This window comes from Labrus mixtus, chromosome 12 (genome assembly GCF_963584025.1).
Source record: "Labrus mixtus chromosome 12, fLabMix1.1, whole genome shotgun sequence".
NCBI classification, from domain to species: domain Eukaryota; kingdom Metazoa; phylum Chordata; class Actinopteri; order Labriformes; family Labridae; genus Labrus; species Labrus mixtus.
Window position 1 is genome coordinate 9249577 of NC_083623.1, and position 141961 is coordinate 9391537.

General features: G+C 40.1%; 10 protein-coding genes across 17 annotated transcripts; 5 read left to right on the top strand and 5 right to left on the bottom strand.

The window, feature by feature from the left end:
* Positions 1 to 1523: 1523 nt before the first annotated feature.
* On the top strand, positions 1524 to 7909 carry hsp90ab1 (heat shock protein 90, alpha (cytosolic), class B member 1). Its single transcript, XM_061051832.1, has 12 exons — positions 1524 to 1677; positions 2700 to 2843; positions 3008 to 3214; positions 3521 to 3680; positions 4072 to 4205; positions 4296 to 4601; positions 4693 to 4858; positions 4979 to 5169; positions 5806 to 5953; positions 6104 to 6372; positions 6937 to 7270; positions 7356 to 7909. Exons 2-12 carry the CDS (start codon positions 2700 to 2702, stop codon positions 7472 to 7474), a joined length of 2178 nt encoding a protein of 725 aa, XP_060907815.1. The 5' UTR covers positions 1524 to 1677; the 3' UTR covers positions 7475 to 7909.
* A 5570-nt stretch (positions 7910 to 13479) lies between these two features.
* On the bottom strand, positions 13480 to 19238 carry slc35b2 (solute carrier family 35 member B2). Its single transcript, XM_061051833.1, has 4 exons — positions 18984 to 19238; positions 16807 to 16994; positions 16528 to 16688; positions 13480 to 15588 (listed from the first exon to the last, which is right to left on the bottom strand). Exons 1-4 carry the CDS (start codon positions 19001 to 19003, stop codon positions 14656 to 14658), a joined length of 1302 nt encoding a protein of 433 aa, XP_060907816.1. The 5' UTR covers positions 19004 to 19238; the 3' UTR covers positions 13480 to 14655.
* A 1451-nt stretch (positions 19239 to 20689) lies between these two features.
* On the bottom strand, positions 20690 to 29547 carry nfkbie (nuclear factor of kappa light polypeptide gene enhancer in B-cells inhibitor, epsilon). The gene is made up of 6 exons (XM_061051834.1): positions 28997 to 29547; positions 25795 to 25897; positions 23974 to 24184; positions 23570 to 23658; positions 22509 to 22757; positions 20690 to 21598 (listed from the first exon to the last, which is right to left on the bottom strand). The coding sequence occupies exons 1-6, from the start codon at positions 29311 to 29313 to the stop codon at positions 21530 to 21532; spliced, it is 1038 nt and encodes a 345-aa protein (XP_060907817.1). The 5' UTR covers positions 29314 to 29547; the 3' UTR covers positions 20690 to 21529.
* Positions 29548 to 33608: 4061 nt separating this feature from the next.
* tmem151ba (transmembrane protein 151Ba) lies at positions 33609 to 39277 on the top strand. The gene is made up of 2 exons (XM_061051835.1): positions 33609 to 34370; positions 37466 to 39277. The coding sequence occupies exons 1-2, from the start codon at positions 34284 to 34286 to the stop codon at positions 38906 to 38908; spliced, it is 1530 nt and encodes a 509-aa protein (XP_060907818.1). The 5' UTR covers positions 33609 to 34283; the 3' UTR covers positions 38909 to 39277.
* A 3127-nt stretch (positions 39278 to 42404) lies between these two features.
* On the bottom strand, positions 42405 to 50367 carry tcte1 (t-complex-associated-testis-expressed 1). The gene is made up of 4 exons (XM_061051839.1): positions 46712 to 50367; positions 46057 to 46619; positions 44834 to 45286; positions 42405 to 43556 (listed from the first exon to the last, which is right to left on the bottom strand). Exons 1-4 carry the CDS (start codon positions 46866 to 46868, stop codon positions 43386 to 43388), a joined length of 1344 nt encoding a protein of 447 aa, XP_060907822.1. The 5' UTR covers positions 46869 to 50367; the 3' UTR covers positions 42405 to 43385.
* Positions 50368 to 52239: 1872 nt separating this feature from the next.
* rnf8 (ring finger protein 8, E3 ubiquitin protein ligase) lies at positions 52240 to 58703 on the bottom strand. Of its 4 annotated transcripts, none has more exons than XM_061051842.1 (9): positions 58465 to 58703; positions 58098 to 58226; positions 56420 to 56868; positions 55469 to 55676; positions 55247 to 55309; positions 55002 to 55091; positions 54810 to 54917; positions 54190 to 54394; positions 52240 to 52669 (listed from the first exon to the last, which is right to left on the bottom strand). In XM_061051842.1, exons 1-9 carry the CDS (start codon positions 58585 to 58587, stop codon positions 52470 to 52472), a joined length of 1575 nt encoding a protein of 524 aa, XP_060907825.1. In that variant the 5' UTR covers positions 58588 to 58703; the 3' UTR covers positions 52240 to 52469. The 4 variants fall into 4 exon arrangements, with proteins under 4 accessions (XP_060907825.1, XP_060907824.1, XP_060907828.1 ...); XM_061051841.1 differs by having other exon boundaries at positions 52240 to 52672; XM_061051845.1 differs by having other exon boundaries at positions 52532 to 52669; positions 54183 to 54394; positions 58465 to 58702.
* A 1540-nt stretch (positions 58704 to 60243) lies between these two features.
* Positions 60244 to 68638, top strand: aida (axin interactor, dorsalization associated). The gene is made up of 10 exons (XM_061051846.1): positions 60244 to 60555; positions 61322 to 61388; positions 61486 to 61539; positions 62753 to 62807; positions 62895 to 62958; positions 63847 to 63950; positions 64520 to 64642; positions 64890 to 65012; positions 65689 to 65806; positions 65907 to 68638. Exons 1-10 carry the CDS (start codon positions 60449 to 60451, stop codon positions 66004 to 66006), a joined length of 915 nt encoding a protein of 304 aa, XP_060907829.1. The 5' UTR covers positions 60244 to 60448; the 3' UTR covers positions 66007 to 68638.
* Positions 68639 to 69527: 889 nt separating this feature from the next.
* mia3 (MIA SH3 domain ER export factor 3) lies at positions 69528 to 86013 on the bottom strand. Of its 5 annotated transcripts, none has more exons than XM_061051848.1 (28): positions 85854 to 86013; positions 84466 to 84599; positions 84283 to 84369; positions 81301 to 84139; positions 80204 to 80536; positions 79840 to 79967; positions 77000 to 77131; positions 76724 to 76745; positions 76535 to 76623; positions 76375 to 76452; positions 76143 to 76253; positions 75989 to 76060; positions 75799 to 75903; positions 75567 to 75689; positions 75180 to 75228; positions 74877 to 74929; positions 74700 to 74790; positions 74424 to 74562; positions 74075 to 74237; positions 73950 to 73985; positions 73754 to 73821; positions 73267 to 73352; positions 72856 to 72969; positions 72141 to 72203; positions 72007 to 72053; positions 71809 to 71877; positions 70940 to 71357; positions 69528 to 70607 (listed from the first exon to the last, which is right to left on the bottom strand). In XM_061051848.1, exons 1-28 carry the CDS (start codon positions 85972 to 85974, stop codon positions 70357 to 70359), a joined length of 6021 nt encoding a protein of 2006 aa, XP_060907831.1. In that variant the 5' UTR covers positions 85975 to 86013; the 3' UTR covers positions 69528 to 70356. The 5 variants fall into 5 exon arrangements, with proteins under 5 accessions (XP_060907831.1, XP_060907830.1, XP_060907833.1 ...); XM_061051847.1 differs by having other exon boundaries at positions 75141 to 75228; XM_061051850.1 differs by lacking the exon at positions 72856 to 72969 and having other exon boundaries at positions 75141 to 75228.
* A 1944-nt stretch (positions 86014 to 87957) lies between these two features.
* On the top strand, positions 87958 to 94130 carry taf1a (TATA box binding protein (TBP)-associated factor, RNA polymerase I, A). The gene is made up of 11 exons (XM_061051852.1): positions 87958 to 88139; positions 88531 to 88754; positions 88915 to 89078; positions 89976 to 90089; positions 90183 to 90381; positions 90822 to 90928; positions 91320 to 91481; positions 91659 to 91725; positions 91916 to 92039; positions 92156 to 92310; positions 93215 to 94130. Exons 2-11 carry the CDS (start codon positions 88619 to 88621, stop codon positions 93247 to 93249), a joined length of 1263 nt encoding a protein of 420 aa, XP_060907835.1. The 5' UTR covers positions 87958 to 88139; positions 88531 to 88618; the 3' UTR covers positions 93250 to 94130.
* A 21487-nt stretch (positions 94131 to 115617) lies between these two features.
* Positions 115618 to 128986, top strand: dusp10 (dual specificity phosphatase 10). Its single transcript, XM_061051853.1, has 4 exons — positions 115618 to 115833; positions 117055 to 117875; positions 123184 to 123552; positions 124277 to 128986. Exons 2-4 carry the CDS (start codon positions 117101 to 117103, stop codon positions 124540 to 124542), a joined length of 1410 nt encoding a protein of 469 aa, XP_060907836.1. The 5' UTR covers positions 115618 to 115833; positions 117055 to 117100; the 3' UTR covers positions 124543 to 128986.
* Positions 128987 to 141961: the final 12975 nt, after the last annotated feature.

Below are 141961 nucleotides of genomic sequence, written 5' to 3' on the forward strand. Positions count from 1 at the left end.
ACAAAATACTAAAACTGCCAGTGCATAGTATGATAGATAAATAAAGAATTTTTATTTTTAAAAAAGCAGTCAAGTGTGCAAATATACAGGTGCAAAATACAGTTTGATATATGCAGCTCAGGCTAAAGTTTAAAAGTTTAAATGTCTTCTGTCCTCACCTAAAGGGGAGTCGTTATAAAGTGCAATTGCAGTAGGTAAAAAATATATTTTAAATCTTATTTAGCATTATTATTACATCTAACAATAAGTTATACATTATCTAAGAGTCTTAAAAATGATGACAATAATTTCGCATGTTTAATCCTAATAATGATAATAATAAAGAACGTGTTACAAACCGTAATATGTACAGTCTATGTTTACAACTTTGTAATAAACAATTGGACAATGTTACACATTTTTACAAACAAACAGCATCGGGAGAATAAAGAGACGTCAGTTAAAATACCAAAAGTGCAAACTGTTTGTTTTCCTATAAATTGATTTTTGATTTGACTGTTCAAGCCCATTGTCTGTTCTCTTTACAGAAACCCCAATTATTTAGGTTTTTTTAAGAAGCGATCCCCTGTTCAATTAGTGCGCACATTTCCAAGTTTTAGGAATTTATAAAATTAAAATAGTGTGATGACTACTCTTTATATTGCGCGTTGTAGTTTTTATTACTCCTGCTGTGCACTATGTCAAGGCAAAAAACATCGCTGATCCACGTATCGGTAAAACGCACATCTGATATAAATATTATTATGCTCCAGAACGTTATGGTTACCATGGTGTTTTTGTTGTAGATACTGTGACAGCAGCTGTGCTGCGAGGGCTGCATCTGACAAGCCGTGACGTCACTTTAGGCGGGTTTTTCATGGAAAGTGCTAGAAGAAACGAAGCACACCCTACTTGTTTGAAGTATTCCTCCGTCAGTTTAAAAAGACCCTTACTCTTTTGCATAAAATAAGCAATATAACTTTAATTTTCTGTGAATATGATCCTTTTTTAGAGATGTATAATGCCGTCTCGATAATATCTGGCGTTATTTATTAAACATTGTCCGTTATGAAAAAATCAGTGTAAAAGTACTTTGTACAAAAAAAAAACAATGGAAAAATACTGCCACAAGGTGGCGGCAAAAGGCTCGCTGCTGGGCTCAATGATTGACTTTGTTATAGTGCAGTACTTCAGTACAAGGTTATATTTGAAAGCAGGTGTTTTGAGGTGCATTAAACTCTAAAGCCTCAACACAATGACACTTCTCTTGTAAAGGATACGAAGAACACAGTTAGACGCGATTTATTATTTCACCAAGGACTGCTATTCAGTCAGGGCTGAGGGATTTTATTATCTATAATATGACATTGCTATAAGTTAAGTCTTTCAAGAATACTATTGACAGGTGACATCAATGACAAGAACTATTTTACATTTTAAACAGTCGTTTCAACACTTATTTGTTTGTAAATCATCTTATTGAAACAGCATGTATTTTCCTGAAGAAGCTATCCTGTGTTTCACCCTCAGACTGGTCGATGGTGCACCGCGGATGGATACAGCCGCACACTGAAACGAGTGTGTATAAAGAATCCCGGCTATTAAAAGGAAGTCCCTTTCCATTTCCCTGCGTCAGAGAGCAGAAGGGATAATATATTGGTTGCATTTTATTCAAGAAAAGTCAACGGAATAAACAAGGTATGTACGCGAGTGTTTTGCTCACATGTGGGAGACATCACCCTCCTTTAATGTTTCGTTTTCAGCGACCCTTTCTGTGAGTTATGAATGGATGTATCCACGACGAGAGTCCCCGAGTCACGACAAACCGTAGCATGGTAACCGTCTCGTGGTAGCATGCAGATTTCGGTCACTTGTTGTTTTTGTGTTTTCATTTTAACATCATGATAACATTTTTAAATGGCGAGGTTTTTTTTTTCATGTAATGTTTGGTGTTCATGTTTGGTTGTTAAACTGCGGCAGTATGCGGCACTGCTAGGCCGGGCTTTTGGTTGCATGAAGGCAGGTGTGGTGAGGATGACTGGGGTGTATTTGTCGAAGCTAACCGTGTGCAGAATAAATACTGGATTGACTAGAATTAATCCAAGAATTAGACCTTTTTTGTTTAACAATTAACACCGAGGCATATTTTTAATTACGTAGCGGTAATTACGTTGTTGTTTTTTTTGGTGTCGTTCGTCGGTTTTATTTATGCATCTGAATTAAACAAATCCAAGTAGTTAACATAATCTAACGATGGTTTTTATTTCATGTGCTAAATTAAAAAGTCGATGACTGCTTCCACGGTTCATGCTTAAGTCTGTGTTGTATTTATATAATCGTGACTTTTTACGATTTTAACGTTACACAAAGTAACGTTTTAGCAACAATTAAACGTAAAGTGACGTATTCCTGTACGTAATCGGCGTGTTCGGCATTAGCCGTTCAGAAAGCACGTGTTTGCGGAGTCCATTGTCTGTCAGTCGACGCCATGTTGGTTCAACGCTACTTCCGCCGTAATGTGATGGAAGCTGTTGAATTTTGCGAAACCGACTTTTGGACAGGATCCAGCTATCGCAACCGTTTATCGTGTAACGAAACTGATATAACTCAATTAAAGTAGGCGTAATTCAATTTTTTGCTTTCATTTTAACTCTCCTGTGTGATGTGTTTGTTTATTATATCTTTAATAAAAAAGTAATGTTGTTTTTCTTTTGTGTTAGATGCCTGAAGAAATGCACCAAGAGGAGGAGGCTGAGACCTTTGCCTTCCAGGCAGAGATTGCTCAGCTGATGTCCCTAATTATTAACACCTTCTATTCCAACAAAGAGATCTTCCTCAGGGAGTTGATCTCCAATGCCTCTGATGTAAGTTGTATAATGTAGCTATTTAAAGTGATTCATTTTATTAAAAGGTAACTAATGATGCTAGCAGAAGTAATAAATACAATTATTCAAATGTGATAATTGCACTCACTCAAACACTGCCGTAGACATTATCATAAAGCTTTTATATTTTTCCCTTTTTACAGGCTTTGGATAAAATCCGCTATGAAAGCCTGACTGACCCCACCAAACTGGACGATGGCAAGGATCTGAAAATTGACATCATTCCCAACAAAGCTGACCGCACCTTGACCCTCATCGACACAGGAATCGGCATGACCAAAGCTGACCTGATTAACAATTTGGGTACCATCGCAAAGTCTGGCACGAAGGCATTCATGGAGGCCCTGCAGGTACAGCAGTGAGACACGGTCTCGATTGCAGCATTTTGAAAATGAAAGCACAATACACTTCACAGGATAGGAAGACTTCAATGTGATCATATTCTTTTGAAATTGATGGCCTATCTGCTAGAGTTGTTGAACCCACAAAAACACTTGTGATTGTACAACATCAGATTTTTTTTAAAAAGCACACAAGCCTGCAAAAAAAGACAAAGTTTAACATGAACAAGTGCTCATCAAAGGGAACATAACCTGTTACTGACAGTTTTCCATTTTAACTGCTAAAGGATTCATTATTAATTGTGTTCACTCTAGGCTGGAGCTGATATTTCCATGATTGGTCAGTTTGGTGTGGGTTTCTACTCTGCCTACCTTGTTGCCGAGAGGGTGGTTGTCATTACCAAGCACAATGATGATGAGCAGTACGCTTGGGAGTCTTCTGCTGGAGGTTCCTTCACAGTCAAGGTTGACACCGGTATGTGTCCAACATCTTTGTTTTTGAATCCAAGTATTTGACACATTAACATTATGTTGAATTTACCCTGTTTGGAAGTCAACTAACCAAGAAAGGATTATGACTTGTGTAATATAAAACCATGGCCATTGTCAGCATCATTAAACTAGTTTCTTGCGGTACTTTTGAGAGGCCTTAATGTCGTATAAAGAAAATTTATAATTTTTCTATCTCATGGGATGATGCAAATCCATATGCTGTTGTGTGATTAGTGAGATTAATTTAAAAAAGAGCAGAGAGTGGCTGTTTACAGCTTAAATAAACTTTCTGAAACCTCTGAATTCACACCTGTTGGAGATGATCAAATGTACCTTAACAGAGTGTGCTCATAGCAATATTATTTTGATCACAGGTGAGCCCATGGGCCGTGGAACAAAGATCATCCTGCACTTGAAAGAGGATCAGACGGAGTACATTGAGGAGAAGAGAGTGAAAGAAATTGTCAAGAAGCACTCTCAGTTCATTGGCTACCCCATCACCCTCTTTGTAAGTAATGAGCTTGACCTTTTTTGCTTAGTTCAAAGTGTTTTGCCTGCTGGCTGGTAAAGCTAAATTGCAGTTATTTTATTATTTAAGGTGGAGAAGGAGCGTGACAAGGAGATCAGTGACGACGAGGCAGAGGAGGAGAAGGCAGAAAAGGAAGAGAAAGAAGAGGGTGAGGACAAGCCAAAGATTGAGGATGTCGGCTCAGACGATGAGGAGGACTCCAAAGACAAGGACAAGAAGAAGACAAAGAAGATCAAGGAGAAGTACATCGACCAGGAGGAGCTGAACAAGACCAAGCCCATCTGGACCAGAAACCCTGATGATATCACAAACGAGGAGTACGGCGAGTTCTACAAGAGTCTGACCAATGACTGGGAGGATCACCTGGCTGTTAAGGTAACCTATGCTGTTCAAATAAATAATCTCCAGTTCATGTCAATCTTCCAGCATTGTGGCCATGAACCAATTGAATTGTTTCCCCATACAGCACTTCTCTGTGGAAGGCCAGCTTGAGTTCCGGGCCCTGCTCTTCATCCCCCGCCGTGCACCTTTTGACCTCTTTGAGAACAAGAAAAAGAAGAATAACATCAAGCTGTACGTCAGGAGAGTCTTTATCATGGATAATTGTGAAGAGCTCATCCCAGAGTACTTGAGTAAGTTGTATTTGGTTTTACAAAGACTAATGATCACTCGAATAGCTATTTATGCATGTGAAGAGTCAAAGACTGTAAATATTTTAAGGTTTCTAATCCTTTTTCCCTCCCTGACTCCAGACTTTGTCCGTGGTGTGGTGGACTCTGAAGATCTTCCCCTCAACATCTCCAGAGAAATGCTCCAGCAGAGCAAGATCCTTAAGGTCATCCGCAAGAACATCGTCAAGAAGTGTCTGGAACTGTTTGCTGAGCTGGCTGAGGACAAGGAGAACTACAAGAAGTTCTACGAAGGGTTCTCAAAGAACATCAAGGTATCTAAAAATAAATGCAGCCAGCCACATGGTTATTATCAAGACAACTTTTCTAATGTGTTAACTTAAGCTCCTCTTCATATTGCATTCCTTGTGTCTTCAGTTCATCTCTGTGGATCCATAAGGTTTACCTTTATTTGTAGATTTAGTTGTTGCAGTACCCTTTAGTTATCTAAGGCAGTGTAGTTGTAGCTTAGTTGCTGGTAGAATCTTATAAATGCACTTCATAGCTGAAGAATAAGTCAGTCATTGTCTCTTAGCCTTATCTCAGCAACGTTCATGATATCATGCAGTTTCGTTTTTTTATTACTTAATTAGGTTTACTTGCAGTCCTCATAAACTGTAGACTAGTCCTTTTGTAATCATGTATGAATCTTAAAGTCAGATCTACAGCACTAACTGGAGTTTTGTTGGACACAAAGGTTTACATATTTTGTGACAAGGCTCCACAGATTCACTTGATTATTTAAAAGAAATGCTGCTTGACTCCCGTAGTGTTGTATCCTCCAGGAACTGCATCACACAGCAGGCTAATCTAGGACAGGAACATAAAGATGGGAGTTAACACTAAGAGTATTTGAGTTGATAAGCTGCTGTTTTATAGGATGTAATTTAAAATCTTTCCTCTGTCTGTAGCTGGGCATCCACGAAGACTCTCAGAACCGCAAGAAGCTGTCTGAGCTCCTGCGTTACCACAGCTCCCAGTCAGGAGACGAGACCACATCCCTCACAGAGTACCTGACCCGCATGAAGGAGAACCAGAAGTCCATCTACTACATCACTGGTGAGTTTATCTCCTAGGAAATGTGTGTGTGTATATATTTTAGTGTCTTTTTCTCACATATTTCTGATTGAGGGATAACAATTGAACATATCTATTATTGGTTTTAACGTGTTTGGCTCCTAAAATGTCACACTAACTGTCCCACTAAAGGTGAGAGCAAGGACCAGGTGGCCAACTCTGCCTTCGTCGAGCGCGTCCGCAAGCGTGGCTTCGAGGTCCTGTACATGACAGAGCCCATTGACGAGTACTGTGTCCAGCAGCTGAAGGAGTTTGATGGCAAGAGCCTGGTCTCTGTCACCAAGGAGGGTCTGGAGCTTCCAGAGGATGAGGAGGAGAAGAAAAAGATGGAGGAGGATAAGGCCAAATTCGATAGTCTCTGCAAGCTCATGAAGGAGATCCTCGACAAGAAAGTGGAGAAGGTCGGTGTTTCTAATGAACAAGCATCTATGTTAACCCTAATTTCCCTTTATGCTGTTGGATATAAGGTTATTGCAGACTACAGTTGACAGTGTTTTATTTGGTAACAGGTGTCCTAACTGGTCCTAAGTTGTATTCTGGTGAGTTGTTTGCAGCAGAACGGAGGCCCAGAAAGTCTTGTGTGTGTCCTGAATGATTATTAAGTGTGTCCTGACTTGTATTGGTTTCCAAATGACTCGAGGGGATAAAATCCCAGAACTTGAATTGTTACTTCTGAGTGTGACCTAACAGATGCTTGATGTATTTTGTGCAACAGAATTTCAAACTAATATTTTAACCAAAAGGTACAAGTGTTTGAGGGTTTTTGGTTTTGGTCTACGGAGACAAGATTGACAGTGTTGATGTCAAATATTTCTTTGGACATGCTGTGTTGCGCATCCATTTCTAACATGACTGTTTTGCATGCTTTATTAACTTTGGTTTTAAAATGTTTCAATTTGCTGCTCAGAGGTGCATGTTGTGGTTGTCTTGAGTCTCAAAAAATTGTATTGGGCTGTGTCATCCAGGTGACAGTGTCCAACAGACTGGTGTCCTCGCCCTGCTGCATCGTTACCAGCACTTACGGCTGGACGGCCAATATGGAGAGGATCATGAAGGCCCAGGCACTCAGGGACAACTCCACCATGGGCTACATGATGGCTAAGAAGCACCTGGAGATCAACCCAGACCACCCCATCGTGGAGACTCTCAGGCAGAAGGCTGACGCAGACAAGAACGACAAGGCAGTGAAGGACTTAGTCATCCTGCTGTTTGAAACTGCCCTGCTGTCCTCAGGCTTCTCCCTGGACGACCCACAGACCCACTCCAACCGTATCTACAGAATGATTAAACTCGGCCTGGGTAAGTTCATGTTTCAGATCAATCCTAGTAGTTTTATCTGCCTGATACTTTAGTGGATTTCTAACAAACACCCTTGTATTTCTAGGTATCGACGATGACGATGTCCCCATAGAGGAGGCCACCTCTTCAGCCGTCCCAGATGAGATTCCTCCCCTAGAAGGCGAAGGTGATGACGATGCTTCACGCATGGAGGAAGTCGATTAAACCAATCCACCAGATTTCTAACACTTTAGCCTCACTTTTCAATTGTTCATCCTTTAAAACTGCAGTAACTGCAAAAACAAATAGTCATTCATGTTGTGTGGTGGACCAGTGTTGCTCTTGTGTCCAGAGCATTACTCTGCAAGACCCCTTTTTAAGAAAAGCAGTTTTGGTTTTTGCGTTCATGGTGACCACATATGTTTTAAAGAGTACCCTGTTGCACTGAGTTTTAAATGTTGGAGCGGTAAATGTGTGAACATGGGAATGGTACATTCCATTATCAGATCAGGTCTGGTGGAGGGTTTGTGGAAGGTTCTGCTCATGTGCAACACTGCACGCTGCATGGAGAGAGGACTGTAAGATTCCTTTGCCTGAGTCCAGGCTTGTCTGTATTCCAAGTCTTGTTTTGCAAAAAATTAAAGATGTAATACCTTACAATCTGTCTTTGGCTTTTAATATTATGAAGTACACTATTTAGATCAGATTCTCTACACATTTGTGCAATGTAAAAAAAAAAAGGGAAAGTAGATGCATCGCGTTACATTGACATGCTTTAACTTCATAGTTTTGGTTAATTCCTCTAGTTGATCACTAGGTGGGGGGCAAGCACCATAAATCAGAAGTAGCATCATTACGAAGTCTTTACATACTCCACATGAATGAAATGATCTTCATATCTTAAACCATTAGTTAGCCTTTAAAATGTTGGAAAATAGGGTTTTTTGTTTTTTTTTAATCAGTCCAAGAGAACTTCAGAGACCTGTTCACAATCCAAACAAATTAACAGTTCAGATTTAATATATGAAGCAATAAAACAGAACAAAATGTATATTGGGATTCTTTCCAATAAAGGCAACTTTTGACCGTATTTGAGAAATACATAACTCCACCATGAAGACTAAATTTCAACTGGCAGAGACCTTGAGCAGAACCAGACTCAATAGACTGCAATCTGCCTAGAAAGTGAGGAAAAAAGGAAGGAGTACAGGTTACCATATATAACATTTGCACAAGTGAGGGGGAACTTAACTGAACTCATGTTTCAAAAGGGGGTACCTTTGAAACACCTTTGCATGTCCTTTAAATTCTACTTACTCAATCAAAAAGCTGGCGCCTTGAATCAGAAATATCTGTCATGTTAGGAAACAGTCACTTCCTGTGTCTGGACATGTAGAAATGCTCTTTATGTCATCACTGGTTTTTAAGTTCCATTGAGTGAAAAGCAAACATGTTCATGTTACCAGAAACGTGAGCAATGCCACGTGTGGACAGAATTACAATCTTAAGTTCATATCTAATACATCCTAAAGTTTCTCGAAAGAGCATATGAGGCATCCTCAGCGTCACTCTTTGGAGGAAATGTCATGTACTGGTATGCTGTTTTCCTGAAAGTCATGTGCTTAGTAAATCTGTGAGGGGGTGGCAGCAGCAGCAGCCTTTGTCAGTAAAAAGTGTGTGAAGTGTGGGCGTCTGTCCTCCTCAACACACACTCACACATTCAGAGTGATAGTGGGGAACTTCAGCATTGTCATTCAGAAACATACAGAAGACGCTGAGACTCTCGCACATTGAGTGGACCATCTTTGTGTGTTTCTGCTACCCACCCATGCATGGGTACTCACTGTAGAATGGAAACTTTTCATCTCATATTTCTAACTCTTATTATTATTTCATAACTACGGCTTTTTTTTCTCATCATTCTGACTTTGTATAGAACATTTGACTTTTCTTCTCAAGAATATGACTTCTTATCTCAAAACGGCCTTACTTCTGAATCATCTCTCAATCTCTTACATACTCTGAGTTTACAATACCACCATTTATTTCATAACTATAACCATTTATGTAATAATTATAACATGTATTTTTATAAAAAATGCCTTTTATTTATAACTAGGTCCTTCTTTCTTCTGACAATCTGACCTCAGATCTCATTATTATGACTATAATCAGAGTTCCCATGATTGTCATGACATCTTATTAGGACTTTCTTACATTAAAATATGGACTTTTTATTTATAATAAATAGCTTTCATCTTGTGATTACATTGAATTAATGACTTGTATTCCTAACTCTAAATCTATAAATTGTAATCTAGTTTTTTTTCCTTTTCTTTCATAATTACGACTTTTTTATCTGATAATTAAAACTGATCATTGGGGTACTCAGTATTATGGGCTTCTATATGTCTGTCTGGTTCAGCTTGGGGAAATGTCCTGGTTCTGAGGCTCATCCAGACACAGTCAACAATCAACAAGAGAACCTCATGATGTTAGAAGTTGCTTCTGGTCTGACTCTAGCTGTGGTTCAACAAAAGACTTCCTGTGGAAACATTTGACTTCATTGTGTAAATTTGCTCTAAGCCCACACACACTGAGTGCATTAACTGGGGGCGGGGTCCCCTTGTGTTTCTGGGGGTGGGGGCGTAGCATTTTCTTTGCACTGTCAAGAGTTCTTGTGACCTTTAAGGCCTGTGGTCTCTCCTCTGCATGGCGTCAGCGCTGAAATCGTGTTAAAAATGTGATTACTGGAAGACTGCATGTCCTACTTACTGTAAAAAGAGTTCTTTGTTATGTCACTGAACGGTGGCTTTAGATTCAGATGAATGTGTACTAACTTAACAAATCTGTACATATGCTTGCCTATATACGTCTCTTCATATCTCATGGTGACATCAGTGAATAGATAACAAATGGCCACAGTGCTGATAACATTCCACCGCAGAAAAAAATCGTTTTTGCATCACAAAACTCTGCGCTACAGTACATGCTGCAAAGTCACCATTCTGCAGGACTTCTGCAAAGTGAAGTGACTATTCAATTTCCATGAAATTGACAATGCAAGATACTAGAAATAACACAACTCCTACTCATGATCTAAAACATCTATGTTGCGTAAAGCACAGACATACTGTTACTTCTCATATTCAAAGGCAGGAACAGGATAAAGACCCACAGAGTTGGCAGGAAGCTACATGTGCAGATTAAGAACCCAAACGTGAGAAATAAAACCTTATAACATGAAGTATAACATTCATCAACCCTCAAAAACCATAACCTGAATGACTGTAAGAGAGTTGAGAGTAACACATGGTTTGCCACATTGTGGCACTGTAAAGCAAAGTGTGACGGAAAACTAAAGTTATGAAGGCTAAATGGGGAACTTGTTCTGCTTCAGTCTCCAAGAAGTACTTTAAGAAAATGTCCCACATCAAATAACAATACGTTTCTTAAATATGATTACATCAGAGGATTTATAGCACAACACTGACTGTCCATTGTTGTGAAGATACCACCACCAGCAGGTTAGCTTAGCTTAGCACAAAGACTGGAAACAACTAGCCTGGTTCTGAACAAAGGTGATACCTTTTCTCTCCAGCATGAAGAAAGCTCATTAACCAACAATCTAACTGTGTAATAATCTTGTTCAAAAAGGAAAATGGCACACTGTGTTTTCACAGAGGGTAGTGTGTTGAACTGTTTTTTTTTGGTTTGGAGCTGTTACGTTGACAACCAGCAAACTCATCTAAGGACACAAATGGTCAGTATTTACATTTCTTGGATTCTGGTGATTTTTTTCATGTCAAAATAAAAGATCAAATCAAATTTTTTGTAAATTACAACAAAAAGTCCACCTCTATTTTCATGTTTTAACTCGACAGGGGGATGCAAATGCTTATTCTCTAAATATCGAAGGGGAATGCCGGGTCACTGGAGTTCTCTCTCAAGTCTACATTTTTGCATCAATCAACATATCAAGTTTGTCCTTTTAAAGGATTTGGTACTTTTTCTCTTCCCAGCAACTAAGCCATGGATGTTAAGATGCCTTGTAAGGTATGTAGGATACGGAATAAAACATTGTTACAGCCAGCTCCCATGTGTCGTCAGGCTCTGCTTAAAAACTCTGACGCTCACACGGGCTATTTTAAATGGCAAAAAAATGTCGGCCTGTGCAAGCAAGAGCCCAGACTACAGTGTTGGTTGGGGGACGAAACCAGAGGTCCTTCACCGCTCTCGTTTTATCATTTGCACTCCTTTAAACCAAATGGGGTGTAGGAGGTTGTCAAATGAGAGCTGGGGGGAAATTCCCCATCAACAGCTGTGAGATTGATCAATCATGGGGGGGATATTTCTTGGCAATTTACAGTCAAACCTGGACTTCGATGTGATGTTCACTGAATTATAGTAATGGTCTAGTTTATGATTCAGGGTAGATATGCAAAAACAGCAGATACTTTAATGTCAATTCATAACATGGCCAGTCTTTCTACAGAAGAGGAAATATTGTAGAGAAGAGATTTAAATTATTTAATTTGATTTGAACTGCAATCCAGCAGTTATAGTTTGGACCTGGTTCCCTGTCCTGGCTCTGGCTGCCCATCAGTCTACACTGTTGAATTGTGGGGGCCATGTGGTAGGGAAGGTGTGGAAGGTAGTATCTGCGTTGTAACTACCTGGCTTTCTCGCATAAACACCTGGGTCTGTTAAAGGTGGCAGCGCTGTTTTGGTTGCGGTGGCAACTAAGGGCCCTGTGGTAGGTTATGAAACTTATCAGTAGGGAATTGGGGAACACTTGGGATAAGAGGTTTCTTCACTGAGCAGTTATCCTTTAATTAGGGCAAAAGTATCTTGTGTCTATTCAAATTGCCCTGCTGTATGTAAGAGAAAGTCAAGAGGAACCCACGTTTGTTAGTTTCAGACAAGCATATAATTAGCACATATGCAGATGACACCCAATTCTACATAGTTGATCATCTTGTGGACCCGTGAGCTCTGTTAACATAGTTTTTGTATAAATGAAATGTCATATTTTTACATGTTAGCATGACAGGAATGACTTTGGAGTCCTTGGCCAGGACTTGAGTTGGGAAGCTGGTGTTTTAATGGTGTTTAATCATCTTAGCATTAAGAATCATTGGATTATGTAGCTTTGAGGAAGTCCTTTGTATCTACAGCATGAGCAGGTTTCTTTCAGAGGCCAAATCTTAATTTCCATGACTTTCATGTGACGTCCTGCAAATCTGAGGGCCAACTGATGTTCCACTGTCAAATAGTTTTGATTGTAAAAGCTCTGATGCAGACATTTCAGACATTTGTGCACTTTCCGTGAGTCTGCATTCCTGCAGATTTTCATGTGGGACTTTTGTAGTTTGTAGCCAAATATACGTGTAGAATGTGGTGACCCAGTTTCCCCATTAATTGTTAACAAGGTAAGCATAGGCTATGAAAGACAAAACCTTTAAGAAGTGAAGATTAAAGTTACAAAATGTTGTTAAATACTGCTGTTAATATACACTGAATGATTGTGGAGTAGTTGTGCATTTACATGGTTGGCTTTTCTGATTTTTAGTCATTTGCTTAAATGTATACTGTAACACTTTAATATAACTTCACAAATACATGAGAGGTGCTGCTTTCTTTCTTATTATATAACTGCAATTTGTTTTTTTCACTGCAACATATGATGTAATTATAGTGTGTCCCATTCCTTTTTTGTATACCAAGTAGTTGTCAGTTGACTGCAATATGCAACCAAACCATTGCGACTGATCCCTTGAATCAATTACAGCTAAAATGTCTTACTAATGATGCAACAATCCATCAAGTTTCTCAAACCTGCAAACACTGATGAAAATAATTGTGAAGGAAACAGAACTTTTAGTCAGAGTACCACTACAGAAATTCCATCAAGAAAGGAAGATGGGGAGGGGCGGTTGATTGACAAATTGATCATGCACAAATGTCAGGAGAAAACCAAAATCCTCAGGAATCGTCCCACGGGGACCATGAAATCATGAGGAAATGTACCAACTATTAGATGTTGTGATATGTTTTTTTTTTTTTTTTTAAATGGGTTGGAATGACTGACGGATAAATCGAATGTGTAAGGCTTATAACCGCAGAACAGTAGTAGCAAGGGAATAATCAATTTACTGGAGTTGCCTCACAGACCAAATGGCATGACACCTTTTTTTTCCAAGTAAAATAAACATCTTCACTTCGTAGCGTTAAGTTAATTTCATGTTTTATTATTAATCCAGGTACCAGAGGAAATAGTAGAATGATAAAAACAAGATCTCAGTAACATTGTATTTCCCTTGTATGCATTCTGTTTTGCAAACCGTCCTCCACTTTTCACATCCCAGTGATGGCATTGAGCATCAACTTCATCATCAACTTCATCATCATCATCATCATCATCATCATCATCCATTCTGTCAAACATTCAAATGTAACAGTGAAACACATGAAGCAGTCCTCTTTATAAAAGTACACAACAGACAGGTTGGTTGAAAATAAACATGACTAAGAGAGATATATTTACAAGACTCTTCTGCCTGATTTGAATAAAATGAAGTAACAGATCTTTTGAGACCTAAAAATAATGAGGTGCAAGGAGTAACAACAGCAGCAGCATCTGCTTAAGTGTTGTTGAGCCAAAATGATATAATTTGTAAATAGTGTTCTTTTAATGTCACAAGCCTTTTACCATCCCTCCCATATTTTACATAGGTTAGCCTTGGGATCATGTTAGTATACCTTTAACTAAAAAATAAATGTATGCACCATGTGTTCAGGCTATTTTCTTTTTTACAGATATACAAGGTTAATTCCCACATTAAGACACATAAAGGCCCCTGCTCTCCAACATGGAGGACTGTGAGATAAGCTTTATGACTGAAATGTTCCACAGCCGGAGTAAAGTGTTGTCTATACAAGAGGTGGCGGTCAAATATTTGGGAATTACGGTAGGTAGGTGAGAGCAATGTAATTAACAGAAAATTGATTCGATACAGCTCACTAACATTTCTCCAAGGTAACAGTACCATTTAATTTGGCTGTACAAGCCACATATGGTGATTAAAGAAAGATAAGAACAGATTCTATGGTTAAACTACGAACGAGGTGATGAGGCGTTTTGCACAGTTTATGGTATGGGACTTGTGTAATAGACAATCTTACAGGCACTCAAAGCTTCTGTGACTGCTGACCTGACAAATCACATTGGACCCCTTAGGGGCATCTTTGTGTAAGAGTCAAAACCGCAGAATCCCTTTCTGTACCTTAGCCAACAAAATCAGAAACAATAGGAAAAGAACAGTTAATAAAAACAGACACAAATAGACATAAATGCGCCACAGAAAACGTGGCCTCAGTTCCCAGTTTGGAGTGATCCCACAGTGCTACACCTTCTGCCCGAGCAACTGTGCAGGCCGCCGGCCTGACTTCATGCGGCTACGAGCATACACCCGCAAGAAAAGTGCCAAGAAAACTACAGCGACACCAAATCCACCGACTATGGAGACGGCGTGCCCGTAGAGGAAGCATGAGAGGAGGATGGCGATGGCCTGCCGTAGGGTCATGATGATGGTGAAGACTGCAGCTCCAAACTGGTTGATTGTGTAGAAGATGAAGAGTTGGCCGCATGCAGAGCAGACGGACAACAACACGGCATGAAAGGCAAACTCGGAGTGGCGCGTCATGAAGGCCACCGAGTCAAAGAAGGCGCCCTGCTCCAGTAGCGAGCCGACTGTGAAGAGGCAGGAGAACAGGTTGACCCCGAACATCATCTGCACCGACGACATCTTGTACTTGAACAGGTTGTCCTGCCAGTTGGAGGTGAAGCTATCGAAGACAATGTAGCCGACTAGGATGATGATCCCGCTGAAGGTGGTGACAGTGGACGGGTGTTTGCTGGGCGTGCTCGACAGCAGGAACATGCTGACCCCCACAGAAATCAGCACGGCGGTTAAGTATTCCCAGTATTCGTAGCTCTTGTGGGAGACAATCTTTCCCATGAGCATGACAGGAATGACTTTGGAGGCCTTGGCCAGGACTTGAGTGGGGAAGCTGATGTACTTGAGCGCCTCGTACTGGCACCAGCTGCTCATGATGTTGGAGAGGGAGGCAAAAGAGTACTTGTACATGGGCGCTCCATGGCTAGGCTGCTTGAACATGAGGCACCACAGGCCCGACACAGTCAGAGCGAGGATACGATTCATAAAGACCAAGAACTGAGAGTCCTTGAATTTCTCACCCTGCTCCTCTGGAGTCTCGGCTCCATAGGAACGGGTCATTACACGCTCCTGCAGGACTCCCCATGTCAGGTAGGATACCTGGGAATGAGAGTAAAGACTTTAAACTCTCTTTTAGTCATCATTATGTCACTCTGTAGCCGGAGCATTAGGTAGGTTTGGCTTTGCTGCCCTGCTAATACATTACTAAACTGGCATTTGTATGATTATTTAAAAGTTGCTGTTATGATTCCTACTCTCTCTACTGGTAGAAATGACACCTGCAGAACATATCTCCAAAAAATTCCAACAGACAAAGTTGCAAATGGTCAGCCAAAACCTTAAACAGCCTTGGATGGACCCATAAAACTGTTCTTTGTTATGCTTTTATTTTTACTTTCTTAAACCTATTGTCACTTACAATAGTAAGTGACAATAGGTTTATTATGGTGCTATAATGCTGTACTATAATTTTGTACTAAAAATACCAAGACTGGACTTTGTCTACTGCTGAAGCCTCAGATGAACTTAAAAAAAATAAAAGTAATCTCAAAAAGTAATGCCATTACGATGAGTCATTTTTAAATCAGCAGAAAGCAGGTGAATGATCAAGAGTAAAAAACATTTTTGTTGATGCATGTCATGTGAGTATAGTATTGGTGAACATGATAAACAGTTCAAGAGACACAGAGCAACATTATCATTAATAAGGCGGTTGTGTTCCTGCCCCTCCTGACGCCCTGCTATGAGCTTCATCTCTTATCTGTCCCTTTAATGCAGCTGCTAAATGTTCCAAAAAGTGTGTTAGTTATGTAAAAGCATTGTGTGCGGTTTGTCGCGGGGTATGTATGCAGCACGTCTCTTTAAACAAACTTTCATTCAATTACTGAACAAATGAGCTAATGCCAGATCAAACTGAGAATAATGGAACTTCCACAAATTAAATACTGTCAGTAAAGCTGTACAAACATTATGGGCGTTGTTATAGGTAATTAGATCCCATATAGCTTTATGTACACTACGTAATGTCTGTGTCCCCACCTGAAGTCCGGCAGCACAGAAGATTAATTTGATGACCTGTCTGACTGACGAGCCTGAATGACCCTCGTTCCTGGATCCAACTGACACGTCATCCAACAGACCTGACTTGGCCTCACTGCCAAACACACAGGACTTTATGACAGGGAAGCAAATCCCACTGCCTGGAAAGAAAAAGAAAGATATTTAAAAAGTAATGAACTTGATCTGAACGTGGTCATGAAGGAACCACAGACTTTAACTGGGTATGTGTTCCAAATGATACGTCTCACACGCACAAACCTGTGTCTAGGTAATTGGTACGCTTGAAGTAGCTAATGAGGAAGTAGCCGGGGATGATGATGGTGGAGTATCCCAGGATGTTGACAAGGAAGCGAAAGACCCAGACATCGTGCCAGCCTTCCAGCAGTGACGACTCGTCGGCAGCCGCTGTCGAAGGAAAGAGAAGCAACACAAGTGCGAGCCAAACCCTGCAATGCAAACAAATGATTAAAAGATCATCCTCCACCCGGCAGCGATATAATTAGGGCAAACAAGGGCATAGTGAGTCTAGTGTTAAATACAATGCCAATATTCTAATGCAAACAGAAAAAAATAGAAAGGTCCGCAAACTGTTCTACCTTGAATTGGCAATTTTATTTTAAACATGGTTTCTATCTCCAAGATATTCCTTAGGTGACGATCGAAACATGGCCCTGTATAATAACATTGGGGAGCTGAACAGTACAGACCTTCCTCTGTTTTCTGCAGTTAATACCTTTTTTGTCCTGCACCTGTATACATTTTGTGCTCACACTAGTTATTTTGATATAATTTAATGCAAATCATACTCTGTGACTGTTGGAAATGACATGCAAATTTGAACACAGGCCCGCCCGTTCTCGAGGACTTAATCCTCAGTACCTGGGGCGCGCTCTAACCACTAGGCAAGCGGGAGTTCTTATTTAACCAGGAAGACCTCATGGAGATGTTCAAGCATACCTGGCCAAGTCAGACACATCACAGTTAACAAAGTTTCTGTCAAACAACGAGCGGCCACACAAATATAACACAAGACGCATTACTCTGCTTTCAGCCTGTTTTCTTCGGCTGGGTTTTCACAAACCGAGTCAAAGCTACCCAAACTTAAAAGACACGGTTTATGCAGGCTGCAGTAGAATTTAGGGAAGTATGAAGAACACATCACACACAAAAACACAACCCGGAAAGAAATGAGAGGAGCATCATTGCCCAACCCTGCCCCCTCCAAAAAAAAACAACACTGATGACAAAAGCACAATTGTGGTGAAACCCTAGCTTCCAATTAAAAAGGTGTGCGTCTTGCTGTCGTGGCACAGTGTGTATCCATTTCGAAAGTGAGTTTGGGCGTTCTCCCAGGGGGCCTGACTCACATAGAGCCCCTTTGTGTGGGACTCTGGCCGTGGCCTGGTCTGCCACTGTAGCCCACTGCAGAGAGACCCGGGCTTCTGAACGAGCAGTGTGTTAAACGCAGGAATGCACTGCACAGCGCAAAGCAGGCAGCAGCCCACACTGAGCTACACCCGGCACTGAGAGAAACAACCTTACCTGAGGGGAGAATGCGTGTATCTTGTCAAGAGTGTTTAACACGAATTAGAAGTGAAACTACACTAGCAATCTCCTGGTTTCTGAAGGGAAATTAGATGGCCAAGTCTCACATCAGAACTTGTTTACTGCTACTCTGTGGTGGAATATGTGATCGGTCCCTCACCCCCCCCTTAATAAAAAGCTGAAGACCCAGCTCTTTCACTAACACATAAGATGATAACACATGATATGATGATAACACAAAAAAGTATTCCATATACTTTGGTCATTGCCTCTGTGCACTGACGTGTTTCCTTCCTTTCTAGATCCCCGTGTGTGTGTCTGGTATTTACTCCCAGTTCAACTCAGTAAACACATTAGTGCCAAAGGAAAAACCCAGACTGGTGACAGATGTGAATTAATGTCAGCCAACACTCCCACAGCTGACGGTGTCCTTATTCCTTATCATAATTACTATTTTTGAAAAGTATTACCAAAATCACAGAAAAGCCCTATGATTATCCGTACTTATCTACAGTAATCTAAATATGTTACTCTTTAGTTATGAAACATTACAGGGTGACAAAAGATTGGTTTACAGCCATACGCCTTTTTTTGACCCTTCAGGGACACCGTGTCTGTTGTCAAGCCTATGAAAACAAGGAAATCGATGCTTAAAATATAAAACTTATTTAAGATAGCTCAATCTTAGTTGAAAGATTATCCCTAAACCGTAAACAACTGTTTCTCCCACTGAGTGTTAGCAGATTTAAAAACAGACTTGACAGTATCTGTGTACCTGTGTAGACCTGTCTCCAAGGTGACCAGCATCAGTCAGACTGTTTGAACACCTCTGTAACTTATCTTTAACATTCATAGATGTGGTTTTTTTTCCCTCTTGGTCTTAAACGTACCTCCATGAAAAAGATGGCATTTTCCCCCACACTCGGTATCCCGACACACCTGGCGCAGCACACACGCCGACACACTCAAACGTCGTCGCTGTCACAGAGCATAAGGACACGCAGACCGAGCAGGCGGCGATATTTTTTTTTTTTTATAAACAAAGGGAGTGTCTCCTTTTTGTACGAGCCGCCTTTAGCTTTGATATCTCCAACTTATCCTCAATGGCCGATGTGTTCACTTGAGCAGGAAAGGGCCCCCCCCCCTTCCTCTCTTTACTCAGCAAGCACCAAAAGGATGTCGGAGACACAACAGCGCACATCTGCCGCGCTCGCCCCCTGTCGGCGTGGAAGAGTAACAGCACCGCATACACACAGACGATTCAAAGAAGTGATCGCAGGACGTGTCGTAGTACTTGCACACTGTTAATTAGCCACAATTTGTTGCAATTTTTTGATTATTTTATCTGTTCAATTATAGTATTTCCACCTCTGCTAACCTTACCTTGCTGCTTCAGCTTTCTAAAATTACCAAAGCATGTAATGTATAGATACAATTTTGTATTTTGTCTTCAGTTGTTGGCCAGCTCTCTGATCTGCCTCCTCATTGAGTTGCATACCTGCAAAAGAAAATTCTGACACAGTCGTCTAATTATGTTATATTCAACAATATTAAATTAATGAAGCACAGAACAGCCATATTTTTTTATAGTGCCTTTTCTCAAGATCACGAGTGAGATATTTGATTATTCATTGAAAAAAAACAACCTTTGTTAACCAAGATTATTTTTTAAAACTGTTATTACTAGTAATAATAGTCATAATAATGTTGTTTTAACAAAATGGTTGCCAACCTGTGATCCAGGCCCCCCCTAGGAGAGTTGGCAAAGATCTCAGAGGGGGTGCAACGCTTTGTCTGTTCTGATGCTGGACTTAACCTACAATCATAATATACTTACTGTATAGTTGATTCTGTATGGATTTATCAGTGAGAACTATTCCAATTGATGTAAAATGTATAAATCAATTTGTGTGGGTCCTGGGTGGCTCAGTTTTTCTTTCAGATACAAGTAGGGTAGTACTTCTTGATAAGTAAAACTGGTTCCTCAACACATGTTGTTATCATAGCCTGTGGCAACACCAGAATGACCTGCACTTTGTATAACAAAAATAGCTTCATGCTATGGACTCGATGCGGAAGTAAGTCAAGTTTCACAACACCGTGTTCTGGTTTATGACCTTAAATGTCTTTTTTAAAAGATGTTTTCATCAGAAGTTCTGTCTGAACACATTACTAAGCCCAGAAGAAATATACACATTTGAGCGTCTTGCTAAAATACTGACGTGATCATATGATGTGAGGACTTTTTCTTCAAGTGCATTATTCAATCCGTCTTGCCGTTGTTGGGTTGTGCTTATAAAAGAGAAACAGCTGAGTGGAATTTCCAGCCGCTACACAGTTATTGTTTTATTGGAGCCACCAGGAAGACGCCTTACAGAAAAAACAAAACATGCACAAAAACAGCTGACAGGAAACATAGAGAAGAACTCGTGCTTTGATGAGAGTCCTGTTTTTGACAGTAATTTATGATCGGCTGTCTATCCAGTAACTCCTTGCCACTCTTGCATATCTTATTTTTATGCATAATTAAAATTACTTCAAATGTCCCTGATCACTGATTTCCTTTACCATGAAAAAGAGCACACAATGCAGCATAGTTATTTAATTCCTTTTTAATACAAAATAAACAACTTGCTTCTATTTACTAGAAAAGGCAGTGTAATGAAACACCAAAGAACAGTCAGATATGTCTGCAGATTAAGGAAAAGATTAGATAAATAGAGAATTCCTATTCATGACTTTAAGAAGCAAACAAACAGAAAAAGATCACAAAGATAAAGCTGCAATTATTGAATTATATATTACATTCTGTAAGGGAAATTAGTTTTATAAAACATATATTTGTCAAAGGTTGCAGGTCTCTTTGGGACACAGTAGGTTTGGCTTCAATTTCCTTTTGCTATTGAGTCACTCTTAAAGAGTTTGTCTGTGGCTTCTATAGAAGGCCACCTCTTCAGGAGACATGAACATGTTACAATACAGATGCAAACATTTGCTGATAAAGTTTGAGAAACTATGAAACAAAGCAATTTGAATGTTTAAAGGCCATTTGTAGCCATTAAAACAAGGTTAATGAAATGAAGAGGTAGAACTTTTCTTTATGGATCTTTAACATGTTGGTAGAAGATTTGGCACTCACATTGAGGTGGATTTTCTGCTACCCCTTCCTGAGGCAAGCAAAAACATCGACTATAAACTATTTTTAACAGTGTTCAGTTGAGCAAACATTCTCTCATTGTCAGAGGACAGTAAGAAATATATGGGGTGCATCTTTGACTAGATAAAATATAAAGACCATCAAATCAGAATGTACAACAAATAGAGGCACTATTCAAACTTCAGCCCTTTAAGCTTTTTTTGTTTTTTACGATCAAAAGTTCCATCTGTTGTGAGGCTCCAGACAATTTCGAGATTGTTTTTCAGCCTGTGAATCAGCTCAAAACTTCACACCGACCACTGACCTTCCAGAAATCTGGATGTCATCAAAAGGAAAGAGAGCCAGGATCTAAAAAGACAAGGACATAAAAGATCAAACTCCAAGTTTTAACACCAAGTTGTTGTCGTAAAAATCATGGAAAGAAAAGGGACGTGAAAAGCCAAAGATCAGAATAACAACTCAAATAGTGAAGCTCATATTGTTTTAAAAGCAATTTTTGACATTTTCTTTTGTCCATTAACATCCTCTGCACTGATGAGTTAGAATTACAGCTGTGAAAGGAGAGACTGCAAACTCGAGCTAATATAGTGTAGTTGTGAAGTTACAGGTAACACAATGCTGTGTTAAATGTGACAGTTAGTTAAAGAGGTTCATAATGAGATGTCAAAACATATTATTTACATTATTTAAACTAATAGGTGTGAAACATTGCTAATGTAAATGATTTCGACATGAAGTGCTTTTATTCTGAAGTCGAAGGAAATGCAAAATGCAATGTTGTTGTTGCTAGCTTGATGTTATGAAGTGGAGACGACACGCAGAAGTCCGTGCAGCGCGTTCATTTCTTTTGTAAACACTTATGGTTTTAAATACATCTGTATCTGCATCATTTGAAGCTTCCACTACACTACAGTAGTTGTCCAAGGCCACCAATTTGTTCAGCCTCGACAGGAAAAACAACAACTGCAGGAGTGCATTTTTTTTTTAACTAAAAAACCTACTTTGTAAAAATTGAGATAAGTTCTTAAATTAACAAACATTATTTTAATCTTCATATAAACAAAATGGATCAAAGTATTTGTAAAAGAGCTGTAATATAGGGCAGACAAAATAAGCGTGGCCGATGTTTATTGAGATAAAGGAACATGTGCTGAAACACAATGGACCTCTGCACTGCAGAATAATAATAATGTATGTTTGTCTTTGTCGGTAGTTTACATTGATTTGGCACCTTCATGTGTCATTTACAACAACTTACATCATCGTTGCCGTCGGCCAGATCTAGCGCCGTCTCATCCTCCATGTTCCGTAGCATTGTGTCAGCGCCAGACTGGCAGAGGAGGTCGGCGATGTCCGCGTCCTGTCTCCCGACGGCGAGATGTAGAGCCGTGCAGCCGTTAAACATTGCTACGTCCACATTGGCTCCCCTGCTGAGCAGAAGCTTCACTGATGTCATGTCGTGCAGTTCTACAGCGAGATGAAGAGCTGTTTTGCCGCTGGTTCCTTCCTGTGAAGGGTGTAGATTGAAAACAGTATTGAGGAATTTCAGAGCAACACAATGGCCATGCAAAAGTTGATTTAATGTGAATTGTAACATTTTTCTCATGTATGCACATTTCTTTGATGTATCATTTTGAATTATACAAGCCTATAATACTAAAACAATTCAAATGGATGTGAGGCTAAGCTGTATGTTTGGTCGGTGATTTAAACTAAGAGGAATGTCTGGGGTAGTTTCGGGACTCACTGCCATGATCTCTTCCATCATTAGAAAGTTAAGAGCGGCAGGCGAGGTCGGCCTAATCATATCTCATATCTAATTATGTCTCCCCGCAGAAAGCCCTGGGCTCGGCTCATATCACTATCAGTGTTGCACAGGTGCAGCAGATTTATAGTCAGGAACACAACATAAGGCCAGGCGCCATGAACAAAGTTTAAAAAGGAACAAGTGTGATAATAAATACGTTAACGTCACTGGATTCAATGAAGGATACTGAAGAGCAACCGGACTCAGAGAGAAACACATCTTGCTTACATCTAGAAAAGAACTGTGATGTTTTCCCATCCTTTAATCATTAGTTTGAAAAACACATTGAAAAAGATGATGTTTGACGTGTAGCTCAAATCTTTTGATTGGCAGCTGGGAGTCAGGGTGATATGGCTGCAGGTAGAAATCTGGGAGATTTAAGAATTACATAAGGCTAAAAATCTTCTCCTTTTATCCCCTGAGATGACAGATCCAGTATACATTTTCTTTTTAAGTAGAATCTAAAAACTCACACTGAAGTGGAAAACTAAGGTTTCATTTCAGAGACTGACCTGTATGTTTAAATCTGCTCCCTTTTTCATCAGGAGCGTCATTATGTGATGTTGTCTGTTCAGTGCAGCCAGGTGGAGACAGGCAAGACCTGCAAGGACACATCTTGTTTGTTTGTTTCATCAAAAACTGCATTGACTAAAAGTGTTTTTTTTCCCAAATGACAAAATCAAACTGAGACCACAAGGAAACAGATCAACAACAGATTGGTTTTGTGAACCCACCACATCTGTGCTACCTTTGTAAATGTAGAAATTTGTAAACAAAGCTGTGGAACCAGAAAACAAAAACTTGATTCAACTGCTGAAACATGACACACAGATGATGTAGACATCCAGTTATGCTTCTAATCAACAAAGCATTGTTAGCTGGTGAGGCCGTACAGAAGTTAGTCTTTTGTCCTCACCTCTCCAGTTCTGGACTTCAAGGACCGGTGCCAATTTGCTCGAGGAAACTTCTCGGGTCATTTCAGTGGCACACTCTGTCTGCCCGTGCTGGCAGGCCACATGGAGCGCCGTGTTCCCATCCTGGTCCTGTAGCTCCAGACTGGCCCCTTTCTCCAGCAGGCCCTTCACCACCTTGGTAAGGTTCAGGTATGTGGCCAGGTGCAGAGGGCTCTGAGGAACACCAAAGACAAAGATTTGTGATGCAATTAAATCATTATTTCCCTGGTTTAATCAAGCATCAATCCTTTAATGTATTAGTTAACTGGAACATTTTTAAATATATAATCGAAAACTCATCTATGATGCAAAACAAACACATTTAAAAGCGCCTCTTAAAGCTCATCTAACTTTGCATCAACTTGGCGTCCCTTGTGGCCAAGCATGATGATATCTTTGTGGATCTGGTCGTCGACATGCATAAGTAGCGTTGTTTATTGTAGAAAACTCTCCTCCTGTTGTGAACTGTATCATAAACTGTGAATCTTTACTGTGGTAAATGTCAACTAATACTGTTTCTGCAGCGTGCTGTCAATCGCCTCGTCTGACACCTGTGGCAGAGGTTTTAGGTTATTTAAATAAAATGTAGAATTAATCAATTTCACTGTTGATGATCTTGCATACTTTTGAGGATCATATAGAGGCACAATTGTTCATTTCAGTCTGTTTCATAGCCAGCTAAAAGCTCCTCACTGGAGCATTAAATGTGAATATGCAGTTATCGTTTGATGTATTATATTTTAAACTGAATACTCCACATCTGACTTTTCGAGTCTCTGGTTGTGTCAGAAATTACACACTCAATAAATATTCCTTACTCCCCCTAGGAAATTCACTGTAGTGCGGACTTTATAGTGCACTCATTCAGCACAAAAAACAAACAAACATGATGCATTCCCTATATAGTGAGTACTGTGTGATTTTGGACACAGCCTCTGTATTTCTACATTTCCCAGAATGCCTGATGTCACCCCTATGACAGTGTACCTGTGGCACTCAGCTGTCGGTTACTTGCATGAATAAAGACACTTACAGAGAACCAGTTGATAAAGTGAAAGTTTCCCTTTTTATCCAAAACAAGTCTTGTGGTTTCACAGCATTCTGATCTAATGAGGTCGATGTGGGTGCAGACTTTGAAACCTCTCCTTCTTTCTATGAAGGCATTCATTTTAGGATTTTATTCATCATAAGTCAGACTGCACTGACTCTCTGTGACACCATAACCCTGCAACATTGTCTACTTTTTGTACAAGTGTGCAAATCTCCAAGGGTGGAAACATCATTTTTCTTTGTAATTTATCCAAATGCGAGGTCTCAGAATGACTACTAAATGGAAATTAGGCAAACAAAGTGGTAGTAGGGCTAGCTGAGCTGAAGTGCTGAATCTTAACTTCAATGTTGCATTTTGACAGATCTGACAGTTTTGTCCGTCTTTGCTCTAGTTTCTTGCACTAACAAGACTCTGGTCTGAAATTCTTGGAGCTCTGGATTGCTGCCTCCACCCACATCCACACAAGGATATACACACAGCTCCCTGTGGTTCTATTTCTACAGGAGGTAGAGGAGGGGAGTTTCCATTCAAAGTCCCTTATGAGCTAACACTAGAACCACCCACAGTGACGTCCCTGAGATAGGACGGACTGCAAATAAAGAGGAACAACAGTTCTCTGGAAGAACAGAAATAAAATTAAAGCAGCAGGTTCCACAATAGAGATACAGATCAGGAGGAAGTCACTTAGGATAGAAAATTTCCCATACAAGCTGAAATGTGTTTGTGTACTCACCTGGTATAAGTTGTTTTGGATGTCGAGCACGTCTCTTGGGAATATCTCTATCAACTTTTGAGCAATGAACTCCTCTTCATGGATGATTGCTAAGTGCAGGATTCTACAGGAGTGGCAAAGAGAAATCAAAATGTGTATCCATTATTTCTTGCAAAAACTTGCAGGCTTACTTTATCTGCCATTGAGCAATCAACACCCAAAGAAAAAAACGGCAGCATTTCAACAAAGAAGGAAAAAGTTGCATCACATTTTTTCTGGGTAGTCATCTCAAGAGACGACCTAGTAATATAACACTCAGTGGGCTGAAATGGCCAGATTTTGTGGTATTGTTATTGACCTTTTTAACATTTCTTGAGCAGATAGCTTTCTGAGATTTCTAAGTCAAATTAAAGCGGCCTTTTAAAAAAGCACGCCCCCTCAGGCTTTAGTTTAAACCCATTGACAACACAAACAAAAACACACAAACCTCAAAACCTTAGTAGAACAGCGTTGTAGCAAAGAAATGTGTGCAAAAAGCAGGAAATGGAAGTGAGTATTTGTGCTTTATTTAGAGTAACCTGGAGCAACACAGACAGGGCCTTATCTGAAGCCGATTTAAAATAGCTTAGCGTCACATTTTCAAGATGTCATAGTTTATATTGAAAGCTGTAACGGATTTCTGGTTACAAAACAGCAGCATAGGGGTGTTTCATAAAATGTTTGTCGCTGTGGTTAGTTTGCTCTCTTAAAGACCAATGAGTGATTCGTCTTTCAGAATAAAGGTCAGTGAACTATTCAGAGACAGACAGAGTGGGATCAAAAGTTCCCACAAAATCTCCCTGCAAAGACATTTGATTCAGCTTTGTGCTGTGAACGAGTGAACTCCAAGTGTCAGCCTAACGATTAAACACTTTGATTAGGTCTGAAGATAATAAACACTTATTGTGTTATCTATTCAATGTGGTTGTCACTTGTGTTGGTATTCAAGTCTGCAGAAATTAACAGGGAAGTCATCATTCACGTAATCATTTATAATGAACTGTGTGATTGATTTTACGGAGGCCTGTCTACAGATAGAGATGTTACTGCCTTTTCAGTAACTGAATAGATTCAATATTTCATAAAGGTTACTCTTTAGAAAACACTGCAAATGTTAAACTTTTAAAGATGAACTTCTTGGGATTCAAATAGACTTTTTTTTATTAACAGTTTTTAGTCTCATCGTGACTGCGGTTTTGTTTGGAACATCTTATTCAGAGCAAAAGTTAACACAAACCAAAGGCTGAATATGAATATGAATCAAATGGCACTCTGCTAGCCGTTTCTTGGGAGCCTTAAGATTGTAGTTTCATTTTCTGGTGACACTTCTGGCAAAAAGCTGTAACTGCAGGATTGTAATAAGGATTCTGTGGGTTTTTCAAAGAAAATATGGCTCTATTGCCAGTTATTAATACCATTTGTCATAACATTTTAATAAACTGGATTTATGTTTGGGTTTTGTACAACTTTGACTACTACTTTGACCTTATTTTTTACTGATATAATCAAACAATTGAGATGAAACAAGAAATGTATTCATCTAAAGTTGCAGCACTAAAAATAACTGAATAAGTGTGTGACCAAATAGAGGCGTCACTTTTTAAATGAAAACATGTTTAATGAGATTTATCCATCAATCAACCCTTTGAGGAAACGCTTTGGTGTGAAAGGGACTTCCTGGTTTGAGTAAGACTTGAATGAACAAGAATTTAAAAATCCCACAGGGGGGGAGAATTATGTTTGAATGACTCCTCTCTCTTGTGTTTCAGGTGTCTTTTCCTCCTCCCTGGGACCTTTTAGTTAAGGTGTGAGAATGAAACCATGTGGCCCCGACAACCAGCAAGCGGAAGTGAAAAGAGGTCATAGAAGCAGCAACACCTCTACAATGGAGTCTACAGAAATTGTTGGATCACTGTAGTAGTCATTAGCATGCCTGTTATTCACGTCAAAACAGTTTTGATGACAGAGCAAGACCAGATGAGTGGGTCACAAGAAGGTCTGCATGGGTTGCTCATGCTGTGTGTGTGTGTGTGTGTGGAGGTTGAGGTGTTTGTATTGTGCGCTAAAAGCAGCAGTTTCATTTAGTCAAACTGAGAACTGAACTGCAGAAAAACAGCCACTGTGGTAGAAAAAGAAGAAACTGACATTTTCAGAGTTAATGTCTTGTGTAAAAGAAAAGAAAAGCAGCTCATGCATACTGGGATCCAACAACATAAATATGCACACACACACAAACTGACTGTCCCATCCTGATCAACAAGTTTCTTGGATCAAAAGGCGTCCACACAGCATGTGCTTTGTCTATGCAGCATGGGGAAGTCCAACCCTATCTGTTTCACTTCTGTTTTCTGACTGAGAGACGACTCACAGGAGTCAGTGCGCATTAATGACAAGGACAAAGTTCATTTTTAAAAAAAGGAGCTGTAGTATCACAACCCAATGAAATCCCCTTCAAAACCCAGCACCATGGGAAAAAAACTGGGCCTCACGTTGAGCTCATTTACAGACTCTATATGCTGCCATTTATGGATGTTTTTGCAACACAAACCAACCGAGTGCAGCAACTCGGGAGGAAATAAAGTTAAGCTTGTGTTGCTTGCAAGGGTGTGAGTACTTGAACAGTGGATTAATCAATTATCAATGGGAGAGAAACAGCAACAGTGGTTTTCAATTACTCATTTTTTAAAGCAATAAAAGGCATATAAAGGTCGATTATTCTCTTATTCAAGCTTCTCATGTGAAGTTTTGCTGTGTTTCTCTTTTTTTTTTCCCTTTCATGTTATTTTAGTACCTTTGGGTTTTCGACTGCTGGTAGGACGAAAAAAGGGATTTACATAAACCAGGAATAAAATGAGCATTACTTTAAATAAGTATTGGTAGAAGCTGAAGTGAAATGGTGCTCGTTTTAATCAGCATAATTATCTATTTAAGAAAATAAGAGGATTTCAAGATAAATAGATTGTGAAAGATGATAAACAGATGCAAACTGCCTCTCTGTCTCACGTTGTTCTGTGTGGGAATATTTTGAAGCAAACCTTTTGAGTGGAAAAAGTTAAACTAAACTTTTTTTTTGACAAACCTGCAAGGCAACGAGCTTGAACTTCACCAAACCAGCATGCAAACAGATACGACAAATCAATAAAGCACACGTTTGTTTAAATCTGATAAATGAGCGACCACGTACGTGTCTCCATCTTCAGTGATAGTTGTGAGCAGGTTCTCCTCCTGTTCAGAGAGTTCAGAGATCTGTGCTTGATCCTTGGTGCTGGAAAGAGTGCAGTCCCCGACTATTTCCGTCAGACTCTCGACCGTGATGGACGAGGAGCCGTAGGCCGAATCCAGCCGCTCTTCTCCGGTGGAGAACTTGTCCCTCGGCCCGCTGAAGTCGCCGCTCGGCTCTCTCTGCTCCTCTGACTTCAGCATGGAGCGGTACGAGTCAATGCCCGAGTCCGTGCGGTTCTCTTCCAGCGAGTCTTCTTTCCTGCAGTCGCTGCTCGCCATGGTGGTGGACTCGCTGGATTTCCCCCTCCCCGCCTTCCCAGAGGAATTAACAGCTACTTACGGGTGTTGACGCCACCCGGTGCTCGGTGATGTGACCGGACTCCCGAGTCTAGCCAACAAGACACCTGAAGAAACCACCGCTCCTTTGTGAAACCGGAGGAGTGAGCCGCCGCGTTTCATGCCACAAACCCGACAAAAAAAAAAAAACGTGACCTCACAACGACAGTCCGGCGGCGCTTTGATCGACTGTGAAACTTTTTAAACTTTCATAAATATTCTTCGATACTTCAGGACTTTTTAAATGTAGTTACAAACGGGAGGGGAAACAGGCGGAGTGTCGTCGTCTACATATCCGGTAACAACATGAGCTCCAGGCGTAGAGCGTGTGAGCAGTGAAATGCGATAAGGCCGGAGGAGAGCTGACATATGAAAGGCGAAGCTGTTGTTGTCACGAGGGGAATCCCCAGTGCGCGTGCACAAACACACGCGCGCACGAACCAGACTACGGGAAGAACGTTGCCCCAGTAACAGAGCACTGGGTTGCCCCAGTAACAGAGCACAGAGACAGTTAAATGATATCCAAAATAAAACGGAATAAAATTACAATAACTGAAATGCGTTTCTATTATAGCTGTGTGCTTTTGGGATATTTAGAATAGAATAGATGTTTATTGCCATTCGCACAGGTACAGGACAGTGCAGGTACATTGGAATTCTTGTGCGTTTCTCCCTGAGTCAGCTTCTACAAAAAGGTTAAAATTATATATAAAATAGAATAGCATTGTAAGAAAAAAAGAGAGTACAAAAAAGTAAAAAAAAAAAGTTGTATTAACAGCTAAGCAAATTAAAATAAACTGTACAGAAGTTATACACTGTATTAAAGCAAAGATATAATACAAAAAAAATAACAAGGGGAACACTGTACAATGAAATGAAAATATAAATATGTTATTTACATAAATATATATATATATTTAAATATATTTACATGCTCTTTTTATTCACACCTAACCATTTTACAATACATTTTGCAGCCATTAATTTTATCAATTGGGTTATGTTTTCCATCCTAATCCTTTTTTGAAAACCTTCTTTACGAAACTTTTAATGCAAAAAAAAAAATAGAAGTGTTGTCATTGCGTAGTTTCTCCAGTAGAGTGAGTTTTCTGACTGCGTTGTTTACAATATTCCTGCAAAACACGAGTGTCAAAGCAGACCAATAATATATAGCCTAGGTAACAAAACGTAATAATTCTTATTATCAGATTGTTCACTTGTTAAAACATTTCACCAAGTTTTTTAAGTGTTTTTACAATGACTAGCCCAAGTAATTTTGATACACTTGCTTTACAATTAAAAAATCAACCTGTGAAACCATGCAAACACTTTTTAATTTTGTTTAAATCTTTGTGAGATTCGAAAGAAAACTTGAGGCATGCTGTCAAGTCTCAAACATAAATCAAATATAAAAGCAGCCAAGTTTTTCCTTGCCAAATAACACATCAAGTTTCTCTTTTAATTCCCCCCCCCCCCCCCCCCCCCCCAGTAAACAATTTTCAAAAACAACATTAATCAGTTTTTAAAGTCATAACAGGAAGTGCTTACTACTTATTGTTAAAGGTTGACTAGCAGGAAACTAAAATTATCTTTCCCGACAAGCTGCCAAACCTGAACTTGGTTCACATATTGTCATGTCTAGGAACAACTGAAATGTCAGTTTGCATTTTGACATACAGCATTACATAACAACACGCATATTGTTTCCCATACTGCTGCGGATGCTAGACTATTGATTGAGGTATTTATTATAATTTATCTCAGTCACCAGCAACAAGATTGCCTCTACTCTACTTTTCCTGCATTTTCAGTTTCAACAGTGATATTAAAGTCTGTTTGTTTTTTCTCCCATAAAATAAAGAATGGCCTCCAAAAAACAGCTAGTTTTACCACAAATAATGTTTTCAAGCAACAATAACTGCAGCTGTCAAACCACTATTTGTGTATTCATGTAATCTACTGTCAACATACTACAACACTGCTTTAATCCAGCAGTCCAGTCCAATGTCCATTCAGTGGGATGTAAACAAGGGCTTGCATGCCAGGATTTTTTAAGGAAAAGCTTCCGGATGTTTGGGAAGAAAGTGACCTGGAAAGGTCATCGGACCTACCCTTTAACTCTATTTTGGGGAGTCAGCTGCATTAAAATGAATATACCCCCAAGGACAATGCACCTATTTCAAATGTTCCCTATTTGTCTTCCATCTGTTTAAACCCTCAATAAAACATTTGGTAAAAGTACCAAGGTTTTACATCTTTATGTGATTGTAACTTTGCCCCCTCCTGGACACAAATTGAAATGCATGACCTCGATGAAGAGGTGTGAAGTGATTTCATTCATAAATGGAATCTAGAAATGATTTAAAGAAAAACCAAACATCCTTTCCCTGTCCATCTTATAGGAACATGGCACGAGATTCAAACAATTATTGGAGTGAATAATAACCTATCACCTAAAACACCACACCATGATAGAGGAATGTGGCTCCTTGAGAATTGTCCTTTGAGTAGCTTAAAGTGTTCAATCAAAAGTCTCCACTCAACCTGCATCACTATACCTGACCTTGTCACACCTGGTTAAGCCACAACCCCAACATTTCAAAAGCCATGCCTTTCTGGTCTGTCATTTCCTCTTCTCCATCCAAAACCGAGGCTGACCTGCTACAGCGGGTATATGGATCATTGAATATAACACTTTGTTTAATATTCACTTTGTTAGAGTCCCTTCCTATTTAGAGTCAAGTTAGTGGATTCATTAATGATGTATGCCTAAACACATAATATAGAAACTAACTTGACAGTATTCTGATTTGTTTAACATTGTTTATTAAGATCGTAAGATTTCAATTTCTTTCATTGTTTGTACACAGATAAAATCATCCACACCGTCTGAAAGAAGAAAAAACACACTGACACTCATCTGCATTGGATCCTGTGTTTAAATGTACACTCAACATATGATGTTCTATGAACTGGCAGCAATCTTATTCTTTAGAAAAAAGATAAATACTCACTATCAAATAAACATGTCTTTTGTTATCTGCCACTAAGAGCTTTTTTGAATGAAAAAAGGAGGAAAGAATGAAATAACCTGAACTGACAAAGGTTGAAAAAGTCCTTTAAACAATCAAGACAGTTTATTGGCTGGATATAGTCATTACTGATTAATACATATCCAAAACAAAATATACATCATTTGTGTATTTCTTTAGACGAAGACTTATGGTCTGATTTATGTCAAAACAGTAGGTTATGTCTACTATTGTAAATGCTATATGTTCAAACTACTTTTCTTACCCCTCAGAAATTACACCGATATAATTCAAGAATCTTAAATCTGTGCTTTAGACCTGATCATAAAATAATAGAAAACACTAATACCACCAGATCCAAAAATCTACCTTTTTGGAAATATGAAGAGTCTGAATCTGAACAAAAGTTCTGGAAAATGCACTGATATAGCTCATCCCCCTCTCTATTTTCAAATAGGTATCAGAGATGACAAAAAGAATGCCATTAGACAACAAACATGATGTATCATCTGGCGACCTTTTATTGATGACATGGAAACATTACCTGTACCCCACCTGGACCCTCTGTAACCCGCTTTGTTATAGATAAATACTCAATGCACTTTATGAATGAAAAAAAAAACATCTCTTTGGGGGTATTTTATGATTTACTTGCGGGGCTTCCTTCTGATCAGAATGTAACTTCCCTTTCATTCCCTTACTATTTATTATAAGTTTTTGTTCACCTTTTTCTGTCCTGATTTATTTTGAACAGCTCTGTTAGGAAAGATACTGGAATAGTGAAGTTTGGAAGAGGACCAAATGGTAGAGGGGCAGTTAGGCAACAAACCACACAAACTCATTCTTTCAATGATTTCACTTCGCTATAATTCATGTCAACAAAACAAATGCTCGTAAGGGATGTGCAGGCTCTGTTATTTCCTGTGCATTTCACTGTCTGTGATTAATGATGTGCAATGTGAGGTAATGAAATACCTCAATGCTGTTTTGCACAAAAATACATAATTATGATTTCAAAGGTTTAAATCTCCCAAAGCTTTGTTAAAACAGTCTCAACGTAAACATGATCATCACATATTTCACACGTTTGAAATCTTGTGATAATCAATCAGTAATTTAAAAATTCTAAGTTTTTATGCATATTTATCTGTATAGTTCTGGTGTAACCAACACTTCCACAGTTTTATGGTCCAGTATTCTTTGAGTGGATGTTAACACCGTTATCATAATTGGTCCATGCAGACAATGTCCTGCATGTAATGGGATGCAGAGGGGTTGGTTCCTCTGTGCAGCCCCGCCTCTGTGTCCTGTTGGGATTTACTCGAACAGGGATGCGTGTGTGTGTGTGTGTGTGTGTGTGTGTGTGTGTGTGTGTGTGTGTGCGCGCGCGCGCGTGTGTGTGTGTGTGTGTGTGTGCGTGTGGGTTTGTGTGTGTTATTTACATTGTGGTGTCGGTGCTGGCTGCTCACACGTGCCGCTGTCCGTCGTCTTTGTCCTGCTTCACAGCTTCACTGGCTGCCATGAGCGCTGCCTAGGGAGAGGAGCTGACTGACTGACGCCTTTGCCTTTTCCTTATGAGTACTACAGCTCCCCTGCGGCTCTCCTCACCAACATCCTGTCATTGCATCGCGGGAGGAGTCCTATCTATTTTTTTCCGAGGCTCAATGACTGGATTACTCTGAGCGATACCCCAGCGACGTCTGCCCACCTGGAGGACCCGGGATGAAGGATCTCTTCAGGGCTTTAATTCGGGCTCCGGCCGGGCTGCTTTGTTTTGGATGACGCGCAGAGGGTTCCTCGTTGTCTTTATGTTGCACCCTGATTCGGAAAACCCCCATCCCATCCTGAGATCCATGCCCCGCTTCCTGAACCGCTGTCATCATGTCCCCAGCATCGGCTGCCACCGCCAGTGAAAGCAGCACCACCACCGTGCCCGAGGAAGAGGAGCCGAGCAGCCCCAGGGAGGAGGTGAGGACACATTGTTTACAAGCTAATTTTCTGCATCCCTCTTTAATTGGTTGTGCCATATTTCATTGGTATCACAGCGGAATCCCGATAATCTCACAGTAATAATCCGATTTTAGAGATTAGAGTTGGGAGAAAAAGGGTGTGAATTATTCTGGATTTGGACGAGATTACACCCTGTGTTTATGGTCCTAATATGCAGAATAAATAAATGAAAGTGTGCGTCCAAGCGCGCACTCGAGAGTGTGAACGAGCATGGGTCTATTCCTGTTTGTCTCCCCTGTAGACAAGTGGTTCCCAAAATGGGGTTCAGGGACCTTTTGTGTGTCCGGGAGAGGTTCTTAACAGGTCCCAAGGATAAATTCAACTGTCTAATATTACTGTTACTGTAACAGTGAGAGTTTATGACAATAACAAGGCGGTCTCTATATATGTGGCTTTGTTGCTCCAGACATTGAATTCATCAGGGATCTTTTTTGTCTGAGTAAATTATGATAATTCATGATATGTTTTTTGTTCTCTTCTCTTCTCTTCTACAAACATGTTGGACAAGTGGAATATCCATTACACAAGAGGGTTTTTATATAATCTTGCTGGTCTTATTATGTCAAGAGAAAGTGTCCTTGAGTGGCACTTAGTTCAAGGCGCCACATTTGTCTCATGAATTGTAAAGCTTTTCCAGCACTGGGGCTTCTGACTGAATCGTTTATTCAGTCCATTTATTTTTCTCCTTCATGAATAAAAAAAAACACTTTTCTTCCATTCTGTTTTGTCCAATAGTGATACAAGTCCATAAAGGTTTACAGACACTGATCTGAGGTAAAATCTCATTATAAACATGCAGGCTGGTATCCTGAAAATCCTAAATTTGATATAGAGATTTGTTCTTTTCTGATTTAGTAGACTTTGATTTTTTTGGCATGCATAGTAACTGCTTGCACTTCTGTGTGAAGAGGCAGTATAATACAATAAGCACTGCTGCAACCAAGTATCAGAAATGGTAACGGAGACTCCAGGTGACTAATCCTCAGAAACCTCACCCATCATTTTACACCACATGACGTGTCGAATGCAAATAAGAAAAGGGCCAAGTTAGATACAGTTTTTAAGTTAACAGCATGTACTGATTATAATTGTTTCTTCAACACTGCAACCAAAGACTTGGTTTGGTATAATGTTAGAGGAGCAGGGAATCATGGGATGTGTTGTCTTTATAGTTAAACAATCATTATGGCTGTTAGATATCTATATCTATCTATTTGGTCGCAAGGCAATCGAACAAACTGCACGACTAGCTTAAAAAATATTTTTCATAACATTGTTGGAATCATCTGGGATACTATAGGTAAACAACGCAACAAAATATAAAACCCAGGTCAGGCCATTTTAGAGATTTAAATGCTACAATGTTAAATATTGTACTTTTATTCCACCATTTGACGAAACATGTTTTAGAACTAAAAGCTCAGTTAATATTTGTGTAACCTCTTGAACTTTTTTTACATTCTTTTATTTTCTACTTGTTAACACGTTTTTTATTTTTTATTCTCTTCGGGTGTCCCTGCATGACAAACACATGAGGTGTTTTTTGCCCTGTATGCTTAATGAGAGGTCTTTTATGCCCATCAACACCGCCAGATACATTTCTTTTCTAATGAATCAAAGATGTGATCAAAACCACCCGTGTGTTCATGGTGAGTCACTTCCTCCTCCTCCTTCTGCTGTCCTTAAACTGAATGAGCCGCTCAGTTTTCATCTCAAGCTGGATTTTTTAAAATTAAAATGCCACGTGTGTTGATGAAATAACTTTCAGAAACACCGTTGTATTTGCTCTGGATAAAAATGCAATTTTTAATAAAGTGGATTTCAGCCATTTTTTTTTTTTTACCTCTACCCAAATACTCAGATTTTGTTCCTACTGCTTTGACCAAAGCTGTAAAATGTAACATGTGGCACAAAGTATGTCATGTGGTATTGATTATAGTGGTGGTGCGTGTACAGGATGCATCTGAGTAAATAGTCCTTCTGCAGTGGGTTCATCTCAATGGAGAATTTCAATGTTAAACCCTTTTATCCCCCGCAGGGTGTAGCCTTGGGTTGGCGAGGGACTTGGGGACCATGTGACCAAGGTGCTGCAGATAATTATGGAGAGAAAACATCTATTATTTATGCTCATGTGTCAGTGTGAGAAGCAGGGCTGACATATTGAAGTCAATACATCAATGCAGTGATGCTGGTGGTTTGAATGTTGTGGTCACTATGGAGGACTTATGGTGCTGTGATGTAAGAGATAAACAGGAACACTTTTTTTTTTCTAACTCAATCAGTGCTGCTAAATTACAGTCTCAAATGTTTTATGTCTGTACACTGACAGCTCTACCCTGGTGCGGTGTCTCATATGCTAATTTTTGAATGAATTTTGCTATAAGAAATGCTTTCGGGGGCTTTTGGATGTGTGCCAGGTTTGTGTGGCAGTGTTCCCAAAAGGCGTGACTTGCTCTTGATGCAGTCGCTCAGGCTCACTGTAGCCCATGGTGACAAAAGATGGCCCCATCTTTCCGCTTGCCAGAGTCAAACGACTGCTTTTTCTCTGGCTGGATTGACATTAAATGGGAAACCTAGCCCAAGCCCATTGTGAACACCTACACAAACAGTCACACAGTCAGCTCTCAATGCTTCAATATGTGTGTCTATATTCCCTCAACTTTGGTTTCAGTTGATCATTTACTGCATTTTGGTCGCAACAGTGGCTGAGTCTTTTGATTATAACACGAACAGACCAGGACACATGAAATTGGCTCACAGCTCATGCATAAAGTATTCAAAAGCACTTACAACGCAGAAAATTTCCCTAAATATTTTATATGCATGAGCAAGTACTTTTTAAGTTTTCTAACTTCAGAGATTTAGGTCAGACGTGCGTTCATCAATAAATCCTAGTTTTCTATTTGAGTTTGGTAATATAACACATTATATTTCCCGATTGTTCAAGGTAACCATTTTAAGGATTATGATTGATTACTATCCTAGACAGAAATGTAAATTGAAGTTGGAAGTTTTTTTTTGCTTGACTTATTTCTGTATTCTCATCTTTGCAGCAGCGACCTCAGAAACAGTCCCTGACTAAATCCCTCTGTCAGGAGACTCACTGGAAATGTCTGCTGCTGACCCTGCTGATGTACGGCTGTGTTGGGGTGATGGCCTGGTGCCAGGTGACCAAGGTCACGCGCCTCTCCTTCGACAGCGCCTACAAGGGAAAGTCTATGATGTACCATGACAGCCCCTGCTCCAACGGCTACATCTACATCCCCTTGGCCTTCCTGGTCATGCTCTACGTGGTTTACCTGGTGGAGTGCTGGCACTGCTACACCAGGAACGAGCTGCAGTACAGGGTTGATGTGGAGAGTGTGGCAGAGCGAATCCAGCGCATGCAGCAGGCTACACCCTGCATCTGGTGGAAGGCCATCAGCTACCATTATGTCAGGAGGACAAGGCAGGTGACGCGCTACCGCAATGGAGACGCCTACACTACCACGCAGGTGTACCACGAGCGAGTCAACACCCACGTGGCTGAGGCGGAGTTTGACTATGGGAACTGCGGGGCTAAAGACATCTCGAAGAGCTTGCAGGGCCTTGAGTGCTTCCCAATCACCCGGCTGAGGTTCACCAAGTGCTTTAGCTTTGCCAACATTGAGTCAGAGAACTCCTACCTGACGCAGAGAGCTCGGTTCTTCACGGAGAACGAGGGCCTGGATGACTACATGGAGGCTCGAGAGGGGATGCACCTGAAGAATGTAGACTTTAAGGAGCATATGATTGCCTTTTCTGACCCTGATCACCTCCCCTGGTATGGATTAAACTCCACTTTCTGGGCCGCAGCAGCTTTCACCGTCTCCTGGCCTCTGCGTGTGCTGACGGAGTACCGCACTGCATGTGTTCACTTTCACGTAGAGAAGCTGTTCGGCTTCGATTATGTGCCAGCAACACCCTCTGAGGAGCGGCCATATTGCAGACACATCCCTCGAGTCAACACCATCGACAGCACCGAGCTGGAGTGGCACATTCGCTCCAACCAGCAGCTGGTGCCCAGCTACTCCGAGGCGGTGCTCATGGACCTGGCTCAGCTCTCTGGGAGCTGTAACAGCTACTCTGTTTGTGGAGGCTACGGAAGCTACAGGCAGAACTGTGAGCGCTGCCACCGTGCCATCAGCAGCTCCTCCATCTTCTCCCGTAGCGCCCTGAGCATCTGCAACACGGGGAGCCCTCGCATCCCCTTTAGCGCGAGCCGCTTCTCACTGAGTCGGCTGTACGGCTCCAGGCGGAGCTGCCTGTGGCGGAGCAGCGGGAGTTTGAACGAGCAGTCCTGCCCAACAGAGAGCACGCGCTGTCTGTCAGGAAATCCGAACAGTGAGGAGAACCCCCCGGCCTATCAGGACGCTCTGTACTTCCCTGTGCTCATTGTACACCGCAACGAAGGCTGCCTCAACCACGACCACCGCTCCTTGCACAGAAACGGCTCCTGTGTAGAGACCTCTCTATGACCCACAGCCGTACAGACTAATCGGAGCGAGGAGTAGAATGATACAGGGACAGATTGACCAGGGTTGGGCTGACCTCTCCTTCCCCCTTTTTCAACAGAGGTAACTCAGTCTCCAACCACAACCAGGACTGGATCATATCCCAGCATGTTGTTTAAAATATAATGCGCCTTTAAAGGAATAAATTACCAAAAACTCATGCACTGTCATGCAACATTCATAAGGACAAAGGTCATATAACTTAGAGGAATCACATCCTACTGTAAAAGCCAGATTTGTAGATCTTAGTCACAGACCATTTACAAGGATATGAGTAACATTTTATAGTGTCTGATAGGGGGTTTGAATCAGCAGTAGTCCAAACGGAGAGTGAGTCATTACATTATTAGTCGAATTACGATGGGACAGCCTCCTTTTTGAAAGTATATTTCACAAGACAAGAGTTTTTTTTTTTTTTTTTGGATCTTATGGCTCTCATAAAGTGAAGAAGACGTAACAAAGAATCAAAAACATCTGCATGAAAACTTTTCAAGACCGGCTGATTCACGTCCGTGTGTACAAAGTCAAAGCTCCCTGGAAATTCATATAAAAGGAATACATTTCTATGGTTTTAAAAATAAATGTCGGATGCGGACGCTGAAATATCAACTTAGTAGATATCGGTTTGGTTGCCGTGACATTATACTTCCTGGGTTACTAAAAATAGCAACACAGTGGATGAATAATTTAGTACCTGATGGGCTAAAGGACAGGAGAACTTCCAACTGAATCAACAATGAAGACCATGCATTTTGTATAATTGGCTTAAAAAGAATAAACCTCACAGTTACTAGAGCATTCAGTTTATATCTTGAGATGCATTTAACTTCATATTTGGCAATATTTGTAAGCAGCCTACCTCGTTATTGAAGTGCCTAGTGTTTTACTGTTACAGAAAAACATGAGCTATTTCTCACTGAAGTCATCTCGTCTCCCCATTAAAACAACTTTTATTTACACTTCCACTAGCATGTGGTATACATAGTGAAATCATTCTACGTGATCTGATCCCATCATTGTTTAAAATACACATGGTTTAATGAATCTGGCCCTTTACTTTTTCTTCCTCATGTTATAACACAGCTCATAAGTATAGCCGACTGAAGCGGCTGCTGATGCATATCAGAGAGACAGCCAGAGCTCGCCGTCCACGATGCTACAAATAGGCAGAGGCCTGGATTCACTACTGATAGTGTCACATTTAATAATATGTCAGGGTTACTTTAAAGAAGTTTTTTAAAAAAGTACTTCCTCTCAAATCAGAACATGCAGTGTCTTAGTTGTGGTGAATTTTATATAACAGTCAAGCCATGCGTGACAATACGGAGGCAGTGATGAGAGTTAGGGAATGTAAGAAGTTTAAAAAAACATGATAGGCATTAACTTTTCTTATTAACTTACTAATGTGACTAATAAGCTATTTTAAGCTGTAAAATCTCACAACCCAACTTGTCACTTCACTAATGTGGATGGACTAAGACTTGACTGAATAAAACTCAGACTCAATTCAAGAAGGGTTACTCACGTACAAATCAGCCTTCATGCATTAACGAAAGCTAAACTGGCATAGATATTTTTTTCCCACCATAAAACCATTCTAATGTGTTAGATTTGTGTCTGTTTTCACACTTTCAGTACAATGGGACCGGTAAGCCATACTCGTCACACTCCATTTGTAGTGTTAAGTTTGGTGTTACAATGTCTTCACAGCAATACCAGAGAAATCACAGGTAACTGTCAAAGGGAGCGAGCATGATGAAAAACACAGATTCCATGAAACCTCAAATTTGATTTGAACTGTTTTTACAACATCTAGTCCGTCTATGCAAGCCCCCAGAACTCAGGATGGTATTCAGGAAGGATTGTAACAACCGACATGCAGACGTTTTGATTTACTGCTCAAAGGCTTCACCTGTTCATAACTTGTTTTAAAAAGAAAAACAAAGGCTGTTGAACCAAACTGACGTGACACCATTATTCACATTCCAGGTAACAAAGCACGGCTAGATATTTAACACTTGGCAGTAAGCTAATGATAATAATGTGATGATGAATAAACTCTTCTTAGGTTCTTGTTTAGGGATGCAACCCATTTCTGTGTGCTATTTGTAGATCTGTACTTAGCAAACAAACCAACTGAGATCTCTCTATAAAGGTTAAATACATGGTTTACCTGTGATAACATCTTGGGGAGAAAAAAACTCTTATTTGCGTTCCTCTCAAGAGTTTGAAGAGCTTTAAATCACTCAGATGTATGTGCAGTTATAAAGAAGCTACTGACAGCAGTGAACTGCAACAGGCTAGCTTGGCTTTGTCTCTCGTTTATTAAAACATCTTTGGTTATTTGGAACAAAAGCTGAAGAGTAAAAACGATGTATGGTCGTACAGCTAATATGTTCTGCACGTATAAGTGCTCAGATAAAAGCTTTGATGGTAGGTGTACTTTCCATACTTACCATAGCAAACTAACAGCTGCTGGGTGTATGAGCTCTACATTTACTGGACGGTACCAGCGGATGTTGGGCAAGAAGAACAATTGATTTCTTAGTAAGAAAACAAACAGGTGTACTTCCAATAACGTCAAAATATTTCTTTAATGGTTTACAGGTTGTGAACAACGAAACCTTTTTTTTAACATAAGGGGGCTTTTTTTGTTTCCAAATGTATGAAACGAAATGAAACACAGGGATTTAAATGTTATGATTCATCTGATAGAGGCTGGATCATATCCCAGCATGCATTAGTCAGAGGGGATTCATGCCTTGTCCATCAAGTTCTAAACCATTAAGAAACAAATATCTACTTAAATGGCTATCTAGTGGGGAAAAAAAGTTAATTTTGTGCTCAGATTTTCACTGAAGTCGTCACATTCATTCATTCATTATAAGCCAACTGGCCTCTTAGATGGCTACACTGTGATATTCACAAATATTCATGTGTAGTAACAAATCAAAAAATGTGTTTACCAGTGCAATGTTTACGTAGCAGCAGCAGTGGCAAAAAAAAAGAAACCAATTTGTGTTAATCAAATCCAAATGATGACTGTTAGTGTAAAGGCTTTTGTCATGCAAAGCACTGAACCCTTTATTCATGTGTAGGAAGTAGATTAGGATGTTATACTACATACTCTTTCACGCTCTGGGGCTCGTCTTTTTGTATTCAAAGGATTTTGTTGATTTAAAGACTGTAGGGCAGAAAAGGGTTTTGTACTGTAAATAAAATAGAGATGAGAGGTTAGAATGACTGTCGCAGTGAGTCTTGTGCTTAGCTGAATGTGTCACGCATACTTTAGAGGTAACTCATGCAGGGACGTTTTTTTTGATGTGAAGATGTTAAATGGTGAGTTTGTTAAGTCGGAAACGGCAATACAATCACAGCAGACAGCCTATTTGTGCTGCTTTTTATTTACTAGATTCAATTATTTTTGTTTCCCTAAAAGCCATTTTTACATTTTTTTAAATACATTTTTGATATTTCACTAAAATCAGACTCTTGCCAAAATGATTTGACTGATTTAGCATGGGGGTTAAACACATTCCCATTTTCATTTTAAGGAAAAGAGTTGCTGGATTATTGCTAATTATTAAAGAATCTCTATATTTGATCAAATGTACACTACTTTTTTGTACTAGTTCACCATCCCTTTAAAAAAAACTCCTTCTCCTCTTAATGATTCTGGCAATCAACTCCTGAATTTGCAGGTTTTAAAATGTTGAAAATATGAGTTATTACACTCAAAAGGTTTTGTTACTGCACAGTGAAGGTATGACTGCTTTAACATTGGACTGTAGAAAGAGGTTAAAAAAATGCAAGTCTGTATGTATTCCAACACCACCACAACGTTGCCTTGATGTAACATAAGGACTTTAAACCAAATCTGTGTCTGGTGTAAACATGGAAAGCGACTCCTCAATAAACTGAAATGCTCACTAAAATATGTGTGGATGGATAACTACTTTAAGACATGTGTTCCCCTATCCAAGAAGTCATCATTTCATACTTCACATCATGGAAACTGGACGTATGGAGGACTACGTCTTAATTTGTGATAAATATGCTGGTGAGAGATACTGCACAATCTGCTTTTGTAGTTTTCTAACATTTTCATTTGAAAAGTGCAAAAACACAGGACTTCCTTATGCGAAATGATCTCATTAACTTTTTTTGTGGACATCCGAAATTGACATCAAAAGTCAAAATAAGAATTACAATGGAAAGGTGACAAATGGTACGTTTTCAATGCATTTTCTGTCTTTTTAGGGCTACCATTTTTTCTCATTTTTTCCGCTCTGAGATCAAATCTTAAATTTGATCTACTTTAGTTTGAAATGCAGAGCAAAGCATGTGCACTTTAAGACAAGATAATGCAGGGCAAGGAACGGGAATCCTCAATCAAACTTGATTAAGATGGGTTTTTATTCAAAAATAAAGCTGTTTAGGTCTATTTGGATTTATTCTCTTGAGTTTGTTTCTTTTTTTCTGAACTCTTGTTGTTCCAAACCACCTGGTTTATGAAGGAAACACTCTGCTCATCCACCTCTGTCTGACGGATATCACACTCTGTTATACTGGTGTTGTAAGACATCGCCTCCTCCAGAGCTTTTCCTCCAGCCTACACACACCCACACAGGGAGAGAGAGAGAGAGGCACTGATGATGCATACATCCATGATGAACACTTCACAGAATGCTGTTCTAGGAAAGTCATGACAACCTTGAAAAATCTGCGCTCTGCAACCTTTACTGTCAGGAACTGCCTACACTTTGTAAACTGCTCACTGAGTGTCAATAGTGTTACATTGTTGTGTCTATATATTTTTGTGAGGCGTACACCGAGGTCACAGATATTGACGGTACAGCATGTTGCATTTCTGCTATGTGGGTGATTTTTGATCCTCCACAGTTTATTCCGGTCAGACACAAACTGAACGACGAGAGAGGAAAAATCGGATACAGCTCTCACGGGGGAAACAAAACTCACTTACAATAGCTTTCCATTATTGCATGTTTTCCACATACTGTATATCTATGAATAATTGAAAACCTGTGCACTTTCAAGCTTTTCTGTCTGCTACATTCACTGTACGCTGTGTACAGAGGCAGTAGCTTTGAGTGGTAGTAGTTCTGCGAAAGGAAATCCAGCGAATCAACGGAACTAACTTGATAAGAGAAGTAACTGTCACATTTTTATGAAAAGCAAAAACATGTTGTTTCCATCCGACAGGGCCTTCATTCCTATAGTATTTACATAGGTTGGATTTCAGTGACTTTTTGGGGACCTTTTTTTCTTGTTTGATTGTTGCACTATGACGCCAATACATTTTTAAAAAGAGTTTGGTTGTCTGTTTGCATTCTTTGTAAGATGCAATAGCCAATAAGTCTTATTTTCAATCTCTGGTTATTTACAGGTCGATGTGTTTCGTGTTGTGTAATAAATGGTTTTACAGATTTTGTGGAGAGGTCAATGTCCTTTTGTTAATGGATAGGGACACAGCTCCTGGGATTGCAATATCAGTGTAGTGTAGTGAGTGAGAGTGAAATATGTGGACATCTTTTGAATGTACAGGGCTTCTTTGACTGTCCGGTAATCTGACTTTCTTTTTCTCATGAATTGTTTGGTCAATAAAGGTGAGAAGGTTTAGAGCTGATTTCACATCATGACAGGGTGTTTATGAAAAGGTTTCCTTCAGCTGCTGTCATACTGTAAGATTGAACACATAGCCCAATTGCAATTGATTTAACGTTTAAACTTGTCACTCTCAGTCTCCAATGTTCTCAGCTCTTGCACAGCAACTTCTGGATTTTTTTCTAGCACCACCCTCAGATAAAACTTTAAAACGGAAAATATATCCCCACCCTGGTAGTCAGCACTGTGATTAGCACTACTTACCACACCCAGGTTGTTGCAGGAGAGATTGATGCCCTTTAAGGTTTTATTGTGAGCAATCACTTTGGCAAGTGCGATGGCAGTTGGTGCCGTCACCGTATTGCCTCCCAGGTGCAGGTGAAGAAGGGTGTTGTTGTTGTTCAGCAAGGCCTTCCCAATCGCCTGACCCCCCTCGTCCCCCAAACGGTTCAGACGCAGGTTAAGAGACAAAAGGGTGGAGTTGTTGGACAAGGCATGAGCTATAGCTTTGGCTCCGTGTTCTCTGATTTCATTGCAGCACATGTTCAGGGTCTCCAGTTTACTCCTGGCGAGTAGTTTAGCGACAGCTCTGGTTCCTCTGTCTCCGATCAGGTTGTAAGAAAAGTCCAGCTCCCTCAGGGACGGGTGGTCCAAAAGGTGTTTCACCAGCAGCCGGCACTTTTTATCATCAATGTGACTTTCATGGAGCCTGAGAAGCTGTGGAAACAGTGTTTCATAAAGGTGCGATAGAGAATATGGTGAGAAGCACATTGAAAGTTATTTAACACAAAGGGCAAACAAATGCCTTTGTTTAGAGATAGGACAGTGGATAGAGTCAGAAAATTGGGACGAGAGAGAGTGGGGAATGACATGCGGTAAAGGAGCTTCAGACTTGAACCAGGGCTGCCTGCCCAAAGCCTCCATGCAACCACTAGGCCGCCAACACATCAAACCTCGACTGTTTTTAGCATCTCAAATTTGCTTTTTGTCAGATTAATATAATTCTAAATCAAAAATATTTTGGTTTCAATAAGTTGCATTTGTTAACTGGGAAACCCAATTCGGTATATTTAATCATTTTCACATATAATAAAAAATACAAATATTGTTGCAGCCCTACTTTCAAATCCAATAATCTCTCGTATGGTTCCCATATCATGCACAGCGTCTGGCAGATACATTCAAAGTTCTCATGCTGTAATAAATTAATATGACAAAAATGTTGTGTCATATAGTGACTTATTCAGGCTGCAGCCAGAGGCTCTGCTGTCTGCTCTGAGATCTAAATAGAGCATGAATTTTATGCTTGGGTAAAGTCAACAACAATTTCCTTGTTTCATGACATATGGGACTGTAAAACATCTGTAAGGGATGCTTCATAACTGGCAAGAAAGCCAGAATGGTTGAATCACAACAAAGACAATTATCCACACAATCATGTTCATTACTATTATTGTTACAAACAGCTGGAAGTAATCCATATTCACCTTTAGAGTCATGCAGGACTTAAGGGCTGTTGCAAGGGACTCACAATCTCGGTCAGTCATCTCAAACATCTGCCATTCAAAGTTCATTCCACATTGCTTGACCCTATAAACCAAATGGAGCTCTTCCAGGTTTGTCAGCTTACTGAGCAGGATGTTAAAGTTAAAGTGGTCAATGGATGGTCCTTCATTATTGCCTAACAACTCCAAGCCATAGTCCTCTTCCTCTGTCTGTGGCTCCTTGATCGGTGGTAGGAGCTGGGTAATGTCAAGCCTCTTGACATATTTCTGACAAATTGGCACCAACTCCAGAACTGTACTTGTCTCTGTTACCTCTGGAATAAACAGCTCAATAATGTCCTCCATGTGCCTCTCAAAAAACATTCGCTTCCAGCTGTTTCCATAATGAGAGACATCACAAAGGTCCCACCGCCCCTCACAGCGTCGCTTCCAGTAAACTCCATCTGTGATCGAGTTGGCGGTCACATCCAGGGGCAGGGAAGTAGACAGTCCTCCTTGCACAAACTCTTTCTCGCTGGGTTTAAGCTCTTCGAATATCTGCTTCACTGTAACAGGTTCAAATTTTGCATTAAGCTGAATTCACAGTATAACTAATCATGCAAAAATGGTGGCAGAAAAAAAAAACGAACTAGCAAACCTTCAAAGTTTTTAATGATGCTTTGCAGACACAGTTTTGATAAACAAGGCACTAAAGTCAGGTACCAGTCTGGATCTTCAGCAATGATCCTTCTCCTCCTTCTGTAGTCCTCGGCTGGGTTCAGGTTAGCTCCTGGATGATAAGAATACCTCGACATTTCTGCAGGGGTTTTGTGTTCTGCTTAAAGAAAAGACTCATTACTTATAAATGAAAAGTGTAACTAATTTCACTGTTGATACATTCTTCATTAGTTCGTTAGTTTGTTTTCATGACCTGTGATTCCTGAAATTGGGCCTACAGCGTCAGATAGGCCTACCTGCTGCTAACTAAAGTAAGCAGAAAGACTATCTGCGCTAGTGTTTGCTTACAACTTGCATTTTTGAATTGTCCGAAAAACATCGTCTCTTGATAAAATAATGGAAACTAATACCTTCATATATTCTTTCTGTAATTTAGATAGTTACATACCCTTAATTCTAGTGTTAACCATTCATATTTAACGATTGAATTCAATTCATAGATTACCTGAGGAGTACTGGTCTCGACCTCGTCTGTCTCCTTGGTAACAGAATGCCCGTAGATCAGTTTCTACCTCAACCTGGGAAATTTCAGAACCAAACGTTACCGTACGGTATCGCGCGGACTTCTAGTAGGCCTATAAACATTATGCTGCTTTCTAATGTTTTATTGATTTGCATTAGTTGCTGCTATATTGATAAGACATCACATTATGGAACGTTTTAAAATACAGGGCTGAGATATCGTGAGTTTTATTTTCAAAATTGCGAGTCGACAGTATCAATAGCTGGAATATCCAACTTTCAGTGAATGCAACATAAGACTGAGGACGCTTACCAGTGGTTGATGAAATATTTGTTTGTTTTTTTCGAAAATAGGAACTAAAACCTAATTCAAAAAATATATTAATGCAAGTAGAATTTCAAATGATATTTCATAAAAAAATGATGACAGCAATATCGTGAAAATGGACCTAAACTACAAAAAATGGACTACAGACTGTAATAGTCTACTATCGTTTATCATATCATTAGGTTTAGGCCTATATTCATCACACAATCTAAAGTGACTTGCAGTGAGATAAGGCGGATTTAGTAGCCAATATGTAAATCTATTTTTTGTTTACTTGAACTCTGCAAATCATCAATTCTGTTACTATAAAAAACAAGAATAAAGAATAATACTTTACGCTATTTATGATTCAGTGCAGGCATTCAAAGAGTATCTTGGGGAAAGCCACAAAGTAAAGACTTTTGTAAACAGCTGGACATAAGATAAATACATTATAGGCTGTTATTGAATGAGTGTCCCAGGTCTGTGACACCAGTGTTGCAGGAGGCTGTGTGCTAGGATCTGCTGCAGGGTTTGGCCTGATCATGCTGGGAAAAAATTGGATCTAAAGAGCCGACAGATGGACCAGGAATATGGACCATGAGCTTTTTGGATTGGAGTACGTTGGAGTGTATCCATCTTTCTTGCAAACAACAACACAAAGCAGGTGCACAGCTAAGGTAGATGAGGGAAGAAATAAGAAAAGAAAGATAAATAATTATGGCTGTTAAATAGAAAAGTAGTTACAGTTAAAAACAATGTTTTCTACATCCTCTACATCCTATACATCCAATTTGCTTTACTGTAGATGGAAGCACTCGTTTGTTCTTTATTTTTCACGTCAAGTCTTTGCCGTGTTTGAATTTGAGCCACATTTTGGGAGTCTTATCATCAGCTGCAGAGAAAGATATACTGTATAAGTGGAGTGAGGTTGCTGTCGTTTTTTTCTTTTAATCCATCTTTCCTGGGATATCACGGCATCACACAGCTCTGAGTACTTTTCAACTTTCAATGTGACACAGTGAGAGGTCTGGTGGAATTTCTGTAGTTATTTAGATTATAATGTACAGACGTAATTAGGTTTATTCACTGTTCTCTAATGTCAGTCAGACCTGACAGAGTTCAGTTGTTATTAGAACACCAAGTACAGCTTAGAGAGTGTCAACTGTTCTTCCTGATATCTGCAAGGATGTTTGGTAGACTTATTGTCTGCTCCAGTGTTATAGACGTCACAGATTAGTCTATGTGGGTCAATGTGACACGACCCTGATAATGGTAATGTCTTTTAGGATATATGCGATGCCTTTCGAGAAGTTCGGCACATGTGATTGAGCAAGACACGAGTACAGAAGTGTGATGTTGAATCACGTCTCCTCGAGTATTCATCTGATGCATAAACTTTCATCAACGTAAGCCATCTGAGTCAACTGGGTCTTATTGTATGGAGTCAAGTCTTAGTCATTTCTTCAACAAGGGGCACAACTATACTCAAGTTGATCTTTTTTTATAAACGTATGAGCTGTTTAGAGAGGGAAGATATGATATTTTATTCTGACTCCTGGAGGTAGTATCTATTCAGCTTTTTGGATTAGTGTACAAAGATATTACATTTTTAAAGATAGTGTACCACACAAGGGCAGAGATTTATACCCCTGTTACTTTAGTTCAAGGCACTCAAGAACTGTTTCATCTGTGCGGATGTAGGAGGATAAACGTAAATTATATGATCAAAGACTTGATGACATAATTGAATATTAATTTATGTAAAACACATTTTAGATTAAAAATAAATATCAGAAAATGATGAAGAATGTGAAAGTATTGTAATCAAGTTGCTCATTTAGACAGCCTCACAGCTCATGACTTCAACCAATTTGGTTAACTATAATGTGACCAAAAAAGCATAAAGTCAGCACTTTTTAAAAACCTAAATCTGATTCTACTTTTGGAATATTTGCAGTGACATAAAAAAAACAAACAAACAAAAACAATTAATTGATTTTTTTGTTCAGTCATTAAGTTTTCATAACAAAGGTGAAGCGCGTTTTAAGAGCACACCAGAGCTGTGGGTTTAAATTCAGTGAATCTATACTTGAACTACTTTAAGAAATGTTATGAGGCGAGAACTTTGTGTTTTCTATGTTAGGCCGGAGAGAGAGAAGGCAAGAAAGAGAGAGGTACGGTTGCTCCAAGAGAGGGGTGGAGGGTTGGATGGAGCAACGAGAGGCTCCAACTGTAGCCCCCGAGGGCAGTCCATCAGTGTCGTCCTCACGTAATACGGCCTGACAAACACACGCTTCCCTCGTACTCTGGCTTTAATGGACCGGCTTGACATCGGCACAGGAGGCAAACTCGCCTTGTGAGCTGCTTTCCCATTGCACTCTGGGTAGAGTCCGCATGGGGTGAATCATGGGGGATTTTGGGGAGTCCCTGAATCTGCAACAAACAAGAACTGTAGACATCCACTGATTGGGCTGAAAATCATCGTCTTGACATTAGGCAGTGTGATTCAGCTGTCTGACGCTATTAAGGACTGATGCATGTATGCAAAGGTAAATTCAAGAGGAGCTTCTTGAGAGAGACATCATCTTAAAAAAGACCATTGCCAAAATTGTAGAGTATTTTTTCACATAATACGTACATTCTCTTTTAACTCCATGTGAATAAACCCCAGTAGCATAAAAAGGTTGATAGCCTCATCAATTACTGGGGGTGAATCTTGGACTTCATTCATATTGACAGCATTGGAGTAGTCAAACTTGAATATATATATATATGTATATATTGTTAGCACTGATAACACTACCAATTTTATTTTATTTTAAAATTTAATACAATTTTAAAATTGTATAACACCCTTAAGATAATCAGGAAAAAAATAAGTACATGAGCAATATGCCTCTAATATCTCCAGCTCACTATATGGATATCTAATTATATCTTAGAGTAAAAACACCTGTTCCTGTGAATATCAACAGCTGCTAATTAACACAGCTAACGAGCAGGGGTGGGCGCTTCCTACAGGCGAGGTAGGTGGCTGACTAGGGTGCCAAAGAGGGGGGGGGAGAGGGGGGTTTAAAGGGAAAAAATCCAAAAAGGAAAGGTGAGTGTGTGGAGCGGGTACCCACCTCTCGTCTGCCTGAAAATTTTTATTTTTTTTTAAGTAAATTTGCACAAAGAAGTTGTTTATTTATGTTGATGTCTGATAAGCTCATGTTGTTGTTTGTAAAAGATATATTTGCACCACTCTCACCCCTACGTTTCATTTTATAACTAACATCATTTCTCTGGAAGGGGAGGCTGGTCGGCAACAAATGCCTGATGTCCCCCCCCCCCCCCCCCCCCCTTGCTAACATATCCCTCATTAATGAAATTATGTGTGAAACCTGGGATTTGATGAACTCCTTCAAATAATGCCAACAAACAGGCTAACATCATTGTAGCAGGATTTTGGATTACACAAAGTATTAAAGCTCCTGTGTAGAACCTGTACATCTTTCTACAATGATCTTGTACTTTAATAGTGTTTGATTTTTCACTCATAAAAAACTCTCATCCTGCTGTCTTACACACTCAAATGCATCAGGAATAGAGATATCTGTTGTGGAAATGTAAACAAAGGCTGACTCTGCGCTACGCTGTTCATGTCCTCATCTGAAACTATCCGGCAGTGGAGGTAACAGGCATTAAGAAAAACTATACAGAAAGAACACATTTTCTCACTTATGGACTGGTTAGTTAAGACAGGTTAACTTCAGTACATTATGTTAACTTCCAAAATAAGAAAGTTTCAGCACAGAATTTGCTCAGCTTTATTTTGCAGCCGAGAATAATAAAAAGTTAGATGAAAACTCGCCCGGTTCTGATTTTGTTTTGGAATTTTTTTTTTAACGATGACTGCATTAAGCCTCCATTTTCTGCAAAAGCCACTGATCTTCCTCACTATTAGCTGCCACAAAGTCATGTGCTGAAAGACTTTAAAATGTCCCAAAATATAGGTTGTATTAAAAAATTATAAGTTAAATACTTATCAGTGATTTCCTGAGATGAAAACATTCAGTAGTTTATGTTAGTCAGGACGAGGGAGATGAAATGTGAACTCTGAAGTGTTGCCAGCGGGAGAGTTTAATTCCAGGCCGGGTAACTCCCAAGAGGTCGTGAGGCCGGATGAAGAGAAATCAGGGCATCGCTGAATGGAACACGAACGCCTACAATAGGTGTCAGGATGTGTTGTCCCATTGTGGCTCGTTTTTTCACCAACAGCTGGCTTAAACCATTGTTTCTATAACGAGATTGGAAGGTGTTTTAACGTCAGGAGGTTAACACACAAATGTTTGGCCTGCTTTAGTTCCTTTGTTTTACAGGTGCTGACTTAATAGGCTCGCTTTCTTTTCTCTCGTTACTAGCTTTACTGATGTTAATGCTGTTGTCAGTTCATGTAATTTTAATGTTTGTTGTTTTTTTATTTACCTTTTTAAGGATTAATCTCTAATCATTGCACCTAAGTTCTAATAATGTGATGATAAATGTGCAAGTTGAGCTGTGTTACTGTTGTGTGGTAACTGAGATGCAAATGAAGATCCCTTTTAGAAGTATGCTCTCCATGAAATAATCAGCACACTTGTCATTGTTTATAAGAAAACTACAAAAATGGTGTTATTAACAGTCAGGAGTGTCTGTGAGAATGCTACCGAATAAACTTTATTCTTTTTGATGTAAATAAAGACAATAAGACAACGTATATTTCAACAAAAAGAAAAACAAACCTCAAATGAATCTAGTAAATGGACTCTTGATGAGACCAAACTTTGTGCACCAGCTTTAATGTCCTGCTGTAATATTCTTCGGAGAACGCAAAACAACGGCGCCAGAGAGTCCGATTCACATTACCGCCCACTGGCCACAGGAGCTAATCCTCAGACTGATCGACACTATCATCAGAGTACCCGCTGTAAGGAGAACTGGAGTCCAAGTGGATGCTGCTGTCTGTGTCCACAGAGACCACAGAGCTGAGGATGCTGTCTATGGACACCATGCTGCCGCTGTCACTGTCGCTGCTCCTGCTGCTGTCGTCGTCATGGATCACCTGGATCAGCTGAGCCGACTCAGCTGCTGGACAAAAAAAAAAAGAGAAAAGAATACAGTTAGACCAGCATCTTCCCTCTGTGTCACAATCAGGACACCTAGAGCTGCTGTGAGGAACCTTCGATGTTAGGGGATTTTGGCACATAGCAAAACCTTTATCTCTTTGATGTGTTTGTCCTGTTCATGTTCATTAGGCATTACAAAAATATATATAGCAAAAATATTATCATCTTGCAGACAGTCTTTCATGCTTTTGTAGGTCATAGAGATGCATCATTGTTAATTTCCGCTTGTTTCATACACTGCAAAAAAAACTATTTAAAGAAGCTTTAGCCTTACATTAAAGAAATATACATTTTTCTAGATGTATCTTCTAGTCAAAAAAAAGAGTTTATATGACAAAAGACGAAGCAGCGGAGGCAACCTGGGATTAAGTGTCTTGCCCAAGGACACATCGGACATGTAGCTGCAGGAGCTGTGGATCAAACCCTCAACCTTGTGGTTGAGAGACAAATGAATTTACTAACTGAGCCACAGTTTCCCCGAAACTTACCTTTTGACTGTTTGTATCTCTATTATGATCATAAACGGTTGATATATTCCCTAGGTGCAGCAAATGCAAAGTGTTTCCACTTTTGCAAACACAATTTTAGCACCATGCCACCTGATATTCAGAATAAATATTTTTTATGCAACATCATAGTTTTTAGTTTCACGATTGACAAGACGTGAATTAGCCTGATTGTGCTGCCCCCTTGTGTTCAAAATGTTAACTGTATTCCACCAGCTCCACACTGTACAAACATTTCTTCTCCTGCCTGAGAGCCTCTGAGCAGCTTCATCACACCAGCTGAAGGTCAAGCACTTTGCTCGAGGTCACCAGAAGAGTTTTGTTTACTGGGTTCGCCCCGCGGTGTCGAGGCTCTCCAGTTATTTGATGTCATGAATAGTGACATTGCTAATCATGGCTAGTAAGTACACTGTCAGGCAGATATTCATGCTGTACAGGTGATCTATGTGAGAACTTGTGAATGAATGTGATCCTGACAGAAAAAGCTACATCAGTGTCACATAGTGCAGTTTGACGTGTGATGGAGAATGAGAGGCAGGGGACTCCAGTAAACATATAATGGACTAAAGTCACTGCTGCAGGTATGTGTGTAGGTTAAAGATGTTGATCCAGTATACTTCAAATACTTCACTTTGACACAAGAAATGTAAACCAAGGTTAAATATATCATACAATATATAATCTCTATGATCAGGTGATAAATAAACAAAAGGGCATATGCAATAATTTTCCGTTTGAAGTACAAGAATGAGTCACAAGATCTGCGTTTGGATAAAACACCATGCACCCAAAACATAGATGATGTGTTACTGATCTTCTTTTCTGTTACATGTTTGTAATTGTATCATTTCTCCCTCCTAAAGGTGAAGTCTATTTTCTGCCTTTTAATAGATCATCATCTGTTCATGAAGCTCTTTCATAAAAAGGGTTTACTGTAGAATCCATTTGACACTGCTGATAACGCACCTCTCACCTTTCCTCTCAGAGACGAGGGTCAGCCGCCTGGCCTTCATGTCCAGGCTCAAGTTTTCGACCATGCTGTTGATGCAGTTGTCCAGGGCCAGACAGCGGGTCTGGGACTGGATGGCCTGTCTGCAGATCGGACACTCGTCTTTCTTTTTGCGCCACTGTTTGATGCAGAAACAACAGAAGCTGTGCGCGCAGTTCAGGATGACGGCCTGCAAAATGATAATACAAATTAAAACGTTTAAATTATCATGGAAGAGTTTTTGATTTTGTTTTCTATCTCTACTAAAGCACCTCAAACAGACAATACACGTTTCAGACATCTGTATATTATCTATCTTTTAAATGTATTAAAGTTGTTTTGTACTCCTATGTAATGGCTTCCCTCTTGGTGTCAATAATTTGTATTTACAGAAGTCGAGAATAACTCTTAAAATCAACCCTGAAATCCAAGCTGTTCAAGTGCAAAAAAATTAAAAAATCCAGTTCCTCAAGTGTCCACTTGAGGCTTCCTCAAAAAACCCCAGTAGTCACATTAACACCTATGTTAAAATACTAATTTTTACAGCAGAAATACAATTACTTACATTATTTACTAAACCATGTTAAGAGGAATCTTTCTCCTACCTCTATGAAGAGTTCGGAGCAGATGATGCACTGAAGCTCGTTCTCCAGAACTTCAGTTACTTGTGTAACTACTTCTTCCTTCTGGGCCCTCGCCTTTTCTTTCTCCTCCTACAAAAAGAATTAAAAAACTTTTACTGATGTCTTGCTGAACCATTCAGAAAGTAAACCTGAATTACTTGGAAGTCACCGTACCTTTGTCACTTCCAGTTCTTTGTTTTTGGCCAAGAGAATCTCTTCAAAGCCTCGTCGAGAAAGGGCGAGTTCATCTATAACTTTTCTTTGCTGAGGATGATAAAAACAGAGTGACAATTAAAATAAAAACTACTTCAATGATAATGCAAAAAGAGCACTCCAAAATACTGCATTCTAATTAGCTTATATTTATCATATTTTGACAATAAGCTCTTTGTAAAGTTGCTCATATTGATGCTACTCGCCTCTTGTAAGGCCTCTTCCAGCTGCTTCTTCATGAGCTCCTCTTGTTGCTGCGTTTTCTGAGCCTTAAAACATTTTAAATATAACATGGTTATAGAAAGTATGTTGAGTTTATCACTCATGTACATAACAAAAGTATTTAATCATTGTTATTGTTTCAGGGTGATAACATACCGTTCTATAATATTTAACTTTTAAACAGAAGTTTTTGTAAAACCTCTCACCTCTAGCTGCCTCTTAGTCTCACTGAAGGACTTCTCTAACGTCTCCATGCAGTGCATCTTGGTTCTGAGCGTCTCCAGCTGACCCTGCAGCTCCTTCACCTGCTCCTCTCTCAGCGGATCAGTCTGCTGAGGCTCGCCACCCAGATAGGCGACCTGCCTCTCCGTGTCATCCACCTTCTCTTTCAGCAGCAGGATGTTCTGGCTGTACCTGCAACGAGAAATAAATGCAAAAAATCAACAGAAGTAAATGAAGTTTAAAATGTCAAACTTCTTTCGTTTAGTGATTCAAAACGGTGAGGATTTTCTGTTTGTGTCTCTGGAATTTGCATCTGATTGTGTTTTTGATTACTAAGAGTAGTTTCACACTATGGACCCGGGCCTGGGTTCGAGTGACTGCTTGAACCGAACGTAATTCTTAACGGCTCCTGTCGCTTCAAATCCGTCATATTCGTGCAGCACAGGCCCGTTTAGTCCTCTGAGCTGCATGATAGATGTGTGTGTGTACAAAGAGTGTAGTTGTTAGCATCTTAGAAACAACAAAAATATCCACAGTAGGCAGGATGGACTCAGTTGCTTCTTCTTTTTTCTGCTTTTTGGCAGATTTGCAAACCAACTACAGCCACCTGCAGACCAGCAGGGGAGAGGGGACGGGGGGGGAGCAATCATAATCAGGCAAGGTACGAAACTATCGTGCCTAATGTGAAAATGTCCTGACTTGTTTTGGGGCTTTCAGAACCTGTGTTGAGCATTCTTTGTTACTATTTTCTGATATTTTTAGTCTAAATAAATATCATATTAAGTAATACAGAGATCATTTAACAATGATGAATGAATGAAAATACTTGTTAGCCACAGCCGAGAAAGACTTTGCTTTCCTGGCGAACAGAGAAGTGAGCAAGAAATATAAAAAGACCATAAGCTTGTACATGAGATGCTCCAACTGGGGCTTACATTTGCAAGTTGTCCTGATCACAGGTGGAGCTGAAGTCATCTGAGGGCCTGTCTATTTCCTGGACTTGTCCGCTGGTTCCGGTTTCCTCTGGCTGGGTGTGACTGAGCCTTCGGAGGGGGGTCACTGGTGTTAGAGGGCATGGCTTTGCAAAGGACTTGTCCGAAGACGAGCAGCGGTACAGTTTTGGTTTGGAGGTAGATGGCTCAACTTCTTCCACAGCCAGCTTCCTTTTGGTCTTCTTTGTAACATGAGCTGCTTTGGCGCCCTCTTTTTGTCCTTTTATCAGGTTGAGTTTGATGTCTTTGAGGGGCCGCTGGACAAGGATGTAGTCGAACTCCGCTGTGGTTCCAATTACAGGAACCCCAAGTTGAATGGAGTCGCCGAGCCTCAGCTGATGGGATTCTTCAGAAGGTATGCGGTTTCCATTCACCCACACACCATTGAGGCTCTAAAGGAAAAAAACAGCAACAGCAACAAGTTTTTATTGACATTGACAAAGATGTATTTATCGATTTATGTATTTAAAAAATCAGAATTTTACAAATTCTTATGTATGTGATGTCTGGACGCCCTAGGGTTTCTTTTTTTCTTCTGTTTGTCTCGTCTCCCTTTTTGTTGGTATTTGTTGTTTTGTACTGTCTGGCTAGAGTGGGTGTGTAATTGGTTGACCGGGAACTTATTGGGGAAGGTTTTGTTGTTGTTCGAGATTCAAGATTCTGTTTATTTGTTGTTTAAAATAGAAGGGAAAAATAAATCAGCAGACTGGGAGAAGAAATACTTTGTGTCATGAATACATGCATGTTTTATATATAAAACTTTTGCACGGACTTGCTCCTCCTCCTTTGAAGGACTTTATAAAGCTGAAGTCTGCCAGTGGGCTCGGCACCAGGGGCCACAGCCCGAGGAGACTGTGAGGTCCCACACAGACGCACTACATTCAAACAAACTGTTCTGTCAGTCAAAGGAACTAAATATTGGAATATTCTCCCACTCACAATAAGAGACTCACAAACATATGAAACCTTCAAAACACACCTCAAACAGTGGATGAAAGAAAACCAAGTCTGTGACCACCTTTAAACTTTAAACTCTATTATTGCCTTGAGTCACTTGTGCCTTTGTATTTGTATTTTATTTGTAATTTGTCTTTCTCTGTTACCTGCCGAGGACAACAGATGGAAACTAGCACTTCTGCTATAATCTGATATTTTTACAGCTGTAATTGTTACAGCTGTTCATTAATATGCACTGTCCCTAACAAAGAAATGAACAAATAAATAAATAAATAAATAAATAAATAAATGAACAACTAAATAAATAAATAAATGAACAAATAAATAAATGAATAAATAAATAAATGAATGAACAAATAAATAAATAAATAAATGAATAAATGAACAAATAAATAAATAAATGAATGAATAAATAAATAAATGAACAAATAAATAAATAAATACAACAACTGCTGTGATGTAACTACTGTTTGCATTTAAATGTGAGATATAAAATATGACAGAAATTAAAGGTTATTTATTATTACTTTGGGGTCTCTGTAATTCTATGTGTATGTACTATCAATATTTTTTTATGGAGAATATTTATAAGCTAAAATAAAACACCAACAATCATAAAATAAAAGGCATTGTTCCTTACTGCTAAAATCAAAAACTGTGTTACCTTTCTATCTGTTACAGTCCACTGGCCATCATCCCTTTGTTTAAAAGTGCAGTGAAGTCTGGAGATCATCAGAGGACAGCTTGAAGACAGCAGCTGGTAGGTCACATCCACACCACGTCCGATGGAGATCTGCAGAGTCAAACACAAACACAAACATCAACATCAGCCAGGTAGCTTTAAAGCTACTGTGCAGCTCGTTTAGCTAATTAAACAGGTGTGTGCTCTTCGGTAACAACTTCCTGAAGAAAAACAGAAACGAGCCATGGTCGAAAAAATGTTTTTATGTGTAAAAATACAACTCTAGCGTGAACTTGAGAAAGTTAAAGGGTTTAATTAGCCACTTAGCTAGAACTAGCAAAAACTGCACCTCAGTGTTTTCGAACAAGCGAAGCCAGTCTGAGTTTCTCCCGACTCTCATCAAACATAAAACCTCTGAGTCCGAGCACTCGTCCTCCTCAGCCGCACAAGAGTCTGTCGTGACGGTGTCCATCTTATCTCAATCCGTTGACGGCTAACACAACATTAAACATAGCTGAATATGTGGCTCCTCCGTCCATAGAAAAGACGAAGATAGCAGCGGAGCGTCAAGCTGACGACTGACAGGACGAGACCGGAAACCGACTGACTGTGTTTCAAAATAAAACTCGTCAGAAATGCGGCTTTACTGCTGAAGAGAGCTTGATTTTATTTATCTTTTCAGAAATGTATCCTGCGTTTTTGTAGTCATTAGGCACTGTCCCACAGCCCTTTCTACATAAAAATAATGTAAATGTAATATTTAGTTCAGGGACATTGTTTTTACACATAGTTTACCAACAGATAAGAATCATAATATCATAATGTTTTTTTTTAGCAGTGGTGGTTTTAGTCCACTTTTACTGAGGGGGCCAGTTGTTTTGTCAGAGGGGAACATTAAACCCAGGTGAAAAATAGACAAAGATGATTGCTTTAAAAAAATATAAAAATATTATGCCAAATAAAAGCGCACATCATTAAATACCATGATTTATATTTGTTTCAGTAACAGTATTTAATACTAGATTGTGAGTCCGGTTGTCGAGTCAAATACTGTCATAGTGGCAATCTAACAACAAAAAGTGCCACTGGATGGGAATTTTAAGTCATTTCCAACTCATGGTGGGTGAAAAAGGGAATGTCCGCCGTATTTATTTATCAACAATCTTAAAAACACCAACAAAAAGACGGGTGTAGGCCTATTCTGCATCAGACGAAACTAGCTCATAAACATAGATAAAGTCTAAACGCGCCACACAACACCTTCACACACCTACGGTTGAAAAACTGTGTGGCTTCCACTAATTCCCTATCCCCGTTCACCTGTGTCTCCCCTTTCTACCTACCTGTAATTGCCAACTATGCTCAGCTGCGCGGGTGATGTTTGCAGCAGAAAACGTCCACACAACCAACCACACACACAAACCACAACACACATGAAATTGGCGACAACAACTGTGTATGTGTTATTAGGGGTGGCCACAGGGGGGGGGGACCAAGCTCAGTGTTAAAGGAGCACTGGCCCCCGTTGGCCCCTGCCTAGAACCGCCCATGTTTTTTTTAGAAGCAAAGACAAAAGTAAAAAAATCTGAATATACTTAATTGAAGAATAACTTGTGTATTACCACTGGGAACCAATAAAGCCTTACACTTGGAAAGGCTTTTAGTTTACACTTTGCCCATTTTATCCTCCCCCTTACAAAAACTCAAACACAAATTTAAAGAGCAAGAGTATAGAAAATAAATAGGCTACAAAAATTAATACAATTTAACCGATTTGTTTTTGTACACTAAACCTGTTGAAATTATGTATTTTAAATGTCTTGCACAGAATCAAGTTTGTGTTTTTTTTCCAATTCCATGTTTTAAATGTTTCACAAATCCACCACACAGATTGTTACACAGGTCATTATCAATCAAACACAGAGCTAGTTATATGTTATGACGGGCTATTTGTTAAGTTTGAAGAGATTTATTTATTTATTTTTTTAAATGAAAAAAGTATTTAATAAAAAAATTCAATTACAAAAAAAAAAAAAAAAAAAAAAAATTACAACGAACACTTCCGGTTGCCGCTCACTCGTGCGACTCCGCATCTCATATCGCGCGCTCCCCTGAGCTCCAGGCGGGACTTCCTCTGTGGTGCGGATGCGAAATTCAGAGTGAGCAGGCAGAAAGGGCTTGGTCGGGGTGTCACTAGTGTATGTGCGGCTCTGGATAGCAGAAAACCGGGCTGACGAAGCCGCCGCCGCCGCTCCTGTTGCCGAAGCCCCGTAGATGAATCTCCAAGTCGGCTATGCTGCCCTGAGAGCTCCGCGTGTACCCGCCCTGCCAACATGTCTGATGTCAACAAGACTATTCAGAAATGGCACGCCAGTTTTAGGAAAGGCACGGACTTTGACTCGTGGGGACAATTAGTGGAGGCTATAGATGAGTACCATATGTAAGTTGCGTTCAACATGTGTGTCATTACATCTTTTCACAAACGCGGTTTTAATCCTGTGAGCGGCGAGTGGATCCTCCTCTCATTTTAACCCATCTCTGCGTAAAGTCTGCAGGGCGCCCGTAGCATACAGAGGCTGCACGGGGGCTTCACTAAGAAGTTCACAGCCTGCCGAGCTGTCAGTCAGCTCCCACAGCAGTAAACAAACCCTACCCATCCATGACGTGATGTGGCAGTGGTTTGCAGACGGGACACAGGCAGGCAGGCAGGCAGGCAGGCAGGCAAGGCTGCTGTGTGCATGTTTGCATCCCTGCTTTCATCCACAGGCATTTTCGAGTTCAGGGAGAGTCAGTCATTTCACGTATCATTTGAAAATCCTCCGGAAATACGCGCAGTTTGTTTCATTATGGGTCATGCAGTGCAGAAATGGGCCAATATTCCTGGGAGTATTGAGAAATAGTCAGCCACACCCTCTCATTGTTATGGGTGGGTTTTCATCTGTGCACTGAGGAATGTTTCCTGCTTTCTCATAAAATCACTTACTTTACACATTGTTCAGGATGTCATCTGCTTCTCAACTAATTCATTTTTTTTTTATCTGGAATTGCACTTATAATGTCAGATCTATACCGTGACAAGCTATTGTGTTGACCACAAGAGGGCGCTGAAATGCACAATTAGGCACTAATGTAATCCATACATAACAAGTGGTGCTGCAGGGCCTTAACGCACGTTGTGTTGTTGTTGTTTTTTTGTTGTTGTTTAGTCTAGCAAGACATCTGCAAAAAGAGGTCCAGTCACCAAATTCACCTGACTTCACAGAGGAGCAGAAGGTAATCATTACATCTCTGTTTAACCTCTGGACTGAAAAGTTAATTATTCAGCATTAAACAACAAGTGTCTTTTTGTTTCCTCTTTCTTTCCTTTTAGAAAACGTTGGGAAAGATTGCAACATGCCTGGAGATGAGATGTGCCAGTTTGCAGGTTTGTGTCACATTGTAAAATGTATTGAATATTCACACGATTTGTGATCATTGCTGTCATCTTTATTTTAAATAGTCAAAAGCTAACACATAAGAGGAATTTAATATCCACATTTTCACGACTCTTAAGTGTAATTACACACAAGTGGACATGACAACAAGGCAGAACATATAACAGGAAATGACCCGATGTTTACATGTTAAACAGGATGGTAAACTGGAGACTAAAAAAAGTATTATCTTAAATAAAATCAGAGGAAGTTTTGGAAATAGTTTTTTGAATGATGATGATGATGTAACGCGTCCAAACCCCCTTAAATGTTTTGACTGTCCGCATAAAAAAGTGATTTATCCCAAATTTTTAAGTACTCTCCTGGTTTTTTTTTTTTTTTTTAATCTAAGATTGCTTAGTTTTTGTCTCGTTCCTTGATAGAGGCAGGGTGGGTTAGAAAAAAAAAACAAGAATCTGAAATGCTGTGTACTTGTGAAGTGTTCCTTAACTCAAAGGTCCTTAAAGGGTGTTCATTTTCTTTTAAATGTTTCTATATTGATAGTTGTTATTAGTTTCTTCATGTTTTCTTTAACAAAGAAACTCTTCCCTGTGTGGTGGTTTAAATTGTAATCATCTTTTGCAAGAAGCAGACAACTTTAAGAAAAGAAGATATCATCAAACGCCTAAAAAATCTGGACTCTATTTCTTATAAGTTCACTTTGATAAATAGGGGTGGAATAAAATATCAACATGGCAATACATCGTTGTGTGATGTTGGATCGCTGGGGCCAAATATCGATATTTTAATACAAACATAAGGCGCTCTAGACTGATTCCCCTGGCAGTTTGACGAACCGTGTCACCCATTACATGTGTGAGGGCAGCGTGAATGTTAGCTTATTGGTTAAAGAAGAGGTCGACAGGCAGAAGAAGACAGCAGGAAAATGTCAGACAGCGGTCAAAAGAAGTTAAAAGATGAAGCGTGATAAGATGTGAATCTGAATTTCTGAATCCTGCACTTGTGCGTTTAGTATTCTTGGGTTGATCAGATCATGTGATGTATCGTTATGGGATTGTCTTACAGTACTTAAATGATCACAGAATCACTGCGTCCTGATATTATCGTTATTGTGGGACCGTCTCGTGAGTGACCAAGCGATCCTCACTCCTATTTGTGAATGTGTGAAACGTTAACTGTGGTCATGTTTCTGTCCCTCTGCAGTGCACACAGTCAACAGAGGAGTTCAAGTTAGAGGAACTGAAGAGACTGGAAACCAGTAAGTGGAGTGAACTGGGGGGGTTAAAGTGTAATCCTGTTGTCATGACGGCACAATCTCATTTGAACTTGCTCTTTTTGTCAACAGTAATTCAAAATACCCTGACCTACAACAAAGAATTCCCCTTTGACGTGCAGCCTGTGCCCTTAAGGTAAACATCCATCATGAAACGTCTCACTGTTTGAAGGACGTGGTTTACAGTGTTTCCTGCTTCAGCTTTAAAGTTCATTTATTAACTTTGGATTAATGTGACAGAAACATCTCAGGGCAAAGTTCTCTAACTACCTTTCATGAAACTAGTAACTGTTTGAAATCGTCTTGTCATACATTATATCCTCCTTTTTTAACGTGTACCTTTTCTTCCTCTGCACGCTTGGAAAGTTTACACTGAACCTTTTTTTTTCAGCAGAATTTAGAGCAGATATTTGACATTTCTTGTCATGTGAAAAGCTAATCGTGTTTGATCTTTTTACTGATCTATGTCCATCCTCTTAGTATACAGAAGATAAATAACATGATGCCACACAAGGAAACATCGGACAGTCAAACAATGATGAACACCTAACGACACATTGGGCACATATTGTCAAAGAGGAGAATCTGTAGAATAATAAATAAACAGCACAAGTGACATAAAGAAAGTTAGCAATGTTTCCTAATTGAAACGTCTTTCTTTGTTTACATTGCTTTCAAACATAATAAGATTGACTGTGATTGATATAAATGTTATGAGATGCTTGTGAAGAAGAATACATTCTACTGCATGGATGGACTTTTAATGACATATTCAATATTTCTTGTTTTTTAGAGGGCTCAATTTTTGACTGTAATTTATTATTTGATTTAAACCCTTGCGGTTAAAATATATATCAACAAGGACTTCAATCTAAAGCGAGCACAAGCTAAAAGAAGAAGATTAACTCTCTCTTGCTCTCTCGTGTCATGTGGATTAACTTCACATTTATATTATTTTCATTTTTATTCTTCTCCAAATAAGAAGTGACTAAAGAAGCTGTTTTTTTTTTCCCCTCCGTGTCAGGAAAATCCTGGCTCCAGGCGAGGAGGAGAACCTGGAGCTGGAGGAGGAGGACGATGCTGCAGCAGGAGCAGGTTCTACAGAAGCGTTCCCCCCGCGAGCCCCCGGTAACGTTCAACAACTAAATCTCAGGCGAACTAACGCCGTTTTGGTTTGTTAATGTCATGCGTCCTGTTTTTGTTTTGGAGGGCTGTTTGATCGTGTGTCTCATTGTGTTTCTCTCTGTCGGTGCCGTGCATGGCTTCATCGCTCACTCCTGCTTCATTTGCAGCTTCACAAGGTACGGCTTTTATCACCTGACGGCGTCTCAACCTGTTCTCTGCTGCATGACAGACGTGTGGTTTTTTTTTTTTTTTTTCACATGCACTGTATTTAGCTAACAGGTTTGACTTCACCCATTTAAGGCTATTTTATGTCAATCTTGTGACTTGAAAAAAAAAAAGAATGCTGCTTCAATTTAAAGATAAGACGCCTAAATGTTAACAGTCATCAATAGTTGAAAGCTACCTAAACAGAAGCTCAAACCATCAATGGTTACTTCACACTAAATACTGGATTGAGATGGTTAAAAAAAGATATTCTACTTAAATTGTTTTCTGCCTCTGGTTTATGTTGAGCCATCGTGATGTCACCACCTATCGTTATGGTTACTGATTAAACCTTTGTCCCCCTACAGGTACCTTGTTGCCACGGTTACCCTCAGAGCCAGGGATGACACTACTTACACTAAAGATTGAAAAGATTGGGTTGAAGGATGCCGGGCAGTGCATCGATCCTTACATGACCATCAGTGTCAAAGGTAATGATCCCATCTCATCTGTGCATATTTCATAGATATGATGTCAGGCTTTAAGTTTGTGAGACCAGCTCAGCTCTCAGATCACAGCCTCACCCTATGTCGCTACCCTCCTATCTTCTTTTAAATAAAAACCACTTAAGTGCTTCAGAACGGTTGTTGAAAGGCAGAAGAATATGTGCCAGAGCAGTCCTTGCAGAGTTTGTCTGTCAGCTGTTGTGAGATGATGCGTTCTCTGTTTATCCTGCAGATGTGAACGGTGTAGACCTGAACCCGGTGCAGGACACCCCTGTGGCCTCCAGGAAGGAAGACACATACATCCACTTCTCTGTGGACGTGGAGATCCAGAGACATGTGGAGAAAATACCGAAAGGTAACACACCGACAATTCATCTAAAGTGACATACTGTTAATATGATAACATCATTTTTTTTTTTTTACATTTTCCACAAAGAGAGAGAGAGATTCACAATTAGTGACATGTTTCACTGTAGAATGACAACAGTATGAGATCTTTCATCAGAAGGCTCTACCTCAGTACGTAGAACCGATCAGCAAAAATAAAAGATGCACCACTTTGTCCACAGGGGGCGCCAAAATCAACACATTCTAGTTTCTCAGGCAGCTTCAATATCATTGGTTAAAACTGAAATGCACTAACATATAAGGAAAGTACGGCTTAAGATCCATTCATCCATCCATTATCTATACCACTTTTTCCCATTCTGGGTCACAGGGGTATACATACAAACTCTACACAGAGAGGTACTGATTTAAACCAGGAGCCTCCCCTCTCTCTGAGGCAACAGCGCACTACTCGTGAGAAGTTGAATTTTTTTTTCTTTCTGGGATGAGCAAACACATTTCTGTGGGATTTGTTGAGCTTAAGAAAATGTACGATAAGGCCGACGTTATCCTTTGAAGCTGTGAGGATCTTGACGTGCGTGTGTGCGGAATCCTTTTTCCTCAATAAAGAGCACGCTGCAGTTTCAAAGAGATAACACCACTGATGATGTTATCCCTCCTTGTCATGCTTCACATTCCTCCAGGAGCAGCTATCTTCTTTGAGTTCAAGCACTACAAACCTAAAAAGAGGTTCACCAGCACTAAATGCTTTGCCTTCATGGAAATGGACGAGATCAAGCCGGGCCCCATCGTAATCGAACTGTAAGTCAACCAACACTACCACTTCTTTTCTTTTTTTTAAATTCAAGGATTCCTTTTACATATTTTTTACGCATTAAATATACAAATTCTTCAACTGCAGGTACAAGAAGCCCACGGACTACAAGAGGAAGAAACTGCAGCTCTTAACAAAGAAACAACTCTATCTTCATCTTCACCAGACGTTACACAAAGACAGTTAAGTCCCAGCACGTCTGGATTTTTGAACCACGTCTGTAAGTGTCTCTCTTACATCCACACGGTGCAAAATGTGGTGGTCCGCCTCCTCACATCCAGCAATACTAAATCAACCTCATAGTCTCTCTTTTTTTTTTAAAACAAGTATATGAAGAAAGCAAAGGGAGATGAGCTCAGACCACCATATTACTTTAGCTTTTTTATTCTCTTGTTACATTTTCATATCCCTCCTGTTGTTAGAAAACTGTCTTCAAAAACAAATAAAACAAAACTGACTCTAAAGCAGGTTTATGTTCAAACAGCCAAAACCACATCTTCACCAGTCTTCCTCAACTCGCAGCTTTTTTTTTTTTTAGGAAACAGGACAAAAAGTGAGTTATTGCAGGTGCTTCACCCGAGTGTGTTTTCAATTTGACTTACTCACTCGGTGTTGGTGCTGTCGGACTCTTTGACTCTTGAGTTATTTTTTAATTTTTTTTTAAAGCAAAACATTAAAATACAACTAATATGTGGACTTGTCTGGGAAGTCATGGGAGAGTTTGCAAAGAAACACTGAACGATATCACGTCAGAGCAACATGGAGTGCTCTGTGGAGCCCCAAGAAGAAAAAGAATCTTGTCAAAATCCACTCGTGGCTTCAGGAGTTTGAACGTGCCATAATTAAAGACTTTCATGGTGTGCTATTATTATTATTATTATTATTAATAATGAGATCAATTTAACAAACTGACCAACTGGTTTATTTCATTTTCATCAAAATGAGTCATAAGAATCTATGTAAAAGAAGAAAATTGTATTCAATAACCATATTCATCTTCTTGCTTAACTGACTGATTTCAATTGTAACATTTTATAACAAAGTTCATTTTTAAAGTGTTAAATAAAACGTGTTAATCCATTTACTGCTGTCTGACTTCCATGAGCGGAATACTTTTAAACATTTAGTCTCCGTTTTGTGCTTTCTGTTGTAAACTCCAGATCAACACGTTTTTTGACCACTGTAGTGCAGAAAGTCGTTACTTTTAAAGAGAAGTCATAAACATCGTGTTTAAACATCCAGCAGACATGGAGCAACATCAGCGATGTACTGGAGGCGTTTTTTTGTGTGTGCCAATTTTCACTCTTTTTGTTCTACTTTGGTCTCCACCACCGTTTGAAGGAATTATCTGGCTTGTTGCTAACCAACTAGCTGCTAGCTTTGTGTGGATGCTAGGCAGGAAAGTGTGCAGCGATCCACTTTAACTACGGTGGCCAATAAGGGCAAACAATTAGCAACAGCTACAACGATTTGACACGAGGAAAGACTTGCAGCAAACTCGTCCAACATCTCGGTGGCGTGGAGCACTTCCGTTGAAGACTCGGTGGATATTGTTTTTTTTTTACTTTGCAACATGTTTGAAATTGCTGCATGTTTTCTTGACGGTGCAGTTTCAGCTTATGGCAGCATGTTTTCTTTTCATTTGCAGCACCTTTACACACCGGTAGTTGGATTTTGTGGACTTGAGCACGTTTATGAATTTGTATTGTTGTGTCGAATTTGCTGCATGATTTTCATAATGTAAGTCGCCTCGGCCACTGCAGATCGTTTGTCCCCGTCAGCGAAGTTCTTAACATGAAGTCTAATCATATATAAAAATAATATTCAACATTAAAAGTCAGATTATTCCTGTTGGCACACACAGACTGCATGGTGGTCTTTTGTTTAGTCACAGACTGTATTTAATTCAGCATTAACTTTTTGAAATGTTAGAAATGAAAATACATGTTTGTCTGTTTCGTTTATGGTTATAAAAAATGTTGTTTACTTTGTCATAATAGTAGATCACAAAAATGATAAAAGGCCAGAGTTACGCACTCAGCGACCCTGTAGCTTTTAAAGCATAAATAACTAAAGTCCCATGTCAGTGTGTTATTACATCATAGTTTAAGAGTGTTTGAATTCTGATAGATATTTTTTTTTTCATTCTTTTGCTTAAATGAATTCAGAGTACATTCGATGTGGCATGATGTGGATGTGTCTTCATTCAGTGTGAGGATTTAGTTGTTTGTTTTTATTCGGGTTTTTCCGAAACAAACAGAAATGAAGTGATCAGCTGAAGATTATTCAGGTGTTTTTTTCCCCCCCAAGTGTTACTTTGCAGCTCAGTTGTGTTATGTCGTTTGATTCAACCAGCTCATGTGTTTAGTTTTTGAAGGGACAAGAATTTTGCACTCTGACATCTTTCTCTCAAGTTGCAGATCAGAAAAAAAAAAGCCTCGAACATTTTGACTTTTACATGCCACCCTTTTGTAAAGCGCTTAAAAAAAAAAAGAAAAAGAAGTGTTACTTTCTGTTTCCATTCCGACTTTGCAGACGTTCTCCCTCACTGAAACGTCTCCATTGTGGTATTTGTTTTTCAGATTTTATTTTTGTAACGTCACACTTTTCAGGACTGTAAATTAACTCGGATACACTAACTGATGAATATAACAAGTGTATGTATGAAGCGCTATGATTTGGTTGGACTGAGATCTGTGGAGTGTTTTGAGTTCGGTTGACACTGACGGGAATTGTATCAAAACATTTACAATGCTTTTCATTTTTAATAAACTACAACTGAAGCCGTTTGGTGGATGATTTCATTCAGAAAACCAAAACATGTTGCTCATTTATTTGGCGGAAAGTATCTGTTAGAGCCAGACCGATTCATCGCCCAGCCGATAACATCGGCCGATATTAGCATATCAAGTGACTCTGTATCGGCTAATTTTATCTCAGATATGTGATGATATTACTAGATCTATTCACCAGTTAAATAGCATTTAATTTGAGTATAGTTAAATAACACTAGCAGTCCCCTTCTGGCTGTCACCAGCAGTGTGCTTTAGGCATTATCACTCTTCAGAGTGTCAAGCGGTGATGCACGTACATGCGCAGTCACTTTCCAGTTGAGTGACCTTCTGGTCTACGTTCTATCTTTTCCTCCAGTGTGTGATAACTGCATTTGAGAAATCAACACAATAAATGTGCATATCTATACCAATCCATCTCTCCAGATCGAAGAAAGATATCGGCATCACATTTTTTTCCCTCCCCAATATCGATATCAGTTGGGCCCTAGGAACAAACCAATGGCACTGATTTTTTTTGGAGGCAATAGTTTCCTGTGTTTTAGTCCAAGGTGGGAAGGACTGAATCTGCCAAAATAAAGAAATGAAGTACTCACTTGTAAGTATCATATCAACCAAAAATAATGTTTTCAATATAAGAGGGAAAATTTGATTTTTTTTGGTAAGAGGTCCACGGGTTGGGGGGGTTGAGATGGGAGGTGATTTCAGTATAAAAAGGGGCACATGGTTAAAATGTTTATGAAAGGAAAACACTGACTACATCTCATGTGTAATGTATACCATGGACTTGCATCAATAAAAATGAAGAGTAATTTAATAAAACGTAAACAAAATGGATTTTTGCTGAAATCGACTTCATCATCAATTTCTGTATTTATACCCACTCCTATCAATATCAACATTTAATGTTTGGTGGTTCAGTCAAAGGCATTTTAATTTATTTATCCAGTTGTAGTTTTGCAGAAATCGTTCCCAATAAGAAGTGAACATACAAAACCAAAAAGTCAAACAGATGGACAGAAGTGATTGACGTCTGTAGATATTTCTGAGAAGCTAAGTTTTGCACATGCAGGTTTTGGATGAATTGACATATCAACTTTGAATAACAGAACTGATTGTTAAGGTTTCAGCTAGGGAGCAGATGTATGCCTTATTTTTTTTTCCAAGTAAAGCAAAGGCGTTTAGACATGTTGGAAAGTACACAGAGCTTTTGTGTAACCAGCTGATAATATAACACTGACATTTTTTACATTCTTTATTATTAAAATTTCTACCAACATAGTAAAATAAGTTATACATCTGGCCATCAAATCACACATTTGCTTTACAGTCTGTTCAAAAAGCAACAGCTTTGGGAAAATGATGGTATTCCTGAAATGCTAGAAGCTCCCTCCTTTTTTTAAATAATTTCCACAGGAAATGACATTTAAAAAATTGCCCCTTAAAAATCATTGCTATATATTCTTTTAAGATCAACAAAACAGAAATTCCTCTGGCGTAAAATGAATTATTATTGCACAATAAGCTGTTTAAAAAAGTGGCAACCCTTTAAATTCACATCGATTTCCGACACATAATGATTGATGATGCTTTAATTGAAGGACCACGTTTCTTTTTCAACAAACATCATTGCAGTTTTATTTTTAGAACTGAATCATGACCTACGTGTTTGGACTGGATCTGGGTTGTTAATGAGTTTGGGGGTAAATTCAAGTTCAAGTCCTCTGCCGCAGCTGGTGGCATTTTTAAGGCTTGACCATTGCTGGCCTCCCTGAGTCCTGAGGGGCCTCCTGCCTCCCATGTTGGCCCTGTCCGGGGCCACTGTGGGCTAGCGCTGAGTTCTGGAGGGCATCGGGTGGAGCCTGACCGTAGGCGTCACCAGGATGGGGAGGGACACCTGGAGGGAGGTTCATTGGTGGGCTGGTGTGGTCACGCAGGCCTGGGAAGCGCATGTCTGGAGGCATGGGTAGACGCGGTCCCATGGGTCCACGGATACCTAGACACGAGGGTTAAATATGACTGATAACGTAGAGATAAAAAGGCTGAAAAACATCCTAATACTCAAGAAAACAACCAACAAACTGAAGCATCTCATAGCTTTGTTTTAATAATGTTCAGCTACTTGCTGCTGATTCTGTGCTGAACTCATATTCCCTACAACTTAACATCTTGCTAAAATAACGACTATTTCTTAACTTCCAATCACACCCAGTAAGTAAGCTCTGCCCTTAAAAGGTAAAAAAGAATCCCTGAAACTCAATCATCCCCAAACACTAAAGCGTGTTTCTTAAAACCATGTTGAAAATTACTCAAACAGGCTGAACGCACCATGAGGAGGCATCGGTCCAAAGTGATGAGATGGTGGGGGACGGAAGTGTGGGGGAAGGGGACCCCGAGGATCAATGACATGTCCAGGGCCCGGCCTTGGTAGGAATGTGTGTCCATTGGCGGGCCGAGGTCCAAACTCTCCTCCCATTGGTCCAGACAAAGGCATGCCTGGGTGCCCATTGGCTGGTAGTGAAGGTCCATGAAGAGGAGGAGGTGCATTAGGAGGAAGAGGACCATGGGGTCCTGGTGGGAGGTGGTAGGGTCCCGATCTTGGAGGTCTGTAAGCCCCAGGAGGAGGCAGTCGCCCATGGGGTCCAGGAGGGAAGATCTGGTCGTGGGGTCCAGGGCCAGGAGGAGGTCCCTGACCCATTGGGCCTGGAGAGTCCCTGATCGGAGATGCTAAGAAGGATCCGGGGCCCTGCAGAACAGACAGTTAATGAGAACGAGTCCTGTGCTGGATTTTCAAATACAACACCTAGAATGAGTCTGTCCTGACATCAAGAAGAGATGGAAACAACTCTTTAGTCATGCTATAAGAAATCCACAAACCACAATTTCAATCCCAACAAAAAGTGCATTTAGTGCTCAATCACATGACCAGTAACCACACACCTTGATTATTTGGATGAAAAAAAAAAAAAACAACCCAAGTAATCCAACAAACTTTTAATCTAATGTTTCAATAGTTGCTGCGTCTTTCCGTGCTGTGAGAAAAGATGAAACCACACACATAGCCAAAACGTTAAGTCAGCCCCAGTGTTACAAAATGCCAGGAATCTCTTCACAACTCCAGATCCAGCTTTAGAGAAAAAGGGGTTGGAGTGCTCTCTTACACCGTCACACCTGGACTGAACAGCCTCTATACTCACAGGCTCTGGACTGTCTGTGGAGGCATCAGTCACTGTCTCTGCTTTTATTTGTGGATCTACTTCCTGTGTCTGTTTTAGAGCAAGGACAGACACAACGGACACATGTATAGGAGGCTCTTTGCCTTCACAATATGGAGGGGAGGAGGGTAACATATCAAAAAAAAAAAAGAAAAGTGTTCTGATTTGAAAAAGACTTACAGATCCGTCCATGTTGGCAGGCGAGGAGCTTCGGGGGCCCATCATGTCTGAATGAGGAGACACAGCACAGTGTTACAGGAAGGTTTTGAAAGTGAAGGTGAACTCTTGAAATTCAGAGACTGAGGACGACATACCCATCCCAGAGATGTGTTTGTTTTCAGCGTAACGACCGTGTGGGTCTGATGGAGGTCGTGGACCTGAAGGGGAGAAGAAAACGAGACCAATCTAAGAATGAAATCCATCAAGACTCTGCCGTCCACTTACCGAGGGGATGAAGAGAAAACCAACTTTTAACAAGTGTAAAGATTGGTCATCTTAGTCTGTGAGACAAAAGACAGGGACAACGTATTCTGGATGACTTAATAGCCCCTGAAAACTTGGTTTCAAATTGAATTCCTTTTTTCTCTTATACATTACTAAATACAAACCAATTATTAAATCATGAGGGAAAATTGTTTGGTATGATTCATGAATACATTCTAATAATCACGCTTTACACGACTGCTTGGATTTATAGATGGACGCTGTGTTAGAAAACATGTTTTTAGGGGCTTTGAGGAACAAAAGGTGAAGAAAATTCAACAGAAACACAAAACTTCAAAATAAAGGAAATGTCTTAATGATTCGATTAAACAAAACAAGAGCATGAAAAGGGAGTTGAAGGCAGAGGACCAGAAGGTTGCAGGATGTAATACAGACTGAGAAGCAATAAAAAGAAGAACACAAGGAGGTGAAGGAGCTGAAAAGAATAGTGAAGTCAGGTGCACAGGAAGGTGAAGATTTCAGAAGACGGTAAAAAGAGGGATGATGCCCAGCTGTAGAAGTGGACAGTAATCCACCAGAACTCACCATACGGGTCAATCCTTCGCCCCACTGGGGCTGAGGGAGGACGCCTGGGGCCCTCTATCATTATCGGAGGGGACGGTGCACCCCCACTCACAGGAGAGGGGCCATATGAATCACCTGTTTTGATCAAACCAATCCGTTTACCAAAAGGAAAAGAAAGCACTAAGAATACCCAACAGTCTTTGCAAAGATGTAGTCCTCGCTCCAGGCTCAGAGAAAGTCAACATGTACAACCACAAAAAAAACACACACAAAAGAACTGGAATCCTTTTACCCATTTAGCATAAAACAAGACATAAAAGGGCATGCAGGATTTCATTAAAGAAGAGCCTCCTCCATCTTCTCAAAGCTATGTAGTACGATGAATATACCAGTGGAGAAAAAAACAACAGTCAAGCTGTGAGGACTGCTTACCTTGGCGAGGGCCTGCAGGCTGTCCAGAGTTTGGTCTGAAGAGAGGAGCACGGCGCTCATTCAGCTGCGAGGTCAAGACAGCAAGTCTGCAAATGGGGGAAAAAAGATGTAAATGTTTACCATGGGTGGGCAAGCTTTTATTTTTTATTATTGATTAATCAGCTCAGTAAATCGGAAGATCTCCCAGGGGGCTTCAGCAAGTTGTTCCTTCTGTCCAACCAACAATGTCCAAGAAAATACTAATATATAAATATATATATATATATATATATATAAATAATTGACGACTATATTAAACAGAGAAGAATAGCAAAGTGTTACGATTGAGGAGCTGAACTAAGTGCATGTTTTGTCATTTTAGCTTTAAAAATTAATTTTCTGATAAATGTTTCCACGCTGGACACTAAAAATTTAGACTTCCCTCCAGAATTGTAACACACCAAACAAACAAACAAACAATATCTAAACAAAGTTTGCAAACACTTACTTTTCCCGGAGCTTTGAAGTTTCAAGCTTCTCTTGATTCAGAGCTCGCTCTGCGTTACGAGCATTTACCTGCAAACCGGACGGGAGAATTAAGAGTTCTGACACAACTTGAATGTCTCAACAAATTGTTAATAATATAAAAACCCTTATAGTTCGATTTCGATTGTTTGTATATAGAAGTAAATTGTGCAACCTACCCAGTTGGAATGAGTTTTGTTTTCCTGTTCTTTAATCTAGAAAAGAAAGAAAAAGACATTCAGTCAGGGGGTCGGGTGTCAGGAAATCGTTTTCTCTGTACTTGCTCATTTCACAAGAAGTCTACCTGATCTTTATAAACTTCCTCCGTCTTCTTCATCTGCTCCTCCATCTCATTAATGCGCTGCCTTAAGACTTTAACCTGCTCTTCAGCCTCCACGGCTTTTCCTCCCACCTCAGACAGCATGCTCTCTTTGCTGCGTCGCTCCAGCTCCTCCTTCGTCAATCTCCTGTGAAACCACAATAACACACTTCTTCCAATAACAGTCACGCAGCTTTTTACACTGTCGTCATACTTTTGACTGGGTTATGATGACAACGGAATAACGTATTCATAGTTAGGATAAAATGTGCAGATTTGAATGTGTAACAGCAGCTAATAAAAGGTGCTGATTGATGGTCACGGCGTCACTTACTGCTGCAAAGCGTTTTCCTTCTGCTGATACATTTCCACCATGATTTCATTTTTCTGCTGCAGGATCTTGAACTGGTTTTCCACATGGCTCTTGTCACTTTTTAGGGATGCAATTGCGTGCTCCAGCTCCTGGTGTTGTTCTGTTTGCCAAAAACAACAAGAGTGTGTTTGTTTAGAGGGAGGCAGAAAGAAAGATGTATTCCAAGGTTAAATGTTTATGCAATTTTTCCTTTACCACTTTTTAATTTTTTTTAATCAAAACAAACACGACACTCACCTTCCATTGACTTTCTACTCTTTTCTTCATTGAGTAGTTTGTTCATGAAGCGATCACGCTCTTCTTCAACGACAGAGAGGGTGGTCTGGACCTGGAATCAAACAAAAAAAACCATTTAGAAACTGGAATATGTGTTTACAAGTATGGTGAGCTTTAATTAACATCTTGAAATCTTACCCGAGAAACGTCCATCATCTGTTTGATCCTGTTCTTTATGGCTGTCTGCTTGTCTGAAAAGGTCAATAAACGACTTTGCATAAATCTGAACACGTCAGCATTTCTTCTGCGACTGACAAACAAAATGTGTGATGTCTTACTGGTCTTATTTTAGATAATACACTTTAAAAATAGTAAACTACCAAAAAAAATCTATGTACACATGCTCAATCTATGTCAGAGCTTTACTCATTTCCGTAAATCAGAGAAAAATTTCCGACTGACCAGGTGCAACTTCTCCATTGGCTAAAGCTTTGGTGTCACCTTTTTGTGAATCACAAGCCTCCAGGTCTGCCAGAAGATCAGACAGCACCTGCAAAGAGACAATTTGATGTGGAGAGAGTTAATGTCAAGTAAGTTAAGAAGTACCGTTAATGTGTAAATATCTAAGACAAATTATAACAGCATTAAAAACACAATTCTGTCTGAGCCAGTACCCTAGCAGTTAGTGCCTGCGCATCATGTACAGAGGTCAAAGTCCTCGAGAGCAAGTGGCCAGGGTTCAAATCACACTTGCGGCTCCTTTCCGCCTGTCGATCCCCACTCTCTCTCTCCCCCCGGTTTCTGACTCTATCCACTGTCCTGTCTCTAAAATATAGGCATAAAAAGCCCAAAAATAAATCTTAAAAAAAAACAAAAAACAATTCTGACCTCAACGTTGTGATCTTTCAGCACCACAGAGTCCTCCAGCTCTTTCTGGGACTTTTGGTAGACTTTAATTTTCTCATTCAGCTCCTTGTGTTTTTCCTCCCAGCCCTTAATGTTCGCCTTGAGCTGTAGGAATAGAAGAGTGCGTCAGTAAAACAATGTCTATCAATGTAGGCATCTCTTAACAGACTTCAGTGATGGCACTGAAAACATACAAGTTTGCACGTTGTCTTACCGTTTTATTTTCTTCTTTTAGTGCTGCAAAATCTTTCTCCAGACATTTTTGATGAACGCTTCGGGCATCTTCGCGGATCTTGGCCTCGTCCAGGAGCACAGTGGTCTGTAGCAAACACATGAGATTTAATATAAGCGGTTGAACTTCATGCAATATTGCAATGTGTAGAAAATGATGTGAGGACAGGTACCTTAGAGAGCGCATCATGAACCTTTTTCCTGCTGAGCTGCAGCTTCTCGTTTGACTTCTCTAGTTTTTCAATCTGTTAAAGAAACGATTAAGCATCAGAAATCTGAGATGACGGGCAGAGATTTAAAGCGGAGGTCAAATCGTGAAGCACTTACCCTGGTTTCATTCTGCAGAGATTTTGCCCTCTCGTCTTGGAGGAGTTTGGTGTATTTATTCTTTTCCTCTGCTATTTTTCGATTTCTTGTTTCGGCCTCCATAGCCTTACTCTGCACAAAGGTAACGACAGAAGCATCACTGAATGTTCATTTACAAAGGAGCACACTCTTACAAATACATTGGAATGAAATCAATTAACACAGAACAATCAAAACATTTCTATGTTCTTACCTCCAGGTCTTGCATTCTTTTCACTGTACAACTAACTGCTTCCTTGGACTGTTTTTCTTTTTCTTTAAGCTGTTCCGTCTTCAAAAGAAAGACAACACTTTAGAGAAAGTTTCAAATGTAGCTCGAAGATTTTTCGTTCACATTTCATTTTGTGGCTCACCTGTTTCTGGAGCTCGGACATCTTTGTGAGGGCATCTTCCCGCTCTTTTCTGAGTGCATGCATTTGCTCTGATAGCTTCTTTTCATCCACTGTGGCCAACAAATATGATGCAAGGAGTTAAATTTTGCGCTTGAACATTTTGTAAAGTAATGTGGTATGCAATATATGTGTGACGTATATGAGACTTACCAAGGTATTGTCTCTTCTTCACCTTAAAAAGGGTTTAGAAAAGTTACAAGGTTAAGATCACATCGATATAATTTGCAGTGACTCAGATAAAAACACTACATTGATCGTGAACTATTGGTAGGTTATTTTCCTCTTACATAAGCAGATCAAAAGCAGCGCGCATGTACAGAGTCAATAAATGCAAGCGTACACAAAACCAATATTTTCCCTGTGCTGTTGTCAAATCCTGACACACAATTGAAGCAGAGATGAGAGAAGCTGTAGTACAACACTTACTGCCAACACAGTCCTCCAGAAGAAGAGGGTGAAGGTCACTACTCCAATCAATGCAGTGATGACAACAGATTGCCAAGGACAGCCATACAAGGTGTCGCCTGGCTTCCACTCTTCTGGTAGTAGTGAAATCATCTAAAAAAGGTCACAAAAACACAAGCACAGTATTGAAGAATGATCGTAGACTACACTCAGGAATGATGCAATTAAGTTGGTTATCTATAATTCTATAAGAACGTTATTTGTCAAGTCTTGCAATAAATAAAGGCTGTTAATTAAGTTATCATTCCTATTGTGATTTAACTGTAAGTAATAGCTTGACTGAAAGAAGATACAATACAGTAAGTACCAACCACCTTCCTCTTACACTCATTGACACATATCTGATGAAGAAAAGTGTGAGTAATCTGTTACTCTATTCCCACCCCTGAGACGAAAGCAAATCAGCACATTACCATACAATAATAGTAGTAAGAGAGTAAGAGTAACACAGGCATACAGCTGCAAACCTCATCAGCTCTTTCACATATTTCTATGCTACTAACACATTCAATCGGACATCAATATCCTGTCCTAGCGTCCCTTCATTGGCTCCCAATAAGATTCAGAATCGATTTTCAGATTGTGTTGTTTGTTTTTACAGCCCTGAATGGCCTGGGCCTGGGCCTGGGCATGGGCCTGCCCCCCCCCCTTTATATTACCGACCTCCTCAGGCCGTACACCTCATCTAGGCGCCTGAGATCATCAGACATGGGGCCTCCTGGCTGTTCCCCCGCTCACGGCTCAAGCTAAAAGGGAGATAGGGCCTTTTCAGTAAAGTAAGTTTTCAGCCTCCCTCATCCCATCAGGTCTGCACCCTCTGTTGACTCTTAAGTCTCGTCTCAAGACATACTTTTATATTTTAGCATCTGAGTCCCCTGGTCCTGAATAGACCATTTCTTTCAGGTTCCTTTGTTGCTTTCTTTATATGTATACATATATATATATTTCTCTCTTGTGGACGTTGTGATCTGAAGTTGTTTTTTCTTTTTTAATGTATTGTACAGCTGTTTTTAAATGTGCTTTAGAAATAAACATGACTTGACCAATTAGGACATAACTAAGCATTGCTTTATACAACTGAATTATTACATTGCAATAGGGTTACTACATTTATGTGTGTATTTAAATCAATCAAGGATCATGTGTTGCCAAAAGGCTGCAGCAAATAAGTATCATATCATCGCAGAAATAGACGGTAATACTACCACGACTTAAATGTCCAGTCATACCAGAGTAACCTTTGACCTGACCATGAGGCGATTCAGACAGGACAGCACACACACTCTTATGTTCAATTAAATACGGGGGATTTTAAATTATTAACACATCAAGTTGCCTGGAAGGATTAACACGCTTTATTCAGCCTCTATTTTAAAAACTGTACTTTAAAAGGCCTACATAAAAACATGTTACAGGACTTTAAAAATGCTATGTTTATGGATATTCAAACTATAATCAACAAGGAAACATAATATAGATTAACATCCATGTAACATATCTTCAGTGAACATGTAAGAAGCAGAATGATCTTCATCAATAAGACACACTGAGTGAGTATACTGAGGAGAAGTGTGGATGCTTATTAACACGTCAGCAGGCCACGATAGCATAACAAATACCGAGACATAGACAGGATTTACTGTGCTGGACTCAAAATGTACACTCACATGCTGCAGCTGCTTTAGAAACAACAAGTAAACATGTTCCGGTTCCATTACAGGTCGGGGTAACGTGTCGGTCTCCATGCCCAAGTCTTTGAAACAAGAGCGGAGCTAGTCTGTGGATGCTAGTTTGACAGATATTAGCTTGTTAGCACGTCCGCGTTAGAAACCGTGTAAGTAACGCTGATACGTTAGCCGAGCTAGACGTACAAAGATGGGTGAAAATGTTACTACAAAAAAGGCGTTTTGGAAGCTAAGTTGGCTTGACAGCAGGTTACAACTCCGTCTTGCGATATTTATCTGCCTTTTCCATGTCAAAATAAAGGCCCACTGCTTGAGCGAGTAGACAGCTCAACACCGGCTGTGCTGAACTTCAGCCTACACCGCGACAGTCAACAAGACGAGGGGGGAGGGCCGAGGTAGGTTCAGGGAAAATCGGAAATTTCATAAATGTCCCACATACAGAGGTTCCTCATGTGAAACGTGACAACTCATATTCAAATGGACTAGCACTTGCGTGTGCTGTGAGTTCAAGAGTGCTACAAATACTAACTGAACAATTTTGGGGGATAATGTTACCTGTTAAAAGTGTATAACAGAGATATGACATATTCTGTCAATGGGAATCAAAACTTTCTCTTTTTTTTTTCTTCTCTCCATCATACCTTTGCATAATAAACAAATATCCAATGTGGTCAAATCTTTGAGGGAGTACATTGAGACTGGTCCAGATTTATTTTCAGTGTAGTGTAGATTCTGTAACATTGTCTTTCCGTGGGGATTATTTTATTTTAGGCACTGTAGATATTCTAATGTATTTGTGTTGTGGACCTGTCAGAATATAATGGGCAAAGAGTTTATTGCATAACTGGCCCTTGGTGTGCAAATTACGGTATCATCCTGTCTTTCATAAAATCACATTGTTTGCTTATGCCATTGATAGCAAATGTTCAAGTCCTGGTTGTGTTTCACAGCCTAGTGCTCTAGGTAACAGTTAAAGTCTGAGTAAAGTCAAATGAAGTGACATAAAATGTGCATTCATTTGCATTATGATTTAATAGAATCAAACGATTCACTTGTGACACGCACAGCTTGGACAGCAAACTAAGCTAACAAAGCTCGTGTAGACAGTAGACTTACCACTGAAGTCCACTCTGTCATTTTGGTCTTCATCAATGAAAGGATGAAGCCCATGTAAACCATTCCAGTTGAGAATAATCCCACTTCTTCATGAGTATCAGAAACTGGGTCCATGGAGTCCAAAGATCCTAGTGGAAGAAAACGTACCAGTTAGTCAGTTTATGTGTGTTATGGTAAAATTAAGTTAGCCAAGACCAAACAAAACAAAACTTCTCAATAACTTTAAAATAATAAAGTTTCAGGGAACTTAAAATGTTATGGACTATGCTGTTTATCACAAGTACCACTTGAATACTGACAATAATTGAACAGAAATGTAAAATTTAGTGTGAGGGCTTGGCAATGATCTCTGGCATTGTATTACCTGAGGAACCAGAGGATGAGTGTTCAACCTCTACACCAAGTCCCATGTCTAGGGGATTTTCCAGGGTGTCTTGAGGGACTCTCTGCATCTCTTCCGATGCACTGAAGCTCGGCAGATTGTCTTTGTTTTTATTGAAGTGTCCACCATCTTCCTGCATGTTGACATCTCGCCCGTTGTGGCGCTCATCCCAAACTGCCTGCTCTACTTTCGTTTCAGCTGGCCTTTTGTCATGGTCGGTTACTGTGAGGTTGTTATCGCTCTCGACCACAGGGACGCTGCTTGTCCTGTCTTCTTCAACAATATGGGGCATGACATGGTTTACGTCAGGTTCACCTGTGACACAAACATTGAAGTCCAAAACAAAACAAATGAGGTCAGTTTCCAGATTCATGCAAAAAAAAAAAAAGAAGTTAAAAATGATTATAGTTGTTAGTTGTCAGTAGCAGGGGTCTCCAACCACCACTGATTAGGTCATGTGTGGGTCAAAGCTGCAAATACAGCACATGTAGGGTGAGCATTCACTTTCAGTCTGTAAGCTAGTGAAGAGAAAGGATGAAGAAACAGGCGGCATGAATACGTTTTTTTTTTTTTTACTGGGGCTGCTAAATAAAAGCTCACGGACAGAGAGGATAGTGGAGACACTATCCATTCATTCAGCTGTTGACTGCCACCAAACAAAGCTCTGCATCAGACTGGATGTTAGAAACACGCTGTGCCTGTCACACAGCGCCATTGAGTTAAGTTTGAATTTTTAAAGTGTTTTCTACAGTAGTTGGGGTTGGATTATGCCTTTACTGTACTTAATATATCTTAACATGACATTAGTAGAGGATTACCATGAGGTGATTGACATGAGGTGGACCAGTGCCTAAAAGGACAATTCAAGGCTTCATGTCTGCAGTGTTGAATATCAAAATCTGCTTTCACTTTATCAGCAGTTTCTAAGCAAATGGACTAAACAAGGCTTTTCTGTGATGGCCCTATCTCAGTGGTTAAAACAAAAAATGAAGTGGTATGTGGAAGTGACTCTACCAATCGAGGAGCCATCCTACAACCATTATTAAAACAGTTGAAAGTAAGAGGAAAATAAATCTTACCTTGGACGGATTCTGATGCTTTTTCTTTTGCTAAGGGAGTGCTGTCACTGGCTGTCGAATACTTCTGGCGAAGGCTGAATGCAAGTTCCTGGAAGTCATCGAGTATTTCCGTCGCTTCATCCGAACTACTTGTATCTTTATGTTGCTCGTAGTTGTGTTTTGTCTCCCAACTGTCCAGCATCTTCTCGACCTCATCCAGGATGGTGTTCTCAGAGGCTTCCAGGATGCCCTCAAGTGAACTCTCGATATCTTGCATAGTTCCAGTGGTTGAGAGGCGCGTCGCCTTCATTTCTGTGTCCAAGTCGGAGAACATGGCCTCCATTTTGAAGAGATTCTTGAGACCCAGAAGCTTTTGGATCTTCTCCATTTTCTCCTCCGTGAAGTGGTTTCGAATCAGAGTCAGTCTCATCACGCTATCGCTGTACTCTGGCTCTGAAGCAGACGCACTGGGATCAGCTTCTTCAGGTGAAAGTTTGTCAGAGTTGTCAGATTGTGAAAAAGAAAGTGCATTTTCATCGTCAAGTAATTCTTCTTTCTCCCCTGCTGTCTCTGTGTTGTGCTCTTCTTCCAACTTCTCTTGGAGTGGTTCCTCTTGAATCTCTGGTTGTAATAAAGGCCAAAACTCTGCTTGGCTGTTATTACTCTCTAAATCTGTCCCCAAATGTTTGCGTTTCTGATTACGTGTGCTGTCATATACTTTCTTTTCATCATCTTGGATGTCAGAATTCTTTGAGTGAATTTCTTCTATGGCTGGTTGCAGATTCCTTCCAGTTTCAGTACTGGCTAGTTCCTCATCTGCCATTATTTTGTTTTCAGTCAATTCCTTTTCCAAATCTTCACTTCTCTCTGTTGGAACACGATCCTGTACACCCGCATTCTCATTATTGACCTCCTCTTGCTCTGTGGCTTCAAAGTGTTCATTTATTGTTTTAATATCCAATTCTTGAGCCTTAGGAATGGCATCTTGAGGTTCCAGATCATCTGACGTCATACTTTTCTCTGCTTGATGGTGTATTTGCTCATCGGTTGGTTGAAAGGTTTCCTCTGGTCCTACCACTTCTTCATCATCGTCATCATCATCATTTGACTGTACAGCATCTGTATTAGAAGGATCTGCAAAAACCACATCTTTGTCCTCTGGGTCCTTTGATGCTTCTTCTGATGGTGGTTCTTTAATGTTTTCCTTGGCTTCTTTAAACATCGTAGGGGGTTCTGAAGCAGCTTCTTCTATCTCATCTTCATCATCATCATCATCATCGTCGTCGTCTTCCTCTGAACCAAAATCTTGAGCCGTCCTTTCTCCCCCAGTGACAACTGAAAAAACAGCATCCCCAAATGTTGTCCATATGTTCTTCTCCTCTTTGGGGGAATCCGATGATGGAGTGTCCAAGGCTTCCTCAGAGAAAGACAACAGTGGAGTTTCTTCTTTAACTTCTACGTTATCCATTTGAGGATTATCTACATTCTTGCTTTCCTCTTCTTCATAAGGAGTAGTTTTCTTGGTTGTGTCCTCGTTAGAAACTATGGCATCAAAAGTTGTTCCAATGCTCGTTTTTAACTTGGGGATTTGCACTCCTTCAGAGATGTTGTCTGAATAAGGTGGAGGGTCTTCTGTTTCTTCAGTGAAAGAGATCAAAGGAGTATCTTCTTGAACATTAACGTCATCTTTAGGAGGCCTTTCTGTGCCTTCAATTTCCTCCTCTTCATATGGGGTAACTCTCTTTGTGATTTCATCATCAGAGATGACGGCATCAAAAGTTGCTCCCAAGGTAGTTTTTAAATCAGGGATTTGAACTCCTTCAGATATTTTGTCTGAATAAGGTTCTGGAGTTTCTTCAGAAAGAGACAGCAGTGGAGTTTCTTCTTTAACATCACTGTCCTCTTCTGATGGACGTTCTACTGCTTTGCTTTCCTCCTCCTCAAAGGGAGAAACTTTCCTAGTGATTTCTTCGTTAGAGACGACAGCATCAAAAGTTGTTCCAATTGTAGTTTTTAATTTGGGGATTTGCTTGCCTTCAGATATTTTCGCTGACTCAGATGCTGGAGTGTTTACTTCCTCTTCAGAGTAAGACAACAGCGGAGTTTCTTCATTCAGGTCGATATCATCTTTTGGCGGTATCTCTTCATCTTCACTTTCCTCATATGGGGTGACTTTTTTGGTGATTTCTTCATCAGAGACGACGGCATCAAAAGTTGTTCCAAGGGTAGTTTTTAATGGAGGGATTTGCACACCTTCAGAAACTTCCACTAAATGATCTGCTGGAGTGTTTTTAGTCTCTTCAGAATACGACAAAAGTGGAGTTTCTTCGATTAGACCAATGTCATCATCTGGAGCACTTTCCACATCTGGGCTTTCCTCCTCGTCATCATATGGTGTAACTTTCTTGGTAACTTCTTCATCAGAGATGACAGCATCAAACGTAGTTCCAAGTGTGGTTTTTAACTCAGGGATCTGACTTCCTTCTGATATCGAGACCTTTTCTGTAACAACCACTACAGTTTCTGTGGCTGTGTCTTTGGTGTCACTCATATTTGGGACTTCAGTTTCAAGAGCCCCATTCTCTCCTGTGCTATCTTCACCTCTTTCAGTAGCATGCGGTGTATCCGTCTGTTCTACTTCTGTAGGTGATTCAGATGTCCTGTCAAGTTCGCGTGAAGAGGCACTTTCATCATCTGGGATTTCATCATGGAGGGGCCCAGGGTTATCATGATGCTCTGTTTGGTCTGACGATCCCTTATTATCACTATTATCCTCCGCCACTGAAGATCCTAACAGTAAATCTACGTCATAACTATTAAACTTATCAAATCCAGTGTCAAAACAGACAAAATCTGTTTCCTGCAAAAAAAGAACAAAAAAAAAAAACATTTAGGCACGGTCATTGCAGAAGAATTTGTAAGTGCTGCAGTGATGATATTTGAAAGCTGCATTTTATTTCAGATGCATTTTTACTCAATCAACAACGCATTTTTTTTTTTTACCTCTGCTCGAACTTCAATTTCTTTGTCAGTATAAATGTGGTTTACTGCCATTAGACCCATCGGGAAATAGCCAAAGCTACTTCCGACCTATTGATAAAGAGAAAAACAAGAAAGTTTTGAGGATTATACCTACATAGAAAAAGCTCAATATCAATGGAGTTTTATTTGACATATTGCACTTACACTTCCTGCCCATAAGTCAGCCCTTCTTCCGGATAATTTATAGTAAACATAGATCGTTTCTGACTTCTTAACTGTCAGGAACCGACAGTCTGGTCCAGAGAAGTCCTGTACAGCTTTCCCTCGAACCAGGAGCACTGTGAAAGCAAAATATGAAGCATTATCAAAAATATATGGTTTAACAATCTTTTTTCAAGGCTCATTCCAAGAACGCAAAAGACCGGATGCCAAATGGCCTAGGGGCTAAAATCTGCACCCGATGTACAAAGGCTTTAGTCCTAGAAGCAGTTGGCCCAAGCAGGGTTCGACTCCAACCCTCAGCTCTTTGCCACATGTCATTCCCCACTCTTTCATCCCAGTTTTAATAATCCATCCACTGTCCTCTCCTCTGGATGAAGGCATACAATGGCATACTGGATGGGCTCAGTTGGTAGAGTCGTATTCAACCAGAAGGTTTACGGTTCAATCCCCAGCTGAGCAACATGTCCGATGTGTCCTTGGGCAAGACACTTAACCCCGCATTGCTCCCGCTTCTTCAGCGGCGGTGTATGATTGTACTTAAGTGTTGTACTTACTCTCTGATGTACGTCGCTTTGGATAAAAGCGTCTGCTAAGTGAATTGTAAGACCCAAAAAAAGAATTAAAAAAGCCGAAACTGAATGATCTTTTAAAAAGATGTACTCAATCAACAATGAAGTCATCTAGCTCTGCAATATTGTCCCCTTTTTTTTTTTTTAACAAAACATGCAACATAAAATGAAAGTGAAACTGTTTAATTCAAGAGATCTGCAGTTATCTTTACAGTTATGACTCCCATCTAACTTTCAAAAAGAGGGGGTGAACTGGGTTAACTGGGTGAACTGGGTGATTATTCTGAATTACTCCCTGGATATAATAAAAGGTACGAGCTTGTTGCTGAAGCTAGGTAAACAACAGTAACCTTGGTCTATGTTTAGTAGCGTTAGCAACAAGGTGAAAATGTAAACAAACATCTAATATTCCCTCAAAATCAAGCTATCAAACGAGCCTTTTACTTTATTGTCTATTGTTAACTAGTATTTGTTGAGGTAAAACAATAGCTTGCCGGTGGCTAACTAGCTGCTAACATTAGCTACCAGTCCATACTGTAGGGCAGGCCGGAGATGCAACGCAAAGCAAAACCTTTCCAATCTGATGACGGCTGTGAATGTTAGCTCGGGTTTGGTAGGTCATACAGCATCTAAACAACTGCATGAGGTTACCCAGGTCGCAAATATCGACTGGCAACAAGTGGAGAGATAAGGCGCAGTTTATGGTTTTTATCGGGGATGTGTGTGTGTGTGTGAGATGCACATCCTTCAAAGTCCTGATGAGCTAAGTAGTTACAACAAGCAAGAGAAAAAGAAACTTACTGCTGCACTCCTCATCGGCGCATCTTTTTAAGTCGGAGAACCTTTTCTCCAAGGCTGCGGTGGAAATAAAATTAAATAAAAGTAATAAAAAGCCCTGTCGGTAGAAGTGTTTCGCTGCCATGCTGGCAGTTTTGTGTTGACTGGCTTGAATCTGCAGCTTGAGCAGTGAAGGAGCCGACACGTCAGCAGATCAGATCCGGCTGGGTGTGTAGGCTCGGGTGGCTTTTCACAGGATATTAGGTTTTTGAATCAGACTGGTCGAACAGAGACAGTGAGAAAAGAAACATGTAGCTTCATCGTTTAGTGTGCACAGTTTCTTCTAGGATCAATTAAGGATACATGTAGAAGATTGTAAATAAGACCTTCTTCATTATGCACAATTTAATCCATCCAGGGCCGCAGCAGTAAGGGAATAAATTCCTTACCAACCAATTTCTACACCAATGTGTTTCTACAGGTGTCTAGTTACACATATAAAAAGGTTTAAATTCAACTCCTGTAGGAAAATCCGTGAGAGCTGCTGAAACTTCGGGTACCTGGAACCTTATTGGTTGTGCCTTAAAATAGCATGAGGGGTCAAGTTAGGCGTTATTTGGGATGCTGAATCCATTGCAATCATTTATTTTTGCACCGAAACCACATCTTTACAAAATCACAATAACAGATAAAAAAAAAAAAAAAGGAGGTGGTGAACAGTGGTGGTTCTAGTCCACTTTTACTGAGGGGGGCCAAACTGGGGGCCAGTTGTTTTGTCAGAGGGGAACGTTAAACCCAGGTGAAAAATAGACAAAGATGATTGCTTTGAAAAATAAATATTATGCCAAATAATAACGCACATCATTAAATACCTCAATATAAAATACCATGATTTATATTTGTTTCAGTATTTAATATTAGATTGTGAGTCCGGTTGTTGAGTCTAATACTGTGTATGTGTTATTAGGGGGGGCCACAGGGGGGACCAAGCTCAGTGTTACAGGGGCACTGGACCCCGTTGGCCCCTGCCTAGAACCGCCCATGGTGGTGAATATGCTTCAAATTAAAACAAAACGGTTACAAATGAATTCAATATGTGTTGCAAATCCTAAGAGAAGTGAAGAAATATCTTGTTGCCAAATATCCTGTTTCAACACGCATAACCCAAAGCATAACCATACCGCAGAGTAAGAGTTATAGAGAACCCCAGAATAAAGAATAAAATACCTTTTTATACAGAGTTCAACGTGCTCCTAACTGAAAGCAAGAAACACAATAAATGTAAATAAAAAAATAATGGAGATGCAATCACTGATACGTAAAAAATAGAGTGGAAAAGTATACTCCTGGAAACAACTGATAAAACATTAAATAACATATTAAAATACACAACACTGGGTGCCTTTGATTTATTATAATGAAGCTGTGATTGCCAGAGCATTTTGCAACATGTTAAACTTAATATTTAGAGATAAAACTCAGCAAGAGAAGCAGGAATACGTCTTCTTCTAAAGTGTTTTTTTTTTTTTTAAAATTTTACGGGAGGTTGGCATCTATATCGAAGCCCATTTCCGCCAGTTAAAAAAATAAAAATGAAAATAATAAAGTCGAAATTATGAGATATAAAGTCGAAATTATGAGGTAAAAAGTCAAAATTATGAGATAAAAAGTCATAATAATGAGATAAGTCAAAATAATGAGATAAAAAGTCAAAATTATGAGATATAAAGTCAAAATTATGAGATATAAAGTCATAATAATGAGATAAGTCAAAATAATGAGATAAAAAGTCAAAATTATGAGATATAAAGTCATAATAATGAGATAAGTCAAAAATAATGAGATAAAAAGTTTAAATTATGAGACTTTATTATTTTCATTTTTATTTTTTTTTACTGGCGGAAATGGGCTTCCATACATCTATGATTGTTGCATTGCAGCAGGAACACTTTCTGAAACGAGAATCTTTTTGCTGATACAGATTCTCGCCTCGGGGTCAAACTAGGTTGGAAGAGTACGAGGACGAAAGAAAGCAGCAGAAAAGTCACAAGCGAAGAAGAAGAAACTCTTTGCCCCGCCTTTTCCGACCGTAGCGACCAATGAGCGTTGAGCTTTTTTCATCTCTACTTCCTCTCAGCTACCTAACTGGAAACATGATGGTCAACAGTTCACATGAGGAAGTCAAATAAAGCGACTGAACGAACAAAACACCACAAGATATCTTTAAAAATAAAAGCTACTATTATTTAGACTTGAACATTTAGGAATTTACCTTCGGAAAAAAACCGAACCAGGTTTGCAGCCCTGCAGGTAGGAACTGAACTTACTTTGTTTTGATAGAAAACAAGATTGTTTTTCGATCATTAGAGGTCTCAGGGTAATAAAGTCAATAGTATATGTCAATAGCTCTTCTGGTACTTAACAATAACAATGCTGTATAAGCTCATGTCCATTCATAATGATTTGCTGTAAACTATAAGTACTATTAGTCGATCAAGTATTGCAATTATCTAAAGTAATCAACCAATCGCTTTTTATAATTAAATAAAATCTGAAGGTTTTTTTTCAAGCAAAAAAAAACTAAATGTGTAAAAAAAATATTCAGTAATTTAATCAGACGTCAAAACATTTCAGTTCAGACAGAATTTATGTCACATAGAGCAAAGTTACAGTGAAGTGTAAAAACTGTTGCCTGCTGAAGGCAATTCTCTTTTTCCCTGCAGGTGAGAATCCTACACTGAACATCTGCACAGGTGATAAAAGGCAGCAGTGTCGTCTGAGTCCTGACAATGGATGACATTGGAAGAGAGATAGAGCCTCTTGAAGACCCAGTTGATGATGATGATGATGACGACTTCTCAGAAGACAATTCCTCAAAAGGGGGAAAGAAATCAAAGCTCCCTCTGGTTAATCCCACGTGTGTAGGTGAGTCATAGGACATGATCAAACATATTGTCGTGTGTGAAACATATCAGAGTTAGACAGCTACGTTCCTCTGGCTGTATATTTATATTGTTTTGAATGTTTATGACTATTGCGTTCATGTCATCTCGCTAATAGAAACTTTTTTTTTTATCTATTTAAGAGTCACCCAAGGAAACTGGTTTTCATCAGAGTACCAGAACGTGTCTGGAGCGGATTAGAGAAGCGCTGCTACATCATAGGTGGCAAGAGGCCTCTGAATATATGGCGTGTTACCCACAGATGTTAGAAGACCCGACCAATGGCACAGCTCAGCACTATAAAGAGGTGGGTTTGGTTTTGTCTTTGTTATTGTGCTTTACTGTCAACCCGGAAATGGCTTGTAGCAAAACTATTTTAAAATGTCAATTGTGGAACCAAATTTCCTCAGTAGGAACATCAGTAACGGCTGTTGTTCTATAAAACATTAATTTAACTGCACTCTCAAGTTCGGGTGGCTGTGGCTCAGTCGTAGAAAAGGGTGGTCGTCTTTCAAACGGCAGGCTGGCGGTTCGATCCCTGCTTTCCACATGTCGACGTGTCCTTGGGCAAGACACTGAGTTTATTTAACCAGGTAATGAAGCCATCTTTCACAGCAGTGCAGCAGCAGCACACGTCACAATAAACATCACACGATCAAGAAACGAGAACAATTAAAATGTGCAAATTTGGTTCACAGGTAAAGTGCAGAAGTTGTGATCAAAGATTACAATTCAAAAACACAGGCGATGTCCAATGGTCTCGCGTTTTTTCGTCATTTAGGATTCAAGTGAAACGACATCTGCCAGTTTCAAGTCATTCTGGAAAAATGACATGCAGAGGAAACAGCAAAACTAAAAACTCTTCCAGGGAACAGGAACCCCAAAAAGTGGAATTAGCAATGTTGTGTTGATGTGTATGGATTGAATTGATTATTACTAGTGGGCATTTTACAAAGGATCCTCTGCCATGTGTGTGTGGATGGGTAAATGTGACATGGAGGGTAAATGACTAGAGAAGCGCTTTATACTGTAGGTACAATCCATTTACTGTTTCTTTACCAAGTTGCCACAAAAGCTTTGTTTCTAAATGGGCAATTCAATTCTTTTATAAATGTTCTTGTTTGACTAAATGGAGTAAAAGCTATGAAGACTTGTTTCCACGTCCGTGATATTAACGCGCTCTTCTTTGCACCTTCTGACCCAGCTTATTTGGGGGATCAGCACTGAGATCCTTCATCATCACCCCAACTCAAAGATGGAAGACTACAACAACATCTACGAGCGCATGAAGAACTCAGGAGTTAGACATTATCTGATGGTGCGTTACGTTAGCTAGTAGACCCAAGTACTCTCATTGTCATGTTGATATTTCTGTGTTTTTCATTCAAGACCTGTCTCTCCGCTGCTCTAGATCTGCCTGGAACATTCCTTCCACTTGATGCTTAACGGTCACATCGAGGATGCGAAGCGTCAGCTGTCTGTTGCTGAAAGTTGGCGGCACGGGAAAGAGTCGGCCTCTCAACTTCAGACGACTAAACTGATCCAGGCCTACAGGAGTTTACTGGATTACATCATCTGGTGTGACAAAAAGTCTACACTCTCTGATGGTGGTAAGTTGATACAAAGCTTCACACCCAAAGCATTTATTATTTACTGATGTCAGTGACACAGCCAGGCTGCGTTCATGTGATGTTACACTGCCACCTACAGGCCAGAACAGGTAACTACAATAAGAGCTAAAGATGATAAAGATAAAGATAAAGATAAACTTTATTGATCCCCCGTGGGGGAAATTTGTGCATTACAGCAGCTCCAGAAAACAGGGGACGGGAATACAATTATTAAAAATAAAAATAGAAGTTAAAATCAAATCAAACATATTTACATTCAGTTAAATAAAAAAATACAATAATGTAAAGTTACACAGATGAGGCTGACAGACCTTTACTTGTGTATACACGTTTCACTAAATGCTGTTTGTTTGATAGTTTGTGTGAATTTCTTCATTGTTTGTGTCCAATGTTTTGTCCAACTGGCTCTACTGTTTCAGACCACAACCAAGACATGCACAACTACTTCAGACAGGCCTCGGTGAATCTTAAGGAGATTTTGAGAAATCCTGGAGTCTGGGATCCCTTCATACTGAGTTACGTTGAGGTCTGAACTCACTGCTTGAATTTATAAAAAAAACAGATTTTTCAGCATATCAGAAACCATCTTGATGATTGATTCATCCCATTCATCGTTTCCTTTTGGCGTCTTTCATCAAGATATTCTTAAATCTAAAAATCAATGATGTACTGCTTCAATTTCTTCAAATGTAGGACACCTCTATTGTGTGATGTTACGCGGTAGGAATTATTGGGTAATTGAACATTTTGAAATACCTGCAAAAAGAAAATAGAGACAGATGAGACATTCACGTGATGGAAAAACATCTTGTCTTCCATCTTTTCAAATGATCTTATCACACTTTTTATCACAATTTCAGGCCAGACTCGAGTGAAATGTTTCCACTTGTTTCACATCTGTTATTTTATTTTCACAGATGTTGGAATTCTACGAGGATCACGCGCAAGCTTTACAAATCCTGAATGACTACGCGTATGACAGCAATTTCCCCCCCAATCCCAACGCACATGTCTATCTGTACCAGTACTTGAAGAGGCATGATCACCCAGACAAGAGGATGAGCAAGGCAGCGTTAAAGGTATCAGACCAGAAGACAACATGCTTTATATTCCCTCTGTTATTGAACATGCCACACACACATACACAAGAATTACTGGATAGTAAAAGCTCTGTTAACACAATATATCACTCAATGTGAGTGTACTCTTATATGTTTATCTGGAACTTGTGCTTCCTTCTCTCCCTCACGCCATAGATCCTCCATTTATTAGTCCCAAGCCATGAGCTGATGCTGGAGTACAGTTCTTTTCTGCTTCAGTCAGGTAAGAGCAAATGAAATATCCATCATTTGGCAAAAAAAAAAGTTAGGTCTTACAAAGTGACAATAGATAAATCATGTGAAGAAAACTTGAACTTTGTCCTTCTTTATCATGTGATAACTGAATAGGGTTCAGGAGATATCTTCATTTGAAATGCTTCATTAGGAATAATTTCCTCCTCTGTCGTTTCCAGAGAAAAACCGTGACATCCAGAAAGCTTTCGGTGTCATTCTGGAAATGTTGGACTTTGCCTGCTGGAGGGACAACCTGGACGTTTGGAAGCATTTAAAAACCATTATTCAAAAACTACAGCTACAGTAGGTAGAACATATGTGGGGAGTTCTAGTTTGATTGACTTGAAAATAATCCTTTCTTTCTTGTAAGCCACACTGAAGCCTGTTATAATCCATAACCTGCATGTGTGTTAAAACAGAGAAGACTGGAAGAACGCTGTCTCTGAACTGATGGCTGTGAGGAAAGACTGGTGGCCTGCGCTGCACTTCACAACCTTCCACGCCAGCAGAGACTCTGCGGAGAATCCAGAGCTCATGGAAGTGAAGGCATCACTGACAAAGATCCTTTGTCCTGGTAGGTAGATTTAGATGAAGGTATTGTTAACGGCAACTATCTTTATAAAGATTATAAATCAAAGATGGAGAATGAGAATGCCCACAGCCCTAAACTGTTGTGTGTGCGTGTGTGTGTGCGTGCCTGCGTGTTCATGAAGCAAATACAGATAATGTCTCAATACCCTCTTAAAGGTACAGTGTATCTGATTGTAGTACTAACACAGCTGTAAACTATTTGAATAAAAAAAGGGCACTGTAGCAGACAAATATGCACCTGAATAACTTCAACAATATTTTAAATAATCCTCTTTGGTATAAATTTGTTTCTAAATGAACAAAAAGTCAAATTTATTGAGATTTGAAAACAGCTTTTGAGGCTTCTTGCAGAAAACTTGACTTTGCATTTGTTGTAGATGTTGTAATATCAGGGTTGCTGGAAGATTAATGGTAAATGGGTGCACCCTGTGTACAGAGGCTATAGTCCTCCAGGCGGGCAGCCCGGGTTCGAAGCCGACCTGTGGCTCCTTTCCCGCATTTCATCCCCCACACTCTCTCTCTCTCTCTCTCTCTCTCTCTCTCTCTCTCTCTCTCTCTCTCTCTCTCTCTCTCTCTCTCTCTCTCTCTCTCTCCCCGATTTCTGACTCTGCATTTCTGACTTTCTGTCTAAAAAGAGAACTTTTTAGGTTTTTTTTTTTTCTTTACCTATAATAATAAATCCTCTTTGGTCTGTTTTTCCTGAAATAGTCCAAAAAAAAGTCCACCTGTTTTAGCAGCAAACAGGATTTCCTTACCTCCACGGCACCATCGAAGGCTTTCAGTTGTTCCAGAAAGAGTTGAAGTTAATTCAGAGTTTTTACATTTATTGTAGATCTTTATGTTATGTCGTTTTAAATAAATTAATCATCCATGCCTTTTTCTTACAGACCTTAATCTGAAGTATGCAGCTGGAACCAGTTGAGAGCAGACATAAGAAAAGGATTCAAACTGAATATCAAATAATGTCTCTACAATTCACAATCAGGAGATGGTGCTGAGACGTTGTTGGAAAACAAATGAAGAACACCAGCAGAGGCTTCTTAATGAAGCAGTGATCGTGTCTCCACGGATGCACTTTTTGCAGACACAGATGTGATACCGACTCAAAAACAAAATCTCAACATTTTTCCCATTAATTTGGATAATTGTGCCTTGAGCGTTATTACCAAAGCACAAACTACATTGTCCACTATGTGGAGCTCTTGTTCTGTAGTGTTACAGTCAGTTGCTGTAGGGTATGACCAACACATTTGGACAGAGTGTTGCTCTAAATGTCAGCTTTCATGTTGGTTTCATGGTTTCTATAAACATTTTAATGGGAGCAGAGTCTCTTCTGCCCTGAGCTGACCTTTTACCCCTCCACAGAGGGTTTTTTAAGGGCACAAGCTTGTGTACACAACACACAGCCTGAGGATTTCCTCCATTGTCATATCAGAAAAATCAACTAAGACCTTTCAGCAACAAGATCTGTTGAAGTTTAAGCGAGTGGGACAAACCGCGGACAGGAAGATGCTGCAACTATCTTTGAACTATTCCATTTCTACGGGTTGTTTTCTTTCCCTCTAATGTTTGAGTAGCCATCAATGGATGGATTTGTTGTTAGTTTTTATGGTACTGATATTATTATTCGTTTTCATAAAGCTCTGACATTACAAGGTGCCTTGTTGTAAATATTTTTGTAAATTTGAATACAATCTGTCTATTTTATATTCATATTTTGTTTCTAATAAGATGAGGGGATTCCGGCCTCTCATCACTGTGCTTTGCTCTCCTTTGAACCAGAAAATAAAGTCTTGCATCCAGCAGCATGTCAAGTTAATAAGTGAAAGTGTTCATAATGATTCTGTTTCTGCTGCCACAATGTTTGCCATGCAGCGACCCACTCAGCCGTATGTATGCGTGTGTGTCTATGTGTGAGTGTGCGTGTGGCTTTGCAGACATTACATAAACCAAAGCCTAAAGCACTTGCCTGACCAGAGGAGCAGCTGCAGAGGGAATCTGGGAATACAGAACACATGTCGCTTGAAAATTCAAAACTCGGGGAGCAGTGAAGAGGATCAAGTTTAGAAGCTGGTCACCGCTCTGGATCTGTCCTGGACGTGACCTTTTAAAAGCGTTTGTTTTTTTATTTATTGGGGATTTGATTTTTTTTTTTTAAATCACACAAATGTTCAGTGTTTGCACTGTTCCCTCTGACTTGGAGTGGCTCTGTGGGGAGTTATCTTTTTTTTCCTCAGGGCACCTTGACAGTTTAGTTTTAAAGGTCATTTTTTGTCCAGGGATACAAAGTGGAGCCTCTCTTGTCCATCTTACTCATGCAGTGGTCACTCCACTGAAGTGCTTCTTGGGTAACTGCAATTTTCAGCCATTGTATTCTTGTCATCTTTTCTCAACAGTTCTGTCCCTAAGGGTCTGGGTTTGGGGTGTAATATCTCCCTGGTGATGGTAGCATTCACACAAACAGGAGAACAGTCTGACCTGTGAGGTAGATGTAACCATCTACTAGGGATTATGAGGAGTTGCACTCTACAAAACATGTTGCTAATACAGCTATAAGCTTATTGTTGTATGCTGAAGCAGAAGACTGGGACAGGGTGTCCTCACTGTTGAAAGGACTAACTGGAAGTGTGTAACTTGGTTCCCTGTGGTGCCATTTACCTGGCAAAGATTTGAGGTAATTGACAAACACATTGACAAAAATAAAAAATAGATACTTACAATGTTCACAGAAAATTGTGTAAGAATCAGAAACAGATTCATTGCCATGTAGGTAATCATACAAAGAATGTGTCTTGGTGTTATATTTGAAAGATTACCGTAAGCCGTAAGCATGCATCCATACAATTTCTCTGTGGTAATGATTAATTTCCAGTTGTTTTCTTGAGATCTCGACTTATTTATTTCCTAACCCCAGGGTAACATAAGCACAAAACAAACAGAAACAGGTGTGATCTACCTCATTTGTGTGGGCAATGGGTAGCATGGCATGCTGTGGTCTGGCTTATGGCAATGAAGAGCCAAATGTTTTGTTTTATAGTTTCCAGAAAAACTATTCCACTATCACCAGAAAAAAAGCGATAATGAGAAAAAATACCAGAAATGACTCTTTATCTAAGGAAAATAGAAGTTTATGGATAGCTCACATGTCTGCTTAGGGTTTCCATACATTAATACTAACATACAAAACAAAAAGTAGTCTCAAAACCATTAGGTCTACATTATAAATTTGCTAAAATGCAACATTTCTACAGCTCTGAATTATTCATTTCAACATTTTAATGGGCCAACACAACCAGAGAAATATAAATAGGATGGTAGAAAAAAGATTATTTAAACTTTGTTTCCATTTCATATTTTGTGAACTGTGTGCACAGTCATGCATGCTAACTTTCTTCTCAGATGCAAAGCGCATAAAAAACATTAAGTAGGCTAACCTGTTAACTATGGTTAGACTAGCTAAGATTAGCATTCCACTGCTTCCAAGCTAACATTAACTTTGATAGCACAAAACTATTATAGGAAAGGTTTACATTAATTGGGAAATATCAACATGCTTTTTTTTTACGAGTTACATCATGTAACCTAGCAGTATTTGTATCTACACACTGAGCATGACGTTAGAGGAAAATGGCTGCCAAGAAAATATGGTGACATGTCTAGCGTTCCTTGTGAAATAGCAACACAGTATAACATATCTTAAAGAACAAAGAGCTGTTTTTACATTTCTGTTTGAGGGATCCAAAAAGGGCTCTAGTGGTCGGCTGCTTATGAACAAGCTAGCTGTTTCTATTTCTTCTAGTCTTGCTAACTAGCCTACCTCCTGACTTTTTACTCATTGCAAACTTGATATATGAATAACTCTATGTAGCTGTATGTTCAGTTTTCTGTTTCAAGACATGATTGAAACTGATCCAATGTCTGTATATGAATTTTGATCTAAAGTCTGTGGCTAGATTTAGCATAGAGGCTAAATGATGAAAGATCAGCTCTGGCTCTGTTTAAAGGTAACCAACTCAAATTATTAGAGCATCTAAAGCAGGGGTCTCCAACCTTTTTTCATCTGAGAGCTACTTTCAAAAAATTAAAGTGGCCGAGGGCTACTTGCATCAAATCGCTTGCATTTATTTACATAGCTCAGCTGAATTAAGATACTGTTTGTACATGTGTGAAAGCCAATGCTTATCAATAATCTTAATTTCACATCAATGTCCAAGAAAACATTAGTACTTCATACTTGTTTTTATGGGCCAAATATATGAATAGTGGGAAGAGGTGCATTTACTGTCGTCAGATTTTTATTTTTATTTTTAACACAGTCAGTCAACCTGTAGGCGAGCTACTGAAAACCTGCCCGCGAGCTACCAGTAGCTCCCGAGCTACCTGTTGGAGACCCCTGATCTAAAGCTTTCTTAGGAATATTTTTTTACAGTCTCTAGTACAGCAGCCTAAAAGTAAAAACAGAGATGTAAGCGTTCACCTGGGAATGCACCCTAAAGTTGATAAGTACACACTGTACTTCAGGTACAGTAAAGAAAAAAAATCTCCCTCTATGTGCTCATCTGATGACACTAACAGGCCTTTTATACCTCCTCTAGCTCAGGGAACATTTTCTGACTTCTTTAGCCTAACTGTGAACCCCACTGTGAACTGACAGCCATAACAACTATTCTGTAATTAATCATTAGCTCAGGTTGCAGACTGAATCTAAAAACAAACATTGCACAGGGAGAGATGTTTTTATTTTATGCCTGGCGTACAACAGAGCTGCATGTTGCCTTGTGTGAGGCATTCCTTAGGAGCTTCCAGTCTCTTTTTTACAGTACTCCATTCTGAAACACAGACACACACACACACACACACACACACACGCACACACAAACACACCACAGTTGGTGACTCAGGGTCTCGCTTGGTTGCTCTGCAGGGCTCTGAGGATTTGTAACCTAAAGTCCGGACTGTGACAGTGTAACATCTCAGTAAGTCTGCACAACATTTGAAGTCTGGTGTGCTTTAAGAGGAAGGTGGGAAGGAAAGACTGTGATAATTCAGCCATGCAATTTTTGGAACCTAACATCCTGAGATGTCTGCTAAGTGCTGCATGCCTCACACAGGAAGGAGGTAAAACAAGAAAACATGAAGCTGAAGTCTGAATCAACTGAAAAGAGCAACTCAGGAACAAACTAAGGACATGAAAGGAAAAGAAAGCTCATGAATGAAATTCTTACATAACAAAAACATTTTCTTTGGTGAAAAATGGCCTGCAAAGAGAATTGGGTGTATTCCAAACCTACGAAGGCCCTTTTGAACAACAGATAACGGAAAAAAAAAAACCTCTCATCACACGCATGATTCTGGCAGACAAGAATTGCTTTAGGGGAGGCAAGTCTTGGAGAACTTCGGTGCGAGGGAGAAAGAATAAAGAATACGACTCCCAAAATATCCTCCCTGTTATGTCTGTGAAGTTGAAAGTGACAACCGCAGTACCTTTGTTCTTGGAGTGCAGCTGCAAAAAATAGCTTTCAATAATGTATTAGGAGAATAAAGACTGAGCTGATTTCTGGGGACCAGCTTTCTTTATGTGCTGTGCAGCGACTCAGGCTGCTGAACCCAAACTGATCCTCTTGACTCTTTAAGATTGCTCCAGTTATCCAGCCTGGAAGAAAATCCACGGCCTAGGAAATAAACAGCTAATCTCTCTCTACAAATATTAAAGTCTGGGGACTGGACAATCACTGAAACTCGATAATTACTCAGGACTTGATCCTGAAAGGTTGCTCATGCAACACAGTTGCAGAAGACAAGCAGTGCAGCACAGCAAAGTAATGACTCTGAAATGCAAAGTGCCCCTGACCAGCAGAGCATTCACCAGAGGCTATGGAGGTTTAATTTTCTGGCATGCCCGAGTGCGATAAGTGGTAATCCAAATGTTGTGACTTTGCTTCAAGCTCTGTGGAGACAAAGTAACTGCAAGTGGATCAAAAAGACCCCTAAATGATTTGAAAACTACAACTGAATTCCAGGCATGCATCAATTATTAAGAAACATGAGACAGTAAGAAGGCAATCCAGAGACAAGGATTTTTATTTTCTTTGAGTGTGCTTCACATAGAATGATATATTACATCTACAAGTGAATATTTTAACAAGCAAGTGCCTTGAATACTTTTGTTTCTGACTTCTGATTCCTCTTCTGTGCTTTTCTTGCTTTGCTCGAGGATAAATATTATTAATGTCTATTGGATTCATATATTGTTGTATTCTTATTTTACCTCAATGGCTTTAGACTGTGAACACTTGAGTAACCAAGGTGAAAAAGTACAATTGAAAACAAGTACAAGTCATATGTTATTGAGTTATTATAGCCCTTACCAGCAGGGGGCACTCCAGCCTCCTGCAACAACTGAGTATTTCAAAGACTTAAATCTCAGGCCTGACAGGTGAGAATATGTGAATGGAGCCTCTGAAAGAACAAACCTGCTTTCAAACAACATGTTGTCATCTTTTATGTGGATTCACATGATGTCATCTTTTACTTTATGTAATTTTCTCGTCTTTATGTCGAGTGTTATGACTCAACAGAGGAGGATAATGTTTCTAGTTTTCAGTAAACATGTAATCTTAGATTTTCAAACAGAAAGACTGAATAATGGGTATTTATACCCTTTCAGAGGTGATGTCATCATGGTGAAAACATCCACAAACACACCCTCACACTCACTAATCTAACCTGCAATCAAACATTTCACACTTGATGCAATCCTCTGAAAGTCTACAGGTGTAAAAAAAAACAAAAAACAAGAAGGAAGGACTGATTCTGTGAGACGCTTTTCCTCAAACCAACCTGTTTACTAACTCCACAGTGACTCATGTAAGCTTATATGTGCCCACTGACTCATGTTGTTCCTACCTATCTGAATTTCTGAGTGAAGTTCAGAGAGCGATGAAAACAAGGAAACTCACCTGACCTTAAAGAAGCTGTTTGCTGTCCATTTGTTGGCTGGAAAATATAACAAAGCCTGTTGAAATTTGAATAACGTGGGAGCTGTCTGTCTCTCTGTCTATCAGTCATGTCTGCTCATCCTTTGCTCTGTCAGTCCTTCTTCTCGCCCCCTGTTTGGTTGGCTGTCAGTGGAGATAATGTAGTTGAACTTCACAGTATTGTGTGGCTTTGACATCAGCTAAAAGTATCATTTTGATATTTACGGCTAAAAAGGTTACAGGGCATTTTATACATTAGTGATAAAAGCTTTCAACCATCTATAGAGACGAAGCCCAATTAATTCCCACCCCAATCTGCTGGGAACCCAATCCATCGACTTTGTAGTGCATGAGGGTGCCTCTTTGTTTCTTTTGTACACTAGCAACAACAGAAAGAACATATTGTATGCTGGGATGCACTTACAACTTAGTAAAGGGCCTATAATTACTTTATTTTTTAAAGCGTCCAAACAAAAGTACTGGGCCTTTAAAAAACACAGGTGGATATTATCGATAAGATGTGAAGTATCTGCAGGAAGAATAAACTGTCTGATTCTTAATCTTATTTGAGCAGAGAAACTGTAGAGGATGATGCTAAGCTATAAAGCTCGATTCTGGTCCTTTTTTTTTTTTTTAACCTAAAATTATGGTGTCTTGTTGCTTCGATTAAAAAGTAGTAAAAATCATAATCCCTTTCCAGACTGCTTTTTTCCCCGCAAAAGTTCTGTAACTTAGCACAGCTGTCATCACGTCTTTGTATATTCATACTAATTCAACAACAGGGGTATATTGGTGCCCCAGCCAAGGGAATTTAAATTTCGTTTCGCCATTGGGGAAGTATGGCACAGTGGGAGCTCCTCATAAACATGCTCCCCTAAAACCATCTCGCCTCTGTAACACCTCTGTTATTACCTCCCAAGACTGTACAGAGGGGGGGGGGATCACTTCGTCCCCTCATTACTACAATTTTTTTTGCATGCTAAAAATTGTTTGTGTCTTTCTGAAGAAGTATTAAAGCTCCTGTGAGGAACTCTCAATTTGTGTGGATTTTGGCGCCCCCTGTTGACAAAGCTCTCCCTTCTTCTCTTCATCCGTCCTCTTAGCCTCAGCCATTATCCTGCTTTCTTTTAGTATTTATACAAATCACTCACTGGCTTCTTTTTTATAACTTAAGGCTTGTGTGTGAACTAGTGCTGTATAGCTGTACGCACTTCTCGTGAGATGACCTCGGCCGGCTGCCAAAGTTACATAGTGCAGTAAACATTCCTGCTGTGGTCGTGTTAGAAATGCCGTTCTCCCTGTTTATAGTTATTGCGCTATTAAACCGACCTTTGAAACAACTGTTTAAATGTGGAAGAGTTACATGTTGTTGCTTTAAGGAACAAGTCAACAGTTCAACTCTTCCTTTAATAAATGCTCAGTAGCTTTAAACCCACCTGGGCTGTAGGTTTCAGATAATGTAGCACAAATATGAGTAAAATGAGTTCATGGAGAACTATTTTTAGTTGTGGTTTAAACACATTTTGAGCACTACTGAGAAGGTTAATGAATTCTAGATATACTCTGAGTTAAGTGCGGTGCCTGTATTCATAAAAGTAAAGGACAAGTAACCTTATGTGAAAGTCTTGATTACAGATATCAGACTTTTAATAGTTTTTTGTACAAAACTGGAGCTCAATTTAGGACAGAAAAATAAGATTAATCATACGGAGACAATACTTGAAATGGGGATAAATGCACTGTTGGCTTTGATGTTTTCATTCACAATCAGACTGATCTTCTAATAAATGTTTATATCCAAATTCATATTAAACCCTAGTCTTAATTTACAGCAAACTAACACTGGTCTAATGAGTTCAATCGCTGTTTATGTGTCTGCTGTTTAATGTTCACATCCTGACCTCACTCAAACTGTGCCCTTCTTCTTTTCTTTTCAAAAAGCCGTGATGCTGTATTATACTGCTGGCCTTTAAAGTTTTCTGTTTGTGTCTTTGTGCCGTGATTAAAAACTGTGTGTTAGGTCAGATTAACAAATAGTAAGGCCGGTGGCAGGCCTGAATGACAGCATTAACCGGAGAACAATGGGAGTGTGGCACTAAGCCCTTTCACAACCTGTCTGACAGCTCGTACAGCGTTGATGTCACCCTCTGACTCAGGCCGTTACTGCCGCCGCTGTCACCCCTGGACGTTTGGACGCATGACATCACCAAATGACATCTATCACTCTGCTTTTATTTCTCTTCTTTTCTTTTTTCTTGTCTCTCTCTTTCTCTGTCATTTGCATGCTCATCAGCTTTCCTACTTTGTTGGCTTCCACTCTGCCAGTGTGTGTGGACAAGCAGGGGCAGAGCATGAAAAGACATCATCAGTTTCCCAAGTAGACTCAGAACAAAGAGAGAAATCAGAGAAAAAAACAGAAGTTTGAGTCATGTGAGGAACTCTTGAGAAAACACTCTTTATAGAGTAGAAGATTTTTTTTAGTGATAGTTATAGATGTTAGCCGTAGATACTTCACAGCTCATGTGTCACTAATGTTGTTTTCTTGTTAGTCTGACTATGAGGTTTTCTTTTACCGCAGTTTTAATATAAAAGGGCATTTTATGACTCAGGTGATAAGACCAACACACAGTGGCTGTTCAGTGAAAGCCAGGTTTTTCAGCATGCTGTGATTCTGAAACTAGAGATGTTTATCAAGTCGAGATATTAAAACACTGCAAGTCCATCTGAAAAGTACATCGAGAAGGAGATAAAAAAAACAGAGCTGTGTTTCTTTTATGAAAGAAGGGATGTGTGTGAGACAGTGCAACAAGTGTATAACTCAACAAAAGGGTTGACAGAATTATTTACACTGCTGGATTGAGTCCTTACCTGATCTTGAGTTTGAATTAGCCCTATATTCACCTCAGGCTGTGTTGCTAAGAAGTTACTTTTCTTTCCAGCGCGTTGATACTCAAATACAGCAGTTCGGTCAGTGTCTCAAGGCTTAAAAATAAGACACCGTAAGAAACCCCAAAGTGTCATTTATGGAAACTGTCCTTTAAGTAAGATGGCGAGGAATGAAAAGCACAACTGTCTGCCTTTGGTGGATGTCAGGGGCGATGAAGGCTTGGAGAGACACAGGGCTCGAGGTCTGGGGATCAGAGCTTGGTTCCGTTAGGAATACAAAAATGTCAATGTTGACTTGTTTATTCATGTATCATAACCATATTCATAACTGTAACATACAAACAGATCATGCACTCCCCCCCCCACCCCCCCTTGTTATATTGCTGTCTCTGTACAGGGACAGTATCAATGTTTCTGTGTTCTGCTAAAGGTTTTTTAATGGTAGACAATATCACATGGGGAAAATGAGATACAAAGAGTAAGGAGGCCTGATTGTCTTCAGCTCTCAAACAGTCTTCATCAGTTTGCTCAGTGGTGTGGAAGATTAATTATCTGATGAGGGACACATGCAGTGATTAACTCCATTTGTTTCTGAAGACCGTCAAATGCAGGTTGAAAACTCTGGAAAAAGCCACAGATGTGACCTTGAGGAGACAATAATGGAACCTTTACCACATTCTTAACAGACTGTGTGACAATTTTGGCAAATTAAAACCTTTTTGTCCTTTTGATTTAAAAAGTTTTTAAAATCTGAACTTCAAAACCACGAGTCCTGAAACATATATATATATATTTTTTTTTTTTTGTATATCACACCAAACTTATATCAACTTCACCAATCTTTAAACCTTCATACAAACCCGAGGTAGCAGAGATAAACCAGTCAGAAGTTTGTGAGTTTGGTGCTTGTCAGTTTCTATTTCTCTCCTCGTCTCGGTTTCATTCCCCGTCACATCCTGTTCATCACTTCCTGCTTGCATATCAACGTTACATAACTGACATTCAAACTTAATTTAGACAAATACAACGAACCCACGCTATGTCACAATCTGTAAAGCTGATATGAAAAGTTTACTTTCACGCCATCTTAACTGGTGTTACTACTGGTCATACTGATGATAATCAGTGTCATGTGATCGTGATGAGCTGCAGACCGAATGAATTTGATGAATGAATTGCATGTGGAATTGATTTAGCCTGCTCTAACACTGGATTACTTTGCACATTTGTTTTATGTTTTACATCTTGCACATTGACATCACTACATGTTTGACTTCCTGAAGTAACTGACGGTTTGTTTTAGTTTTAGGAAATAACTGAAAATGGTCTCGAAGTCTCAATAAGTTTTCCTTAAAAATTCTTTATTAAGATGTTTGCATCAAGTAATGCTGACAGGAAATGGCTAGCCATTTATTTTTATTAAAGCTCCAGTGAGAGATTTTCAATGCCCATCAGTTTTGTCTCCCCTGTGGACAAAATAGGTCATCTTATTTCTCTGCTCATTTTGTCTTGTAAATGTTAAAGTACTTACTGTGTTTTAAAAAATAAAACGTTTGTTTAAGTCAAATAAATCACACATTGAGAATCTTTGTCATGGACCATATAAAAAAGGCAGTTAATCATCTACCTATCACTCACCCCACAGTGCAGTTACAGAAATATTCCATTTTGTGTTTGAGGGTCTGGCTTCCTTTTGTTGATCATATAGAGCAGTGACTCTCAACTGGTCTAGCCTCATGACCCACCACCAACTCCATGAAAAATCACGACCCGAATTTCAGATATTTTTTAACCAGTCAGATTTGTTCAATGGAAAACGGTGCAGTGTGGACCTCAGATGGTACGAAACGTGACAGAACAAAGAAACACAACGAAACACACATGTTTAAAAAGCACTTCATAGACTTTTTTGACACAACATTCTTGTCCAGGCACAAATTTACAGCCCATTGAAAATGGCTTCCTGATCCAATTTTGGGTTCCGACCCTCCAGTTGAGAAACAATCATAGAGACATGGTTATTCATTTCACTCTGTTTTATAACCAGCAAAAAAATCCTCACAGGACAAAGACAAATATCTGCTATCTTTTCACTAAATAACAAATCTTTATGCAAACTCAAAAAATCATGGAAAAGAGGCATTATCATTGCTATTATAAACACCTGGTGTCTGGTACATTTTGTTCTCGCTTAAGTCATCTGCTGTCAATCAGGAAGTGAAGCGTTTTACATTTCTGACAGCCCAGCAGCCTTTGTAGAATAATGTTGGGGCAATACGAGGAGTAAGCACTAACATACAGAAAAGAACATCGGCTAAAATCACTCCTTGGAAAATCTTATGCAAAAAAAGACACAAAGTCTCAAAAATTAATTTTACAACAAAGCAGGGTAACCGTGAACTTCATGACTTATTAAACATCGTCCCTCTTTGTTAATTTACGGAGGGGTTTTTTCCCAGCTAAAGCCCAGAGCAGCTGCTAACAGAGGCTAAGCGTTAGCCCCCTCTGGGAGCCGCTAAAAGGCCCCCTGGCTCACACACAGCCATGCAGCAGGTGACCCGCTGTCCTAGAAACAGTTGCTATTTAGATGTGATTAACAGCCGGGGCAGAGCGAGTCATTGTTATTTATATTGTGTTTGTTTGAGAGGACGAACACGGCGAGTTTTTTTCTGATAACTAGCAGCGCTCAAGGGTCAAACGGCTGAAAGAGTTTGTGTTACAACCTGCGAGAAGACGCAAATGTTTAATAAACAGACCCTCAGTGTGGGTATAAATATCAGGGGACATCATGTAATACACCCAGTCGTCTAAATCCATCCATGTGTGTGATATGCTTCCATTCTTGGAGAAGGTCAGGATTAAATCGGGCTCTACACTGCAGGGAGAATGACAGTATTTGCTATTTTTGAGCTCATTATCTCAGATTTCATCAAGGCATGAGGTCAAAGAGCACAAACAGAAAACAGACGTTCAAATCTCGACAGAGTTGATGTTTTAGAAAAGATTTATGTCAGACCTTACTACCTATCAATGCAAACCTACAGTGTAGGCTAAGAAGATAGGCTAACGTTTACATTTGATTTTTTTTAACCGTTAATGAGACAATATTTGGTTGTTGCTAAGTGACCGTGAGGATGATTCACCCCTCCTCAGGCGGAGGGACATGCCGACCTGAATGAATAATACTGAGCAGACGAGTCCACCTCAGAGAAAACAAGGTTGTTATGAATTCACTGATGTAGATGTTATTGTTCGGTGTAAACTATACTGCTACCGGTGGTATGTCACAGCTAAGGGCTTCCTCACACAGCAGACACCTGAAGGAGACGCTGGCTCTTGACGTAAAGCACTTTTTATGCCTTTAATCTTGAGTTCATTTTTTGTACTCCTCAGTTTTCATTCGGAATCCCCCTCAGGGTTGCGGTGGTTTTAGAGGAGGCAGGGGAACACAAGATGAATTATGAAATGTGTTGCTATAAATAAAGTTAGTCCTGAACAATTGATTTAATGTTACAATACACTTGGTTGTGTTTTTTATTATCTGAGGTACAATTAAGTTTATGATCAATGAAGTTCTTGTTTCTTGTCTCTGCACCTCTGTGAATAATAGCATGCACCCTGACTCTCGCCTGTACGAGCTCTTTTTGTCTCTCGGACGTTCTCCTTAAGTTGTTAACAGAATAATAGACTAAAACTGCTAAATCTAGGGTAACATCTATTTGTGCTGCTCCGTCTGACAGGATGATCACACGTCTTAGAGTTCTCTCATTAAGTGGAAAACCTCTGAAACACCTCGAGGTTTGTGCAACGATGGAAAAGCTCCAACCTGCTGTGAGTTGGATCCCTGTGCAGCCAGGATAAATATTATTACTGAGGTACAGGCTACTATAGTAAACGGACCAAAAAGCATCGCTCATATTGATTCACTTGATCTGCATATCCCATAAAACGGAATAAATTTTAGTTTAAACCTTTGCATAAGATGATTATTAACCCTGATTTTAAAGGGTGCTGTGCAGTAGCACCCTCAGCACCCCTTCTTCCTGCATAAGCAGCTCAGATTATGAATCGATGGAGGTCTGACTGAAATTCAAATGTCATTCAAAGCATGGAGAATACATTTAGAACGTTTCATTCAGAGTTGAAAGTTGAAACAGAAACGCCACGGCATGAGAAGTAGTCGAGTGAGGTGTGAAGAAGTGACAGCAGCGGGGGAAATAGTGTAAACGGTTAAAGTGAGGCGACGACTGAGATGTGAGAGGATCTGAAATGTTAGAAAATCAGAAGTAGTTAAAAGGTTTTTAAGTAGACGTGACAGTAGAAACACTAACAGCCTAATAGAGGTGGTTTTGGCTGTTGACCTCTTAAAGGAGAAGGTGTTGAAATGTCAGATGGAGAGTCCATAACAGACGCGTCATTTAAAGAGGAAGTTATCAAATACATGACGACTAAAGGGTTATGAGGCTCCAAGTATCAACATTTAAGGCATTTACGAGTAAACTGTGTTTGAACACTGAAATTTAGAGGAGGGGAAGGTGTTTTTATTTCGCTTTAAGGGTGAAAATATTAAACCGGAGAGAGATCAGTTTGAAGCCCCAGTATCATTGTTTCTGTAGAATTTATAAGTAGAAGAGTCTAATCAAATGTTTGTCTTTCTGATTGAGCAGCACATTACAGACTTATCTGGTTTGTGATCTTGAAAAAGTCATCTTTGAAATCTAAGAAGCTTTTCTTGGAAAGTAGAGTTGAAGAATATTCATGTAGCCTTCAATCTGTTGATTTTTTAAGGAGTTATATTTGTTCCTCAAAGCTCTGCAGTCTCGCACCCAAACATGAAACACAACTTTAAAACTAAGCTCTGTTTTGCTTAAAATGTTAAATTAATGAATCCTAATCCATTTATTTTTGGACTTCTGGAGTGTTTTAACATTCTTCTTCACTGGATTCTCTTATGCTGGGTTGATCCTGACTCATAATATCTTCTCAGTCTGGAGATAAAATCTAAGATGTGTCATGCACGTCGTACATATAAAAGCTGCCGTTGTGTTGTGAGTGTAATGTTTGTGATCTAAACGACTCAAACTCTTAAACTCCTGTTTGTCGCTCGGTGTCAGTGCTTACAAAAGTTTAGACAGGAAATCCAGTTCCCCTCCAACAAATCAAGAAACAAACAAAGACATGCAGCCCTGCTGTGACAGTTTTTCAGAGGGAGGCAACATAATGCAGCGACAGACTGGGCTGACTTTTTTTTTTTTTACATTTTATTTTGGGCTCTCGGAGCTCACAGACAGTTTGCAGAGCGATGGTCACACAGCTTGAGCACTAATGATGAACAGAATCGGATTTTGGAAAGCCTCGGCGGCGGTCCTCCGATAAGTTCTCGCTCGTTCATTTACATTATCTAATCAAGCTGAAGAAATAGATTTCAAATGACGGTCAGAAAGAGAAAGCATTTTCAGAGGGGAGATATCATCAAGATCAGTTGTTTGGTTTCTTTACTTCTTTTTCTTTTTTCAAATATGTCACTCGTCATTCACTTTGGCGTAATCTTATTTTCTTACTACCACCATGGTTATTCTGCTATGCAAGAGGTCCACGGGTAAGGTAGGGATGGGATGAGTTGGAAGGGGTGTTTGTTAAATGGTAAATGGACTTTTGTAGCCTTCTGACTGCAGGTCACACCTACACATTCACACATTGATGGCAGTGGTTGATATACAAAGAGACCATCAGAAGTAACTAATCCCATTCATACACATTCATACACCGCTGACCAAGCAGCGGGAGCTACTTGGGGTTAAGGACACTTCAGACATGTGGCTGCTGGAGCTGGGGATCGAACACCTGACCTTCTGGTTGAGAGGCGACGGATTCTACCAACTGAGCCACAGCCGCACAGAATAAGGGTATTGGGTTAAGAATATTTGTGGATCAAATACGATGAGCGTGTTTTAATAATAATAATTATATTAGCGATACAAACTGTTGTCTTGCGTTACTGGATGCAGTTGGATATACAGAAAGCTAAGAGTTAAAGGTCAAAAAGGCTGTTGCATCTCTGGCAGCGTCCCTGCTTGCCATCTCTGGACATGTTCCTTTTCAAGCTGTTAAGCCTGCAGTCGTCCCATCTGTGCTGCTCCCTCTTAGAAACCATCCGCAGCAACGTTTTATTTTTTTTTTCCATCTCTTAAATCCTAAGCGCTGAAACAGAAGTGAAGTCAACAGCCAGATGGGAGCAACAGGGCAGTGTGCATATTCAAGACTAAAGAACATCAATTAGTAAACCGGCTGATCTGTAATTCAAACTCTGTCTCCTGGGGGCCGTCTCTGGATGAATGTCGATGACGAGCGGTTTTTCAAGGTTATGTGAGGTTAAGCTCTTCCTGTGCTGCTCTGAATGTGAGATTCAGTGTGCACGTATCTGAAGACAGGAAGAGGTTTAGGTCTTTAATCAGGGCCGGCAAACAGCGCACCACGATCACTCATGTTTTCCATGCCGAGTGACTCAAAAAGGTTTAACCACCTTGAATGTGTTTAACATCAAAGCGTGACATTATCTCATATCATGTGTGGGATCTTTACAGCGATACACAAAGCCACACGCTGTCATGTTTTCCATCAGCTGACATTTCTAAAGGCAGATACTCGTCTCGGATTTAAGATCTCACGAAAAGGGAGAGAGAAGGTTGTAAAATCAAGTTTCTCATCCTTTAAAGGCTTTATATGTGATTTTTCACACTTCAATGTAACAGAAATCAAGTATATCCTCTGAAAATAACTCTGTGAGTCATGACTGTCTACAATGGGTGTAACACCAGAGTCCCACTGTTTGTGATGTTTTCCGAGTTTTCCGAGTCCTATTTTCAGTTTGTTCACATCGCCGGGACGGCCGGCTGACTCCTCCCCTCGCGAATAAAAGTTGTTTAATTGAGGGACTAGAGAAAAGAAGAATGACATACTGTACTCACTGCTTGACTGCGTTTCTAGATCACGCTCATTTCGGGTAAATTTACATGCAGTGTGAAGATACGAGCATAATAAAGATCGCTAGCATTAGCATGCTAACACAACAATGCAGCGCGAGTTGTTTTGGTTTCATGCTGGTGCTCAAGGGCGACATCTGCTGGATCAAAAAAATCGCATATAAATCCTTTAAGGCATGCAAAATGAAACAAAAAAAGCTTTTCTCATATTTAAACCTCTCACAATCTAAATCATTGTTTTAATGTCCACCTGCTCCAGGTGTTAGAATAGAAAGAGGACAGGTGTTAAAGTCCTGTGAGGAGTTTTTAGGTGTTTACAACAGACTGCGATCAATACTGATGCCTTAATATAATGTTAACGAGAAATCAGAGAGGAAGATTGCTAATTTCTATATCATCAATTTTACCTCTGCCTCGGGGTAGATGTCAGATGAAGTGAGTTACAGCACGCTGCTGTTACTCAGAATCTGCCTTTTGGAATCTTTCCACGTCAAAGATTTAGAGTGACAGAGAGAGAAAAGACTATACTTACACATGTACAGGACAAGATCAGAAAGAAAAAAAAACACAAGTTGTTGAGCTTTGTCTACAGGGGGGAACTTGAATGTCAATTATAAATTTTTTCATGATGGTTAAAATGAGCAGCCCAGAAGTCAAATGTGATAAAACATTCAACATGATGTCTAATAAAGAAAGACAATCAAGTTATGTTATTTTTCTTCAGACAATCTTATAAAAAGTCTAAAGCTACATTGAAGGAAAACTTGTGACCTCACTTTTACTCGAAAAAAGAAAAAAGGAGAAAGAAAGGCACAAGTGTGAACACTGACTCAATAGAAGACGGTTAATGTAGCCTGGGAGTCATTAAACTAAAGTCAGTAAAGTGAAGTGACGTAAAGGGGACAATCCACTTTTACAGTGTAGATATATTTGAGTAACCTGAGTGTCTACCGACCCACAACATGTGAAATAAACTCATCCAGTCCTTTGTTTGTGGTGTGCACAAGTCTTACAGAGAAAAGTGCTCCGTTTCAAATGTGCTCTCCTTGTGATGTCACAAGTTGGATTCAGGTAAAATAATCCCCTCCCCTCCCCTGATATCTCCACCCATGGACTCCACCCCAGCCTAGGAGAAAAACGTTTTTGATCTCGCTATAGAGGATTGATGTCTATCAGGAAAACTCAGGGGGGGCTCATTGCATTTAAAGAGACACACACCAAAACGGAGCGTTCTGAGAGAGCTGGTTTATACAGGGTCACAAACCTCCTCTGGTGCTTGATTCATGTTATATTTTGACCAAAGCACAGCACAGAAGTTTCATTTAGACCACAGGAGACTGTTTTAAAAAAAATGGAAAAGGGGGATAATATGTCCTCTTAAACTTTTATTATTTCTAACAACAATGAGGGGGCGACTCCGATGGTTTCAATAAAAAAAAAGAAAGAAAATGGTATATAGATTACATTAGAATTAGATTGGACCAGTTCCTTGTAAGATGTAGCAGTCTATGAGAAATGACCCTATTTCTCACTTGATTAATTACCTCAATAAACATTTCTCCAATGTCTCACCGTCTCAAACGCTACAGTTTCAAGTCCTCCACACTGCACACTCATGTCCATTTTGTTGGTATTCACGTAGTATTTCTGCTTCTGTATACTTCAACTTCACTAAATCAATTTGACAGCTTTACATCGCAGACTAACAATATAAAATAACACACAAAGGTGATTTAGTTACAGGGGTGTAGATTAAAAAAACTAAATGAGCTCCACATTTTCACGCTGACACATTGAAGTGATGAACACATTCATGACTCAATATTTATACTTTTTTTTAAAGTTTATATCGGGGCCTTTCTTTTAGAGATAGCAAAGTGGATAGAGTTGGAAATCAGAGAGAGAGCGAGAGAGAGAGGGGAATGACATGCAGGAAAGGAGCCAAAGGTCTAATTTGAACCAAGGCCGCCCACTTTGAGGACTACAGCCTCTGTACATTGGGCGCATGCACCAACCGCTAGGCTACCGGCTCCCCTAATGACTTAATATTTATATTAAATTAATATACTCTATATTAATCAGCATTCATATTTAATTTAGTACATTACATACAATCTGATGCTCATACCTCTCTAGATTTTCTGAAATAACATTTTCAATGCAGGATGTTTCCCTGTAACAGAGGATTTATTTTTTCTTTCTTTCTTTCTTTTTTTTAAATAATTATTTTTGCCTTTATTTGCTGGACAGTGGATAGATTGGGAAATCAGGAAGAGAGTGGGGAATGACATGCAGGAAAGGAGCCACAGGTCAGACTTAAACCCGGGCCGTCTGCTTGGAGAGCTTTTACCTCTGTACATGGGGGCGCAAGCGAACCACTAGGCCATCTTCATCCCTGTGACATCCTGTACACTTCTAACACTTAAATTAAAGACGTGAGTACTTCTTTAAACACTGACTTTATCCAAAGTGTTTTTTGGGCCTAAACCTTACCACACATTTTGTACACCCACCTTTTCTTGAACCTGATCCAAAAACTTACTGGGCTGAATATAAATTTAGCACTTCCTACACGTATCAAACAATGTATCCACACTGTGAAAATAATTCAGGCAGTCGTTTCATTTCCCAAAAAACATTAAGAAAAATTAACGACAATAATTCAGACATACTGTCTAGAATATGAGGTTGGCATTAGGATGTCCTTCTTCAGAAATGTTTTCTTTACAGTTGAGTTAGCACCGAGTGCTTCCAGGGAGCAGCATTACTTCCAGGCAACGTGTTAGCATCTTAATACATTTCATCATCACTAACATGTCACATTTACAAACCCCTGATCAGAACATCTGATCTGATCGTCCACACAGAGCAGACTTAGTTCTTGGTAATCGTTCTTATCTTTATATTACGAAGCCAGTTAAAAGAAGCAGCCACATGTGGATCTTATAATTCTGACACCAGAAGGAGAAATCATTATGATGTCATCTTGACAAACATTTGGCCAAATGAAAACGAGACACACAGGGAGAACTGGTTGAATTTGCATAACTGGTCGGGTCACGCTGCATCCAGTGTTTAAACTGCCAACAGGCCTGTTAGAAAAACACCTGCTTCTTATTTAAAAAGTATTTCACCCATAACGACAAACTGTAAAACAACACCTAAACTATCACTCAAGTTATTACTGTCCTTTCCTCTCTATTGCTGTACCTGATGCCTCTCTGATGCCATTTCTAACAATGTCAACATCTCTGTTTCCAAATCTTATAGCTCACAGTCATCACTGTTCTGTGAAAAGGATTCCTCTCGAACTTTAAGTGCCCTTCTCTTGTATGACAAAACATATTACAAGCATTTATCAGATAATCAAACAGACGCTGAATGGTTGAAGAAGATTGTTGTAAGTAAAGATTCAACAATCTAATTTTTTAAAATAATAATATTTTTTATAATGTATTATTGTACGGATGTAATCACTGACACGCGGAAGTGTAAGAAAAGGGGAAACACAAGTCGAGGAAAAGATCAGATAAGAGGTGTCGCTTTGTCCACAGGGGGCGCCAAAAATGACATAAACCAAAAGTCCCTCACAGGAGCTTTAACCCCAGAAGGATTCAGTGACATTTTTTAGTCCTCTAAATGTAACGGAGAATAAGTGCAAAGAAGCATAATGTTAAACATAAATCATTTTAGTGAATAAATTAGCTTGTTTGATTTTAACCACTTTTTCCACCGACAATGTATTACCTCCTTATTTGTTTACTGTACATGTTTTCACTGCAGAGCGGTGACCTGCTTTACACAGGACACATCCTGCCTATTCAAATGTATAATTTAGTCGTTGTTGTTTTTTTTAAAGAAAAATAAATGTGCATACATTTGCATAATCTGGACAAAACAGCACTGACCTCAGCCGAGGCCACAGCACAGATGTTACAATTGGGTTAATGTCATTTGTGAGTCTCTAATCTATACTACAAACTGTAGCTGGTTCTTCCTTGGTCCAGGCCACACTTGTCCACCAACGTTCACAAGAAAATTGGGTGTTTGATTTTTCTGAAATCTCACTGACAGACAAACGATTGGCACTAAAAAGCAGAACCTCATTTGCAAATATAATAAGGCTTCAACAACACACACAAAAACAGTGCATTAAAGATATATTCCGATTTTGTAGTCTTGGATTATGAACAAACAAACTTGTTTCAAGCACAGTGTTCTCGTTCACCTTTATCACAAGTGAAATACGAGTCGCTCTGAATCTGATCTGAATAGGCTTTGATCAGCTGTGTCCATTTATAAATAACTGTACAGTGGGCTAATAATAGCAGCAATAATACATGCCCTGCATTGTTTCAGGCTGCCAGTGAGGATAGAGAGCTCCGATTATATTTGGGGGTTTGAAGCCAGCGAGACCTTTTCACCGCAACATGGCTGCTGTCATATGGGAACAGCCAGCCAACTTGGCACTCGATTAATGGTGACTCCTGCCAAAGACACCCACTTATTACCACAAATGATGTTACCTTTCTGTCTCACACCCAGGTCAATGTTGCTGTCTAACACAAACAGGACACCATGTTCACTATAAGGCCTGTAGTCTTTCATTATGTTGCCTTTACAGCCGGTTGAAATTGGTCAAAAGGTTAATTGTTGTTCTTTAAATAAGTGAGGAAGGATATGATGCCACAACCTCCTGCAGTCTGTCAGACACGAGTGACTCAGATCAAATTCTTTACAAGTTATCAAACTTAATCACATAAACACAGCTGCCACTATTTTTCCTTTTTAAAATAGTTGAGTGATTTTATTTGGATTAATAACATTAACTGGTTTTGTTTGGGTGTATTTCATATACGTCACAGGTTTGTAAAGCCTGATATTACAGCAGTATAATATGTAAGCTGGAATGAATCATATTCTGCTTTAACCATTTACTGAGACTGCCTTCAGGTGGAATGGGTCATATCAGGGTCATGTTAACAAAGACAAGATTGACCAAACATAGATGAGTACAATGGCCATCCTCTTACTCATGACTCAAGCTGTGACTGTCACCTGATGAATGACAAAATCCTAGAGCAACAATACCGGGAGACATGCCGCTGTAGAGGTTGTTTGTTTACTCCAAAGAATCACCAGTCAAACTTAACCAGAAACATTCGATAAGAAATCTAAAAATAAAGGAAGTAAAATACATCAAAATGAAGAAACAGATGTGTTCATACATAGTGTAGACTAGTGTGTTAAACTTTTAATTGTTTGCCTGTTTCTTTATCTAGTAGTCTTTTTATTTTCAGGATATCTCAAAAACACATCATTATAATAGAGTTAGGTGTTTTTCGTACTTTGACATACTTTATAATTTAATATCCTACAAACACCAATAACCAGTGTGTTGTTTAATCAGACCATCTTGTTGGTATATGATGTTTTATGTGTTTGCGTCTTCTTTGAGAGTGAATAAGTTCTAACAACACACCTCATTAATAAAATAATGTCTGATTCCTCTCTGTAAAGTCAATTCATTTCCAGGCTGGTATCTTAGATTATGTTAAATTTCTCTTTTGACAGAATCTAAAAAACACCCATCATCCCCCCACCACTCCTCCTGGTCATACACACACATCTCTCATCCAGCTGTATTATTGTATTATAGTATGTTCATATCACCTCAATAAGTTATCGACCTGTAAAATATGTCCATATTCTGTATATTATCTGTAATCTAGTATAGCATGCTCACTGCACCTTAATCTGTATATTATAATCTGAAGAATATACTTATATTTATAGCATGTATTTATATTTATAGCATCCCATTAATCCAGCCATGTATACCCAATAATTCACTTTTTTTTTTAGTCTACATCTGTAAATTTTGTAATTACTTGTACATAGCACAGATTCTTGCACTTTCTGCTTCTTTGCACTTCTGGTGAGATGCCAAATCTCATTTTGTTACTCTATACTTGTATATGTGTAATGACAATAAAGTTGAATCTCATCTCATATCTGGAGTTTCAGAATAGAGACAAACACAGTAAAAGTTAATAGACCTTCATAGTTCAACACATTAATTATGTCTCTCTTTTGATCTATCTTGTTAAAACTGTAGAAAAAATCATCAATTTTATGTTACTGGTCTTATTGGCATCTCTGTTTTACTGTACGTTACGAGTTTACGAGCAACACGTGAACGCACCGTGTCTTCTTCCTCCAGCCTCCTTGAGAGACTCTTCATTGGTTGCCAGTGACATCATCCCTGCTCGTACGTGGGACTGAAGGCAGTTCAAGCGACAGCCTCCCCCCCCCTCCCCCCTTCCCCTCACCCTAAAAACCTCCCTCCTCGCTAGCAATAGAGGCGTACAGCTCTACAGTGGGAGGCGTAGACCCCGCCCACCAGCAGGGCCGGACCTCACTGTACAAAAAGGACCCAACTTTAATATTAATGAAGTCGCGTATTGGCTCGCGCTCGCGTCAATCCCGCTGCGCAACTTCAGTAGGCTGGCAGACTTCCTTCAATATTATTTCTGGGGAGCAGGGTAAAAGTACTAAAAATGTTGCCGCTCCACAACACTGGGACGGACTGAATGGAGGCAACGTTGCCCGCGAGCGGAGATTAATAAACCACTCTTAAGGTGCACGCGACACACACCGGTAAGCAGAAAGAAAAAAAAAAGGCAAGTTTGGGAATTAGTGCCCAAAGCATGAGTTGTTTTAAATGCAGTCAGTGAGCAGTCATGCTATTCTAAAATTAATGAAGAGGAGTTATAACTGCAACCATTTGAATCTGGTGAGATGTTATTTTATCCGATAGGCTTTTATTCTTTGACTGTGCGAATAAATTATTTTATTTTAATACAGCAGTAAATTGCAGCCTATATCCCCCGCTGCGACAAAGTTACAAACCCTACATTTTTAAAGCTACCACCGCCTTTTAATTCTTTATTTTTTTAATTTATTCGCTGGTGTGAAATTGAATTTTTCAGCTTATCAGATCAGTTAGTCTCATCCCGAAAGCACATATCACATTCACGGCACGTTCCCATGCCGGTTTCTTCAATGAATTTGGCCATGAATGATTCCTGCTGAACCTGCACCGTGCTCAAAGGATTGGCGATGGCCGGGACAGGCAATGCTCGGCGGGTGTCTTTACATAACATGCCAGCATGACATGCTTTCAAAATGCTCAGAATGCGGATCAAAAGATATTGCCACCCTTCTGTTGTTTTTTTATTTATTTATTTTTTTATTTTTTTTGGACCCCGACTTTCCATCTGGGGGAGAGACCAAACTGCGGCGCTGATGCAGTATTTTATCTTTTTTTTTTTCTCTCTCTCCCTTGTTATAAAAGCTTTGGATCAGAGAGACCACAGTTGGGATGAAAAATTCAACAGCACACACACACACACACACACACACACACACACACACACACACACACACACACACACACACACACACACACACACACACACACACACTAAAATACACACATAGCCTTGACACACATACACTCAGACATAAAAGTGTACAGTATGTGGAGGATGATTCATATTGATTACACTTAAAGTGATTCTGTTACACCAGACTGTGATGATTTCACTGTTTATTATTAGTGGCCTGTCTGTCACGCCTTTATTTTCTCACCATGTTGGGTGTAGCCCCTCAGGTGTTGACACTACTAATATTTGGCTTCAGCAGCCGTTTTCTAGTTTGCATGTTGATCAAACAGACAGGAGGTCGCTCTTTGTCCTCTCTGCTCTTTCATTCACAGCCTTCATCTGAATCACTTGAAGCGAACCTCACTGAATATAACCGTTTTGAAGCAAAGATTTTCTCCTTGCCTCATGCTTTTTCTCGTCTCCGTCCCCACAGAGAGGCTTGTCGAGTTCTCCGTAAACGTCCAGCCCTCGGCCTCCCCATGCCTCCATCTCCTCTTGACGACAGAATTGTGGTGGCGCTGCCAAGGCCGATCCGACCTCAGGAACTCCAACTGCGCCTGGACACCAGCTACCTGGACTCCATCTCCAGCAGCAACAGCGACACAGTCATCAGCACCACCGTGGTGAAGATTCGGGCGACGGCCAATCTTGTGACGTATATGCCCTCATCCAAGGGCTCCACGCGCTCGTTGTCGTGTGGATGCAGCAGTGCCAGCTGCTGCTCTGTGACCACCTATGAGAAGGACAGCCCGAGCCTCAGCCACAGCCAGGTGAGTGCCAGCAGCCCAAACCTCAGCTATGCCGGGGCCCCCACCCCAATGGTCAGCAACCATGAAGCGTTAAGCGCCCCCAGTCTCGCCCCAGGCACTCCAAAGGCATCCGTTAGGGTCATCCACCCCAATGAGCTGGCTAAACGGATGACCTGTTGCCCCATGGGACACCCCATAGGACCCGTGCCGGTCATTATCGACTGCCGGCCCTTCATGGAGTACAATAAGAGACACATTCGGGGGGCCGTGCACATCAACTGCTCCGACAAGATCAGCCGGCGGCGGCTGCAGCAAGGCAAGATCACTGTGCTGGACCTCATCTCCTGCCGCGAGGGCAAGGACTCTTATAAGGGCATCTTCTCCAAAGAGATTGTGGTTTATGATGAGAGCACCACGGACCCCAACCGCCTCACATTTTCTCAGCCGCTGCATGTGATTCTGGAGTCCCTGAGGAGGGAGGGCAAAGACCCCATCATCCTTAAAGGTAACATCCAAGTGGGTTCGTTCAATCTTTGAAGGATTGAGAAAAACCAGGCCTTTAAGGGGATAGGAACTTCAATTTCATGGTTTTTAGTTTGATTTCAGAAAGAGTTAAACAGTTTGGATGCTCACCAATGAGTCTGGTTCTGCCCAAGATTTCTGCATGTGACAGTACAAGGAAATTTCCCGTTGCTACTGTTGCCAATGAAAGTGTTTTCTCTGTTAAAAAAAAAAAAGAAGTGAAGTAAGGTTTTCTCAATATATGAAATGCCATGGGATAACTTTTGTTGTGATTTGTACCTTTAAAAACAAAAAGGATGAACTTTTTGAAGAAAGAGGAATTCCAGGTCTGTTGTGTAAAAGGTGGATAAAAAAAACATTTTATGGTTAAATGGACCTCACTCTGATGCCAGAGGGAGTACATCAGTTAGGACATGTGAAATGTAAACGTCACTCTGTTTGTCTTTTCTCCTTTTCATTTAAATTCTCAATTTAGTGGCAGATGGTTGTCCACCAATGAGTCTGGTTCTGCTCGAGGTCTCTGCCTGTTAATTGGAAGTCCTTCCGTATAATTTTAAGAGTCTCCAAATTTGAACAAGTAGTCGGCGTAGTCAGTGAAAGTAATGGTAGTCAGATTTAGTAATGGTAGAAGCCTATGCCAATAAAACCGATTTGGTGGTGTTATGATGATGTAGTGTGCGTTTAAAGCTGGTTAAACGTAACACTTTATTGCCATGGTCAGCTGATTTTGCCCGTAAACACAGCGACTGTTGTTTTTTCCTCCCCTTGAGCTTTGCACTAAAGACTTACAGCAGTAACATCACCACACACACACACACACACAACAGCTTTTACTCAATTCATTTAGAAAGTGCCAAACCACAACGAAAAATAACTCATTGCACTTTTCTTTACAGAGCAGGATCAGGCTGTACACTCATAACCGTGTTATCATTTTACAGAGTCCCAAAATGCATCCCACCAATGAGGAAGCTCTTTGCCACAGTGGCAAGGAAGTACCTCACTGGTGGAGAGCCGTCTACCACAACTGGACGAGCAGAGAAAGTTGGAGAGAAGCGAAAGAAACAGAAATAGATTAAAAAAAACAAAAAAAACGAACAGACTATTAGATGTACAATTAGCAACGGGAAACATATGCGCACACACACTCCACACCCGCTCTGTACGGGACACATTTCAAGCATTTTGCAGAAGCAGCTGTTAGTAAATAAGGCAGCCTTTAGAGATGGCAGTCCTTGGGTCGCTGCCATGTTTGCTATCTTTGGTGTATGTGTTTGAAGCTGGAGCAGCAGCAGTGTGTCCTGTGTGTATGTGCGTGTGTGTGTGTGTGTGTGTGTGTGTGCGTGCGTGTGTGTGTGTGGGGAGGGGCTCGGCTGCGAGTGTTTCATGAATGCCTGCGAGTCGACGTCTAGCCGTAAGATCACAGCTCCTTGATCTCTTCTCCGCTCTCGGTCCTCTCGTCCTCCTGGGTGCTTTGATGGACGAGGCTGCTCATCCTGCAGCGGTCTGTGTGTGTGTCTGTGTCTATGAAGCTCGCCTCGGCGGGAGGAATACACACAACGTCTCACTCATTCTGGCATGCAAAATGCAAGACATGCATCTCGCTCATTGCAAGAATGGCTTGCATGTCCCATGTGTCCCCTTTTACATGTTTGATTGCAGCCTATATTCCATCTTACTTAATCCGATTCTTCGGTTTAATAAAACATGAACTAAAGCAGCCCTAAGCACAAACTAGAAGAGCCCTGGTTATATAATAATTCATCATTCTCATTCACTTTTCATTTTTTGGGGAAACTTAGCGTTGATTATTGTTCATTGTTTGATAAAAATGAGAGATTTCTCAGCTTGCGTGGGAATAGTGACAGATTTTGATCATTCCTGTATGACTGCTGATTAATTTACCAGCATGTCTTAGTCATGATTTATCGAGATGTGCTCGTTGCTTCAGTGGAAACACACAATGTTTCTTTCCCTGCCCCTGCTGCAGCTCAGAGAGGTAACTTGTTAACATTTAAAACGTCAGAACTGCCATAAACAAGGTGTCAGCCCGCAGTGGTGGAAACAGCGGGTCTGTGGCGCGAGAGGCTGGGAGCTGAGGCAGAAGCTGTCGTTTCGAAGCAGGAACTCGGCCCCGTGGCTCGTAGACGTGACGGTTTTCCTTTGTGTTCAGCTTTCAGATCATGACGGTCACACTTGACAGATTTCATCTCACAGCAATGTGCTTCTTTTTCTGGAGACTGTGTTATTCTCAGTTTACTATCAAATGTGTTAACAGCTGAGACTTGAAAAGACAGACTCTGGTTTCTGTTTGAGAAAAAACAGTGAGGCTAGTTTCGCAATTTAACAGTCTGTGTTGATTGTAGCTAAAAAAAAATAGAATGTAAGCGTCCAACAAACAGGCAGATGTTAACTTCAGTTTTTTAAGCAATACTTTCTCACTAGGCGTGTGTGAAGCTAAAGCTATCCACTACCCTTAGATTATATTTGGCCAATTTAGGACAAATTTAGGCCATTTAAGTGTCCACCTAGCGTTTTTTTTTCTGAGTGCCAGCGTCTTTATTCAATTGTTTTCCATGTGTAGAGAGCGTTCGCAGCACCTGGAGAAAGAGCGCAGCGCCAAGCGTCTTTTTCCCGAGCAGTCCGCCTTTTTTTTTGCGCGGCTGCTCTGAGCGCTTAAGTTGAAAGTCTTTCAACTTTTCAGAAAGACGCTGTTGACGTCACCAGCGCTCTTAACATAAAGTATAATATTCCTTGTAGTTTTGCCGCCTACGGATCATGTCTTGTACCCACATCATCTTTGCGCCACGTCTGGGAAATAAGCTAAAATATAAAACAGTAAAAAGTAGCGGAGCAGTGTCGCTCATACAGCGGGCGTTGTCAACAGACTGTTGTCATAGAGACAGGAGGGACGTGCAGCGTTTTTCTTCTTCTTCACTTAGAGTTGAGGTTAATAAAATGATAGTGAAATTAAAATGCAGATTTTAGAAATACAGTATGAGAGGAGGTGGGTACAGATAATTAAACTCAGTTAACCATTAATCCGGTTTAAAATAACCAGTATTATCAAAAACAACAAAACAATTTCAGCTTTTCGCTGGAGTCAGTAGATTGGAATTCTTAAAAAGCCATGATGGGGGCGCTGGTGGCGCAGTGGTTAGTGCGCGCGCACCATGTATGGAGGCTGTAGTCCTCTAAGCGGGCGGCCCGGGTTCAAATCAAACCTGTGGCTACTTTCCCGCATGTCATTCCCCGCTCTCTCTCGCTCCCTGATTTCTAACTCTATCCACTGTCCTGTCTCTCCAATAAAGGCACAAAAAGCCCAGAAAATAAACCTTGAAAAAAACAAACAAAAAAACCAAAAAAAACATGATGACTAAAATGAAATGATACACCTGTCTGTTGAAAATCTACTAATAAACACTTTTTTGACATATCATCTCCCCTGACAGACCCACAGGCCGTAAGTGTGTTTTCTGGGCATCACCGTCATCTATACTGCTGCTGTGTTCAACTGTCACTCATGCTATGGATCACTAGAATGATTCTTGTGATCACGACCACGTAAACCAACCAAACCAACCAACACAGCAGCCACAGTCTTTTCATTGGTCAGACTACAGACAAACAAACACGTCTTACTGATTCATTTTTTTTTTTTTACATCTGAAGGTCAACTGTACTCTTCCAGTCATACTATTCAAACGAAAACAGTAATGTGCACGGGCAAGAGTTTAATCCAAACACATTACATCCGCAAAAATCCATGGATTGCTTCAAAATGTATGCCCCCTGTTCCCCATTTTCCCACCTCGCAACCCCTCATTCCACCTATTGAGACGGTCCATGAACTCTTCCTAGGCTACTTTAGCCAATGAGAGCTTGAGTAGAAACGGGTCTTTCTTTATCTCCCCTCATGGCCGGCAGCAGACATGACACAGAAGTTCCAGTTGAGAAAAAGGGATCACATCAGGGTCTGCAGAGTAATTCAGTTTAGCGGACTTAAAGTTGGTGAATTCACGTTAACGGAAACCACATTTACTGGAACTTACATATTTAGATGAGATTTTTTAAGTACAGTTATCTCTGAGAACCAAGGCTTACGTGTGATATTGATACTTATTTAGACCGTGAAGACGGTGGTTTTGGATGTTTAATCTACAGAGTTTTTAGATGTCTATAAAAAAGACTTAATTGACTCAGCTTTGTCTTCAGAGCTCAGAATATCAAAAACATTTAAACTATACAAATGCCACTGGAATTCCCCCTAACATTTCTTTTGTGTCAGAAAGCTTGTAAAGACTTCCCTTTTTGGGTTAGTGTAATTATTACCATGACACCCACTATTCCCACTAAAGTGAGGGTGGTGGCAGTATGTGTTCATGGGGAACGATCTGTTTTATGGTGGAACTGTCCGACAGTCGATCCCCACCTGTCTGTCTGCTCACAAAGGGGGAAGTTGAGCGATGACCTCACATAGCATGATGTCAACTGTCGCAATGTGAACAATACATGAACATGAACTGATACTGTGTGTGTGTGTGTGTGTGTGTGTGTGTGTGTGTGTGTGTGTGTGTGTGTGTGTGTGTGTGTGTGTGACTCTCTCCACCCCTCCCCACCAACCACTCTGCTAAAGGGAAACTTTGGCATTAACAGCGACAGGTGCAAACCAGTTTATTTGGAGAAGTGCAGATGTCCAGTGAGAAGTACATCAAAAGCTTAGCACATCTATATACCTGCATTTTAAAAGAGGGGATTTCTCAGGCAGTTAGCCAGTGGAAACTGACTTAGGAGTTATTTTTACATTTAGAAGGACTGTCAATTGTTGCAAATGGAAACACTTCCAATCCCTTTATATTAATTTTATATTCGAAAGGACACATTAATCACTACCAAATCTAAAAGTTTGGTCATATGATTTGGTATTTCTGTCATGTTTTAGCACCTTAAAGCACTTAAAAGCAAGTTGTCGTTACTCTAATAAGATGTACGTACAAAGTGAACTTGTCCTAGTAAGCAGTGAGTTTGCCTTGTGGCTGACAGAAGCGTGAGTGAAGTATGTTTAGTGAGGAGGTCTCCAGTGTGAATCGAACTTTTAACCCAAGAAATCTTAGCTACATGCCTTATCAAAGGAGATCGTCAGGGTCTAAAATGCGATGGGATGGGGGAAAAAACATGGGGGAAAAAACACACATTTTAAAAAACGTTGTTTGTCAGTTTTTTAAGCTAAACAATTGAATCAGTTTTTTTTCCTTCAAGCTTTAATCATAATCTGTGTTTTGTGTTCACAGGCGGCCTTAGCTGCTTCAGGCAGAGCCATGAAAACCTGTGCGAGCACTCGCTGCACCTTCACGAGGGCTTGGACTCCGGTGCGGCTGCCGGCCTGTCAGGGACGCTACCTCACTCCCTGCCCTCCACCCCGGACATAGAGAACGCAGACCTGACACCCATCCTGCCCTTCCTTTATCTGGGGAACGAGCACGACGCTCAGGACATCAACATGCTGCAGCGCTGCAACATCGGCTACATCCTCAATGTGACCACCCACCTGCCGCTTTACCACTACGACACGGGCCTCTTCATCTACAAACGCCTCCCCGCCACAGACAGCAACAAGCAGAACCTGCGCCAGTACTTCGAGGAGGCGTTTGAATTCATCGGTATGAAAACGGTCACTTGTAACAGTAACAGTTGATACTTCTCCCAGCAGAAGGCTTACATGGTGGCGCCCAAACTCGATGCATTTTGACCCTTTAAGACGACGCAATACCTTCTTATGAGGTTCAAGCACTGTACCAAAATCTCAGGTTGTTCATTGTTACTACTCTCAGTAGGCCTGAAGCAGTTTTCTTTAGTTTAACAAAAAAATCTAAATTCTAAAATGTAGAGACAATATTCAGGATTTTGTGAGAGTGAGAAAGTAGAGGTTTCTGGGAATAACAAATTGAGACAAATTTAAAGTTTACAGTAAATGCTTTTTGATTCCATCTTTTTATCTGTAATTTAAAAATGATGCCCTTGGTCAGAAAGTTAGAGATAACGTGATAACAACTTTGTTTTCTCCTTACACAACAACGGCGTCTCTATTTCTCATTTGTGATATAAAATAGGAAAAATGTTTAAAAAAAAGAATAAAAGAAGCTTGTTAATATTAACGTCCCAGCATTATTAGTGAGTTTTGCACATTTTAGACTTATTGTTTTTATGTAAAGCTCTTTGCACAAATAAGTATAATCAGGCAAAATGTTCTGTTTGGCTGGACGGAGATAGACGCCTGGTAACCACTAAAGTTTTACGTTTGAGTATCTGTGACTGAACTTCCTCTGTGGGAACTCAACATTCACTTTACTGTGTTCTGACTGTTTCCTTGTTTCCTCTCTGCAGAGGAAGCACATCAAGCGGGTATGGGCCTTCTGATCCACTGCCAGGCGGGCGTGTCCCGATCAGCCACCATTGTGATCGCTTACCTGATGAAGCACACCTGGATGACCATGACGGACGCCTACAAGTTCGTCAAAACCAGGAGGCCGATCATCTCCCCAAACCTCAACTTCATGGGCCAGCTGCTGGAGTTCGAGGAGGACCTCAACAACGGAATAACGCCAAGAATCCTCACACCAAAGCTGATCGGTGTGGAAACAGTCGTCTAAAGTGAAACCCTTCAAATCGACACTCACATTTTGACTTACTCTCACTGCTTTTTTGAGAGAGGTTCGACTGCTCTTTTGAGCTGGTTTGGAATGGGCGCGATGGAGAATATTCTTCTTGAATCTCCTCGCGCTCATCTTGGGCTCCCTGGAGAAGCAAAGCTCTGGGTCAGTGGTGATAAGAAATGCCAAAAAATCTCCACTCTTTGGACCTGGCTGTAGTCCCGGAGGAGAGGATGAGTTAGAGCGATGGAGAGAGGGGAGGCGGTCACTTGGAAGCTTTCCACTTGTGACCGCAGAGGGAAAGAAAATTCAGTTTGGAAAAGATACTCTATGTGCTTAGAGGCAATTGCTGAGAGGAGAAACTCTTAAAGCTCACACTGTGGCACACTGTTTCTGTTTGCAGACTCAGGCGGGGTTGGCCATGGCAGTGCCTGTCAAAAAAAAAAAGAGAAAAAAGAAAAGATGAAGACATGTTTGGTGTGTTTATGTTGTTGTTCTATTTTTATACAGGGGTATATGGGGTTGACCATGACAAGCCCGCTGCGGCTTACTGTGCAATAATTTGACTGAAATGCAACTGAGACCTTGATCTTATGTGTATATATCGGTAATGATTACAAAACATTTCCAGCTTTTCGCTGAGATGCCATTCTGATGTTAGCGTGATACTGTTGTTCAATTCTATGTGTTTATGTTATGCTGTGTCATATTTGGCACAGATGTGTACAAGACAGAAAAATAATGGGGTTTCATTTTTTTTTTTTGAGTGCAGCTTTTTTTTGGCTTTGTGTCAGTCAGAATCACACTTTCATATTTTATGTGTTTGCTCTGGTGTCTTTGTTTTGCCATTCCTGCATCAACATATACATCAATATTAGCAATATACTGTATGTGTGTAACGAGACAACCATGAGCTTTCTTTTTTTTTTTAATGCATGGCTGCTATCAGAGGAAAAAAACACGTTAAAATAATCAGTGAATATTGTAAAAACAGGGCTAAAGCTGATTTTTGATGTTGCTGAATGGAGGAATTTCACTGCCTGTTTGTTTGTTTTTTTGCAGCATTTGTTCTTTTTGACCCAATTCCCCCCCCCCATTCATCCACGACACAGCTTCATTGTAATGTACTTTGCTGTGTCCCTATGTAGCTACATGTTTGTATCAATGCCCTTCATTTCCAGCTTTAATTTAATCCATCAAAGGGTAGCAGAGTGGAGGTACAGACTTCAAACATTCAGCTCGTCCCGTGCGTCACAGTGCAGTGTGACACAGGGTGGTACAGTAGAGCAGTGTGACCCCTTGTCTAATCTTTTGCCAGTCCCTGTCGCTGACACTAAGCTACAGTTTAGTGAGCTCCTCTGCCTCGCTAAGGCAAGCGCTGCTGTCACGTGCTGCTCCAGTGCCTCTATCAATGCCTTAATTCATGTGTCACCACTGGGCCTGCGCATGCTACAACATCACGTGCGGACGGATGCAGAATGAGGTCAAATTTTTAACTCCCAGACAGAAGCAACCTGCTCCTTTTGTTCTCCGTGTGACATCCAGATTTCACGTTTCAAAGACTGTTTCTGCTGTTTCCCGTTCACGCGCAGAATTGCAGAAGATTGCATTCAGAGAGGCTAACGAGCTCTGAGGTGAAACGCACTCATTATGTAACTCTGATCTCGTGGTGGCAGGAAGGAGACCCCGAATACCACCGTGAACTGTACAATAACACTGCACTCAATAGTAGTGTAAAGAGAGAATAAAGAGTGTATGTTTGTCCACACAGTTTCCCCTCATCCTGTTGCATCTGACTCACTTGACTCATTACAACAAACACATGTAGATTGATATCAAGAGAAGACATTTGCTTGTGCTGCTCATTTACGCCTTCATTCTCATGGACTTCACTGAACTAAACCTAAACTGAAACTCAATCTATTTTGCATGATCATTTCACCTAAAACATACAGACGTGTGTGCTCTCCAGAAGCCTTAAATCCAATTATTACTGTAGTTGTCCTTTTAGACAAAGTTGAATGCACCGCACATGCTCAATTAGGTAATTTTCCCAATTCAAGAGCTGTCGTTTTATTGTGGAAAAGCTAGCATTCTACAGGAGCATTTTAAAAAAAAAGCTCCAGCACTTTCCACTTAAATCCTGCTTTACCCGAGTTTCTTTATCAGGGTAGGTGCAAAAAAAAAAAAAAAAAATCTTTTACAGCTAGATGGATCTAGAGTTTTCTACCTTGACAGTAACTGGAATAATGTGAACTAAAAAAAAATACAATTTAATAATAATAATAATAATAATAATAATAATAATAAAAGGTTTTTCAGCACCACTGTAGATAAATATAGACATCCTGTCTCCATTTCATTCCACTGAAAAAAATTGAAGTCAAAATACCCCAGTAACGGGCGCTATTTTGCGCTAGTGGCGTCATTTGGAGCCAAGACTTGCGGAGAAAGGATCTAGTGGAATTGACACCAAGCTCCTTCTGCCGACCAAAGTGCACATTTAACTTACCAAGAAAACCACAGAGTTACCTTGGGCCAGTATCCAGTCCTCAGCAGCACAGATATGTGTCGGTTATGAAGCATATCGAATAATGTGAACTAACTTTAAAGACAGATTGAGACAAATTGATTTCACATGTATCCAAATGGTTTGGCTTCACTTCTCTGGAGCTCTTGTGCTGTCCATTCTTTATACAGTTCTTGGCAACGACCTAAACTTTACTTTTGCCCGTTGTGTTTCAACTCAGCAAATGCAGAAACAAAGTGTCGTCGACTTTTACAAAAAAAAAACAATTCTTGAAGCAGCTTCAAGTGAATTTTCACTGTTGGGAAATACATTTTACAATTCTTTGGAAGCTCCGTAATTGCTGAGTTATTGTAGCCCACACAACAACACACGTTACTTTTCATTTGTGGAACCAAAGGACTGCTTGACTTTCAAACATATGCAGCCATCCTTTAACTGGAGGTAGAAGCATGACGTTCAGATCTGAAACGAGTAGAAACATCTCTTCATCCAGTATTCTTTAATTATTTTGATGCTAACGTTAATTAGCTTCCTCACAAGTAACACTTCCTCTTTGAATTATGTTCAAAGCTTCATATCATCTGTTCAGTTCTCCATTGTTTGCATGGAAAAAAAAAGCAGAAAAGGAAGCACAGGGCTAAAATCATCAAATGTCAATGCACCCAAAAAGAAAACCCTCTGAATGCACCATCTGTGAGCTGTCATGTTCTACATTTGAACGCGTGAGAAGGACGGAGGATGTGACACGCTATCACGAAATAATGGCTCCAGAACTCAAAGGAAGGCTTTACAACACCAACATTTATGATAATAAGCTTTTGAAAATCCCTCATGTGAAGATTCATGCTATGCAAATAACAATGAAACAGGTTGCATCTTAAACAAACTGTCGTGAAACTGTTCGACGAGGCGTTTTTTGCAAACATTTTGAGCATGACTAACAGATCGAACGGACAAAGACGTTACAAGAAAAAAAAAAAGTTTGTGTGGCAAAAAGTCCTCACTTGTTTGTTTTTTTTTTGTTAGTGTTGTCATTGGTGTCTACTGGTGCTCCACGATAGATTTTAAATATTATGAAAAGGTATATTTAAAAAAAAAAAAAAGAAAAGATTTACCACACGTTTGTAGCTTGTGCATTTATATTTGCTAAAAGAAATCAAGAGTGCTAACCATTTGAGCCAATGTTCCAAACAAATGATGTACCATTTTCATCCCATCTGCTGGTTTCTATTACATCAGCAGCACATTGCTTTTGTATGTATCTTAACAATGTAATAATCGTAGTACTGTACATTATGCTCTCTGGTTGAAAAACGAAGCATGCCGTGTGCTCCTGGCCCTCAAAGGGGGTGGGGTTTGGGTGGGGTGGGGGGGGAACTATTGGCCATTATGGTGCTGTCTGTCTTTCCCACACTGCTCTTTCTGTAGAGGTCATAGCCTAACCGACAGCTCCAACGGGCGTCCGTTCTGTATTTGAACATTATCAAACTGTCATATTTGATGTGCACTTTTTACAACCAGACTTGTTGAAGAGTCTCTGCTCTGAGACTCCGGTGAAAATGGGCTTCGCTCTACAAGTCTCTGTATCTTTCTCTGTGTCTGTAGTCAAAGTCAAGTATATACAGTATATATAAATATATATATCTATTTTCTTTGTATGCATATATTCATTACTATTTTTGCACTGACCTACGGACATATGGATTTATTTTTCTTCCACAAAGGGTGCTATAATAACGGAGGCCTTCTCCCACACCTTTTTTGCATGACTTGCTAAAAAGAATTCCTCAACTGGTCTGTCATCTCTCCTACTCTTCTCCTACTACTCCCCGAAACTGTTGCAAATTGAAGCACTGTCATTTTTGTAATCCTCTACTTGTGAGCTTTGAAATAAACAGGGAGGCTTCAAGTTTATGTTGGCGTCTCTGAGGTTTCTTTTCTTGCGAATCTGACATGGTAAAAATTCAAAAATGAATTGAATTCAACATTTTGCAGCAGCTGCTATAATCACTATTTTTAAATTGGCAATGGACTTAAATACATGAAACCAGAAAGTGTCCACTTGTAGTTATGTACGCACAGATCTCGGCAGTTCTTCTCAGCGATATCTTTTTTTTTTTTTTGTTCATCATTGTGGTATAATGGAGAAAACCTTCACTGCTCTGATTCACTTTCACAGCTCTTGTCGACTGGTTTCCAGCTCTCTGCAACAAAGAAATATTGGTTTATAACCTGAGCGACAAACTTAGCAACTAGTCAAGTGTGTGAAACAAATATTCCCCTTTGAAGTCGAGAGGGACCAGAAGCAGAGCAATGAGGACAGGAGGTATTGCACAACAACTCGACTATGAAGGAATTATAATCGTGCTCTATTGATTTGTTTATTTGTTAGGATCCCCATTAGCTGTACCCGAGAGCTCAGCTATTCTTCCTGGGGTCTACTGGTAAAGTTTTTAGCACAAAAAAAGTCCTGCCTTAAAGAAGGTCAGACTTCTTAGCTTGAGACAAAAGCTCCAACTCACTATGCTTGTCTTAACTGAATATTTATCTGTTGTTGTTTTAATCTCATCAATCATTTTCTTCAATACTTTTCTCTTTTTAAGAAGGTGTATGCACATCCAACTATCTCATAAAGTCGGTGCGTAGGGCGACAAACTATTACTCGAAAATAAGTATCACCCTCTGAACCTTTGTCAAGTGTGTCAAGTTGTCAATAAATTTGCCAAAGTTGTAAAATAAAACAACCTTTATGAGTAGAGAACTCAAAGATATGAGATACACCATAATATATAAAAATAAAAAAAACAAGAACATATGCCTCATGAAAAGCTGCCTCAGCTATAAAGGATAATGGAGTATAGAAAAACATGTGTGAAAACTTCCTGATAATAAAAGGGAAGAAACAGACTGAGGGATATAAAAAAGGGGGGGTGGGTGTGTGTGGGGGGTATCGCAGGATAATTGTCATGGGATTTAATGGCAGCCAGGAAACAACAGAAGCTCAGAGACTCTCTAACCATCAGGATCAATAACAACAAAACAACCCTAACAGTGGGAAATTTGAGCGGACAGCCTCTCTCAGCCTCTTGACATTTTAGCATCCAGTGGAGCACACAGCCAGAGCTGTGAATTATCTGCGCTCCCCTCTATTGAACCATGTGTCACATAGCTGCAGGAGTTATGGGCCTATATTTACTCCTCTTCACAGGCATCTCCCACCTCATGGCTGGCAGCGAAGGGGTGTGTAGGGGTCAAGATCTCTCCATAGGAACAGGAACAAAAATAGTTTTTAGCGTTGTTTCTAATTACAAGTGATGAGTGCCCCGCCTCATTAATCCTTTCCTATCAGCACTGGGCCGGCTGGCGGCACAAGAATAGCCCTGATCTCTGTGCTGCTGAACGCCACTCTCATGTCGGCCCTTCATGGACGTATTAGGCAAAGCAGGAGAGGAGAGGAGGAGGATCTAACTTTTCCACACACACATTGACTTAGAATCAAGTGTGTGTGTGTGCGTGTGGGTGTGGGTGTGTGTGTGTGTGTGTGTGTGTGTGTGTGTGTGGGTGTGGGTGTGTGTACACTTCCCAGTCGGAAGAGGTGGTGAAATAAAGCAGAGAGGATCTGCGATCCTAAAGACGGCTGCACTGGTTACCATCAAAGCTGCTGCTTTTGTCACTGGAAGACGCACTCGCACGTCATCCCACCAAACGACATCATAGCAGCGCTGTGCAGCTCATGCGTGAAATGATTCCTGTCATATTTAGCAAACATCAAAACAAAAATATGCAGAAAGACACACAGATTCAAGGTAATCTGAAAAAAAAAAAGAAGAAGGGACGGCTTTTCTTAGAATCATTAATCTGTTGATTTCATTGTGAGAGTATGTTTCCTATATGACTTTTCATCATTTCACTACGTGTGAGAATAATGTTGAGTGTGTTGTGGCCCAGTGGTTAGCGCACACGCCCCATGTACGGAGGCTGTAGTCCTCCAAGCGGGCGGCCCAGGTTCGACTCGGTCCTGTGGCTCCTTTCCCTCATCTCATTCCAGACTCTCTCTCTCTCTCTCTCTCTCTCTCTCGCTCTCCCTGATTTCCAACTCTTTCCACTGTCCTGTCTCTCCAGTGGAGGAACAAAAAGCCCCAAAAGAAATCTTTAAACTTTTTTGTAGTGTGTTGTTTGTAGGGGTGGAACAAAATATAGATCGTAACATCGTCTGATGATCAAACAGCTTGAACCAAATATCAACATTTAAAAATATATAGGAGGCTCTTAAAGATTTCACTGCCAATTCCACTCATCATGTCTTCACTATAAGACTCCTTTACTGTGGAGCTCATCACATGAATTAGGGAAACGTGAACAGACGTTTAAGCAACATAATGGAGGAATTGGGTGTAAAAATGCGATAAATCACCATTTACAATTGAAAAACAGCTAATAATCACAACTTATTGTTATTGTTTTAAATCCCTCATATTTACGAAAACAGACATGATGGTATCAATCTTCTCATGTAACTCCCTCAAAAACAACAATCATTGTAGATTTTTTTACTTACAATTTGGAGGAATTTTACACCTTAGCCAAAGTATTACATGGTTCAGCTGAAGAGAGACATTAAATATTGGGAGGAGAGAATGGGTGGGCCGCTGCGACGTGGACTATAGTCTCTGTACATGGGGCGCGGGACATAACCACTAGGCTATTAGTGCTCCCAGTTTCACCCCCCTCCCTTTAAAAACAAAAACAAAAAAACCTGGACCTGGTGTTGTCCATTTCTGTTATTTCTTTCAATCTGTCTCTCCCTTTGTGAAGAACTTTGGGCTGCATGTTTGTATGAAATATGTCACATGAATTAAGTTGAATGATTTACAAAATGTTGAACTACTCCTTTAAAACGCCTGACTAAATTAAAGCATTTAATAGGTCTGTTCTATTTGGAACTTGTCTGTCACATATTTAGCGTACACATTTGATGTTATATGAGAACATAGCTCTAACACACCTCCTCATACTTCTGGTTAATTTCTGCATGCAGCTACATCTGATCCAATGGGATGCAATTTGTAAGTAGATTTTATAGAAAAATGTTTGGTGGTCCTTGTACAATTGGACACGTACTGTTTACTCCTGCCATGTGGATCAGTCCTGATGCTCTCTATCTCCTGTCTATCTCCCTGTAATGTATTCTTGCTGTAAATGAGTTCTGGCCCATGATTCTGTTCAGTCAGCTCTTTGTTGGTGGGTATGAATTATCCTCCTGCATCACACACAGAGACAGGAAGGATAGGACGGTGGAGCAAGCGGAGGAATGAGAGATGCAGCGAGACAGACATAAAGGAAGAGAGAGAGAGAGAGACAGAGAGAGAAGAGGAGGTCATGGTCCATTTCAAAAAGCAGAAAAAAGGAGCTTACAGGAGGTCTCAATGCATGACACAGGCCGTCTCTGCATATCAGCTGATGCAAATACACCACCTGCCGAAGAGCTGAGGACAGGGAAGGACGAGGAGCACAGAGAGAGGACGCAAACCAAGAGATGTTTTATTCTGCAAGATTTAAAATGATACCGGAGGAACGACGCTGGCTCGGCAAGGAGGCAAGATAAAAAAAACGCTGTCATCCGGAGCTGCTGAGTCTGCGAGCTTGCAGAGTGAACGTTGCGGCAGTTTGTTATCGCTCGTGGCACACGTTGGACTTTTGAAGTGTCACTGCTTGTTACATGTACGCCACACGCTGACCGCTGCACAACAGACAGGCCGGGGCCCGGCGTGGTGACGCCACGCCATTTGTCAGAAAGTCTCTCATGGAGCTGCACTGGCTCTGTTTGGGACATGGTGGCTCGTGGTGAAGCCTCTCCTCCACCAGAAAGAGATTTTTTCAAAATATAACACGTTGAAAATGCCTATACTGAATGAGCAACACGCTGTATTTGGTTTTATTCGTATATATAAAGACTCTAAACTAGAAAATAAAGACGATAAGCTCATCTTTACAAAGTAAATATTAAGACTTGGAGGCTCTTTGTATCTGTTTGGATAGAATAAGATCTTTATTGCGACCTGTTCAGTCGCCCCCCTGCTGGTAATTTGAAATATTACAGATTTAAAGCACATTACGTTAGCTTCACTTTTAAAACAAAGAGGCTATCTCGACTGCTCATGTAAAGTCTATAGTAGTGGTGTGAGTGCACAGCTGTGTCATCGCTCTAACTTGCTTTATGATTCATATAGAGTGATGGTACAATGTATTCATGGACACTTGAATCATCAGGGGAAACATACAGTGAGCTTTGATTTAAATTACAGCTTACCCATGTGCTTAGCGGCATAATGAAATGAGCTAAGCTAAAACACAGTTACACCCTGAATACATTCAGATAAGACTGATGTAAGGGAATTTAAAAATACTGAAAGTGTCGAGTGAGCATGAGTTCATGATGAGGGATATTTCTGTCACCCTACTGACCTAATGGGTTTCTGTCTTGCTTTTTTTCCCGCCCTGAATATGAAGGGAGATATTCAGACATGTCAAAACAGGATGGCGGTATTTAAAATAAAACCACTGACTATGGCTCAGTTCCATTAAGTGTTGACGTCAGATATTCCAGTGAGCAGCAGACAGAAACAAGGACATCCCTGAAATGGAATACAGCCGCCCTAACTGTGCTTTATCTGCTGTGAACGTGTAGCAATGTCTGCTGTTAAAGAAGTCCCGTTAAGCCCCACCGAGCGGTCAGGTTTTGTTCAGTACAGTTTGGTACAGTAAACCCTGATCTTGCGTGCGTTTCCACAACCGACCGTACAAATACATATCACTAAATCACAGCGCCGCGACATAGTGTAGACAGCAAATAAATTCAAGAAAGAAGAAGAACGCAACGCAGTAAACAAAGATCAATGATTCCTAGGAAGGTCTGCATCTCCGAGGTTGTCCATGGGGCGGTGCTATACGCTGACAGTAGAAGCAAAAAAACAAAAACAGCCTTGAAATGACTACAGGATATATAAACATGGTGCGTTTTGTGTTTGTCCTTTATTACCGCTGTCACACTGGAAGTGAAAATTATTTTGACCAATTATCGGGCTGCCATGTGTCTAGATCCACCCTTTAGGGTCGGATTGGTACGTCTGGCACCCTAACAGAAGGATACCAAAAAAGTAGTCGGTACCGTTCCCAACTTTTGACAGTGAAAACGCCAATTAATGTGAACTGTACGGAACTGAACCGAACCGGACCACTAGGTGGAAACATGTCTTAAGACTTAACATGTATAAATGATCATTCCTATGAATATAAGTCAGTTTATTAAAATGTTCCCAACTAAAAATAAATAATTATTTAATTGACTTAGAACTTTAGGAAGGTGAGAAAATACTGAATACTTTATTCTGTTACCTTCAAATTAGAAATTCCAATATCTAAATCCAACTCAGGGCCAAAAACAATCTGCCTTCAGCCTTTTAGCATCCTCAACGGTAGCCTGTATTCACTTCTTTTGCAATAAAAGCTCTGAGAGTGAAACTGCGCTTGGTTTTTGAAATATTGATATTGCTTCTCAAAGCACAAGCAGAGCGTGTCCCAAGATCTGAAGACATACCAAAGAATTTGGGCGATGTGTGTGTAGCTGAACCGCCTTTTTATTTTCCACGCTGCTTCTTCTGCTCCAGATAAGTTCTTTTAATTACTGCCCTTGTTTTTAGACATAGCCACCCCCCCTTCCCCAAAAAAAAAAAAAGAAAATCACACATAAAGAATGGCGGCTCAGCAGGTCACACCGGCACCTGGGGGGAAACTCTTGAAGGTTTCAGGTTGAATCATCTCACCACATTACAAATGGAACATAAAGGGTGCAGTCTGTAACACTTTCATTTTCATTATTCTGTTTTAAGATCAGACCTTCCAGTTTGATATTTACGCCTTTTGGGGGAATCTTTGAAGCAACTTCCTTCATTACACGAGCAGCTATTTTCAAGTATCTATAAACGACTCCTGCGAGGAGTTTTTATCTGGTTATGAAACAGAATATTGATGCCTCTGTGACCTACAAAAGAAAAAAAGACCATCAGTGACCAGATCTATTTCTGTTTTGTAATTTTTAATGCCCTAATCTGCTGCCAAGAAGTAGGTGCACGCGAAGTCCTTTTTACAAATATTTTACTCCGAAAATATTCCCAGTGAGCGATAGATTTGATAAAAGACAGCAGGATAAGATGTGTAAAGAATAAGATCAGCAAAGAGATAAGAGGTATCGTTTTGTCCATAGGGGGCGCCAAAATGGAAACCTAAACAATCCAACAGTTCCTAACAGAAGATCTATAGTTATTTCTATTCTATTTTACAACTAAATGTCAATAATGACCCTGACCATGTATGATTTTGCACTGTTTGAATAAAATTGATAAATTGGTCTATTTTTTGTGTCTTTTTTTAACCAGGTGGGACCGTCACTGCCTGTTGGTTTTATAAACACTACATGATCTTTCTTGCCCGACCCCCTCTTCCCCTTCCCACCTCATCTTTGGATGAACTTTTTTTACCCTGGGAAAACCCCCCCGACACAGTCTACATGACACATTCAACCCACCTATTATATTTCTCTGTCGGGGGCTGGGAGCCAAAACTATAATTTAGACCCCGTTTTACTGTAGCACTTATCTTTCTGAGTGCACACACAAGAAGAAAAAGTCCCCAAAGGTTTGCAATGTTGAGGGAGTTTGATGGATGATCAAGTCAGATTGAGTTTTTTTAACCATATTGAGATGTACATAGAACTGATTCTGGGGAAAGTGAATAATTGAGTAGTAGCACAAGCCTTTGGGAGATGGGAGATACAGAACTGTTCATCATCTTTTTTCTGAAGTCTGAGTGAAATCTTTTATGCTTCTGCACGCTCATTCAGTGAGTGTTGCAGCTCCAAAAGCTTGCCAACGGTCCACAGTCCAGGTCAATGGGGACACTGCATGTAGTCTGCTTGTTTAGAGACTGTTGGACGTCAGTCCAAAACAGAACCGACATCGTCATATTTCTAATCTTTTATGACAAAAGCAGATATACTGTTAACAGTACCTATAGGAAGATAAGAATCCTGTGAGTAGGGATGTTTCTTGTGACTAATTTCCTAGTCAATTAATTGTAAATTAAAATCTAGACTAAGTGACTCGTCTACAGGTAAGAAAACACTCAGACAACAGACAAAAATTGAACTCAATTTATTAAAAATCGTCTGTGAGTAAATGATGTCATTGGGTTTGCTGAGTGTGGCTAATGTTATTAGTGATAGCAATGGTAGCATTTGGTCCTCCTTCTTTTATCTAACCTTTATTTAACCAGGTAATTCAACCATTGAGATCAAGATCTGTTTCACAAGGGTTAGCTGGCCAAGAGAGCAGTCCATGTTTGATACAGTATCTGTCTCAGACAACCTCATTCTTTTTGAAAGCAGACTGCTCCAATTTAACGAGCCTTAAGTCAAATAAAGGGGCTTTGAAATAGTGCTTTTTGTCTTGTTATGTGTCAGATTGCTAAATGGTGTTATTTTTAACACATCCTAACAGTGAACTAATGTCTTCTAGCTAACAGTCAAATATGTTATCCTCTTATGTTATTGTTGTAGTTAGAAAATTCACGTTTGTGAATGTCCTACTGCTGCACTACTAATAAAGTCTGACCTTTCAGTCAGACAGGCACCAAAGTATATGTGTGCATGTATGTGTGTATGTGTGTATGTATGTGCGGTACACACATGCAACTGAAAACTCATACCAGGGCGTAGTAACTCAGCTTGTCAATAACGGTTTTGTGTGTACACAGCGAGCTGAGGTGCAAAGTTGAACTCGTATTAGTATCCTTGACTTTCACAGACATGGAGGTTTCATATGCAGCGAGTGTAACTCAATAGGTCCATCAATTACCTCTGTTTCCTAGGTGCGTTCACAAACAACAGCTGCAGAGTTTAATAAACGAGCCATGCAACACAATCACACGGCTAAAATATCATGTAGTCTGAAAACCAACAGGATGAGGAGAGAAGGATTCCTTTGTTGTCATCTATAAATCTCTACAATATTAAAACCCTTTAAAATGTGTACTGGAAGAAATACTTGCCAAGTTATTTATTTTTTTGTGATTTTTTTAGAGACCAATGACATGTTGCATGTCTCGAGGCATGAAGGCATGCTGTCACTGTATTAAGTTGCTACAGGCTTCATTTTTGGTTGTGGGACAGAGGTAGATTTTTTCCATGGTAACTGGAACCTCATACAAAACCCCGGCCTTGAATAGATATGAGAACGACTCTCTTCTTTTAGACTGAATTTGAGTCACTGGTGCAACACAAGTGTACCAGCTCAGGTCTTCATTTACTTTATTTATCTGCATGGAAAAAGGTATAAAAAGAAAAGATTAGACAGCTGTTGCAGGTTAAAAGATTTGTAGATCATATCAGCCTTGCACTCGCATGTTATCCTTTCTCCAAACAGAGACTGTCCATCCTGGAATTAATTTTACTCTGCATAAAATATAAAGTGTGGAGCAGCAAAAGAGCAGCCAAACTTTCCAAGAGTGTAATATTCTTTGATATGTGTGAAAAGTGGAAACCTCCAGTGTTAAAAAAGATGAAGCCAATGTTTGAAGCCAAACTGCGGTTTGAGGAGAGACCACTCAAGGATGGCTGCTAAGCACCAGAAGTCACATACAAACCCATAAAAAAACATCTTTTTAGAGCAGAAATAAACCTGTGCATTGATTTTATGAAGGATAAGAGTTATTCATTATTTGGGACGTGGCTGATCTGACTGACACGGGGAGCGTTGAAGCTGTTTGTCAGGAGGCTTAAGGCCTGTCTCACTTCCAGCTCTTTGCTTGTTTCTAGGTTGACCATTATTTAGTTTGAGACAGCATTTCCAATATGGCGACCGTCACCAAGGGGCTTCAAAAGTCCACTTCAGAAACCAATGGGTGGCATCACTACGTCCATATTTGTATACAATCTAGGGCTTTAGAGTCAAAGGCTACCAATGAAACAATACAGAATTAAAATATAAAGATGAAGAAGAAAACACAGCATGAAAAACAACAACATTAAAGAGGAAGGACAAACAACTGAAAATAAGGACTTCATCACAAAGTTTGCCCTTTAAAGAGATAATTATGAAACCCTGATTGTTAAATAGGTGACCAGTATGATCCAAAAGGATTAAATAGATTGGATGTATTGTTTTATCTAAATTTTTTGAATATTAGTTACTTGTGTGATCCATGCTTTAAAATGAAACTTTCCTGAAACCTACTCCGGTATCTTTTGGGGTCAGTTTCCCCAACATCTTAACTTTTCAACATGAAAATCAAAGGCAGAAGATACATTTCTCTTTTGAGGCACTGTCACCTCTCTGAGTCATCAGCACAGCAGGAACAGAGTCATAACTAAAGCAGTGCAAAGGCCGAATACAAGCCACACATGCAGCACACTGCACTCTAAAAAACAGACATTAAATAAGACACAGTTTGTGTTTCGATCAGCTTCAACCGTCATTAGTGCTGCTGCAATAATTTCCTTCTAGATGATCATCCATGTACATATGTGCAACTCTGTAAGAACGATTCTAATCTGGTATCTGCTCCAGGAGTGACTTTGAGCGTGCTTTGTTCCTTTAGGTTCTCTCTCTATTTTTCACAATGGAAACATGAGTGCAGCTGAATCAGGACTTTTATAAATAGCTCAGACTGTGATAACAGAACAGAGGAGCTCAGAGGGGATGCTGAAGCTCCCTGCAGATACACACGCAATGCTGGAGAGAAAAGATGACATCTGAATGGATGCTGCCATCTGCTGGACAGAAAAATAATATATCACAAGGTGTCTTTCCCACTTAAAGATGTATGTAATTTAGTTCAAGGGATCTCACACTGTTGCTTAAATACAGACGTAATTCTATGAAAAACCTTCAAAGGGGTTGGATATCTTTCTTTACATGACGGGTCAAATTTGTGGATTAAAAAGTTCTTTGCAATATTTAAGTGCTTTCCACGTATCCAAAAAATTAAAATGATATTTATATTCCCCTTTGGAGACAGAACATTAGTGTTTGATCGAGGTTTCTCAGTTTCGCGTGATAAATAGACTCATTTTGTGGTATATTAGTGACCAACACAGGGCCCACGTCGATAATAATGACCCATTTTGTCTTTGTCGTGGGGCTCAAGATATTGATATTTAAAAAATGAGAGAAAGATCCATTTGTATGCATAGGGAAATGTATTGGATATTTCAATCCAGTTTATGAAAAATGGGAGCAAAAAACTAAAAGTGTTGCAAAAATCTTTTAGGTCAACACAGGTCTATAACTCTTTTAAAATTTTGATTCCAATACTTACACACGAGTATTGTACAATATCAAATACTGCCTGCCAGTGAACATTAATTTCTGACATTTTCCTAGTTTTGACTTAACTCGTTTAAGTCTTCTTTTGACTTGTTTTAGTCCTGATATAACTGACTATAGTTCTTCTTCTCATCTTAAAAAAAAACATACTGCTACTAGCAGCCTTACCATGCATTATAACCATGTTTCCACTGATTTGGAGAAAAGAAAAAAGGTTGACTGTTGGGAGGCTAATAAATGAAAGGGTTCTGCTGACACCTGATTTTGCATTTGAGGCTAAAGATATTTTCAAGGATGGTATTGAAACATCTCAAGTTTTTGTAGTAGAACTGTATCTGACGCCAGCAGGAATTAATCAAGTCGGTCTGAAAACAATCATTTGTAACTGGTACGAATTCTTATATTTCAGAGATAACATTGCAGAGTTGAACTTCGATGTACTATCAATAAGATGAAGATTCTTTCTATATTTCACTTAAATGTGTAAACTCCTCAGAAATCGATTGTTTCATTCTCATAACCACGATGCCAGGTGGCTGCTGCTGCTGCCATGGTGAGCTGGTTTGTCGAAACCTCACAAGCTGACCCTGAAGAAAGCACAACTTCACCTGAGCACAAAGTTTGACTCATCCTCCCACCAGCCTCTGTCTCTTCCTCTCTGTGTCTTTATTTGTCTTCCACAGCAGCTCGCCCAGCCCTCCGCTCTGATTAACGAATGTTTATGCAATCCCGTGTTAAAGCTGTCATTGTCCAGATCGGCCCTCTCTCCCTCCCTTCTCTGTTGTGTGTATACTCCTCTTTCTCTCTCCGTCTCCTTGTCGACTTATTTTCCCCCAGAAGTACTCCATTTATTTGACAGGAGCAGGTAGGACAGAGCGGCGGGAGGGGAGGGGAGGGGGGGGGGGAGATGCAGGACAGACTGCTGCAGTTACAGGCAATAAAAGTGTCATTTTTCACTCGCATTATAAACAGCTCGTAATGTTGAGATGAGCCATTGCCTATTATGGGCTGCGTCCAGCCTGTGACATCAGCAAACAGAGCGGGACAGCTTTCTGTGGACCAATGAGGAGTGTGTTTTAACAAGCAGAGTGGGCTGGATGGGGGTCTGGATTAGCTCGACTCGTGGTTACCAGGTAGACAGTGTCCCTGTTATGGTTTAGCCTGGGAACAGACGGCAAACACTTGGACTCCGAGGCACAAATTTTGCATCATGAATATTACAGAGGTTATGGGGTTATGGGACAGCTTTATTACTCTGACAAACACCAGGAGGGCTGAGGGAGGAGGACAGGACGGCCATATGTCTGCCTCTTTAGCTTTGCAAAGTATCCTGTTGAACTTTTTAACTCCTCTGCTTGACTTTTCGTTCACCTTCGTTTCGCAGACCTTGACCACTGCTATTGTGGCAATTAAGCATCTACCATTCAATGCAAAACACAATGTGATATGAAATACTTTTAAAGATTCATTTTGGGGCTTCGTGTGCTTTTATTGTAGAGATAGGACAGTGGATGGATTCAGAAATCAGGGCGAGAGAGAGAGAGAGAGTGGGTCGGATTCAAACCCGGGCCGCCCTCTTGGAGGACTGCAGCCTCCATACATGGGGCACGTGCTCTAACCGCTGGGCTACCGCCGCCCAACCATCCATGTTTTTAATGGCACTACTACAGTATAAGAAGAGCTCTGTATCAGCCAATAGGTACTAGAATACTGGGAATGAAAACATGGCATTGGAACTTCTCGACTATCTTTACACACAATGTTTGTCTCAGATCCTGACGGGAGACAGGTTGTTCTAACACAAACTTCCTGTTTTTGGATTATTTTTTTTACACTAACCAATAACAACCAAAGTTCACCTCAGGTATTCAATTCAAATTCAAATTCAAATAACTTTATTTATCCGTTAGGAACTTCATTTGTGTTAAAGAGCATCAGTGCGCATACAGCTAGACACAAAAACAACAGCAGAAACACACACGTACAAGTGGCTCTATTAAAAGCATGATAAATAGGTCATAAATAATTGTTATGGGCGGTTAAATGAGTGGTCTTAAAAATAAATAAGAAATAGATGATTTGTTCATGAGCCTGATGGATGTGGGAGCAAAGCTTGACATGGCTTGATTAGTCCGGAAAGTGAGAGATCTGTATCTGTGGCCTGAGGGGAAAAAATTGTCCTTTTAGTTTTGGTTTTAGGTATAAAAAGAGCCTGCCTTTAGTCAGGGATGAAGATTTTTGTCACACGCCTCTACTCCATATGTATGCAGCTCACAGGGGAACACATATTGATTTTCGATTCTTTCTTCATTCATCTCCTGCAAAGAGAAATGAGATTAAAAACAGTCCTGTGACTGAACGCTTTGCAATGACGATAAAGTGAGGAAGGAAGATCATGCCCTCTTGTGTGCAAAGGAGGCACTGCACAGATCCTCCAGTATCTTGTTCTCCATTTGTCAGGTTTCAGGGGTGTCATGTTGTTGGATCATTTAGATTGCACCTAAAAATA

Excerpts from the sequence above, each read along its gene's own strand:
- tcte1 (XM_061051839.1), bottom strand. The coding sequence starts at position 46,868 with ATGTCGAGGTATTCTTATCATCCAGGAGCTAACCTGAACCCAGCCGAG. Across the intron at positions 46,620-46,711 it reads CATCATTAAAAACTTTGAAG|TGAAGCAGATATTCGAAGAG; the intron begins GTTTGCTAGTTC and ends AACCTGTTACAG. Across the intron at positions 45,287-46,056 it reads AGTCCTGCATGACTCTAAAG|CTTCTCAGGCTCCATGAAAG; the intron begins GTGAATATGGAT and ends CTGTTTCCACAG.
- mia3 (XM_061051847.1), bottom strand. The coding sequence starts at position 85,974 with ATGGCAGCGAAACACTTCTACCGACAGGGCTTTTTATTACTTTTATTT. Across the intron at positions 74,930-75,140 it reads CAATGGAGAAGTTGCACCTG|ACAAGCAGACAGCCATAAAG; the intron begins GTCAGTCGGAAA and ends TGACCTTTTCAG. Across the intron at positions 73,353-73,753 it reads ACTTCAAAGCTCCGGGAAAA|ACTTGCTGTCTTGACCTCGC; the intron begins GTAAGTGTTTGC and ends CCCCATTTGCAG.
- rnf8 (XM_061051841.1), bottom strand. The coding sequence starts at position 58,587 with ATGGACACCGTCACGACAGACTCTTGTGCGGCTGAGGAGGACGAGTGC. Across the intron at positions 56,869-58,097 it reads GGACTGTAACAGATAGAAAG|AGCCTCAATGGTGTGTGGGT; the intron begins GTAACACAGTTT and ends TTTTTCCTTTAG. Across the intron at positions 52,673-54,189 it reads CCTCGTCTCTGAGAGGAAAG|CAGCTGAGTCGGCTCAGCTG; the intron begins GTGAGAGGTGCG and ends TTTTTTGTCCAG.
- aida (XM_061051846.1), top strand. The coding sequence starts at position 60,449 with ATGTCTGATGTCAACAAGACTATTCAGAAATGGCACGCCAGTTTTAGG. Across the intron at positions 61,389-61,485 it reads ACTTCACAGAGGAGCAGAAG|AAAACGTTGGGAAAGATTGC; the intron begins GTAATCATTACA and ends CTTTCCTTTTAG. Across the intron at positions 65,807-65,906 it reads GGCCCCATCGTAATCGAACT|GTACAAGAAGCCCACGGACT; the intron begins GTAAGTCAACCA and ends CTTCAACTGCAG.
- nfkbie (XM_061051834.1), bottom strand. The coding sequence starts at position 29,313 with ATGGCGAGCAGCGACTGCAGGAAAGAAGACTCGCTGGAAGAGAACCGC. Across the intron at positions 24,185-25,794 it reads TCCAAAACAACTTATACCAG|AGCCCTCTGCACCTGGCCAC; the intron begins GTGAGTACACAA and ends GGTGTTCCTCAG. Across the intron at positions 23,659-23,973 it reads TGAAGTCCAGAACTGGAGAG|GTCTTGCCTGTCTCCACCTG; the intron begins GTGAGGACAAAA and ends GTGTCCTTGCAG.
- hsp90ab1 (XM_061051832.1), top strand. The coding sequence starts at position 2,700 with ATGCCTGAAGAAATGCACCAAGAGGAGGAGGCTGAGACCTTTGCCTTC. Across the intron at positions 5,170-5,805 it reads GGTTCTCAAAGAACATCAAG|CTGGGCATCCACGAAGACTC; the intron begins GTATCTAAAAAT and ends CTCTGTCTGTAG. Across the intron at positions 6,373-6,936 it reads TCGACAAGAAAGTGGAGAAG|GTGACAGTGTCCAACAGACT; the intron begins GTCGGTGTTTCT and ends TGTGTCATCCAG.
- dusp10 (XM_061051853.1), top strand. The coding sequence starts at position 117,101 with ATGCCTCCATCTCCTCTTGACGACAGAATTGTGGTGGCGCTGCCAAGG. Across the intron at positions 117,876-123,183 it reads AGACCCCATCATCCTTAAAG|GCGGCCTTAGCTGCTTCAGG; the intron begins GTAACATCCAAG and ends TTGTGTTCACAG. Across the intron at positions 123,553-124,276 it reads GGAGGCGTTTGAATTCATCG|AGGAAGCACATCAAGCGGGT; the intron begins GTATGAAAACGG and ends TCCTCTCTGCAG.
- slc35b2 (XM_061051833.1), bottom strand. The coding sequence starts at position 19,003 with ATGCCATCTTTTTCATGGAG. Across the intron at positions 16,995-18,983 it reads ATGCCATCTTTTTCATGGAG|GGTTTGGCTCGCACTTGTGT; the intron begins GTACGTTTAAGA and ends TTTGCATTGCAG. Across the intron at positions 16,689-16,806 it reads TACCAATTACCTAGACACAG|GCAGTGGGATTTGCTTCCCT; the intron begins GTTTGTGCGTGT and ends TTTTCTTTCCAG.
- tmem151ba (XM_061051835.1), top strand. The coding sequence starts at position 34,284 with ATGTCCCCAGCATCGGCTGCCACCGCCAGTGAAAGCAGCACCACCACC. Across the intron at positions 34,371-37,465 it reads CGAGCAGCCCCAGGGAGGAG|CAGCGACCTCAGAAACAGTC; the intron begins GTGAGGACACAT and ends TCATCTTTGCAG.
- taf1a (XM_061051852.1), top strand. The coding sequence starts at position 88,619 with ATGGATGACATTGGAAGAGAGATAGAGCCTCTTGAAGACCCAGTTGAT. Across the intron at positions 90,382-90,821 it reads GTCTACACTCTCTGATGGTG|ACCACAACCAAGACATGCAC; the intron begins GTAAGTTGATAC and ends CTACTGTTTCAG. Across the intron at positions 90,929-91,319 it reads TCATACTGAGTTACGTTGAG|ATGTTGGAATTCTACGAGGA; the intron begins GTCTGAACTCAC and ends TTATTTTCACAG.